At 47.0% G+C, this 144,179-nt stretch overlaps 1 protein-coding gene across 1 annotated transcript; it reads right to left on the bottom strand.

Annotated features, from left to right (window-relative positions):
- Positions 1 to 31,285: 31,285 nt before the first annotated feature.
- Positions 31,286 to 135,279, bottom strand: LOC120840601. The gene is made up of 12 exons (XM_040211180.1): positions 135,174 to 135,279; positions 129,604 to 129,750; positions 120,045 to 120,410; positions 117,151 to 117,465; positions 114,906 to 115,003; positions 96,853 to 96,924; positions 91,057 to 91,252; positions 87,700 to 87,963; positions 85,121 to 85,248; positions 64,435 to 64,590; positions 55,347 to 55,652; positions 31,286 to 31,393 (listed from the first exon to the last, which is right to left on the bottom strand). Exons 1-12 carry the CDS (start codon positions 135,277 to 135,279, stop codon positions 31,286 to 31,288), a joined length of 2,262 nt encoding a protein of 753 aa, XP_040067114.1.
- Between the last annotated feature and the right edge of the window lie 8,900 nt (positions 135,280 to 144,179).

The following is a 144,179-nucleotide window of genomic DNA, read 5'->3' as shown; positions in this document are numbered from 1 at the left end:
ATCAGAATCATCCAATTGGCTTACAAATCGTTCATTAATGTAACGTTGTTTTAGAGCACAACTCCTAGCCACCCGTTTCTGAGTTGAGCGGCGTCGGCGTAAGCACGGGTGTTTCCCCAAAATGACGTCACACGTGACGTCACGAGGGTAAAATTTTCCTGCTAAATTTTGCGGTAAAAGTTTTTGCTAAGTTTGGCGAAAAAATTTTCCGCTAAATTTAGAGGGAAAATTTTACCCGTGTGACGTCACACTTAAAATTTCAGATGACGTGTCATGTGACGTCACACGTCAATTCAGCGGGAAAATTTCCCGGCTAAATTTAGCGGGAAATTTAGCGAAATTTTTACGCTAAGTGGGATGGGAACAGGAGAGGAGGATGGGAGGGTACGGTGGGGGAGCAGCTGGCATACCCTCCCCTTCGTACGCTTCCCCCTCCTCCTCAAGAGCTGCGCTCCAATTCGGCATTATAGAGAATTGTAAAATCTCATTTCTTTAACTTGTCTTTATTAAGGGCTATCGGTGGCCAAGTGGGCTAGCGCTCACCAGATCCGAGTCCGTGGAGAGAAAGCTCGCGCATTGAGAACCCAGTGATCCTGAGCTCAATCCCCAGCCCTGCCCGAAGAACACACTTCCAATGAAGTGAGTTCGGGGTGCACACTACGCTCGCTCCGGTAGACCGAGTGTGTAATCTCGATAGCAGTGTTCAAGGAGTAAAAATAATAGGATATATTAACGCTGCTTAAAAATTGGTATTATCTTGATAGGAGTAATATCAGATGCGCACTTGTTTTCTGTTGGCACGAAAGCAGTGCATTGTAGAAAAACAAGTGGCTAATCTAGTTTCCAGCCTTGGCCCCTGCGCGACGGCCAGCGACGGCCAGAAGGCACCAAGACTTTACCAGGAATCTGAAAGTGGCAGGAGAGACGCGAAAGGCTAGCTTGAAATGGAATTTGCTCGAATGGGGCAAGGTGTCTTCAAACCACTGTTCGTTCCTCTGGAAAGTCCACTGGTCTCGACTGATCACAGGTAGGTTGTCGGTCATGAGAGCGGCTATGGTGAAGGCATTGGCCTGCAGCTGCTGATCGATGTCACTTGAAATTCTTGCCTGTGCGTCGGCATCCAGGTCCAGCTGCTTCTTATCTGAAAGGCGTTAGGCTCTCACGGAAAAAAGTGCACCAAGCACGCGCTTCCAGTGTCCAACATCGAGGATATATATCGCCCTCCAGCTCGTCTTCCACACACTATGATGTTTCGTTGTGGCGAGTGGCGAGTGGCGAGCGGCCGAGTGGGCTCGCGCACACCAGCTCGGAGCACGCGGAGCGAAAGCTCGCGCTGCAAAACCCTGGAATCCTGAGTTAAAGGGGTACGGAAACCAAATTCTGGAGCTCATTTCTTTGTTTCAACTCGACGCAGGTAGCAGCACAACCACAGAAACATAAATATTGCTCTAGAAAACGCAAGAAAACATCATTTAAAGTGAATTAAACGATAATCAAAAAACACCTGGTAGTTGGTTATGAAGCTTCAATGGAATGTCGTGACGACAACATGCCTCTGAAAGCAGCGCCGCAGCGGTATGTCCGCTCACTGGTATAGATTGCCTAGGCCTGAACGCAATACCGAGGCGTCTTGGTGGAAAGAGCCAAAACGAAGTGAGCCACCTTGGTTTCAGCTCTCGCGCGACGTGCAAACGCGTGCTTCGGTTGTTCTCAGGTTTGGTGCGCGTGCTGGCCCCGCGATCTCTACAGCCCTTGGGTACTTCGACAAAGCGAGATTGTAACGGGTTGACGCCTCCAAGTGGCAAAACTAGTCACTACGGTACGCTTGGTCGTCCGAGGCATGATGACGTCAAGACGTCTGCCGGATCTCCCAAGATGCATCGCGCTCCTCCATGGCTGATTTTGAAGCGCTCGCCAAAATCGCGGCATTTAGAGCATAAAATATAGCCATCTGCTCAAAATACGACCGTGCGATTATTCATTACAGGCTTAGCTGATCATATTGAACTCATTTCTTGATGTTTTCTCTATATTTCAAGTTTCGATTCCGTATCCCTTTAAATCGCTACTTCTCCTTATGTTGTACCGCAGACAAGGCTAGAAGCGCGAGCTAATAGCGTTGGGAGCTACTCTTAACGCACGAGAGCTTGTGCCGCCTTGATGTGCTCTAGAGCAAGGAGCTCGCGCTTGTAGCCTTTTCTGCTGTACTGTACATCATAAGGTGAAACAGACTATAGATGAGCATCGTACCGGCGTGCGGACGTGTATCACTGGCTTGTAATGGCTGATCGTAATGATCAAATTGGATTTAAATTTGGATTAAAGCACGTGACTTAGCGCAACAATGTGTGGTAACGTGTTTCTAATAAGACGACGAAGTTATTTATGAAAAAATGCGTTCGCACAGTAATATTTTTTTTTGTTTTTTTATTTAACAATACTGCAGGCCCCGCTAGGGCCCCGGCAGGGGTGGACGTGTAATACATAGTTCAGGACATAATGAAAAGGGAAAACTTCAATACAATGAAACAACACTCTACAACAAAAAATAGCAAAAAAAAAAAATCAAATCAAACTGTCAGGCTTGTAGAGCTCGTAGATGTTCAAGAAAGTCATCCGGCGATGAGCTGTCGACGATCTCTTTAGGGAGCTCATTCCAATCGGTTATTGTTTTTGGAAAAAACGAGTTTTTGAAAGTGTTATTGTTACTGCGATATGGTTCCAGCAATCTACCGTGATTGAATCGCGTATCACGACGCAAAACAGGTGTTAGGTAGGGGGAAACGTCAACCTTCAGGTGTCCATGGTAAAACAAATATAACAACCTAAGTCTCAAGTGTTTTCGACGTAAATGAAGATAATCTAATTGAAGTGTGTCTAACATTTGTGATGGACTGTCTAATCGCCGGAATTTATTGCAAACAAATCTTGCTGCTAGTTTTTGTATTTTTTCTAGTTTTTCGGTGTTCCTTTGTGTGTATGGGTCCCAAAGCACGCACGCGTACTCTAAATGTGGCTTTACTAATGTTCTATAAGCGCTAAGTTTAATAGAGAGCGGGGCTAACGGTAGCTTTCTTTTTAGAGACCACAGAGTCTTGAGTGCATTGGAACACACATTGGAAATGTGGGCGTCCCAACTCAAGTTTTTAGTAATTGTCACACCAAGGTATTTTACTTGCGATGATTCCCCAAGCCTAACGCTGCCAATTGAGTAAGGAAATGTTTTTACTGTCTTTTTGTTTGTTACTCGGAGCACTGTACATTTATTCAAATTTAATGGCATTTGCCACTCCTCGCACCACTGGAATATGTTTTGAAGAGTTCCGTTCAGTTTAATTTGATCTCGGGCCCATTACTTACCCATCGTTATTGCCATCATTTTGGAGTGACACTAAGTTTTCCCGTGTAGCACCAACACACTTGGAGTGTGTTTCGACGGGTTGAAGTGCACTCGCTTGTAGTGACACTAAACTAGCCCGTCTGACAGGGGTTTTAGGGGCGAAGCTCTTTAGGGGCTAGCCATGTTCGTATGTCCGTCCGTCCGCCGTCGGGTGCACGTGCTCCTGCTCGTGAGCTCACGCGCTCACGAGCACGTGAGCACGTGCTCCCGTGCTCATGTAGGGCAAAAAAAAACCAAAAACAAACAAAAAAAAAACCGCATCTTTACGTGGTAAATGATGTTGATTGGGGCGAAGCTCTTGTGGTGCCTGTCTGCGTAGACGGTGAGCCGCAGCATGCCGAGCCTTTCGTTCGTTTTCATCCATGTCAGAAAGAGAATGTGTGGTATGGAACGTGGTTATATACGCATTTGAGCATTTGACCGCAGCGTGGCATGGATGAAAACGAACGAAAGGCTCGGCCTGCTGCGGCTCACTGTCTACGCAGACAAGCACCACCAGAGCTTCGCCCCAATCAACATCATTCACCACGTGGAAATGCGTATTTTTTTATTTTTTATCTTTGTTGGCGTTTACTTTGTTAGCACCAAAAAAAGATAAATACGATGACGCGACAAGCTGAGTGGGCTAAAGCGCACACCCAGCTCGACGCGCGTGGAGCGAAAGCTCGCGCTGCAGAACCCAGGGATCCAGCCCCACCCCTGCCCGTTTCCATCTGGATGAGCATTGTACCGGCGTGCGGTCGTGTATAACTACTGCGTGAGCACGTTAAAGACCCCAGGTTAGCAGTCGTACTGCACTGGCAAAATTGCTCATCTACAGTGTAAACCAGTGTCGCCCCTACTGGCAGACCGACCTTACGCTGTATAAATCACTAAAACGTCAAATTTGACTTTTTAGAGCGCAGCTCTTAGGCGCCCGTTTCCGGCTTGAGCGGCGTCGGCGTCGGCGTCGGCGTAAGCGCGGGGTGCATTGTGCGTAAATTTCCCCGCTAAATCTAGCGGAAAAATTTCCCCGCTAAATCTAGCGGAAAAATTTCCCCGCAGCGAAAAAATTTCTCCGCTAAATCTAGTGGAAAAACTTCCCCGCTAAATCTAGCGGAAAATATTCCTCGCTAAGTCTAGCGGAAAAATTTCCCCGCTAAATCTAGCGGGAAAATTTCCCCGTTAGATTTAGCGGAAAGAAGTTCCCGCTAGATTTAGCGGAAGAAATTCCCCGCTAGATTTAGCGGAAACAATTCCCCGCTAAATCTAGCGGAAAAATTTCTCTGGGGGTTCACGTGACCCCCCAAGGTCACATGACCCCCCCCCCCCCCCCCCCGAGGTCACGCGACACCCCCCCCCCCCCCCCCGCCCCGTGAACAGGTGACCCCCAGTACCCTTCCCTCCTCCTCCTCCTCCTCAAGAGCTGCGCTCCAATTCGGTGTTACAGGGAGCTGGAAACGGCTTTAATTTTTTTTATGCATTAAACTATATACCGCAGCCAATGCTACGAGCCATCAAAACCAATCCAGCACTGTCACCCTGCCACGTGACAGTGCTTCCACGTGCAGTTGTGCCCAACAGGAAGGCCACGAACACACTCGTAGCGATGGACTGGCCAAGATGGCTCGTAGCGTCGGCTGCAGTAAATCGGTGCAACGCGCTCCTTCGCTACGGAGCAGGGGCTGTGTGCGATCAGCGGAGTAGCCTAGCAGACGACACTCCCCGGAAAGGGCTTTCTGCGCACGAGCTTAACCTCTCCCGTGACGCCCCATTTCTTCGCGGCACGCCACTGCCCGTACCGTCGGTGGACGCTCGCGTTATATTATTAAAAATTGGGCGACTGTACATCAAAATGTCACACTGCGACGGTATGCGTCATCTCATTTTTCTGATACACCACTGGTGCTAGAAACAGATGGTGACATTTGCGAGTCGACGATTCCCGCCTTGGTTCACAACGCTCAACATTTCCATGGTGATGTTGGTGACAACCGGATATACAAAGCCACGGCGATCGGCGTTGACACTCGGGTTGCGGAGACGGTCATCTTAGCCCAGTGTACGTAGCACTGCTGGCTCTGCCCCGAGACTTCGCTGTTTCTAACGGCTTAGTTTGCTCGCTCGACAAAATTAGTGGTAAAAAACGTCAGTGGAACCAAGGGGCTCTGCGTGTTTGAACTGGGAGACTGAAATGCAGGCGGGCTTCTCTGCCCGTGACACTGAACAGCGGACAGCGCTCTACAGCGTTTATTAAACAACACGTGCCGGAAAAACGAAACCGAAAGGAGATAAGCCGCGAGAGAGGAACTTTCCTCCCGCCTTAATTCGTTCCTCTCAGCGTAGATATTTCAAAAATGCATTTGAAAACAATCGTTTTCATACCGCGAAAACTTGGGAGTTAGCCAATTGGGTTCGAGGGGAACAAAACGTCTTTCGATTGATGCCATGATAGATAAATCATTTGCGCCTGTTACGCAAAAAACGATTGATGAGTTCAACACTTTTCTTGCTCGTATCTCCGTGTAGACCACGATAGTCACGACCTAACTAATGTTCTACTGAGTGTGCATAATGAGGCTTAAGTTTTTATTCCCTTGATATCTGAAGTGAGGTACATGAATATTTATTTTCATTCAAAGAAAATCACCAGGCTTTGACTCGACGAAATACGCATATGTGACCTGCGAAGAAACTTGCATAGACTGAAACGTGTACTTTTAAGAGTGCTGAATAATGTCATTGAGACAGGAAACTGGTATGCAGGAATGAAAACAGCTATTGTGAAACCGCTGTGTAAGGGAGGTTCAGACAGAGACTTTAAAAACTATCGCCCAACATTTATACTGTCGTGCATTTCACAATTACTAGAAAAACACTCTTTAAAGGTAATGAGCAGTTTTTCAGAACGGTTTGATTTATTATCCGATCACCAGTCCGGTTTTGTTTCCAAACGGGGAGCTTATAAGCTTTATTAGAAACTTTTGTGGACTGCTTACACGCAGGTTCTCATACTAATTTGTACAACTGTGCAGTGTTCCTGGATGCGTCGAAACCTTTCGATAGCATAAATCCCGAAATACTGTGTTATAAATATATAAAGTCGCTTTTAGGGGCCCATTCCTTTAGAATTCAAAAGGATACCTCTGAGTACGATTCCAAGTCATGGCTTTTAAAAATCGCAAAAGCATTAGAACTTTTCTGACTGCCAGGGTGCCCCAAGGCTTAGTTTTGTCGCCTTTGTTCTTTAACCTTTATGTAAAATATCGTTCTAATGCTATCTTAAACTGTGAGATATACCAATAATCAGACGACGCGGTTTCGATGTCATGTGACGCGGATCTTCAAATTGCCGTTCAAATACTTAAAAAAAAAATTAGTTACACAATGGTCTAGTTTTATGCTAACTTAAAGGAATGTTTCGAAGACAAAACTTGTTTGTTTTAGGTACACGCTCAAGCAGGTGGATCTATCAGACATTGTAGCGCTGCATACTTCCACCTGTAGTTCTTGTGGTCGCGAACCTCTTCATTATAAGAAATCAGTAAAATACCTAGGAATTTGCTTTAGAGTGACCTGTCATGACGTATATGACTCATATGACGTATTTATGAAAACTACTAAGAAGCGTGTCATGCTGCGTTTGCAATGTCAAAATGTGCTTGCCGTTTTCTGTTAGAAAAATGAAAACACAAGCCTTGGAACATAGCTACAGTACAGTATAACAATTTTTTCAGTATGCTTCCTTTATTGGTGCGTCAGAGCAAAATCCTTATTAAAAGGTATTTTGAAAAGTGTTGCTTTTCACGAACTTCAACTCCCGTCTTTTGAGGGACGTTTTAAAGAAACAGTAGTCCTACGGCACTTCTGGTATTCTGTGTCTAAAATGCCATATCTACAGCAGCGACCAATGAGACCATCACTTCGTTTTAATGTACCGCGCACCAGAACTAGGTATCGTGAGCGTACACGAATGTTCTATGTACCGCATGTTTCCACCAACCTACCAGAGCCATTGCTTTCTGTAACGTCTAAAAAGAAACTTAAGAAAAAACACTGCAAAAGTTAGTACAGTGACTTGGCATTTTCTGTTTCATTGTATTATCATGTATCAAATCTATTGTTGTTTATTTCCTTTTGTTTTCTTGTTAAAATTGTCTAGTTTTTCTGAAACATATTTTCGAGGGTAAATAGATATACCCAAATTTGAATGATACCATCACTTCGCCTCCTGCCCAGCTGGGTACACCAGCCTATGTGACTTATACCGGATCGTTAGTTATATTTTGGACATCGTTACTCATTAAAATAAAGCAATGTTTTATGTTCTGTTCTACGTCCTTCCCGTCTGCATAGAAAGAAGATAAACCTCTCGTTCCTCCCTTTTTATCATGTCCGCTTGGGGGCGCGCCAGTAAACGGGAGGTAAACGCGCTGTTGCAACCTTTTTCTTTTTTCTTACCCCCGAATTTATAGATGTGACTTGCCCTGAAGCCGAGCTTCAACTTGCTCAAGTCCATCTTGAGACGAGCAAGCGCGCTTCATAAATCCACCTTAACATGAACCGGTCTTGAACCGAGGTTGAAGGGATCTTGAAGTGCCCAAATTTCAAGAATGGGTTGGACCTACCTTGAACGCGACTTCGTTGTTATTTCAACATTGCGGCCTGCCGATGTGATGTCGCATGTGGGATCGCCGCCTTCAATATTTGTCTTCTGCAATCGCGGTGTGGCCTTCGGGGACGGATGTTCCTCGCCAAGAGAAGCGGCCATCCCTCCGTGATTGAATGCAACCCACCGGAATGAGCGACAAAGAAAGGCAACGGCGCAGGAGCTGCTCGGCTGTGGCTTCACCGCCTGATCCGAATGGCAACAACAGGCGGCTGCCGCTGATACCCAAGCTACAGTTCCTCATCACGCTACGAATTTTGCCGGCAGGATGTTTCTAGCTGCCAACATTTCACAACTGACGGCGTGCCGTGCCATCAGAGAGAGTGACGCTTATCACCGTAAGGCATCTGTCGCTCCGACGGCTCGGACCGGTCCAGTTCCCCGGCGCCTCCGAAATCATCCGCCTCCTTCGAGTAACCGGGTTGACGCACGCGTACATAAAGGCCAGGTGGCAATAATGCAGACACTCATAACAACTTTAAAACCGTTTCATGCACAAACTATCAGGTGGGTTCCCCCGTTTACTGAAAATAAACAAGACTCCGGAGCTTCTGGCGAGAAAAACCTGAGCAAGCATGTCTGGTGTGCACGCATGTTTACTGATGCAATCTCTGGACCCTTAATGTGTAAAGTAAGCTTTCGGTATATATAGTAGCAGTTAATCCCAGTTTTGTATTGTCTGTGCTGAATTACTCGTTTATGTTGAAAGTATATGTAGCACGCACGTGTCCCTTGTGTGAGCAAAGTAAATGTGGAAAATAAGAAATGCTTTCTCCACTTTGGTGCTGCAATGCATTTCAACTTCTCAAGTGACCTCAGTATCGTCAAATGGTTGTTTAGAACACAATTAGTCATAGAGCTGTTGAAAACTCATTCTGATCCATGTAGACACATTCTACATTTTACTTCTGCCACACAATTCGACAAGTTTTGACGTGTTGTTTTATTAATGTATTTGTTCAATATACTCCGTTGACCCTTAAGCGGAGACTAGGCTCCTTCTTTTTAACTTGTATATGAACGATATTGTTAATGTATACCCTGTTGCGAAATCTGTAATTTATGCAGACAACACTAGTGCATTTCTTTTCTTTTTAAACGGTGATGAAATTGAGGAGGCAGCTATTTTTTCTTTGTCATAAAGGCGGTTTGGGCAAGGGAAGATGGATTAAGTATTATCACTGGAAACACAAAGGCTATTTTCTATTGTCCCCAAAATATACTTTTTTATGTCGGTGGCCGAGTGGTATAGCGCACGCCAGCTCGGAGCACGTGTACTTTTAGAAGAAAAAGGTCTCGATAGTCCTCCCTAAAAGGAGGAACGCTCTTGTAACCAATGTTCTTTTAGAAAGGGAGAAACTTCCGTCCTGAAACCAGGGTAGCAAAGTTGCTCCGTCGCCTGCATCTCATAATAGCGGCCCCTAATTGAGCCAATTGAACTTAATAGGCCTTAACGAGGGCGCTACGTCTATTGTACGGGGCGAGAGGAGCAGCAAATTAAGGCTCAACAGGAGCTTTCCGCGAACTGTATTTAGTTCCGAAGCCAGCTTCCCCCGCAGGAAAAGAAACGCGTTTGGAAAGGCAGTTACCCAGTCTTCTCGTCTTCAGCACTGTGATGTTAAACGGAGGCAACCGATACCCAGTTACTTCACGTACCTTACGTCATACCTTTGCTATTCCTCTAGCCACAATTCCTTCGTCAACCGCACATCACAGGGGAGTGATAAACCATTCGCGAAACAAAGAGCCGCTCTCAAAAGAGCAAACTCGAAGCAGCGGTTGCACGGTAACCAGAAATTATCGCGACGCGTGAAAGAAGGTTATATCGCTTGCCACCAGATGGCAGGGTCAAGCGGAGTAATTGCAAGTAGCTAAGCTAGGTGGCGCTAGGTACCGTCGAATTCATGTTCTACAAACAATTTGCTCACGCTACCATTGCGCTTCCGGTCCTTCGGGCACCTTTCCTATACGCACATGTAGGTACCTTACGCATACTGCAAGCATCAGCTGGCGATATACATTGAGCGCACACACATACACGGCACATACAAACATCAATACAACAGAGCACTAACCCGATCACTATTACAAGCTCTGCGTTTCCGCCTTTTATACTCGTCGTATTGAAGGTGCGCAGTTTCACGACGACCCTTAGACGTAAATAATTCCGAGCATGTTGATTTTCTCTTCAGTATTATTATACCTCTGAGAATATTTTTAATGGCTCAGGGGGTGAATCTCTTAGTAAAAAGTAAACGCTGATGCCTTAATTCTTTGAAAGCCAATAAAATAAGCCGCTCCACTGCGGTTCCAAACCATGTGTTTGCTTCCCCGCACGGTACGTCGTAGCCAGGTTTTTTATCGTAGCATTTGTTTTTCTATTCGTGCTGTTCGCGTGCGGCTGCAATTTTCGTCTTCAATTAATCTCTGTAGAGCGAATATTCCCTCAGTTTGAAGCGATGCTTCACGGGCAGAGAAATCGCTTTTCGGTCAACTTGAATGCATTCAAAGCCACGACTTGCGGCAGGTGTTAAGTGTGCGGAGCTACGCCGTGTGAGCTCGAAAGCTTCTAGCGCTCATCCTATGCGCACCACTTGGAGGGCAGCTTCTCCTGGAACCGTAATATATTTAAACAGCAAAATAAAGAATAGCTTCTTTTAGAGCGCAGCTTTTGGGGGCCCGTTTCCGGCTTGAGCGGCGTCGGCGTAACCGCGTGGCACACTATGGGAAACGTCCCATAATGCACGCGGTGACCCGCGCGTTGCATTATGTGACGTTTCCCATAATGCACAGTGCATGATTGAGGAGGAGGGGAGAAGGAAGGAGGAGGATAGGGAGAAGTAGGAGAGAAGGGAGGAGGAGGGAGGGGGGAGGAGGCGAGGAGCACGGAAGCAGTAGATGAGGAGGGAGGAAGAGAGGGTACGGATGAGGAGGAGGGGCTTACCATCCCCTCCGTACCCTCCCCTCCTTCTCCTCAAAAGCTGCGCTCTAATTCGGCGTTACAGGGGGTTGTAAACGTTTTATTTTTGTCGATTTTACCTACCATCCTCCCTTAATGCTAAAATTCCAAGCTGTAGATATACGTATTTTCCGTCATATTTCCATACTATACGGTCCTTTCTCCAGAGCGTAATCGTTCTCGGGGTGGGGACAACAGGATATCACAGACGACAACTACATTGGCCAGTGTACGATAAATTCTACGGTTCAGACCAGCGTCACAACATGACTATCAGCAGGTCGACTATTGCATCGTAGTTCCTCAAGCGGTCTTAATCTTTTTAATGTAAAGCGGAATGTCAACCTGCGACATCGCACCGCCTCCGATCACGGCCCCACCGGCAGCATCAATGCCCGACAGTTTACGTCATCTTATTTTGTTGTTTCACCCATGGTACGCGAACACACGCTTACATCGGCGATAATTCCAGTCTTCTGTTCAGAACGCACAACACTGCCATCCCGATTTCGCTGCTATGTTACTGACACTTAGAAATACAGAACCACGTTGATTGTCGGTTGGCCCTCGGCGTCGGAAAACAGAACCGAACTCAGCACAGAAAGCACCCAGGCACCCGGCAGCAAAACCTGCCTGCCTTGGACGTAGTTTCCGCGATTTCCATGACGTCGTCAACATTGACACATTGTTCCGCGTGGGCTCCGCAATCCGCAGACGGTCATTTTAGCCCAACGTACGTATATGCGCTGCTGGCACTGCTCCGGAACTTCTCTGTTTGTAGCGGCTTCGTTTGCTCGTGTGACAAAATGAGCTGTAAAAACGTCAATGCAACCGAAATGTTCTACTCGTTTGGACCTGGAGACGGAATTACAGGCCATCAAGGGATTGGCATTACCTGCCAGTCCCTTGATCGCATCGTACTACAGCTTACAGAAGAGTGCCGTTAGCTTTGGTAGCAGGTATGCGAGGAATACGTACCGTTCTCCTTAAAGTACATTTAAAGCGCGCAAGCGAGATGATTAGTGGTATGGACATTTGGGCAAGTAAATATGACCTGTGCACGAAAGAAACATTCTTTTCGATTATGTCTCTGCGTGGGAATCATACATGCACTGAGATTTGGGTATTCCGGCATGGTAGTATTCCCATTAATTGACGAGTAAAAGTATTTACTCACGCCGCAGTATTCTTCAATAAATTTGATGTCGTTCGGCCTTCCCAGAGCTACTGGCATCCTGAGTCTTCGAAAAATTCAGTCGATCTGTTTTCCCTCGTCGATAACGTTCATGATGCACTTCACTGTCCGATAGATAGGGTTCCATCGAGTTGGAACTGGACGCAACATGTTTATATGCCACAGAACGTCTTCACGTTGTCAGCGGCTTGCGTTGGTAGCCCTTGTTTGTTCCACATGGAGTTAGACTATTTGAACAGGCTTCTGGAGGCTTGTGCTTACTCGTCATTCTTTTCTGCGGGCAGAAAATTGTTGGTTGCTGCGAGGTTCAGTGTATGGGCAGCACAGCAATGATATGATGTGAATTGCATTGTAGCCATAGCACCGTCCTAATCGTCAATCAGCGCAGTCAACTTGTTCGTCTGACCGTCGCCACCGTTGTCAGATGCTAACTTGCATCCAGTATATCCTGTTTCTCGAGTACATCCTGTTAAAAAAAGAAGAGGTGTCAAAGTTACTCCATCTGGAGCGTTAAAATGTTTATTACACAACAGGTATTCGACATTTGAGGTTCAATACATTCAGCTAGCAGTACTCGACAACATTAGCATATGCTTGCTTGACCGCTTTAAAAAAATTTGAAGCGAGTTCAGTGATGGCAACTGCGATCTTTTCGTCAATTCAATACTCGTCGAGAACCGCGAAAAATCTATCGGCCACCCGGTCAAACATTGCCGCGCGCCAAGTAGGCAGGGGGCGGCAATACGAGCTCGTTCAGAGCGTTTCTTGGTGGGAGAGCAGCCGACAAAAAGAATGGTGGCGGCGGAAAAGAAATACGCGCGAGCTAATGATGTAGTTGAAATAGAACACCTTGGGGTTTTGTCCAGCGATAAAACTCATATCGAAGAGGCGTTTGTTCAACACTATAAAAAGTTCTTTAGTTGTAGCGCCCCACAACTGTCAGGATTTAAAGACGACTTTCTGCCTCTACTGCCTAAGGTTGATGGAAACGATAAGGACTTTTTAGAGGAACCAATCAGCTTGTCAGAGGTAACAAAAGCGATAGATGACTTAAAACCCGGAAAATCGCCTGGCCCAGGTGGCTTGATTGCTGGTTTTTACAAAACATTTACACATGAAATTTCATCCGTGTTACTCGAAGTTTTCACCGAGGCAAATGAACGAAAAGTTCTTCCCCCCTCCTTTTCACGCACACACACAGTGCTAATCCCAAAGTGTGACGACCCCGTTAAGCTTCGCAGTGTTAACTCCTACCGCCCAATAAGCCTTACTAATGTTGACAAAAAAAATTAATAAAAGTCCTCGCTCGCCGTTTGAAGCGTGTGATAACGAGGGTTGTTGGGCCTCATCAGACATGCGGCATACAAGGTCGGACTATTTTGACCAACATTCATGTTGCGCGCAGTATCTTGGAGTGGTGTGGCGGTGAGCTGCGCAAAGTCGCCGTGTTACAAGTTGACTTGGAAAGGGCCTTCGATTGGGTGTTTTATGACGTTTTAAGCCAAATTTTGAAGCATATCGATATAGGACCTATTATTTTTGAAGGTATGCAAATGGCATATTATAATTGTACAATGAGTCTTATTGTTAATAAGCTAGTCAGTGAACGCATTCCTGTAAAATCTTCGGTTAGACAAGGCTGTCCGCTCTCACCATTACTGTTTGGATTGTATATTGAACCATACTGCTTGAGTATCATTCAGAATGAGCATGTGCGCGGTTTTACCTTGAATGCGCGCGAGGTTCGCATTTTGGCTTATGCGGACGACATTGCTATTTTTTGCACAGATAGAGAGAGTATTGAAAAGGCCATCGAAATCACAAAAACATTTGTTCTCTAACCGGATGTTCAGTGAACTGGTCGAAATGTTCGGGTTTTTGGCACGTTCGATGGGCATCGAAGCCAAACTTTCTCGCTCACATTGCCTGGTCAACCCTTCCCACCCGCTATCTTGGCGTACCATTGGAATACTATCGTGACAGCGCGGGTCTGTGGAGTGAGGAGACATAAGTTGCGCGAGAAAGCGGCCCCGAGTGCAGGCCGCCATTTGCCTACTTTCGCGAGAGCTACAGTGTGTAATTTATTTTTTGTCGCTAAGCTGTGGTATCTTCTACAGGTCTTGCATTGTTCTCGATTTCACATTCAGAAGCTGCATCGCGTGTTCGCTGTATATGTGTGGGCGTCGAGCTGGGAGCGCGTCAGCCGAATGAATTTGTTTCGGCGCGTACGGCCATGGTGGTCTTTCTTTATCACACCTTTTCATACGCCAAATTGTTGACGAAAATAATCCCTGGAGAAGGGGAACAAGGGGGACAAAGGACAAACATAAATCTCCAAACACAGCTAGGTGACTGGTGCGCGACCGAAAAAATCCGCCTGGTCCGGGTATTGAACCCGGGACCTCTCCATTACAAGTGGAGCGCTCTACCAACTGAGCTAACCAGGGGTTAGACGTCAGTAGAGCAAACGGGTTTTATCAGCTGCCACCAGTCGTACACCAACAAGGGTGAAGCTTGCAATTTAATGTTATGATTATAATGCAATTAAATGCAAAGGTGCAAGCGAGCTGTACAAGAATGACGAAAATAATCCCTGGAGAAGGGGAACAAGGGGGACAAAGGACAAACATAAATCTCCAAACACAGCTAGGTGACTGGTGCGCGACCGAAAAAATCCGCCTGGTCCGGCTATTGAACCCGGGACCTCTCCATTACAAGTGGAGCGCTCTACCAACTGAGCTAACCAGGGGTTAGACGTCAGTAGAGCAAACGGCTTTTATCAGCTGCCACCAGTCGTACACCAACAAGGGTGAAGCCAAATTGTTAACCGTTTTCTTTTCCTGCGTGATCAAGAAGTTCCCTTTCTGCGTACTGTTCTTCAGGTTCAATTGTCGGGTGTCTTACCCAATTTCATCGGTTCATCCAGTGACGGTGCTACGGGACCACTGAGTGCTTATTTGAAGGAAGTTGTCGGTGCATACAAATTTTTAACGACGCGTTTCTCTTTGGAATATCTGAGTACTGTCTCTCGAAAGCGACTTACAAGAAATCTAATAGAAACGTCATTTCCAACCCCTTTGTATCGAGCTATTTACAGCGCGACTTCAGAACAAGATGTACTTCGTCACGTTAAGAAAATGCTGGTCCCGGCCACGATGAAAACCTTTTTCTTTCAACTTCACAGCGAAACACTTCCGGTTAAAACATGGCTGGATGAAAAGGGCATATTTGTTCCCTGGACTCTCAACTGTATCTTGTGCAAAAGGCCTGAGTCGATAGAGCATGTGTTTTAGATTGTTGGGACGCGGTGTTCTACTGGGATGTAGTGCAGCGAACTCTGAAAAAGAAACTTCCTTTAAGCGCACACGAGATACGATTTCTGCCTGTTGCTCCAACCGATTCTGTACCGTATGATTTACTTATGGTTATTGGCTTACACAGTATCTGGAAGAGCCGCATGGCAGTGCAGAATGCTGATGTTGACGCTCGACCAGTATGTCACTATTTTACTCAGAGCATTAGTCAGATTAGAGAAGTGTATAACGTATTGGGAGACGGGCCTGACTGGTTGCCAGTCCTAGACGGATAGGTCACTTTAAGATCATGTTAATTAGTGTGCGTCAGTCGTAGATCAGTTTGACCTTTTTTACAAGTGCTTCTGAAGTGTATTTTGTGAATGAATAATGCCTGGCAATAAAGAAAAAAAAAGAAAAAAAAAAAGCGCGGCCGTGGCCTAACGGTTATCGCGCTTGCCTCCCACGCGAAGAGCCAGGGTTCGATTCTCGGGAGTTATGCGTCCTTTTGTTTATGCCTGCAATTTAGTTTTCTGGTAAATTTGAGAATGGTGTTGGCGTGTTCGAGGTCCGAATATTCTACGCGTCCAAATTCTACGCCGATTATTCTAGAAGCTCACGCATGTACATAAGGAGTCCCGCGTTGGCGAGCCGTAGTCAGTTTTCGGCTCAGCGTTCGATCTTGCTGCGAAGCAGCAAGATCGAACGCTGAGCGTCGCGGGCGTCGCCGCCTTCGACGCCCGCGACGCTCTGTTATTATCTTTCTTTTTCCTTTTATTTTCAGGCACAAGGTCGCCCCATTAAACGTTCGGTTTACTCGGTCATTCACTGCCTCGTCACTTGTCATCCGTGACAATATCATTCTGCCCATCATTTGACGGCAAGCCAAAATGACCACTTGGCGCTCCAATGTATGCAGATCGAGCCACAGTGCTATCACGCCATGCAAATGTCTGGAAATATATAAAACAGTCTTGGTCAATTTACACATGAGTTATCTTTTTCTGACCCTAGACCTGCTCTCAAAGCAGTGCCCGACACTTACCTGTGAAACGTTGACCAGCAGTCGACCTTCACGGTAATGTATTGTACATCTTCAACTTGGTGCAAGCCTCGTTTTAAGTTCGTCGCAGCTCTTCTCGATCTTCCTCTCCAGTATCCGTCGAGTCAAGGTACTTTGTTTTGAGCCCAGCGAGTGCACCAACTTTACGAAAAAAGTGTCTTCACGATGCTGAACGCGTGAAAAGTTTTCACCACGAACTGTACTACGAGATCGTCTTATTTGCTTTGCGACACCTGGTGATCTGTTGCCGAGGTGTTAAGACAAATTTGCTTTAACAGCGGCTGGCCCGCGGCGGATGATGAAGTTTCACCCGGTCGTTGCTTCAAAAAAGAGGCTTGAAAGCGCTTGAGACTTGACGAGTGGAGATACTGCAATACTAAAGGAAGAGACGATACTGGTCAAATATAGGCGTACATCTAGTCTGGAATGTTTTTTGCTGTTCTATTGCAGTAAATTGAGGCAGAGGTCGTCGTCATCCGCAATATCTATGAGCTCCGTGCGTTGACATATAGAGGGCGCTTTAAAAGGATACATCAACGAAATTTAAAATATACCCCTCATGTTCAAAAATAGGTTGAATATAATCCACGATATCCGCAAATGAGAATCGCACGTTTGTATTTTGAGCTTGACGGCAGTATTTTTCGTTATAAACGGCCCGCTCTGGCAAGCGATCGGGGAATGGCCAGCAGAGATCACGTGTCATCGGACGCAGCCGCGACGTAGGTCGTCTCAGGACGAGCAAAGCTGCGGCGAGGCTGACGTCGAGAGGATGTCCTAGTCGTTCCAGCCACCGAAGCGGCTGCTTTTGTACGAGTTTTGAGTGACGGGTTTCTCTTCTATATTCTCGAAGAGGGAGAATAGCGACGTCTGGGAAACACGAAATAGATTCTCGAGGAGAGGGGTTCCTCCTTCAGCTCTCCTCTCGTCGTGGCCGGAGCCGAGACAGTTACCGTCACTGCCTGTCAAGCTTCCAAGACGGGCATTACCCACCAGGTACTCTTTGCTAATCGTTTAATTCGTTTTAATATTCCTTCTCGTGTCTTTCTCAACAAGGAATTGGTGTGTTCGATGTGATACTGCTCATTTAAACAGATATACAAGATGTAAAAAAAAAACAAAAAAACTTACATGTTTTTTTTTTTTTTTTAACGCAAAAATAAACTTGCCATCACAGAACGCTCATTCTCCTCCCAAAGGTAGCGCTAGAGGTCACAAACAGATGCCAAAGTTTCAGCCCGATCCGATACTTTATTCAAAAGGCATAAGTGATTTTCTGAAAATTTGGTGCATGGGACCTTGTTCCCGGCGAATATGATCATGGCCTAGTTAGTTTTACCAAGCCTCCTTGCCGCTAGAATTTCGTACCCCCGCCCGCAAGCGTGCCTGGTGATTTTCTTGTTATTGAACTGCCGCTCGTTTGACGTCTTCGATCCGGAAAACGTCAGTCATGTTGCTTGTGCACGCAATGAGGATGTTCTAGTCTTCGACTAGCCTGAACTTGACTGAATCTTGTGGCAGTGAGTGCAGAGCCCCGAGGGTGGTTCCTCCCAGCTCGTTCTCGTGAACCCTTAGGTTTAGCGACTTTCTGGACTTGGTGACGACCTTGTATTTGTAGCCCTGGATGCACGGCAGTCGTAGTGTAGATTTGGGTACCGCCGGCTATTCGCGCCTAACCCGGGTGGGGTCTTGCTGTTTTCGCTGCAGCGAATTGTCTTTCTTATGTTAGGCTCTGAGTCAGGCGTAGTCGTTTGACTGGTCGTTCCGATCTTTAGACTAGTGATTTTTATTCTCCTGCCACTGCTCCTGCTGCTGCTGCGAATACTCGATGGGGCTGTACTCTATTGCAGTGGGGTCATATCCCCTTATCGACGTTGACGTTATTTGGCGGGTGAAGACGCTGGTTTTATAGTTAAAACCGAACGTTATGCCGAAGTGTTCCTCTGCCTCTTCTTCGGGCAGGTAAGACGTAATTATGCTAGGCCTAACTAGACCTAGCTCTCCCCTAGAGTGGCGAAGAATTGCAAAGTCCCGTATCCCAAAACATTTCGGACTCATAATGATAATGATGTCAAACGGATCCTTTCACCCTAAAAGTACCCGTATTGACGTGTTAGCATATCAGTAGGTCTTCAAACCGCTTAGATCGGAAATTTTCGAAGAAGCAGAAGTGGATAGCACCCAATTCATTCAACGTCGTCGTCTTTCCGATTATTTATACCGTTAGACGCAACTTAAGGAGGGAACACTTCAAGAACAAATGGAGGAGAAAGGTAGCAATGGCGCGTCTTCCTCCCTTCTACTGATGCGCCTCCAAGCGGACATGAGAGGAAGGGAGGAACGAGACGTTTTTTCTCCTTCTCCAGGCGGGTGTATCTCAAAAACTCCCATTCGCATTTGAACCATGCACATTCCGTCCCATTGTCATTTGGTCCTTCTCGTTTGAACCTTTTCATAAGATCCGAATCGTGTTTTTCCCAACTGGGCCCATTCGCATTTTGCCCGTTATCTGAAAACGTCCCATTCGCATTTTGACCTTGCGCATTTCGTCCCATTCTCATTTGGTCCGCTTTCTTTGAACCTTCTCATAAGATCCAAATAGTATTTTTCGCAATTAGACGCATTCTCATTTCGCCCGTTCGCGCTACGACCGAATGACACTAGTTCGACATGGTTCTAACGTCGTTATGCCTTCGCGGTGTTGTTGATGAGCCTTACCTTGCTTGGGCTCCCAGCATACCATCAGATATATGTTATGTGTAGAGGTGCGCACTGAGAGTCGTACAGTGACGCCTGCTTCCCTTCCTCTAAGCAAAGGAGAAAGAAAAAAAAAGCGATGAACATTTAATTTGGAAACTATGTTGGAACAGAAATAGCATACATAATAGCAGTGGCTCTCAACCATTGATGTTTCGCGGACCTCTTGTGGAAAGGCGGAGATGATGGAGGACCCCGTTCGGGGTGTGGGGATAGAAAGGTACAGGTTATCATGATAATGATTTAATAAATGAATATAACTAATTGCTAGTGTGAAGTAGACTTATCTCATTGACATACACACGAGAGCACTCACCCAAAAATTGGAACGTTTCTTCTCAACGTGGAGAAAGACAACTAATATTGAGGTACTTGACTGTTGAGACAGGGCTTCGCGGACCCCTAGGACGCCTTCGCAGACCCGCATTTGAGAACCACTGCATAATAGAAGTGGTGGCATTGTCCCAAGTCTAGATACCTCAAACAATGTGACATTTCGGAATGTGATCTGACTGCGATAAATAGTGTGTCTGTTTTATTGTCAGGTATTAGCTTTTCACGACGGCCTCGACGCACTGCTAAAATCCTTAGCAGAGACACTATGCCTGTAGCGTGGCACACACACACGCACACGTACAAGATATATCAATGTATTTATTAATATTACCCTAAAGACGAATTTGATATAAAAAGAGTCGAGTGCGACGGGTCAAAGCAAGATATTTTTGAGAATGGCTGTTGGAAAAGGGCCATGGGAGAAGGGCGTAGCGAGAACGGACTCAAATGAGAAGGGTTGAAATGCGAAAGACGAAACGGAAAAGGGCCAAATGCGACAGGTCCAAGAGAGAAGCTCCTTTTGAGAATGTTTTTTTCTAGAAGGGCCTAGTGGATAAGGGCGAAACAAGAACGGACTCAAATGAGAAGGGTTGAAATGCGAAAGACGAAACGGAAAAGGGCCAAATGCGACAGACCAAGAGAGAAGGTCCTTTTGAGAAAGTTTTTTTTAGAAGGGCCTAGTGGAGAAGGGCGAAACGAGAACGGAGTCAAATGAGAAGGGTTGGAATGCGAAAGAAGAAACGGAAAAGGGCCAAATGCGACAGGTCCAAGAGAGAAGGTCCTTTTGAGAATGTTTTTTTAGAAGGGCCAAGTGGAGAAGGGCGAAGCGAGAACGGACTCAAATGAGAAGGGTTGGAATGCGAAAGACGAAACGGAAAAGGGCCAAATGCGACAGGTCCAAGAGAGAAGGTCCTTTTGAGAATGTTTTTTTTAGAAGGGCCTAGTGGAGAAGGGCGAAACGAGAACGGACTCAAATGAGAAGGGTTGGAATGCGAAAGACGGAACGGAAAAGGGCCAAATGCGACAGGTCCAAGAGAGAAAGTCCTTTTGAGAATGTTTTTTTTTAAGAAGGTCCTAGTGGAGAAGGGCGAAACGAGAACGGACTCAAATGAGAAGGGTTGGAATGCGAAAGACGGAACGGAAAAGGGCCAAATGCGACAGGTCCAAGAGAGAAGGTCCTTTTGAGAAAGTTTTTTTTAGAAGGGCCTAGTGGAGAAGGGCGAAACGAGAACGGACTCAAATGAGAAAGGTTGAAATGCGAAAGACGAAACGGAAAAGGGCCAAATGTGACAGGTGCAAGAGAGAAGGTCCTTTCGAGAATGTTTTTTTAGAAGGGCCTAGTGGAGAAGGGCGAAACGAGAACGGGCCCAATGAGAAGGGTTGAAATGCAAAGACGAAACGGAAAAGGGCCAAATGCGACACGTCCAAAAGAGAAGGTCCTTTTTAGAATGTTTTTTTAGAAGGGCCTAGTGGAGAAGGGTGGAACGAGAACGGACTCAAATGAGAAGGGTTGAAATGCGAAAGACGTAACGGAAAAGGGCCAAATGCGACAGGTCCAAGAGAGAAGGTCCTTTTGAGAATGTTTTTTTTAGAAGGGCCTAGTGGAGAAGGGCGAAACGAGAACGGACTCAAATGAGAAGGGTGGAAATGCGAAAGACGAAACGGAAAAGGGCCAAATGCGACAGGTCCAAGAGAGAAGGTCCTTTTGAGAATGTTTTTTTTAGAAGGGCCTAATGGAGAAGGGCGAAACGAGAACGGACTCAAATGAGAAGGGTTGATATGCGAAAGACGAAATGGAAAAGGGCCAAATGCGACAGGTCAAAGAGAGAAGGTCCTTTTGAGAATGTTTTTTTTAGAAGGGCGTATTGGAGAAGGTCGAAACGAGAACGGACTCAAATAAAAAGGGTTGAAATGTGAAAGACGAAACGGAAAAGGGCCAAATGCGACAGGTCCAAGAGAGAAGGTCCTTTTGAGAATGTTTTTTTTTAGAAGGGCCTAGTGGAGAAGGGCGAAACGAGAACGGGCTCAAAAGAGAAGGGTTGAAATGCGAAAGACGAAACGGAAAAGGGCCAAATGCGACACGTTCAAGAGAGAAGGTTCTTTTGAGAATTTTTTTTAGAAGGGCCTAGTGGAGAAGGGCGAAACGAGAACGGACTCAAATGAGAAGGGTTGGAATGCGAAAGACGAAACGGAAAAGGGCCAAACACGACAGGTCCAAGAGAGAAGGTCCTTTTGAGAATGTTTTTTTTAGAAGGGCCTAGTGGAGAAGGGCGAAACGAGAACGGACTCAAATGAGGAGGGTTCAAATGCGAAAGACGAAATGGAAAAGGGCCAAATGCGACAAGTCCAAGGGAGAAGCTCCTTTTGAGAATGTTTTTTTTTAGAAGGGCCTGGTGGAGAAGTGCGAAACGAGAACGAACTCAAATGAGAGGGGTTGAAACGCGAAAGACGAAACGGAAAAGGGCCAAATGCGATAGGACCAAGAGAGAAGGTCCTTTTGAGAAAGTTTTTTTTAGAAGGGCCTAGTGGAGAAGGGCGAAACGAGAACGGACTCAAATGAGGAGGGTTGGAATGCGAAAGACGAAACGGAAAAGGGCCAAATGCGACAGGTCCAAGAGAGAAGGTCCTTTGGAGAATGTTTTTTTTAGAAGGGCCTAGTGGAGAAGGGCGAAACGAGAACGGACTCAAATGAGAAGGGTTGAAATGCGAAAGACGAAACGGATAAGGGCCAAATGCGACAGGTCCAAGAGAGAAGGTCCTTTTGAGAATGTTTTTTAGAAGGGCCTAGTGGAGAAGGGCGAAACGAGAACGGACTCAAATGAGAAGGGTCCCTATTGAAAATAATTCTAAAGGGCCCATCAGCCTTAAATGATCATGGGACCTCACAGGCCTTCAAAACCCTTCAAAAATACCCCACAGAAAAACCCTTCAGCCCCACATCCCTTCAGCCAAACCCCTTGGCCCATCAACCTTTTAGACGCGCAAATAACTGTGAATCATAGACAAAAATGCAGTTCAAAACGTTATTGGAAGTTTATTTTAGACATTTTGTTTTACATGCATATTGTAACTCAAAAAGGCGATAAAAACCAACGTTTGTTCAATCCCGGACGGAAGCAGCTGTAGATAAAAACGATCACATCAAATAGGGGCAACTGAGTTCTTGATCACACAAATCAAAATATATTAAAGTACTCGCAATGCAGCTGAGTAAATTCCTGATATGCGGTAATTCAGCTAACAAAAACCGAGCAGGTGCACCTCACGGACACACATACACACTAAATAAGCACGTTTGGCGAAAACCACGAGCTCGCAAGCAGCATCGCTACCGTTGAGAAATCCTGAGCACAGTCAAGGTGTCTTCCCTGATGCCGTCGCGGCGGCGTCTTCGGCACCATTTTCGCTAGCTGGATGCTTCTGAAGGTCGATGGACGAAGAGGTGCACGGAACAAGTCCGGACAGCGGCCGCCATCCACCGTCTCAGGTCCCGCAGTGGCATGATCCCGGTGCGCAGGCGCTACGTGCGGTGGGACGCTGACTCCGATTGCCTGATTTGCGGCGAGTAGGCCGATACCGGCTGGCGCGGGAGATCGCTGGAGAGGCCGTCCTGCTGAGGGTCCTCGGGCCTCGCCTAGCCTTCTAGTGGGTCCCTGGTCACTGCGGCATCCAGGGAAATGAGCAGGTTGACAGGCTGGCCGACCACGTGCACGACCAGCCCCGGTTCCGGACGTCCAGCGTTGGCCTCTTCGCCGACGCCAAACTCCTTGTCGCCCGAGCGGCCGCGGCGGCGCACCCCGATGAGCGGTGCGCGGCCGGGAATCACCCGGCAAGACCCCCTCCGGGGCACCAGTCGTCGAGTCAATGCCGTCGTACACCGCATCCGTACGAACTGCGCCATGATCCCGGTGCGGCTCCGCTGTTTCCGGCGCGACGCCCAAACGCCAACCGACGCTGTCCGAACTGCGGAGAACGGACAAATATGGCGCACCTCCTCCTCGCCTGCACGGAGCACGACGGCGCTAGGGCGGCTATGACAGCATCCCCTGCAACGCTGGGCCTTCCCTGCGGAACGAAAGACGAGATTTTGCTGCCACAAGACGACAGACGCACCAAGGAAAGAGCTCTAAAGATCAAGCTCACCTTTCTCGAGGATACCAGCCTCATCGAATCGCTGTGAGCCCGTGGACGAGCGGATGGCGCGGCCGGTTAAATAGACCACCGGGTGCGCGCCTGAAACCGGAGAACTTGCCAGGCGACGAAAAAGGGACAAGTGACTTCCGCGCGGCTTTCCCGAGCTTCCCTCCCCCAGCGCAACCGGTCCGGCGACTCTTCCTCGCCCAACGGAGATCTTTTTCCCCCGCTGGAATCCTGTTTTACCCCTCTCTACCTCCCCGGCTTTCTTCTTCGGCCATTCCCCACCGCTCCCTCGCCTCTCTCTTCAACTCTTATCTCCCCATCCTTCCCTGCTTCTCTCCCTCCCCCACCCCCCCAGAGCCAGTGAGAAATGCGCCCTGCGCACACACACTATTGGCTCTCAATTTCCCACCTCATTTTCGTTTACAACGCTCCCAAACACACACCGAGCGGACGGAATTGCGTTCGCTTGCAAAAGCCGCTAGGCCGGCGCCTCGTCAATTCTCCATATGGGGCGGACATACCCAGTGGCCTCCTTGGCGACCGAACACCCGGGCAATGACAGACGGGTCCAGGAGCCGACTCGTGTTTGATAGAAGGGCAGTAATAAAAATTTGACCGGACACACATACGATCGGCATTCTCCAAACGCTTATTTTTTCCCCATCGGAAACAATAAGTAGCTAATCAAACTTGTGGAAGAAAACCAGAGGGACGGACAACCATGAAAGTTTGCTGTTGTCCGTCCTTCTCGTTTTCTTCCTCAAGCTTAATTATTCCTATCATCCCGTTCGTTCTGTCCTTAAATAAGTAGCTATGTCTTAATTCCGCGAAATGTGTTTTCTCCACCTAGGCCGTGGCCCCAAAGACATCTCAAAAAGCCTGAAGGTTTTCCCGACCCCATTAGAAAGTTATTGACAGGCTTTCAGACATTTCAAGGCATGGTAAAGGGGACTTCAGACATTTGAGGAGAGCCTCTGACGGGGCCAACGAACCCAACAGGAAATATCGGTGCCCCCTTCAAACATAGTAGAAATTCCTGAAGTCCCCTTCACACCCTTTAAAAAAACCCTGAAGTCCCATCAGAGCGATTTTCAATAGGGGTTGAAATGCGAAAGACGAAACGGAAAAGGGCCAAATGCGACAGGTCCAAGAGAGAAGGTCCTTTTGAGAATGTTTTCTTTAGAAGGGCCTAGTGGAGAAGGGCGAAACGAGAACGGACTCAAATGACAAGGGTTGAAATGCGAAAGACGAAACGGAAAAGGGCCAAATGCGACAGGTCCAAGAGAGAAGGTCCTTTTGAGAATGTTTTTTTTAGAAGGGACTAGTGGAGAAGGGCGAAACGAAAACGGGCCCAAATGAGGAGGGTTGGAATGCGAAAGACGAAACGGAAAAGGGCCAAATGCGACAGGTCCAAGAGAGAAGGTGCTTATGAGAATGTTTTTTTTAGAAGGGCTTAGTGGAGAAGGGCAAAACGAGAACGGACTCAAATGAGAAGGGTTGAAATGCGAAAGACGAAACGGAAAAGGGCCAAGTGCGACAGGTCCAAGAGAGAAGGTCCTTTTGAGAATGTTTTTTTTAGAAGGGCCTAGTGGAGAAGGGCGAAACGAGAACGGACTCAAATGAGAAGGGTTGGAATGCGAAAGACGGAACGGAAAAGGCCACATGCGACAGGTCCAAGAGAGAAAGTCCTTTTGAGAATGTTTTTTTAAGAAGGGCCTAGTGGAGAAGGGCGAAACGAGAACTGACTCAAATGAGAAGGGTTGAAATGCGAAAGACGAAACGGGAAAGGGCCAAATGCGACAGGTCCAAGAGAGAAGGTCCTTTTGAGAATGTTTTTTTTAGAAGGGCCTAGTGGAGAAGGGCGAAACGAGAACGGACTCAAATGAGAAGGGTTGGAATGCGAAAGACGAAACGGGAAAGGGCCAAATGCGACAGGTCCAAGAGAGAAGGTCCTTTTGAGAATGTTTTTTTTAGAAGGGCCTAGAGGAGAAGGGCGAAACGAGAACGGACTCAAATGAGAAGGGTTGAAATGCGAAAGACGAAACGGGAAAGGGCCAAATGCGACAGGTCCAAGAGAGAAGGTCCTTTTGAGAATGTTTTTTTTAGAAGGGCCTAGTGGAGAATGGCGAAACGAGAACGGACTCAAATGAGAAGGGTTGGAATGCGAAAGACGAAACGGAAAAGGGCCAAATGCGACAGGTCCAAGAGAGAAGGTCCTTTTGAGAATGTTTTTTTTAGAAGGGCCTAGTGGAGAAGGGCGAAACGAGAACGGACTCAAATGAGAAGGGTTGGAATGCGAAAGACGAAACGGAAAAGGGCCAAATGCGACAGGTCCAAGAGAGAAGGTGCTTATGAGAATGTTTTTTTTTAGAAGGGCTTAGTGGAGAAGGGCAAAACGAGAACGGACTCAAATGAGAAGGGTTGAAATGCGAAAGACGAAACGGAAAAGGGCCAAGTGCGACAGGTCCAAGAGAGAAGGTCCTTTTGAGAATGTTTTTTTTAGAAGGGCTTAGTGGAGAAGGGCAAAACGAGAACGGACTCAAATGAGAAGGGTTGAAATGCGAAAGACGAAACGGAAAAGGGCCAAGTGCGACAGGTCCAAGAGAGAAGGTCCTTTTGAGAATGTTTTTTTTAGAAGGGCCTAGTGGAGAAGGGCGAAACGAGAACGGACTCAAATGAGAAGGGTTGGAATGCGAAAGACGGAACGGAAAAGGGCCAAATGCGACAGGTCCAAGAGAGAAGGTCCTTTTGAGAATGTTTTTTTTTAAGAAGGGCCTAGTGGAGAAGGGCGAAACGAGAACGGACTCAAATGAGAAGGGTTGGAATGCGAAAGACGAAACGGAAAAGGGCCGAATGCGACAGGTCCAAGAGAGAAGGTCCTTTTGAGAATGTTTTTTTTAGAAGGGCCAAGTGGAGAAGGGCGAAGCGAGAACGGACTCAAATGAGAAGGGTTGGAATGCGAAAGACGAAACGGAAAAGGGCCAAATGCGACAGGTCCAAGAGAGAAGGTCCTTATGAGAATGTTTTTTTTTTAGAAGGGCCTAGTGGAGAAGGGCGAAACGAGAACGGATTCAAATGAGAAGGGTTGAAATGCGAAAGACGAAACGGGAAAGGGCCAAATGCGACAGGTCCAAGAGAGAAGGTTCTTTTGAGAATGGTTGTTTTGAGAAGGGCCTAGTGAGAAGGGCGAAACGAGAACGGGCTCAAATGATAACCACCCTCTCCGGGTAGACGGGAGAAAGGTTCCTCCCTCCTGACTTATGTTCTTTCGGTTTCATTCTTCGAGCACGTCGCGCACATTGTTTAATATATGTTGTTGAGTTGATTGAACTTGGCGACAACGAAGGCCACCTGTAATTCCGTCTCCCAGTCCAAACGTGCAGAAAATTTCTTTTGCATTAAGGTTTTTACCAATAATTTTGTCGAACGAGCAAACGAAGCCGCTAAAAACAGTGAATTTCCGGAGCAGTGCCAGCAGCGCTAGGTACACTGGGCTAAGATGGCAACCTCCGGATCACGGAGCCCGCGCGGAACCACGCGGACCGTGTGGAACGATGGGCCGACATTGGCGGTGTTACGAACATCGCGGGAACTGCGTCCCAGACAGGCAGGTTTTGCCGCCGTGTGCCTGGGTGCCTGCTGTGCGAAGTTCGGTTCTGTTTTCCGATACAGAGTTCCAACCGACAATCAACGTGGTTCTGTATGTCTGCGTGTGAGCAACATAGCAGTAACATCGCGATGGCAGTGTTGTCCTTTGTGAACAGAAGACCGGAGTTATCGCCGATGTCACCGCGTGTGCGCGTATCAGGGGTGAACTAACAAGATGAGATGACGTTAACTGTCGGGCATTGATGCTGCCGGTCGGGCCGTGACCGGAGGGAGTGGGGTTGATATTCCGCTTTAGACTAAAAAGTTTAAGGCCGCTTAAGGAACTACGGTGCCATAGAACGACCTGCTGATAGTCATGTTGTGACGCTGGTCTGAACCGTAGCTTTTATTGTACACTGGCCAATGTGATTTTCGTCTGCAATATTCTGTTGTCTCCAACCCGAGAGCGATTGCGCTCTGGGGAAAGGAGTGAACAGTATGAAATAATGACGAAAAATACGCATGGTTACAGTTTGTAATTTTAGCATTAAAGAAGAATTGTAGGTAAAATCGACAAAAAAAAAGAAGCTGTTTTTTTGTTCCACTGTTTAAGTATACTACGGTTTTTGGAGAAATTGCCCTTCAAGCGGCACGCTGGAATGAGCGCTAGCGGTTTTCGAGCTCACCACGGCATAGCTCCGTACACTTAACACCTGCCGCAAGTCGCGACTTTGACTGTATTCAAGTTGATCAAAAAGCGATTTCTCTGCCCGTGAAGCATCGCGTCTAGCTCAGTGAATACCCGCTCTACAGAGATTAATTCAAGACTACAATTGCAGCCGCACGCGAACAGCACAAGTAGAAAAACAAATACTGCAATATCAAAACTTGCTACGACCTGCCGTGCAGGGAAGCAAACACATGGCTTGGAACCGCAGTGCAGCGGCTTGTTTTATTGGGTTTCTAATAATTACGGCATGAGCGTTTACTTTTTTACTAAGAGATTCATTCCCCGAGCCATTAAAAATACTCTCAGAGAAATGACATTACTGAAAACAAAAATCAACATGCTGGCAATATTATTTATGGTTTAGACGGTCACCGAGAAGATCCGTACCTTCAATACGACGAGCATAAAAGGCGGAAACGCAGATGTCGGAAGTAGAAATCAAGCTGGTGTGGTGTTGTATTGAAAAAAAAAAAAAAAGGTGTGACGTTGTATTGATGTTTCTGTGTGCCGTGTATGTCTAGGCGCTCAACAGCTGCGTTCGATTTGCTTACACCTCCTGCACCAGTGCAGAAAAGTGTCGCACACTGTTTTTTCGGTATATGTATTCAGATACGACCGGAAGTACACCGCCTGCACTTTTCTGCACCGCTGCAGGAGGTGTATGTAAATCAAACGCAGCTCTTGAGAGCCTTCACGTACACGGCACACACAAATATCAATACATCACACCAACCCGATTACTACTTCCGAAATCTGCGTTTCCGCCTTTTATGCTCGTCGTATTGAAAATACGGAAAAAAAACAAAAAAAACTTTTAGCCGTTTTTTTTTTCGGTGAAGAAGGATGACCAGCTGAGCTGTACTATGGTGGGAATGAAGTGATGGTAATGGCTGGCCGCAAGTCGGCAAGCCAGAGGGGAATGGCTAGAAAGGTTTCCACCATCTATGAACGACGACGCCAACCAGACAAACGACAAGCCGGTTGTCTGGTTGTCGCCTTCATTTATAGATGGCGGTAGCTGTCCAGAGTTCTGTGTCATCACTTGTTTGCTGATGGACATGATCCTGGGAAAACTAACCCTTAACAGCTTCGCTGTAAAAAAAAATAATAACAGTAAAGATCAAAGGACTGCAACTTTTTTTAGTCCTATCAGTTACCTTTTGCCGCAGATTGATAGACACCGACAGGCGCTTGTATTGGACCGTGACTCAAGCATCATGGAACGCTATAACGCCGCTTTCATGGTTCCGTATCCTGAGCGTTGCAGAAGTTTTTAGACGGGGGCGGAATAGCGGACGGACGGAGGCAAAAGCGGACACCGACGCGCAGCTTCCGTGTCCGCGTCTCACAGCCATTGCAGACGACGATTGACAGTGGTGAGTGGTGAAATAGCAGACGATGCCGGAAGTTGCGCGTGTCTGCTCGCATGTCTAGCAGAAGCTGTCTGACGCTAGACTAGATGCACCGGATGACGTGAAGGGGACACACTAGGCATGTTAGCGTGATTACCCGAGTTGCCAAGCCAATGCAGTAGTAATGGCGGGGCCACTGACCTGTGGGCGAAGCTTACAGCGTGCCCTTACCTTCATACAAATTGCGTCTCACGGCGTAAATATTGCGGCGAACTTTTTTTTTTTTTTATTTCGGGAAAAAATATTTAAAAATGCGTGTCCCATCTATGCCCTTTAAAAAGCTTTTTTTTTTTTTTGCCGTTTTAGTGTCTCTTTAGGGCTTCAGGATAAACACGCTATACGTGATTCTATTTTAGACCTACGACACCAACTTATCCGGACGAATGTATCTCGGGTGAAACTATGGTACAGGAACCTCCAATGAGGAGGAAACCTGGGCCCGTTTGCTCGAAGCGCTAACCGCGGCTAAAGTTAGCCGCAGTACCTAGGAGAGAGGTTTTGAAATCATGTGATTGCCTCGGTAGGGAGGCAGGGAAACATGGCGGTGCCCCGCTGAGTGAGCGCCGCTCTCTTTGAAACTAATATGTCGTTGTAGCTGCAATATCGAACGCGTTAGTCAGCAACGGATGGTGCAGGAGGCTTTCGCTTTGCCTTACCTCACTTAAATCGCAAAGCATGAGCAATGACCTCGCCTAATTTTTTAGATAGTCTTTCGATTCTGGCCATTCCTAAGCCTAAAGGAACGCGATAATTGTCGGCATGGCAACGTCCTTGGAAAGTGGGTTGCTTTGAGTCAATCGGCCGCGTATTGATAGCACACAAAAACAAACAGCGTCAAACCTTTTTTTAAATTTCCCAAGCAACGAGGAGCATACTACGAGTGTAGTTACACGCGTTGCACATGCTGACGTCTGCAGTAGTAACTCTTGTAAAGCAAAAATACTAAAACAAATTTTGCCTTGCACGCGCGTTCGTCGAAGCCATATTATGATTATTTACTTTGAATCTTTTATAAGAGGAAGGCCAGCGCGCGCGGACCGTAGAATTAAACTTCCAGCGTTCTCCTCGATGCTCGGGTAATTTAGAAAAAAGTCTATGCAAACGGTGTCTGCTTTTGTGTGCTATCAATACCCGGCCGATTGAGTCAAAGCAATCCGCTTTCCAAAGATGTTGCCATGCCGACAATTATCGCGTTCATTTAGGCTTAGGAATGGCCAAATTGAAAGGCTATCTAAAAATTGTGGCGAGGTCATCGCTCATGCTTTGCGATTTAAGTGAGGTAAGGCAAAGCGAAAGCCTCCTGTACCATTCGTTGCTGACTAACGCGCCCGATATTGCAGCTACAACGACATATTAGTTCCAAAGCGAGCGGCGCTCACTCACCGGGGCACCGCTATGTTTCCCCGCATCCCTACCGAGCCCCCAGTCACGTGGTTTCAAATTCCCTCTCCTAGGTACTGCGGTTAACGTTAGCCGCGGTTAGCGCTTAAAGCAAACGGGCCCTGATGATTAATCATAAGCAGGCTATATGGCGTTTCTATTCGCATATTGTTTTATAGATTGAGTTAAAACAGGCAACGATCGGTTATACAAGAAAAGGCAACTGAACACATTTTTTCCAAAGGTGATAAAACGTCATGCTTTTGAAGATTACAGATTTAATATTTATAACGCAAAATCGTGGTATGAGTTCGAGTATAACACTTCAGCTCCGTTCATATTGCCTGGAATTAAACGTCGTACTTCGGGAATGAAGAGGCTTCGTCATTCGACGGCAGAATAAAGCGCCACAAATCCGCTCTTGGTAGTGCCCTCATCCGTATGAAACCGGAGCAGCAAGGAGTCCGATGACGAGGTGATCTCGCGAGGTAGCTGTTTAGAGTAAGAAGAGAACAAAAGAAAGGCGAGGAATTTATAGAAGGCGATGGAGGAGAAAGCTAATGTTGTTCCGACACCATTCTTAAATTTCCCCACGCGCCTAATTTCGTGCTTGGTCAGCGTATAGTCCATTACTGCGCTGAAGAGATACAATACAAAAAAAAAAAAATAACAACAAAGAACGGTGTGATTATGACACTTTTTTTTTTTAAATACCACTTGTTTTTAGAGCAGCACCTGACGACTTCCCCAATAATGTAGTTCAGATGCATGTTTTGTTTTAGAGAGATCATCGACTCCTCTTTCTGGTCTCTGTAGAGCAGTGATAGGTACTGCGCACTAAGCACGAGTGGCGGATATTATATTTTTGTTTTAGTTGCCGGTAAGGACAAACTACAAAATGCTAAATCATGTTTTGAATTGTTTGTTTAGGTGAACTTTGTTAGTGCTACGGCGGCCGGGCGCAGGAAAAAGACAAGCAATTTCATTTTTCAGATATCAGCCACCCGCTATTTAATAAAGTATGCTTAATAGGAATATGTGTAAACAAACTATCGTGCAGAACTTAACTTGACCTTGTCAATTAATGGTTCATTCATGAAGGGAAACATATACTTCCCAAAAGTGTCTGATATAAAGATAAAAAATTAAAAATAATATTTTCCTGATTTGTAGCTTTGACGGAGAGAACTTGGGTAAGCTTACAAGATGTCCTTCATACACAAACAGGAAAGATATATATTTTCAAATTTATTTTAGCAGTACTTTTACTGCAGCTTATATCATAGCACCAGTCTAAAGTAAAATAGGAAGTTAATCAGGCAAGGTACAGCTGCGTTTATAAATATACATACTTCGTGTACAAAAAAAGACGTGCACTGTAAGAGGTTCTAATAGTATGCAGAAACTTCAATACGACGCTTCGAGCTGTGACCGCTCTTTATTGGGTAAAATGAACAGCTCGTAAGTGTTTTCAAGCCCTCGAGGCAAAAGTAGGAACGGAGCAAGAACTATAAAGATAAATCAAAACAAACCAGGAGACGAAAGTGAACACACAAGTGGAGTTCACACAAAGAAGGTTCACTTAAAAAAAAAAAAAAACACACGAGCACGTTCGCGTCAATTTAACCATGCTCCAACACGCATGCATTCAATAAGTGACTCACTCACAACAGACAGAAACACATAAGCACCTCTCAAAGCACGAAGAAAAAAATCATTCAAACCACAACGTTGAAGGGAACTGAATGTGTATGCTTGGGGAAGGGTGATAGACAAATCACGAACATTTGTACACGCTTCACGGATGTCCAATTTACATCAATAGCTATACCATTTATCGTACTCTAAGGAACATTTTTCCTAAATATTTTATCACTTGCGCAACTAGTTGCCTACATAAGGCTGCCGCGAACTGCACCATCTTGGATATAAAACTGCTTCGCGGTCGTACGGGCAAGTAGCACATTTCGTCCCTAGCACTACTGAGACTTCAAGGCAGTCACTGAACACACGGGCCTTCTGACTAACCACGAAAAATAGAGAAAAGAAACGTACCCGATGAGATAAACTGAGTAATAAAACTGTATGTTGTTGCTGTTTTTTTTTTTTTTTTTTTTTTTGTGAACGAGAAGTTTGCTTGAAAACACTACGAGGCAGACGCTCCGTTTTCACCCTCTTATCTCAATGTTCTCAACACCGAGTCAAACGTAGTCGCAGTTTTCACCATCCTATAGACCCCTTTCGAAACACTGCCCTCTTTTGGCAGCTGTGAAATCTCTTCACAAAGACGGACTAAAACCTGAACGTCATCGCACACAAGAAAAGCACACCCACAGAAAAAGGTGAAGAGCGCAGTGACGTTGCACTTTCGACGCTGTTGGATTGGCTCGTGAGCTCGTAGTGTTGTCCATGCTCCGACGTTCGCTATCCCATGGCAAGACTTGCACGTTACTCGATGCAGTTGTTCCGCCATTGTGCAGGGACCTTCTCATAATCGGCCCGTGACTTTTATAATCGGCCCATGATACGACGATTTAAGAAAAACGTGGTAAAGATTTTCAAATTCTGGATTTCACCAATCGCCTGGACGATACATCACGCATTAATAAAAAAAAAAAAAATGAATTTCCAGCTATGTCACTTCCAGCTTTAAAACAGTACACGAGGACGCCAGATTTACCGTTTTTACGTATATCACCGGGTGTTCGTGATACCGCGCTCCTTACGTCTTTTAGTGTAGAATCGTTCTCTACGATCCGACCACAGGTTTCCTTATTTCTTAAATTACTTCTTGGATCGGGAAAACATATTCTAGATTGCTTTCTACTCTTCTGTTGAAAATGCAGTAATCCCAAAATCTTTTGCCAAGAGCAGAAATATCGTAGCATCTTACTTGCTGGAAAATTGCTACAAATACCTCGTCCCTTACGGCTTTTCGGCACAGAAAACATTCCCTTTTCGCCCCCGCCCCCCTCCTAAATCGTCTCCTTAGTAGGAACGGCTGTTATTCTAGCTAGCAGTGCAGCTGAATTTGTTAATGTCTTTATTCTATTGAAATCTGCTTCCCTGTTAAGGATGCCCATTTGTTATGCTCTGTGACGATGGTACAGCCTGCCTTACTAACGTGCTTGAAGACGTGCCCTCTGCTTGCAACGTTGTCTACAAAACCATGTCATTCCTCCATCCTCAAATAAATAAACGAACTAAACGGTTTCATTGTACCTTTTGGTTAACAATATCGCTGTACGTTTTTCCTGATGGGATAGACCTTAAACTGTCGTTTGTTACATACGCCTAAAATAATCGTACTCAAAGCACACAATTACCTTTCGGTTTTGCATGTGGAGAGAACCTACGTCTACGCTAGGTACTGTTTTCCCTCCTCCAGAAGAGCGCAAAACAATGCCCTAAATGACGCTTTGAAGCGTGCAGAATACACTTCTTTGTTCGCAGACATTTGCGCCTAGCACTGCAATGTAAACTACATTGGGGCTCCTTGCAGCGTCTCGTGCTAGTCTCGCGCATATGCTCCGTCAACCGGGTCACTGTGACGAATGTCTTCGACGCTACATCGACCTATACTAAGTATTAGCCGAGATACCTCCAGTAATAAGAGCTGTTGAAGCCCGTACAGGTCCCTTCGGATCTCAGACGTCGCTCCCGCCAACTTATTTATATCGCCCATCAGAAGACATTCACGTGCGCCGGACTGATATCACCATCAGTCAGAGGTCAGGTTGATCAAACCACGCTAATCCGTGACCTTTTCAAGGTTAGTTCACACGGCGCACCTTTTTGGCGAGTCTAGCGCCGCGAAACTAGAAAAACCGATGCGCCTCTTGCATGAAATGGGATAACACGAGCGAAACAAAGTATGGAGGCTCGCACTCTGCACTTTTGGAGGGAAGAGTGCGAGCATCCGCTAAGGCTTGTCAACAACAACTCCCGTGTCCGAGCCAAAGCCGCGAATCGGAAACAAGCATGACGGTGAGCGGACGAAGGAGAACTCCGCGGACGGATGTCGTGACGTCAGCAACCCAGGAAACTCCGCCCTCGGCTCCACCGCACACCTGTGGAGCTCTCGTGCTAACAGCACAAAGCCTCGGCGCCTCCATTAAGGGGTATCCACACGAAGGAGAACTCCGGGGACGGATGTCGTGACGTCAACAACCCGGGAAACTTCGTCCCCGGCTCCGCCGCGTGCACCTGCGGAGCTCTCATGCTAAGAGTACGAAGCCTCCGCGCCTCCGCCACAGAGGAGAACGGGAGAACGGCGCCGCGAGGCGTCAAAAAGGGATGACGAATGTCTCACGTGATGCGCGATCCGCGGAGGAAAGGAGCGAATTTGTCCTTCGTGTGGATACCCCATATGGGGTATGCACACGAAGGAGAACTTAGCGGACGGATGTCGTGAAGTGAACAACTCGGGAAACTCCGTCTCCGGCTCCGCCGCGTGAACCTGCGGAGCTCTCATGCTAAGAGTACGAAGCTTCCGCGCCTCCGCCACAGAGGAGAACGGGAGAACGGCGCCGCGAGGCGTCAAGAAGGGATGACGAATGTCTCACGTGATGCGCGATCCGCGGAGGAAAGGAGCGAATTTGTCCTTCGTGTGGATACCCCATATGGGGTATGCACACGAAGGAGAACTTAGCGGACGGATGTCGTGAAGTGAACAACTCGGGAAACTCCGTCTCCGGCTCCGCCGCGTGAACCTGCGGAGCTCTCATGCTAAGAGTACGAAGCCTCCGCGCCTCCGCCACAGAGGAGAACGGGAGAACGGCGCCGCGAGGCGTCAAGAAGGGATGACGAATGTCTCACGTGATGCGCGATCCGCGGAGGAAAGGAGCGAATTTGTCCTTCGTGTGGATACCCCATATGGGGTATGCACACGAAGGAGAACTTAGCGGACGGATGTCGTGAAGTGAACAACTCGGGAAACTCCGTCTCCGGCTCCGCCGCGTGAACCTGCGGAGCTCTCATGCTAAGAGTACGAAGCTTCCGCGCCTCCGCCACAGAGGAGAACGGGAGAACGGCGCCGCGAGGCGTCAAGAAGGGATGACGAATGTCTCACGTGATGCGCGATCCGCGGAGGAAAGGAGCGAATTTGTCCTTCGTGTGGATACCCCATATGGGGTATGCACACGAAGGAGAACTTAGCGGACGGATGTCGTGAAGTGAACAACTCGGGAAACTCCGTCTCCGGCTCCGCCGCGTGAACCTGCGGAGCTCTCATGCTAAGAGTACGAAGCCTCCGCGCCTCCGCCACAGAGGAGAACGGGAGAACGGCGCCGCGAGGCGTCAAGAAGGGATGACGAATGTCTCACGTGATGCGCGATCCGCGGAGGAAAGGAGCGAATTTGTCCTTCGTGTGGATACCCCATATGGGGTATGCACACGAAGGAGAACTTAGCGGACGGATGTCGTGAAGTGAACAACTCGGGAAACTCCGTCTCCGGCTCCGCCGCGTGAACCTGCGGAGCTCTCATGCTAAGAGTACGAAGCTTCCGCGCCTCCGCCACAGAGGAGAACGGGAGAACGGCGCCGCGAGGCGTCAAGAAGGGATGACGAATGTCTCACGTGATGCGCGATCCGCGGAGGAAAGGAGCGAATTTGTCCTTCGTGTGGATACCCCATATGGGGTATGCACACGAAGGAGAACTTAGCGGACGGATGTCGTGAAGTGAACAACTCGGGAAACTCCGTCTCCGGCTCCGCCGCGTGAACCTGCGGAGCTCTCATGCTAAGAGTACGAAGCCTCCGCGCCTCCGCCACAGAGGAGAACGGGAGAACGGCGCCGCGAGGCGTCAAGAAGGGATGACGAATGTCTCACGTGATGCGCGATCCGCGGAGGAAAGGAGCGAATTTGTCCTTCGTGTGGATACCCCATATGGGGTATGCACACGAAGGAGAACTTAGCGGACGGATGTCGTGAAGTGAACAACTCGGGAAACTCCGTCTCCGGCTCCGCCGCGTGAACCTGCGGAGCTCTCATGCTAAGAGTACGAAGCTTCCGCGCCTCCGCCACAGAGGAGAACGGGAGAACGGCGCCGCGAGGCGTCAAGAAGGGATGACGAATGTCTCACGTGATGCGCGATCCGCGGAGGAAAGGAGCGAATTTGTCCTTCGTGTGGATACCCCATATGGGGTATGCACACGAAGGAGAACTTAGCGGACGGATGTCGTGAAGTGAACAACTCGGGAAACTCCGTCTCCGGCTCCGCCGCGTGAACCTGCGGAGCTCTCATGCTAAGAGTACGAAGCTTCCGCGCCTCCGCCACAGAGGAGAACGGGAGAACGGCGCCGCGAGGCGTCAAGAAGGGATGACGAATGTCTCACGTGATGCGCGATCCGCGGAGGAAAGGAGCGAATTTGTCCTTCGTGTGGATACCCCATATGGGGTATGCACACGAAGGAGAACTTAGCGGACGGATGTCGTGAAGTGAACAACTCGGGAAACTCCGTCTCCGGCTCCGCCGCGTGAACCTGCGGAGCTCTCATGCTAAGAGTACGAAGCTTCCGCGCCTCCGCCACAGAGGAGAACGGGAGAACGGCGCCGCGAGGCGTCAAAAAGGGATGACGAATGTCTCACGTGATGCGCGATCCGCGGAGGAAAGGAGCGAATTTGTCCTTCGTGTGGATACCCCATATGGGGTATGCACACGAAGGAGAACTTAGCGGACGGATGTCGTGAAGTGAACAACTCGGGAAACTCCGTCTCCGGCTCCGCCGCGTGAACCTGCGGAGCTCTCATGCTAAGAGTACGAAGCTTCCGCGCCTCCGCCACAGAGGAGAACGGGAGAACGGCGCCGCGAGGCGTCAAAAAGGGATGACGAATGTCTCACGTGATGCGCGATCCGCGGAGGAAAGGAGCGAATTTGTCCTTCGTGTGGATACCCCATATGGGGTATGCACACGAAGGAGAACTTAGCGGACGGATGTCGTGAAGTGAACAACTCGGGAAACTCCGTCTCCGGCTCCGCCGCGTGAACCTGCGGAGCTCTCATGCTAAGAGTACGAAGCTTCCGCGCCTCCGCCACAGAGGAGAACGGGAGAACGGCGCCGCGAGGCGTCAAAAAGGGATGACGAATGTCTCACGTGATGCGCGATCCGCGGAGGAAAGGAGCGAATTTGTCCTTCGTGTGGATACCCCATATGGGGTATGCACACGAAGGAGAACTTAGCGGACGGATGTCGTGAAGTGAACAACTCGGGAAACTCCGTCTCCGGCTCCGCCGCGTGAACCTACGGAGCTCTCATGCTAAGAGTACGAAGCTTCCGCGCCTCCGCCACAGAGGAGAACGGGAGAACGGCGCCGCGAGGCGTCAAAAAGGGATGACGAATGTCTCACGTGATGCGCGATCCGCGGAGGAAAGGAGCGAATTTGTCCTTCGTGTGGATACCCCATATGGGGTATGCACACGAAGGAGAACTTAGCGGACGGATGTCGTGAAGTGAACAACTCGGGAAACTCCGTCTCCGGCTCCGCCGCGTGCACCTGCGGAGCTCTCATGCTAAGAGTACGAAGCCTCCGCGCCTCCGCCACAGAGGAGAACGGGAGAACGGCGCCGCGAGGCGTCAAAAAGGGATGACGAATGTCTCACGTGATGCGCGATCCGCGGAGGAAAGGAGCGAATTTGTCCTTCGTGTGGATACCCCATATGGGGTATGCACACGAAGGAGAACTTAGCGGACGGATGTCGTGAAGTGAACAACTCGGGAAACTCCGTCTCCGGCTCCGCCGCGTGCACCTGCGGAGCTCTCATGCTAAGAGTACGAAGCCTCCGCGCCTCCGCCACAGAGGAGAACGGGAGAACGGCGCCGCGAGGCGTCAAAAAGGGATGACGAATGTCTCACGTGATGCGCGATCCGCGGAGGAAAGGAGCGAATTTGTCCTTCGTGTGGATACCCCATATGGGGTATGCACACGAAGGAGAACTTAGCGGACGGATGTCGTGAAGTGAACAACTCGGGAAACTCCGTCTCCGGCTCCGCCGCGTGCACCTGCGGAGCTCTCATGCTAAGAGTACGAAGCCTCCGCGCCTCCGCCACAGAGGAGAACGGGAGAACGGCGCCGCGAGGCGTCAAAAAGGGATGACGAATGTCTCACGTGATGCGCGATCCGCGGAGGAAAGGAGCGAATTTGTCCTTCGTGTGGATACCCCATATGGGGTATGCACACGAAGGAGAACTCCGGGGACGGATGTCGTGAAGTGAACAACTCGGGAAACTCCGTCTCCGGCTCCGCCGCGTGCACCTGCGGAGCTCTCATGCTAAGAGTACGAAGCCTCCGCGCCTCCGCCACAGAGGAGAACGGGAGAACGGCGCCGCGAGGCGTCAAAAAGGGATGACGAATGTCTCACGTGATGCGCGATCCGCGGAGGAAAGGAGCGAATTTGTCCTTCGTGTGGATACCCCATATGGGGTATGCACACGAAGGAGAACTTAGCGGACGGATGTCGTGAAGTGAACAACTCGGGAAACTCCGTCTCCGGCTCCGCCGCGTGCACCTGCGGAGCTCTCATGCTAAGAGTACGAAGCCTCCGCGCCTCCGCCACAGAGGAGAACGGGAGAACGGCGCCGCGAGGCGTCAAAAAGGGATGACGAATGTCTCACGTGATGCGCGATCCGCGGAGGAAAGGAGCGAATTTGTCCTTCGTGTGGATACCCCATATGGGGTATGCACACGAAGGAGAACTTAGCGGACGGATGTCGTGAAGTGAACAACTCGGGAAACTCCGTCTCCGGCTCCGCCGCGTGCACCTGCGGAGCTCTCATGCTAAGAGTACGAAGCCTCCGCGCCTCCGCCACAGAGGAGAACGGGAGAACGGCGCCGCGAGGCGTCAAAAAGGGATGACGAATGTCTCACGTGATGCGCGATCCGCGGAGGAAAGGAGCGAATTTGTCCTTCGTGTGGATACCCCATATGGGGTATGCACACGAAGGAGAACTTAGCGGACGGATGTCGTGAAGTGAACAACTCGGGAAACTCCGTCTCCGGCTCCGCCGCGTGAACCTGCGGAGCTCTCATGCTAAGAGTACGAAGCTTCCGCGCCTCCGCCACAGAGGAGAACGGGAGAACGGCGCCGCGAGGCGTCAAAAAGGGATGACGAATGTCTCACGTGATGCGCGATCCGCGGAGGAAAGGAGCGAATTTGTCCTTCGTGTGGATACCCCATATGGGGTATGCACACGAAGGAGAACTTAGCGGACGGATGTCGTGAAGTGAACAACTCGGGAAACTCCGTCTCCGGCTCCGCCGCGTGCACCTGCGGAGCTCTCATGCTAAGAGTACGAAGCCTCCGCGCCTCCGCCACAGAGGAGAACGGGAGAACGGCGCCGCGAGGCGTCAAAAAGGGATGACGAATGTCTCACGTGATGCGCGATCCGCGGAGGAAAGGAGCGAATTTGTCCTTCGTGTGGATACCCCATATGGGGTATGCACACGAAGGAGAACTTAGCGGACGGATGTCGTGAAGTGAACAACTCGGGAAACTCCGTCTCCGGCTCCGCCGCGTGAACCTGCGGAGCTCTCATGCTAAGAGTACGAAGCTTCCGCGCCTCCGCCACAGAGGAGAACGGGAGAACGGCGCCGCGAGGCGTCAAAAAGGGATGACGAATGTCTCACGTGATGCGCGATCCGCGGAGGAAAGGAGCGAATTTGTCCTTCGTGTGGATACCCCATATGGGGTATGCACACGAAGGAGAACTTAGCGGACGGATGTCGTGAAGTGAACAACTCGGGAAACTCCGTCTCCGGCTCCGCCGCGTGCACCTGCGGAGCTCTCATGCTAAGAGTACGAAGCCTCCGCGCCTCCGCCACAGAGGAGAACGGGAGAACGGCGCCGCGAGGCGTCAAAAAGGGATGACGAATGTCTCACGTGATGCGCGATCCGCGGAGGAAAGGAGCGAATTTGTCCTTCGTGTGGATACCCCATATGGGGTATGCACACGAAGGAGAACTTAGCGGACGGATGTCGTGAAGTGAACAACTCGGGAAACTCCGTCTCCGGCTCCGCCGCGTGAACCTGCGGAGCTCTCATGCTAAGAGTACGAAGCTTCCGCGCCTCCGCCACAGAGGAGAACGGGAGAACGGCGCCGCGAGGCGTCAAAAAGGGATGACGAATGTCTCACGTGATGCGCGATCCGCGGAGGAAAGGAGCGAATTTGTCCTTCGTGTGGATACCCCATATGGGGTATGCACACGAAGGAGAACTTAGCGGACGGATGTCGTGAAGTGAACAACTCGGGAAACTCCGTCTCCGGCTCCGCCGCGTGCACCTGCGGAGCTCTCATGCTAAGAGTACGAAGCCTCCGCGCCTCCGCCACAGAGGAGAACGGGAGAACGGCGCCGCGAGGCGTCAAAAAGGGATGACGAATGTCTCACGTGATGCGCGATCCGCGGAGGAAAGGAGCGAATTTGTCCTTCGTGTGGATACCCCATATGGGGTATGCACACGAAGGAGAACTTAGCGGACGGATGTCGTGAAGTGAACAACTCGGGAAACTCCGTCTCCGGCTCCGCCGCGTGCACCTGCGGAGCTCTCATGCTAAGAGTACGAAGCCTCCGCGCCTCCGCCACAGAGGAGAACGGGAGAACGGCGCCGCGAGGCGTCAAAAAGGGATGACGAATGTCTCACGTGATGCGCGATCCGCGGAGGAAAGGAGCGAATTTGTCCTTCGTGTGGATACCCCATATGGGGTATGCACACGAAGGAGAACTCCGGGGACGGATGTCGTGAAGTGAACAACTCGGGAAACTCCGTCTCCGGCTCCGCCGCGTGCACCTGCGGAGCTCTCATGCTAAGAGTACGAAGCCTCCGCGCCTCCGCCACAGAGGAGAACGGGAGAACGGCGCCGCGAGGCGTCAAAAAGGGATGACGAATGTCTCACGTGATGCGCGATCCGCGGAGGAAAGGAGCGAATTTGTCCTTCGTGTGGATACCCCATATGGGGTATGCACACGAAGGAGAACTTAGCGGACGGATGTCGTGAAGTGAACAACTCGGGAAACTCCGTCTCCGGCTCCGCCGCGTGAACCTGCGGAGCTCTCATGCTAAGAGTACGAAGCTTCCGCGCCTCCGCCACAGAGGAGAACGGGAGAACGGCGCCGCGAGGCGTCAAAAAGGGATGACGAATGTCTCACGTGATGCGCGATCCGCGGAGGAAAGGAGCGAATTTGTCCTTCGTGTGGATACCCCATATGGGGTATGCACACGAAGGAGAACTTAGCGGAAGGATGTCGTGAAGTGAACAACTCGGGAAACTCCGTCTCCGGCTCCGCCGCGTGCACCTGCGGAGCTCTCATGCTAAGAGTACGAAGCCTCCGCGCCTCCGCCACAGAGGAGAACGGGAGAACGGCGCCGCGAGGCGTCAAAAAGGGATGACGAATGTCTCACGTGATGCGCGATCCGCGGAGGAAAGGAGCGAATTTGTCCTTCGTGTGGATACCCCATATGGGGTATGCACACGAAGGAGAACTTAGCGGACGGATGTCGTGAAGTGAACAACTCGGGAAACTCCGTCTCCGGCTCCGCCGCGTGCACCTGCGGAGCTCTCATGCTAAGAGTACGAAGCCTCCGCGCCTCCGCCACAGAGGAGAACGGGAGAACGGCGCCGCGAGGCGTCAAAAAGGGATGACGAATGTCTCACGTGATGCGCGATCCGCGGAGGAAAGGAGCGAATTTTTCCTTCGTGTGGATACCCCATATGGGGTATGCACACGAAGGAGAACTCCGGGGACGGATGTCGTGAAGTGAACAACTCGGGAAACTCCGTCTCCGGCTCCGCCGCGTGCACCTGCGGAGCTCTCATGCTAAGAGTACGAAGCCTCCGCGCCTCCGCCACAGAGGAGAACGGGAGAACGGCGCCGCGAGGCGTCAAAAAGGGATGACGAATGTCTCACGTGATGCGCGATCCGCGGAGGAAAGGAGCGAATTTGTCCTTCGTGTGGATACCCCATATGGGGTATGCACACGAAGGAGAACTTAGCGGACGGATGTCGTGAAGTGAACAACTCGGGAAACTCCGTCTCCGGCTCCGCCGCGTGCACCTGCGGAGCTCTCATGCTAAGAGTACGAAGCCTCCGCGCCTCCGCCACAGAGGAGAACGGGAGAACGGCGCCGCGAGGCGTCAAAAAGGGATGACGTATGTCTCACGTGATGCGCGATCCCCGGAGGAAAGGAGCGAATTTGTCCTTCGTGTGGATACCCCATATGGGGTATGCACACGAAGGAGAACTTAGCGGACGGATGTCGTGAAGTGAACAACTCGGGAAACTCCGTCCCCGGCTCCGCCGCGTGAACCTGCGGAGCTCTCATGCTAAGAGTACGAAGCCTCCGCGCCTCCGCCACAGAGGAGAACGGGAGAACGGCGCCGCGAGGCGTCAAAAAGGGATGACGTATGTCGCACGTGATGCGCGCTCCGCGGAGGAAAGGTGCGGATTTCTCCTTCGTGTGGGTACCCCATTACGAGCGGTACTGGTTGGCGGCGCGGTGCGGATACCTCAGCATTCGCGACGAGTGCAAGCACTGCATATAAATGCTGGGAATTATTGGTCTTCTAGCGGTTAAATCACTTTTAAAGATACATCAAGTTTATTCGTGTCTTCTCTGACGTTCGAGATCTTTCCGCGGTTTGGCAGGCCTAGCAAATCGAGCGAGCCAAATCTTTGACGACGAAGATTATCAAGTTATATTAATAAAGCAGACTGCCTCTTTGCACAGTGCGTACTTCGCAGCATTTTCTGCGAAACGTTTGATATTCCGGGTGCAGACGACACGGTTTGGCGAAACATCCCCTGAATCGATACGGCATATTTCTCACGCGTAAACTATAAGTGTGAATTAGCCGATTGCGCGAAATCTCATTTCTGCAAACGCTCGTAGATGGAGAATGTGCGCCGCGTGAATAGATCCTTAAAGCGGACATGAACAGTCTGTTTATAATTCTAACTTTCGATCCTTCTCGCGATCATAAACTAATCTCCATAATCAGTACAAGTTGCAATTTGAATAATATAACTAATTTTGCTAACTTTAGTTTAGGCATAAGTCATCAATCCGATGTACTGAATAAAATTAACTTACTTCGTCAAATTATCATTTGTAAAGACAAAAATGCCATTACCCCTGCCGAACCATATAAAACTAATAAGTACACGCTCATAAAATAACCTTGTGTGAGAACAGGTTATTGAACATTATCGAAATCGAGTATCGATTTTTTGCATGTTCACTACGAAGACATGATAAAGGTCCCATATCTCTCAGATTTCTTCCTGAGAGCGCGAGAAATTTTAGTTATACCCCAACATATGACCGTTTCGAAACTTTTGAGCTAATTTTGATGCAAGTTAGAAACTATACTTGCCCAGGAGATATAAGTGAAAAACGCTTGGTTGTAAGGATGGGATACCTCTCCTATTTCTTAAGACCGTCACGGGTCTTAACTCTAGCTTGTTGTGCTCCGTTTTCGAGCGCTAGGAATAAAAATTATATAATTGTTTCAGGAGTTTTTTTTTATTCTTCGACTTTGCGCCGGAGTGGTATTTTCGTACATTCCTCAGATTCACAATAAACTTCTCGTTACGTTCGGATTTTTCATTGCTGGTGTGGCTGTTGCTCCGCGACTTTTCGCCTTAGATGAGCTAATTTAGATGGCTCCAGCCACACAGCTTATACGTCATTAGAAGAAAGACAGTCTACCGAGACTGCCCGAGGCGTGTTTCTCCCTTATTGTATGGCAGTGTCACAATGCCCATGCAAAAACTCCTTGCAAACATGTTCAGAGTGTATATCTTCTGAGGCAAGCATGCTCGTATCACGCTGCGAACAGCCTGCCTTTTGTTTGATGTGTGATGACAGTGACTTGGATTAGGTTTTTGTTCCCATCGTCGCGTCGTTGCTCTGCTTCTCGCCTTAGGATGAACTAAGCGGAAAGGCTGCAAGCGCGAGCTTTTTACGCCCATGACGCTGCGTCTCTTTAATTCACTTATATTGGAGTTTGCTTCAAGCGTGACATGCAGTGCTAATCTTGAGTGGTACGCAGCTCGAGTTATGATCACTGCGGCATTTTGGAAGTGAAACGTGCGCGGAATATCTTTCAACTGCAGTGCCCTCAAGGTATACAGTGAACTATAGTGCGTTTCACATTTGTCGTACAATGCTGCCAAGATTACTGGCGCGCGCACGTGCGAATAAACGCTAAAGTTAGATACACACGTTCCAGCAGCTTTCTCAGCGTTGTAGAGTAGACGCATGTTAAAAGTAGGGCCAGTCAACTTATACAGTGTATTGTCAGAAATTTGTCCTTGTGTATATTATTGCTAATGTATTGCGTGAGCACTCACTCCTTTACACGTGCAAAAAAAGTTAGGGGCTTCACGCAGGTTTAATTGTCAGCGTCACTTTACGGCTATTGACATAAAAGGCTACTCACATATAATATACCTAAGCAGAATCAAATAAAATGCATGTCAACCATCTTTCCGGTTTTATAACGTTGCTTCGGCGGCTCTGCGCGCAGTGCGCTAGTTGTTCAACGTCGCAAAAAGCACAGCAAGTTTGCATATCGAAATAGAATGAGATTGTCATTTGCAATTTTCAAACGCGATGAGTGATGCAGGCGCAAGAGCAAGTGGCTCACGCCGATATATTCACACTGCCCTTGTATCTTTTCGCGCGCTCCCTTCCTAAGCCCGCCGATGATCCTACGGTGCAAGAAACCACCCTCGTTATCCCATTTATGGCTGATGATGCCGCTAGTGAGCGTGGCGGCGACAGCTGCGAAGGCCTGGGCCCATCCGACCCACACTGCCCAAACCACCCGTCGGTCGCGTTTTGCCGGCGACAGCTTTTCTTTTAGCCTCGAAGGAGCACGAAACCTCCTTGTGGCTCTTGTCTGTTAAAGCCAGACTCTTACTAGCGCGACAAGCAGAACCAAAGTACAGCGGCAAGCCTCAAACCAGTGTTTTGTGATTTGACAGGATTTGTAGAATAAAGGAGGCTACGCTCAAACACGAGCATCATGCACGCGAGGGCATCTTCGGCAGGCTTGCAATCATGCTCTCGTGCTTTTTTTTCGCGAGCACCGAACGACTGAATGCCTGCCAAAGGTACCATCGCGAGCATGCTGCATGGGTTTGAGCCTTGTCGCTGTCGTTCGTTTCTCCTTGTCTTTCTAGTCGTACTTGGGCATTGTGATCTTTTGTTTTGGTTTTTGTGTGGAATATGACCCGGGTTACCTCTCCAATACTAATCGTTGTGCGGACAACAGCTGCCGTTTCTGTTCTTGGTAAAATTTGAAGAGGCGACATTCCTATGGGTCATTATTCTTGTATTCGTTCGTCACCCGGTAAGAGACGAGACCCCCTCTTTGTTTTCTCTCTTTTTTTAATTACAAGATTTCGCTCGCCTGTTTAAAGCAATCAATCATCAACGCCTTTGCGGACTTTATCGGCGGGTGCTCATAAACCCGTATTCAGGAGCCAATCCCGTAATTGCGTATTCGGTGAATTATGCGAGAATACCTCTGTGAGAAGAACAATGAGCAGAGATTATAAGCTTTCTTTATTGGACACTTTTAGACAACATTATTAGTTATAATGGAATCACATTTCGAAAATTTTTCCATTTAAGAAACACCAAGCAAAAGCGAACAGGCGCAGGATCATGCGTGAAATTACCTTGTGCGAAAGCTTCATGTATCGTTCGAGGTAATCGACGTTCCCACTCTAGTTAGCATAAGGTGGCCTGAGTAGCTTACACAGAATCAGTTCACACAGATATTTGTTGTGCTCTCTTTCGGCGGTCACAAGGGACTTCCCGAAGCTTCTCGAAATATGTTAAGAGGTATCAGTTGATTGTTGTTTGAGGTGGTAATACTCGAATTTACTTTCGGCGGTGATTTGATCCTATTGATACCTTTAACATGTACGAAATTTTATGACTATTCTTTTTTTTTTATATATCGGAACGTACGCGAACAAAACGGTGAAAATGTAATCATAGGGTTTTGTGTTAGAATCAGTTTATCCTCCATACATTTGTATTTATCAAGAGTTCCATCTCTCAACGAAGCCACTGGCTCATGAAGGGTTTTCTGTTCGCCCGTTAACGTCTTTATTGGGGTGCAAAATATCCATTTTGATAAAAAAAATGAATATTATGTTGCAAAAATAAACAATGAATAATGATAACCATTAAGATGTGTGTGATGAGTGAATGCGGTTCTGACTGATTACCTGAAATAAATAAATACAAAAAATGGAGAGAGATAGCAACTCTTGGATAGTGAATATTCTGGTACTGTTTTTCACCGTCGGTTTTATTTATTATTTCATGTAAAAAAAGTATGTGTGTTTTCGCTCCGAATTATCGCAGAATTCTTAAAAAGAAGGTATTGCTTTTACGTCTTCTTTTTTATGAACGAAATAAAAAAAAGTAGGGGTGTGCGAATACCGAATAGTAAGTCTCGAATCGAATACCGAATCGAATCAAGAAAAAAAAGCCGAATATCGAATCGAATATCGAATAACAAATTTATTAAACAGGAGCTCAAATATTTACAAGTTCTCATGCAAGAAAAGCAGCTGTTGCACGTGATCAGGGGTCAGATTCTCCCTCCGGGCCGTAACAATGTTGCCAGCCGTCGAAAACAACTTTTCGCTTGGTACACTTGTTGCTGGAATGCCCATGTACTTCATGGCCATCTTGTACAGTCCTGGGAAGTGTTGCTTGCCTGTTTCTTTCCAGAATGTTAGAGGGTCTTCGTCCTTACTGCAAGTGGGCTCTCGAAGGTACCGCTGAAACTCCTCGATGTTGGCTGTTTGGGAGGAGTGTTTTCTTTCTGATGACGTTGCCAGCTTCTCAATGCTGTCCCAGATACTGGTGATGCGCTCCGTGTTAGCTGTAGACGTTGATGTTTCAATACAGTCGCTTGATGCTGCCCCTGGAGAGCTCTGCAATTCAGTTCTTGCAAGCTCCAAGAGCTTTGTTTCCTGGAACGTTTGAGCACAAAAAAGTTTCTTAAACCTTGGGTCACAGGCAGTTGCCAACACATACTCCTTTTGCTCGTTCTGCCCTGGAAACCTTGTTCTCATGCTCTTCAGCAAGTTTCTTGCAAACTCTGAGGTCTCATCATCTGCTGCAATGCAGTCTTTCAGGACCATTTGTGTTCCATAGAGAAATGGTACTACTGACGACAAAGTTGCATACTTCTGGCCACTAAGCTCTGTGGTTGCCGATGCAATTGGTTCAAGGGCTTTGACAAGCCCAGCCACTGCTTTCCACTCCTGTGGTGTCAGGTTGGGCACAGTTGTCTCAGAGGTGGCAAGTTCTAAACAGACGGCTTCTTTCAGCTGCAGAAGACGCGAGAGCATGTCATGTTCACTGTTCCATCTTGTTTCAACGTTCTGAATAAGCTCCAAAACGGATAGCTCCATCCGTCGTTGACAATCCTGCAGTCTTGCCGCAGCTTGGGCGCTGTGTTTATAATGGCCAACAATAGCGCGGCACTTCTTGAGAACAGTGGGAACTCCTGCTGTTTCTTCCTTGGCATCTTTAATAGCTAGTTGCAGTGTATGGCCCATGCACTGCATTGGGACACAAGAAATGCCTCTAAGGGCTGCACGAAAATTTCGTGCATTGCCCGTCACCACATAGACTGGCACTTTCTGAATAGGCAGCTCCCAGTTATCTATCATTACTTGCAGGTGCTCCTGAATGTTGCAAGCTGTGTGGCTTTCGGGCACATGCCGGTTTTCCAACGCGAAGCTTCTCATCTCGAAGTTGCAAGTTAAATAGTGGCAGGTGAGGCTGATGTAACTTTGGTTAGACCTCGATGTCCAGATGTCACTTGTAAACGAAATCGACTCTATGCCTTCCTGGAAGTCCGCATGTATCCTCTCCTTGACAGCCTTGACTGTGTCTCCGTACAACTCCGGGATGATTGTCCTCGAAAACGTCGTGCGGCTGGGTATCTTGTACATCGGCTCCATGTGGTTCATCAGCTCCTTGAAACCTCGATTTTCAACACAGCTGTACGGCTGAAGGTCGAGCGCCAGCATTCGGGCAATCCTGGTGGTTATCGCCGTTCTTTCGCGTAGCGATAGGCCCTTGCCCGACTTCAGCGCACTTTTGATGAGCGGCTGTGCAACGTCCGGTCTTCCTTGCTTCCCGCTGTCTCTCATAAACACGCTGTGCAAGGAAAAATGCTTGTTCTTGAGATGGTTCGCTAGTGGCGTCGTCGTACTCGATGGGGTTCGAAGTTTCGTTTCGCAGCTTTTGCACGTCGCCTCTTGGGCAGAGTTCTTCACGAAATGTTTCCAAATGGCACTTTTCGTTCGCTCACTCATGCCGCCCCCGACCGAAAGCAGATCCGGCGGACCACGTTTTCCGACAGGTGATGCAGGTGAAATTCGGGAGCAGAAAACGTCAGCTTGGCTTGGTTTCCGATCACGAGGGACTTGGTCAACCCTATTTGCGGAATGCGCGGCAAAGCGACGCGGACAGAGCCAACAGAGCCACAAAGACAAAGCGTGGACGGCGTGGACGCGGATAAAGCCCCTCGATATGTCTTTAGACGCGGAGCGCGCGGGGCGCCACCTCTATTCCGCCTCCAAAAGTAGGAGAGAAATTGGTTGGTTCTACGGCCGAGAGGTGGCGCGATTGCCGCCCTCGCCGACTAGCGCCCACCACGCGCCGCGGTTACGCGGTTCGCGATGGCGTGCTTTTGTTTTGTGCTCGCGAATTGCTGTCGCCGATCCCTGTCCAGTGTATCTAGAACTTTTGCTTGTGAAGGAAATGACTCGAGACATTGTGCAACCTGTGCAAGTGGCGCAAACAAATGACTGTTTTAGTTTCACGATTCGGCTGTGTTACGACCACAATTAAACCTGCGTGCTATCAGGTTCGTGGCATTCAAACTTCGTGTATTAAGAGCCTGTTCGCTAGACCATGATGGAACAGTAGAACTAAAATGTGCTTCGCATATTCCCCGCCAATTAGGCTCGCCGAATATATCGAATATTCGAGTAACCGAATACTTACGATTCGATTCGCGAATCGAACTATTCGAGAGCTTACTATTCGATTCGTATTCGTAAATTCGAGTATTCGCACACCCCTAAAAAAAAGTATTAACGGTTATAGGCAATACTTTCCATGATCCTTCCCATGCAAAAATTGTCTATGGACGTTTATAGAAAATCATATAGTGAGCTATCACCATTTATAGTCTTCTATACCCACCATAAGACACTATAATACACTCTATAGCCAACTACAGAATAGCATACTGTTTTAGTGTAGCATTTCTGGCTCTTACGTACGAAATACGCAATAGTTTAGCGTACGCGAAAAACTACCTGCTCGGACTGATTTTATTTGTGTGTTCCGCTATCGTAGCCAAGTAAACATTTCGCACGATAGTCTTCAATTAATTTGCCAGATCCGTACGATTCGGCGTGCTTACAGCGCCGCGATGCCCCTCGAAAGAGATACAAGATTAAAAACGTTTCTAATCAGTTTATTACAAATAAAGCCAAGCCGCAGCTGCCTGGTCAAGCGCGCTTTTCTGTAGGGTACAGGGGCTACCAGTGCGAGTGCGTAGCCAAAACTCGATCCCAGAGCTCCTGTTAATCGTACCGTTGAATACACCTTCTATTAATGCTATCGCGGGAAGAAATTCATGACGTACTGATGTGCAGTGCATGGCGACCGCGATTTTTTGAAGAGTCGTTCGTCCGTCGGCGATGAACTGCGCGAAGAGGCTTATCATTGAGCAGATAGCAACGTTCACGCACATTGTTGAGCGGCGTACATCTTCACTATGCACCCCTTCAACTGCACGGCAATCTGACCGAACTGCGGTAGGTCCCGGAAAAAGATTGCCGAGCTGAACACCACGCGATTTCACGTAACACTGATCTTCATTAGAACACCTCGCCGCCCATGCTGCGGCAGTCGTGGTAACCGCCATGTTGGAACGGTGCTCTCTCTGGGCTCGAGACTGCTTGAGAGCTTCCCGCAAAGCCCGCTAGCCCGCAAGACAAAATCCCTTGCGTTGCGTGAGTACGCAATATGCTAGCTCTTCTATGGTGTTCTAAGCGTGCGCACTCCTGACCCGCAGTTTCTTTGCGTATGCGAAGCTTTTGCGTACAGTCCACTAAAACTGTCTACTGTATATCTCCAAAGCTAAAGAATGTCGACCACTCAAATTTATATAGCTGGGTACAGAAAAAAAAATGTCTGAAAAGTTATATGGCCGCGTGCATGTTCAAGAAGATAGCCTCTCCGCTCACCTAAAAGATTCGCCTACTCTTATCCCGAGAAAAAAAGATAAGGAGGCCAGAATGATGCCTAGTCAGACTCGCCCTAACTCCTTGCCGAAAATTCTAGGTCGAATATTCTAGATGGCAAGCATAGTAGATGAAGAGTCGTGCGCAACATTGCCGATCCCTACACTGATTCTCTCTCGCGATATCCAGCTGTTACGCCGACGCAGCGTCGCTTGCTGCTGCCGTCGTCGACGCTCGCTGGTGCTTTCTAGACGTGTGTGACGTGTGTTGTTCTCTTTTGTTGCTGGCACAAGTTCGCCCCCGTTAAATATTTAGTTCAATCCGTTTTATCTTGCCTCATCGCCTGTCATTTGTGACAATATACCCGCGACCATTTCATTTTTTTAGAGACCAATAGAAATGCGAATGCCACTAATGCGAGACTATCCAACGTGCTTTAGCGGGCTATTGTGGTATGTGTGGCCCTAAATCTACAGACACCCGACGATTGAATTTTTCTTTAGACGATTCAAAGTTATTTAATGTCACCTAGGCTATAGGTGTGCGACCTTTCAATGTGGCTCAGCCGGCTATAGAGTGATGCATGTCTCTAAAGCTCGTGATCATTCACTTTTCTTTCGCCAGCTCAACGGTGCTTTATGTCGCCTAGGCTATAGAACCGCACCCTCTTTAGCAAAGAAAAGGTAGGAAATTGGAAGGGTGTCAAACATGCACTTGCTTAGAGCGAGCGAGCGCATCCCGTTCAATGTTGAGAGCAAGTCATCTGCTTCTTGCGCAGGAGTTGCGGTGTCGTCTTAACGAGGCCGAGCTTTGATTGGCTCTGATTAAAAGAATAGTGGGTAGGGCTCAATGATAGATGTCTTGAGGTCTACCCACTATTTTTTCAATCAGCCAATAAGAGCTCGGCTTTCTGACATCACCGCAGCCCCTGAGCAACAAGCAGACGAACTTGCGCTCCGTAAGAATTAAAAAAAAAGTGTTGGTGAATAGTTACGTATACTTGAAAGAATCAAACATTGAGGCTGGGGACGGAAAAAGGGCTTCTTTCATTTAGCAACCACATAAGATGAAACAAACATATTAAACCACACTTCAAAGATGTCAACCCTCTCGAAGAAGGAAAGGAGCAAATTGTGAAAAAAATGAAGTAATACCGCGTGCATGATCGAGAAGATAGTTTCTCCGTTCATCTAAAAGATTCGCGCTAGTTTCGCCTTACCTCTTTCCCAAACAGTCTAGGTCAACAACATTCAAGACGACGAGCATAGTAGAGTGCGAAGAAAGAAATGTTTATGCAATTCCACTAAGCTGCGGCTGTCCGTACGTCGAACAAGCGGGAAAGTGCGTTAACCAGCGACTCAGAGAACAAAATGTGGAAGTATCAAATGCTTGAAATGAGTCTTTTGACCCAATTGTCGTTCACAGCCGCACATGCGATGACTGTACTCCTTATTTCTGTGATGCTAGAATACTGGGCTGGCACGACAACACATTTTGGAGAAAAATCATTGAATCATTGGCCATGGAGACTGTCCCCCCCCCCCCCCCCCCCTAGCCAATAACATTTTTTTACCTTCATTATCCCTGACGAAGACAGAGGTCGAATTTCTAACACCAGAGATGACTAGATTACCGAACCCTCGTCGTGACGCTAGTGTTGTTTAACCTTTTTAATTTATAGTACATTTCCATTTGGGATTGTCAACAACAATATATCTGCACCTTCGTTACCCCTGATAATGACAAAGATCGCCTAGCACCAGACATAACTAGATTACTGATAGCTCGTCGTAACGCCAGCGCTTTTTATACTTCTAAATTCATAGACCAATTCAACTCTCCGACGTGACACAACAGCGGTGGCGCTGCTGTCGGTAGTGCGCATACGCAGAAGCTTCACTCCTCCCGAATTCGGTTCCTGCGCACGCGCAGTGCCCACACCTGGTGTGGGCAAAGCGGCCTTGCTTGGAAACAGTGTTAATCGATAGGAAATTTCCCTTTCTCTTTTAACGCCTTTCTCCTTCCTTGAGAACGGTGAAACCTCTGGGGGCGGTTTTATACTTTGTTCGATTCTATGATGTTGCTCAATGAAATAAGTCCTGTGCCCGTCCCCGTCCTCGATGTTTTATTCTTTCAAGTATTCGTTGCCCTCCGGATTGTCTTTTACCGGCTATATATAGAAAACTGTGTGTTAAAGCTATGGACAGCCGACCATTACATTTTCTTTAGACAGCTTAATGGAGTGTATGTCGCCAATGTTATAGACCCGTGATCACAAAACTGTCCTTAGTCCCGTAGAGACATATTGCAGTTTTGCCCAGTGCCCTAGCGCGCGCCCGGGAAATGTTTGATTTCTACGCTCTGTATCCGGCTACTCTCCCTTCGGATTGCATTATCTCCCCGTTAACGTATTCTCAATCTTCCGTTGTTTAGATTTAATAATTTCCTTCTATCTGTTCCAGTGTATCTTTATTGTTTTTAGGTACGTGTATATTGCGTCGTTCTCGACGGGGACGTCAACGGACATCACGCCGCTGCTTACACCGCTGCCGAGGTGAGTTCTACTGTTGTCACGGCACTCTATCGCGCTGTTTACTTGTCTTTTTACCCTCATGTAGTCCAGAAAAAGCTATTTAGAATTTCAGTTCACATGTTGTCAGTGTAGGAAGAGCGACGACGTAACAATCGCGACGCAAGAGCCGAGTGCGCCTCGATCTGGCACGCGAAGGATCCCTTTTTCTTTCTAACCAGCACACACTCAGGCCTCGAGGTCATAGGTATGACGTAAACACCCCAGTACTGCTCAAGTCCACAGCACTGAGCGCTCGCCGCCTACGTAACTGGACACAGCACAGCCTGAGTGCGGACGTAAGCAAGCTGCGGTACCTCATGGTGAGGTGCGCTCAAGTGCCCTATCCCACGTTAGAGCACATGCCCAGATCCAGGCACATTTCGAGTCCGTACATGAGCGGGCACCAGTTCCTAATTGCGGGCTGCGTTTAAGAGTAATATTCCATGCGCAGCGAAAGTACAAAAGGAAAGGAACACCAGCCGACTGCGTCGTGCACGACTAGTACAGTCTAAGCTCATTATAACAGACCTGGTTACAACAGACATTTGGATATAACATACCGATTTGTGAAGTTCGGTTGGTTTTTCTCTATGTTCTATTGACTCAACTGCATATCTGCATACAACATACTCCTTTTACAACAGACCGAAATCTTGGTCAAAATCAAGGTCTGTTATAACGAGCTTAGACTGTTAAACGCGAAACACATGTGCGACGAAACCGTCCGATCCGACGCCCGAGCAGGCAGTACGACGGTCGGAGGCGAGGGTTTTCAACGCTCTCCAGTGCTACGAACACCCTCGCCCCTCAAGGCCATTCCGGCAGTACGCACGTCGGATCGGACGGTTTCCCCGTACATGTGTTTCGCGCTTAATACGATACTCCGCGAGAAACGTCTTCGTCGAAACCCATAGAAGAGTACTGGATTGCTTCAAAGCGAAGCTGACTCGAATAAAGTTTGTACTACGCATCCTTCGGCAGAGTAAAAACCAATCACAAAGCGTGCACAAAAAGCACACAACCAAAAGGAACAGACCTTCAAACTTAACACACTTCCACATCCGTTTAAAAGAAATTGTTACACTTTGTTATTAACTCTTTTTAATATGTTAATATTATACCTATAGTGTGCGAGTCCCAAACAACGTCGGCAAACTGATGTAAATATGTTGCAAGTATCCTATAGCCGATTATCCTTCGTTTCATACTTAATATGCAACGCTGTCATAGCTACTGGCGCGAGAGTGTGGCTTCATCTATTGTTTCGTTCGCGCGAGAGCGTGTGCAAATGATCAACAGGATAAAGTGCCGTGCTCGCGCAAGCAGCTTTGACAGCGTTGCATATTAAGTATGAAACGGAGGATAATTTTGCATGATTCGAGCCGTCTTCCAGTCGTCTTTTAATGATCCACAATCTCTTCATTGATTTGATTGCAATAAAGTCTGCAGGTTGGTTCCTCAACGTAAATCAGATCTTCCTATTAATCCTAGTTGTTTGTACTCGAATACTTCGTGAAGTGTGTGATCTCTTGAAGCCCTTTTCGTAGCCCCTACCCACTATAGTAAAAGAAACGTACCTGATTTCCGCAGAATATGTTGACAAGTGGAGCTGACTCGTCACCTCCATCGAAGACCTTGACGTAGTCGAACCCGCAGGAATCGTGGGCCTCAATGTCAAAACCAATGAACCTTAAGCGTACGTGTCCATCTGGCGCTTTTATGACCCAATGGCGATCAATGTTGTTTTCATAAAGCTGGTTTCCGTACTCGGCATGGGAGTAGATGCTTTGCTCACTGCCTCGTTTCGCCACACGATCCTTTTCCACTTGTGTGTAGGTTGCAGAAAAGCCTTTCCCTTGCACCTCGTTATCACTCACGAAGACCTGCGTTGAGAGACTGTAGTTAGAATCACCCGTGTCTCAACGGTGGATATCCATCTTCCGGACACACAAGGAAACTGCCGTATTCTCGAAGGTAAGGGATGATTACTCGTAAGTGTTTAGAGACTTGCAGAAATGTATTACTTACAACCAGTCTACAAAAACATAGATCGATATATATAGATATGTAGTCCCACAATAATGACTGACACCGGAATTCTGTCAAAGCTAAAAACAATTAGGTTTAGGTATTTTCCTAGTTTAGTCATAATCACACTGTAGCAATAATAATAATAATAATAATATTATATATAATAATAATAATAGTAATAATAATAATGCTTCTTCCTAGGATTAAACTAGCGTACATGTAAATAAAAAAAAAATCTATACCTCTTTTCAGGCTGTATTCACAAATAGCACCAATTTATAACGCCCGTTTTGTTACGAATCGAGTTTACAATAGGTAATTACTAGGTTTCTTTAATTTCTGTACGAAATATATAAATCGAGTATACAGCTTCAAGGGAAGTGATGGCGCTGGTAAAGCATAATTACTTGAATATCTTTCAAAGTACCGAACGCGCCAGTATCTGCCCGAGAAGAGAACGCGGATGTCAGACATGGACATTTCCAAGCATTCACTGCAGATTTGCCTCTTTGTATTAATTGTTTGTGTACTTCTTAGAATCACCATACACACCACTCGACGTCGTTGCATTCGAATCAGCTCAGGAATAGTTTTGGGGTGGCCGAACTGTGGCTCGCGACCCGAATGCGGCTCTTCGCGGGTCCGTGTGCGGCTCGCGGCTTGCTGATAAGCCTGCCTCCCTCCCCCCCCCCCCCCCCCCCCCCTTTTTTTCTGTCGCCAACAACAAAAAAAGATATGTAAGTGAAAAAAAAAAAAAAAGCGCGAAGTCTTGGCAGCCTTGAACTACAGTTTGCGTGTATATGGATGACTTTCGACACATAAATGTGCGCAGTGACCCTCTCTACCACTCGGGAAAGAATTTCGAACCGTATACGAAAAACCGGCGTCAGGGGCAGTAGCTGGCTAGCAAACCATGCATCCATATTTGCTTAGCGTTTGAAGAAACGTTCTTCTGCGAATATTATTAGTTGTAATCGACAGTTGTACCTGTCCCCTTTGGAAAAGACTGTTCTCTTCATATCGTGTCATGATAAAGCTAGCCCCCCCCCCCCCCCCCCTTTTTTTTTTCCCCCTGAGGCTTTCTGAACTTTTGCCATTTTGTCTGTGACGCTTACCCCATGTAGCTCTGGCCAACCCTGGTCTATACATATACGCCGGGATGATGAATGAAACGCGTCGACATTTGGTATGTCCACTGTCCTTTCCCATCCCATTGTTGAAAGTGGTCCTGCAGCGGCAACCAATGGCGTCGCAGAAACCGGCGTGTCTGGCTCTCAAATGTAGCGATCCTGGCGGTTCGTCTTAGAAACTACAGAAACAAGTAGAACCGTATGAAAGTCTCGACGTCGTCGCGACGTCCCAGCTTCCTGCTTATAAAAATTGCGTAGACTGTCAAGCAGGAGGGCGACCTGCAACAGAACAGGCGCCTGTAGCATACACCGGCTACTCCTTCGCCAAGATCGGAGCAGGCAACAGTTAGGCAATTTCGTGTCGTCTTTGTTGTGTTTTGTGTGAATTCTGGCACCTCGTCTAGTCTTGGTTTCATTTGCTCAGTTGGCAAAATGGTGTCATTGTTTATGTATACTATATAGGATGACGTCCTGAAGAAACGGTTCTTTTTATGCTCTAGCATATATTGCCCTGGGCATGCAGCCGTCTTTTGTTAGGACAGTCCTAGATTTGACGGGACGGGACTGCTTTCGTGAGGCCGAGGCGCTGTTCACGCCGTGATCTTTTGTTCCGTTCATTCGCTCGTTACGTCAACATATCCTCTTATAAGAGGTTAAGGGTCTTCTGACACGCTTCCAATAACGCACCGCGGGAGCGGTAGCAGTGCTGATCGAGCGGCCGTGGCACAACGTACACTGAAACATAAAACCGAGACGCAACGACGACGCCATATGCGTGAAATCGCCTGCACCAGGGAGTTAAAATTCGCTCTTTGAAGGCAATCGTATGCGCACCGTAGGCAGCGATCGAGACAAGTTTTAGTTGCTGCGTTCGAAAACCGCCGACAGCCGAGAAAACAGATGGCTCTCCGAACACAGGAGCATGCGGACCGTTGCGAGGTTGGAATTCCCATCCTTCGCTGCTTGAGTCGGAATCCCCGCGGAAATGAGCGTAGCGACAACAGCGATTTCAGCATCGTTTCTTCGTCGGTTCCGTTGGCTTGTCATTACATAGCGACGAGGATGTTCTACTCTTTCTTCTTCGATATGTTGCACGGTGAACGTCGTCTTTCTTAACAAGCCATCGCAATGATCTTTGCCGGTTTCACGTCACCAGAACCGATCCAGCCAACAGCGGGCCACACAGCGGTGGGCTGGTGGCAGTGGCATGGCTAACCTGTATCTGTTTGCGTTTAACGCAAATGATTTCCCTCCGGAGCGAAGCGATACTTTTCTGCTACACTGTTTGTGAGTTTAAGGCCAGTGTATTTTCCACACGCTACTTGCCCCGGAGCCCACGAATGCCGTCAAGGACATACACTCTAAAAAAAGTTTGTGCATCTACTTTCACGCACAACCCTCGGAGAGCCAATCATGCAACTTACGGAGGCAGCTCGGCGAATGACGATGCCGAAACATATGTTTAGACCAAAAAACTCAGTCTGAGTTGTGACATTAAGTAATGCAAAACGTCACGCTTGCATTGCTTAATGTCAAAACTCAGTCTGCGTTTTTTGGTCTAAACATATGTTTCGGCATCATCATTCGCTGAGCTGCCTCCGTAAGTTGCACTGATTGGCTCTCCGAGTGTTGTACGGGAATGCAGACGCACGGGCTTTTTTTAGAGAGTAGATGCAACGAGGCAAGGAGGACGATTACTACATCGCGGTCGTTTCCTTGGCTCATCAGTTTGCTACAACTAGCAAACTTATCAGTGGGCGCCACTGCATCGCCGGCGTTTTCTAACTCCAGGCGAGCCTATTCATTACCTTGTAGGCTCGCTACGAGCGCTTGAATCATCGTGTTGCTTCGCGTCACGAGGAGTCCCGGCGAGACCAAACGTGACCGCGGTGTTTTCTGGTCGCGTTTGAGAACGTATTTTGCTGGAGGAGTTTTCGCTGCCGTTTTCTACCGTAGATTGAGTGAAGAAATGTTGAATTCCAGGTTTTACGGACCTATTGCGCTGCACTGGTTGGTTAATGGGGGGATGGGGGTGTATGAGGATCAAAAATAGACGCTGTTGCCGTTTTAATTGCGACGATCCTTTGGGGACGGCGGCGCAGGAGCTGTTGGTGATGTTTTGGGGCGTGGACGTTAGCGCGGTGTTCTTTTGCTCTGTGACTTGAAGTCGGGCGCCGATCGGGGAAGCTGCCGGGTCCTCAAGCATGTTGAGCATCGACTGCCAGAACTTAATGGGAGCTGCGCCGTTCGTAAGCTGTCCTGGACAGGCGTACGCCTGATGCGAGTTGGGCCTGATTCCTCGCTCAAGTCTTGCAAGGGCAGGGGTCCGGGGTTCGGAGTATTACGGGCACTACCAAACCAGGTTCTCCAGGTTCGCCGTGACGTGGCACAACCTATACGTGCTGAATGTAGAAGCTAGTTCCCCTCTGGTGCTACTGTTGCAGCCGCTGGTTACTGCTTTCTGGTGGAAAAGTTGTAACAAAAAGGCGGTAAGCAATGTTCCGGTTTGGATTGTCTGGAGGGTAACGCTCTGCTGTGAGTAAATGATCGAGAAGGGCAAGGGGGGAAGAGGTGTGGGCTTACCGTTGCGGAGAGGTAAGCTTGTAGTTATGCTTAGCTCGAGCGATATCGTTTGTAGAATCTGGGGCAAGGGGTTCATTCTTGACGTCTTTTGACTGAGAGTCTAATTGTTGGTGAGTGAAGGCTGGAAATTGCAAGGCGGATAAATGCGGTTGCGCAGGGCGATGAGCCTTCTTTTTTTCCGGTGCACCTCCGTGTCCGGGAACCCTTGGAATGGTGAAGACTTGTCCTAGCACGCGTAAGTATGTACACTCTCCGGCAATATGAAAGACCCACTGGGAGCGCGTGGCCAAGGCGGTGGATGGCGGGGGCGCTGCGAGCACTACGGGCAATTCCAATCTGCTTCGAGGAAAGGATGCTCAGTCGGGCTCAGCTAAAGCGAAACGCGCTTATCAGATTGTGCTGAGCCCCGAGTGAGCGTCCTCCCCTCGAAGCAGAATGGAATTGCCCGGAGCGTTCGCAGCGCCCACGCCAGCCACCGCCTCGGCCACGCGCTCCCAATGGGTCTTTCATATTGCCGGAGACTGTACTTATAGACAAAGCTGGCTGACCGCAATGGATATGTATCTTGCGGGGGAGGAGGGCCTCAGTGACGCCTGTGGAACTGTAAAGACGTGACGGTGACTGACTGGCCGGGATGACACGTCACGTTTACATGCCTAGCGTAATCTAGGAAGACTATGGTTCCTGAATGGATAGGATTCCATTATGTGGAACATTTGATCCTGATGGTCACCGATTGGTCTACATCATGTTGGCAATTCTTGAGCCATCCGTGGGGCATGCAGTACCTGTATAGATAGTGCGTTGGTCGCTGTTGGTTATGATGAAGCTTACCCATAGAGGTGTTTCTTTTTATGTGACTTGCGCCTTTCAATCTGCTTCAACTTTATTTGCTTTGCTAGAGGTTTGAATTTGATTAACTGAGCGTTCCCAAGGCAGGGAGCATCGTGGCAGCAATGGTAGTTTGTCAGCGACGTGACCCAGGTTGGCTAGCGTATGCCTACCTACCGGGGTGAAACGCAGGCACGTTGCTTGGGTGTGCTTCTAAGTTTTAAGGAGTTCATCATGGCCATTAAAATTCCGGCAGCTTTTTAGCGTGTCAAGGCGTGTGTGGCATGAACGACGCGTTACCCTGCGTTGCACTTCATGGTTTAGTCGCTCCAGTGTTTTCATTTGCGTACGGCAGATCGGATGGTAGGAAATAAGGAACATATCTTGAGACCGCGAAATTATGAGCCAATTGGCGCATGTCGCGCTATTATAAGCACTGAGTGCGATTGGACACCTGACACCATCCATGAAGTATTTGTTTCGTTGTCCTGAGGGAGCGATTGAACCAGGTACTGGCCCTACAGTGCTCACCGACGTGCATGCCTACGATGCAAATTGTCGGCTTCCTTGTGATAAGGCGGCGGCCCATAGGAATGTCGAATACTGTCTTTTCCTTCTTTTTTTTTTTTTTGGCCTTCGTGTGTCTGCCACTGTGTACAACGACATATTCTGTCTTCTGCGGGGCCGTACTGAGACCCACCTCTTCGGAATAGGCGTATATGGTATTGAGAGCCGCATGGAAAGCCGGCCTCCTCTTGCTGATTGACATATTCAGAGTGTGTCCAGACGGTCACATCATCGGCATACACGGCGCTCTCACGATTCGGGATCTGGGACAATCTGGGGGATAGTTGAAACTTGGCCTGGTTGAACAAAGTCGGGGGTATTGCTGATCCTTGAAGGACCCTGAATTTGTTGTGATGTTTGGTGCTGATTGCTTGTCCTATCTGCACTTGAAATCATTTAACTTGGAGAAAGGCCGCAACGAAGTTGTGTGCGGGTCCATGGATGCCTAGGATCTGAGCCTTGCTCTCAATTAAGTCGTAAGGAACATCGTCAAAAGCTTTACGTATATCAACATCAACCACGATTCTACGCTTTGGAGATGTTGAGCTTAACGTGTCTTCGTGTAGTCGTAGGAGAACTTCATAAATGGACAACCCTCACCTTAAACCATACTGCGTTGGCGCGAACAGTTGTTGGTCTTCTAGGAACCAGCTGAGGTGAGTGTTCACTATAACCTTCATAGTTTTACACACACACCCGATGTTAGCGAGATGGGTGTTAAGTTTGTGAGGTAGTGCAAATGCTCGCTGGGCATTGGCATTGGTTTCACGAGCAAGAATTTTTGACTTGGTCGGAACTTCGCCTTGGTATTAAATGTGGTTAATTTCATCTAAGATTGTATGTTCATAAGCCTCAGGAACGTTACAGAGGATTGGGATGATGGTTTAGTTCAATCTGGGGTACTTAAGGCATCGGAAAGCTGTATACCTTGCTGAAGCTGGGCCATTGTGAATGGACTGTAAATGACCTCATAAGTAGTAGTCAGGTTCGTAGCAGGTCGCGCACGCTTACCAGCAGCATGTTCCACAGAAGCGTTAACGCTTTACGCGCTCCTCAAGGGAACTACCCCTCACCTCGAGACTGTCGTCGTTCGCTTTTCTTGCTAGGAGGCCATTTATCACACAAATGTTTTTTTTGCGTTTCTCGCTGGCAATCCGGGTCATGTCCTTGTTTACCAGCACACTGGCCGCTATGTTTTGTTTTTGTGCGGGCGAATTGGACATTTAAAAGAAGTATGCCACCAGAAACGGTCGAGCTCGGCTGTTCACAAAATAGTAATTGACGTCTTGGCTGAAAATGAAGCCGCTCAAGTCAGATTGGCGTTCAAGTCGGGCAGATCACTTTGCAACTCCTTGTTGACCTTGGCTCATCCCTGTTCATTTTGTCGTGACGACTGTTCGAGCAGCGCTTTTCGGGTCTAGCTCTTCCTGTTGGATGCGTTAACCTGTTTGACTTTTCGAGAAGGCCTATTTTAGTTCGAGGATAATTCTTCGCCAAAGCGTTCTTTCAAAAATGCAAAGCGCGGCTTCTCTCCTCTATGGTTGAGCACGGAACTTCTCTCACTGGCTCTGAACTTGCGCATTGAAGGGTTAATTATGCCATCCCTTCAAACTTGCTCAGTCTCAGATGAACAGCCTTCTGCTGCCGTCCCAGCCTTCGGCCCTTAAAACAGTTCAGGCCTCGCCAAAACGTTTCTTCACGAAGTTAAGATGCCCTTTGATATCTAGTGCATAGCATTAAAGCTTCGTCGCTTGCCTTCATTTTTATAACCTCCAGAGTCAGCACAACTTCACCGCATGGAAAGTCCTTGATATCACTGAGTGCATCGATGCGCCGGAGTGGGTTTTTTCAATTGTAATTTAAAAGGGATCTGGTTGGGTTCTACTTTGTGTTGACCTTCGCGAAACCAACAAGGCCATCGTTCCAGAAACCTTCCTTTTGCCAAGCATGAAAGAACTGCTTTATGCACTAGTGAGAGTACCCCACTTCTCGAAACTCGACATGGCCTCGGCTTACTACAAAGTCCTGCTTCGTAAAGACAACATATATAATTCAAACTACAAAGCCATGACGACTTGTTTCGTTTAAAAGGGGTTTGCTTTGGATTGGCCTCGGCTCTAGTAGCCCTACAGCGCCTGATGTCGTAGATTCTTTATGGCTGTGCTGGCGTCATTTTTTTATATTGATGACATTATTTTTTGGCAAATCCTTTCAGGGACATTTGCTAAACTTGGGAAATGTCCTGCAAGGCGTACAAAATACAGGCCTTAACGTGAATAAAAAATATTGTTTTAATGTCAGAGAGCTGACATTGTTAGGCCGTAAGGTGACTGACTGCCAAGAGCATTTTACCACTATAAAAAGTAGCTTTCACAGTGAACGCACTCGTGAGTCTCACAAGATGTCTTTTTCGCAAGGACCAACCGTTCGTTTGGTCCTCCCGCGTGGATGCTAGATTTTGTAATGTCAATCGTCTACTTTGTTATTATCTGGTGCTCCTCAAGTTTTACCCTATATTCCCAATCGTCGTGGCGACAAACGCTTCTAGTAGCGAAGTAGGTGCACTCCTTTAGCAGCAACATGGACAGGCACTTCACACCATTGCTTTTGCTTCGCGTGCTCTTTCACCTGCTGGGAGAAAGTATGCAAGTATGGAGTTGGCGAAAAAGAAACATTAGCATGCCCCTGGGGGTGCGAACTCCGGCACATGTTTCTCTGGAGTCGCCTATTTGTTCTGCGAACAGGCAACCAAACCCTGGTCACTCTTCTCTCCTCGCGTGGTTTGGGACGACGTTCGCTTAGAGCTGCACGCTAATGTGCAGGAAAGCTCTGCTACATTTTGGCAATATTATAGTAAAATGGTCGACGACACGGCGTGGAGGACCATGTGCGCCCGTAGAACTTTTTTAAACGGTAGGTAAACCATATTTTTCTGCGGTGGAGTGGGGTGAGTGGTAGCCCCTCGAAAAAATAGAGTCTGAAAAAGGGGAAGTCACCACGAGAGCGCACGACATAAGAGCGGCGACAGCAGAGCGAGCAACAGGAGGGCGCCGCGACACGAGAGGGTGCGTCACTAGAGCGCGCGTCACAAGAGCGTTGAACAGCTGCAGTCGCTAAGGTGTCGTTCTCGTGGTAGAACATTCAACTATGGAATCCTCTTCTGTAATTATCTGTTACGTGTAATCAATGGGGCACAGTATGTGAGTGCAGCCTTCAGATTTCTGCAATAATCATAAGAACCATGAGATTGATTTCTAAGGCGTTCCAAGTTCGACGTTTTCCTGACGTTTGCCAGAATCAAACATGATAATGATGTAACACATGCGCACTGGACGTTTCCTCACGCTCTTGTGTCCTCCTCTCCCTCAGTTTCTGAGCGTATAAATCTCAGCATTTACGGCGTAGTCAATCCGGTAACTTTTGAATCTACCTCGAGTATGTGGAGACTTCTCAAATTTAAATACTTCACAGACGTCCATATGCGGTCCGAAAAATAAATGAAGTATGGGAGAATGTGGCTCACCATGTATATTTGGTTGGAGGAGGAAAGAATAGGCAAGGGCGCTGTGTTTCCGCAGTAGGTACCAAGAATAGGAGCGCTCGTGTCGTTGCCGTCATAGACAGACACATAGTCGGTGATACATTTGTTGTCCTTCTCCAGTTCAAAGTCGTTGAATTCCTGCGGTAGAACAATCCCGAGTCAGTCACCAAGGTATGGCAGTTTTCACAATTTACGGAACTCTGTGTTATAATACAGCTCGAGGATTTACGCGTCGAGAAACTGCGGCAGAGGGAGAAGACGAGAGCGCACGGGCATGTTTGATTGCGGAGCTCTGATTCGAATAATTAGTGGCTAGACCTAAATCTGGCTTCCTCTGTCACCACTGCACTTGTCGAACGTGTTCGAACGCGAAAGCCAAACGCTGTACGCCGGCGCTCTGCGTTTTAAAGCGTTCGACAATCACAGGGGAGACAAAAGCACCTTGCAACCGATCACGACCGAGTGAAACAGGACCGGTCTTTAATCCTCTTGCAACGCCGTAAGTCCAAATCGCAGCTGCGGAGCAGGTCCTAAGCCGTCACAAGAGCCTTAATAACCGGTCTCGTCTGAGTCGGTCGTACTCGGTTGCAAGTGTGTGAACGAGCCTTTGAAACTATCTCCAACCATTCGAAGAAGAGCTCGGAGTTCTGACGGCACCGTGAATGTCCCCGAAGGCGACATTCACGAGGAAACCGAAATCGAAACTGAATGAATAACTCTATCTTTCAAAACAGTGAATGATATTTCAGAAGAACATCGTTTGCCCGAGACCAGCTAGCTTGTTAGGACAAAAGGTTTAATTTAAATCATTTCCGAGATTACTTTGGGCATTTTTCGCGAGATTTGATTATCAGCCAGACGTTTGGGACAGCCGCAAGTTATTGTTTGTTTATTCAGTGGGTTGCGCAAAGCGTTCCATGTTTTTTAGGTTTACATTTCTTTCGGTATTATTCCATCGGGTTTTATTTTTTGCTCATATATTCAGAGTTTTTCGGTGTCAATCTTTGGCGTCGGACGGAACATTCGGATTTATCGCGGTTTATATTAAATAAAGCAAAACCTGGTTATAAAATTCCCCATCAACCAGGGAACATGTGAGTGAGCCGAATAATTGCAAACGGCCCCGTAGCGACAAAAAAAGAAAGAAAGTACATAAGTTTTATCTATATATTCCCTTTATTTAGTGTGAACAACAAATGAAGCTGTAGACAAACTTCTCTTTCGTGAAGCATGAATATATTTTTCTTGCTCGAGTATGCGGTGTCTGGAGACCCGGACTGGAACGACCAGACCTGAGCGCGGCTGCAACGAGACTCTATCTTTAATCTTTTTGGTAAAGAAGAGGGAAATGAAAGGGCAAAGGACTGAAAAAGACGAAGTGACTGGAAAGTAATTAACTAGGAGGTACATTTTCCCTCCGACTTTAAGAAAGTAATTGAAAGAAAGACAAAGCCTAAAGAAAGTAATTGAACAGGTTAAGAATGAAGGGGACGTATAGTACCTTAGTTACACAGGCGCTCTGAACTGTCGTTGAGTTCAATCACAGTTATCGGCCCCAACTGTGATTGAACTGAACTGAACTGAGATGGTGCTACACGGCTCTCTAGAACCCAGTTGAAGCTAAATCGGAACTAGTTCTTGTGCCACGTGATCAGTTTCATTGTTAAGGCAATTTACTCGGAGACATACCTTTTATTTATTATAAGTATATTGTGCATTATGTTCAATACCTTGTTGCTTTTTTAGCGGCGTTTACACGAGTACCAAAACAGATTCACGGCTAGGTTGCGCCTATTTTAGGCTAGGTGGTGCAAGGTACTGCACGCTACGATGGGTGCACCCATTACTATTGTCCATTTATACAGCTGGTCCCTCCGCCATCTTCGCTCGTTTGGTGGCTTGGCGGCAAGCCGACATCGTTTTAGCGGCAGCTCGGACGCCTAAACCTATTCCTTCTTGAATATTTTTTTGCTACGATTTTTTCTAAACACCTCCCCCTGCATTTTGAAACCGACAATAAATAAAAGAGAAGTATAAATGATCATATACAGAGTCAAAAGGTTTTTCATCTTGAGACATAGCCCCCAAACCGCACTGGCGGACGTCGTTTCCGCCGTGGTCGATCTGGCCGCGGCACGTCTCCCGCTGGACCTGGGGAAGCTGCCGATAGAGGTCGATTCCCAGTTGGCGATGACGGCCGAGGAGCTGACCTCGTCAGTTGCCCGTTTGGCTTTGGAGAACCAGCTGATGCCCGTGGTGTCTGCTGGTCATGCTGGCTCCGCCAGCCCAGTGGTGCAGACGGTGGTTGTCAGTGGTGATGGTCGGCTCATCTTTGACTGAACTTCCTCGTTGGTACCGGGTTTCTTACGTCCAAACCAGAGGATGCCGGTCCTGGAACTGCTGCTAGCTTCGAGGCATTCCATACTCTGTCATATTCTAGTCGAAGTGTCAGCGACCTACACGCTCGACAATCCGCAAGGAACTGCTAAAGGCAGAGGATCCTTTTGGAATGGCTTTTGGCTTCTTCGCTCAGACCAGCTGTCTGACCTTGAACTTCGGTGTTGTAGCTCCTCGTCTTCTGTGGGCGTCAGGTTTGGTCTTGTCTTGTTGTTGTCGAACACGTCGACGAAGTCGCTGCAGTTCCTCGAAGGGATTACGAAGAAACTCTGACGATGAGAGACCCAGGATGTTCCATTGCGTTCGGGGTTTGCAACCATGAAGTAGCAGAGCAGGAGAGAGCCCTTCCAGTCAACACACGATATCCTCAGGACGTTCTCAAAAGGTACAAACATCCTCACGGTTTTCAAGACGTCCTCATTACATCCTGAGAGCGTCAGTCGTTGGATCATCCTAGAAACGTCCTTCCGATAACTTATTGAGGACGAAGGATACAAAGTTAGAGGTAATATATGCGTCCTCAATTTGATTGCATTTAAAAAAAAATGAATGAATGAAATGGCGGTAGTATATACAGTTCATGTTTACTGCTAAACTAAATTTTACATACGAATCATTACATGTAGTTGTGTAAGTTTAGGACATCTTTTAACTATAGTTTTGATCAAACAATTCTTTAATAAAACCAGGACGTACTTCAATTATTATTAGTTTGTATTTACGCAGTATTTTGAAATTCAGTTTCATTCGCAACATTATATCTAGGTGGCGCAAGCTACCACGTACTACAAGGCGTGCCGTTATTGCATTTATCCACCATCCCAGAGACCCAAGCAAGCTAAGCCGTTGGTAAAGCTAAGCCAGGACAGAAACAGAAATAGCCTCGAGGTTGATGATGGTTTGATAATGTGGATGCTGGGCAGTTGCTAATTCATGCTTGGATAAAACAGCGCGGAGACAGTCACACTCACAGGCACACAAGAAGGAAACCAAGTAAACAGACTCGCAGCGCTCACTAACAATTTAGGCATATATTTCTACTTCCTCAAATCGGCATCTTCTTCTTCACCGTCATCAGAACATTTTAATTTTTTAAACACCAGAAACCAAATAGCCAATAAATATTAATAAGTAAATAATAAAATAAATAAATAAATAAATAAATGACAACTAAAAATAAATAAAACAAAAAATATTTTAGCATTATTTTTATTATAATTTATTTTCTGAAATTTTTTTTTTCAATTTTCTAGTTTTGTATATTTTGGTTGTCATTTATTTAGTTATTTATTATCTACTTATTAATGTTTATTGGCTATTTTGTTTTTGTGTTTAAAAATATAAAATGTTCTCATTAACGGCGAAGGAGAAGACGACGACGATTTGAGGAAAAAGAAATATATCACTGAGGTGCGAGTGAGCGCCGCGAGTCTGTATATCCGCGCTATTCCATCCAAATTATTAATGGCAGCAACGCAAGGCAGTGACAAAGGTCAGTGTTTTTTTATATGTAGTAATTCTTCGAAATGGCGGAAAGCAGTGAACGACAATTTCAGCGGGAAGGATGCCGGCGCGTAAACGAATGCGTCGGGCTTATAAACTGTGCGAAAATAGACTCGGTAGCAAGGACACCTTCCTCACACGAACCGCAACCGTCACAACCATCCTCGGTGGTGTGCTCTTCTCCTAAGTTCGATGAAGATGTGCGTGTGCCATTCGAACGCTTTTCGCTGTGACTGTCATCACAAATAAAATGTTTCAGGGGCAGTCAAAGCGAATGTTGAGTGTGCAAACAATGCTGACGTGGAGACCATAATCAAAGTGTGGCTGCGCCACGCTGGAGAGAAACTGAAAAAGCTGCAGTCAAAAGCTGGAGATGTTCGACATGGTGGTAAGTCTCTCACATTACCTGTTCTTATTATTAAAGTAGTATTCGTAGCCGGTGAGGAAAGAAACCACAGCCGTCCATGTTAGCTGAGTAACTCCTTCTTCCCCTAAGCCCCAGGGCTTATACCACATCTCCCCCTCTTTATTTTTCCATCTTTTCATTTGTATCTATAAGTTCAGTCTCTGAACGGGTCATACTACACGTCCGCTTCGTGTGACTGGAAGTTGGGAAGTCGACGGCACCGGGCACGACAATTCTTGACTGCGGACGGTCTCGTCAGCTGCTTCGGCGTTCCCTGCGGGTATTGCCGTCGTTTCTTGACTGCTGACGTTCTTGTCAGCTGCTTGGGCGTTCCCTACGGGCATTTCCATTGGGATCAAGTGGAATCTGTTCCGTCGCACTTCCCCTCTTGGCGTCTTTACTATGTAGGACCGGGGTGGTCCTGCAGTTGTCTTCACGAGTCCATCGGTCTTCTGGTCAGTGATCCACACTTTTTCCCCTTCCTCAATTGGCTTCAAGGGGCGTGCACCGTGTCTTTTGTCGAAGTTGGTTTTCTGTGTGAGTTTGTTCTTTTTTTCCCATTCCCGGAGCTCTGAGTGATCGGGAGTTTTTGGCTCCAGAAGGTGCTTTGCTATTGGAAGGGACGTGCGAATGCGACGGCCCATCAGAAGTTCTGCAGGGCTGAAGCCATTCCCCAGTGGCGTTGCTCGGTATGCCTGCAGTGCCCGATAGGCATCATCAGTTTTTTTTCCAACTGGCCTTAATTATTTTCACGCCAGCTTCCACAAACCCATTGCTCTGCGCGAACTTGGAGCTGGATGTAATATGATGAAACTTCCAGTCTCGCGCAAACTCTGTAAACTCGGAGTTCACCAGTCGTTTAAACTGAGGTCCGTTGTCACTGTACACTATCTCTACTGTACCATGTCTGGCAAAGATAGACTTCAGGTGATTAATTACTGAGCTCGCTGACAAACTGCTCAAGGGAGCCACCTCTGGGTACCTGGAGTAGTAGTCCGTTACAAGTAGATACCACTTCCCTTGCAAGTAGAAGAGATCCATCCCGACACGCTGCCATGGTCTGTCTGGATATGTAGTAGGGATGAGACGTTCAGGGCGATTGCTTCTCTATTGAATGCAGCGTGTGCATCGTCTCACATACGCTTCTATTTGTGTAGACAGTCCTGGCCACCAGACAGACTCTCTCGCTCGCGCTCGACATTTGGTGGTACCTTGATGACCTTCGTGTATAGTCTCCAGGATTTCTTTTTGCAGTGAGGCTGGAATGATGATACGGGACCCTCTCATGAGGAGTCCTTCTTCCACAGCAATCTCGTTTCTGTGTTGCCAGTAATTCACGCATCTGGTGCCCACAGAGCTCTTAGAGGGCCAGCCATGCATGGTGTAGTTCCTTAGCAGCTGGCAGGTGTCATCACTTTCTTGCTTTTTTTTAATTTGTTTTAGTCTGTTCGATGATGCTGGTAGACTGAGAGTAATACCTTGTACATAGGCTGCTATTTCGTTTTCCATTTCTTTGTCTGGGTCAGTCTGTAGTGGGTTTCTTGACAACGTATCAACAGCCACGAGATATTTGCCTGGGATGTGTCTAATCTCGTACGAGTCCCTCATCATTCTGAGTTTCATGCGTTGGAGTCTTGGTGTGATGTCCTCCAAGCGCTGTGACGTCAATATCGGAACCAGGGGCTTATGATCTGTCTCAATCATGATTTTCATACCCGTGATGAAGTCCCAAAATCTCTCACATCCCCATACTACAGATAGCCCTTCTTTTTCTATCTGAGCGTAGCGCCTCTCTGTCTCGCTCATTGTCCGTGACGTATAAGCTACAGGTTTATACTGTTCATTGTCTTGTTCCTGACGAAGTACCGCCCCGATTCCGAAAGATGAGGCATCAGTGGACAGCACAGTTGTCTTCTTGGCATCGAATAAAGCGTGTACTGGACTTGAGGTGAGTGCCAGTTTCAAGTTTTCGAAAGATCGCTGTTGGTCTTCTCCCCAGCTCCAGTGATTCTTAGAGCTAAGAAGTGTGGTCAGAGGGTGTGACACTTGTGAAAGGTATGGTATGAATTTTCCAAGGTAATTCACCATTCCCAGGAAACTCTTCAGTTCGCTGACGTTCGAAGGTGTCTTCATTTGTTTGACAGCTTCCACCTTTGCTTCGTCAGGATGAATCCCTTGGTCAATGATGTGTCCCAAGAATTTGACGCGCGTGACTCCAAACTGGCATTTGTTCACTTTCAATGTTATGCCTGTTTGTTGAAGACGGGATAAGACAGATCGACGTCGCTTATCGTGCTCCTATCTGGTCGACCCATAGACGAGAATGTCATCCATATTGCACACTTGTCCTTCGATGTCACTCAGGACATGACTCATCTTGCGTTGGTAGAACTCTGGAGCAGATGTGATGCCAAACGGTAGTCGCTTAAATTTGTATCTTCCGAAAGGTGTAATGAATGTTGTCAGGATTTGTGATTCTTCAGGCCAGCTCGAATTGCCAGAACCCTGAATTGGCGTCCATTTTCGAGAAAAATTTCGCTCCACTTAGCTGTCCCAGTACGTGTTCGGTGACTGGGAGGGGGTGCAGTTCGCGTTATACATACTTGTTCAGTTCAGTGTAGTCTACGCATATCCTGAACTTCCCATCTGGCTTTTGTACGATCACCATGGCAGAGCACTAGTCTGTTGGCTCTTCAACGGCCTCAATTACTTCTTGTCTGACCATGTTGGCGATCTCGTCTTTGATCTCGTCCATCAGGGGAAGTGGGATTCTTCTGGGAGGTGCGAGGGAAAGAGGTACTGCATCCGGACGGAGTTTTATCGTGTAAGGCATCCTCACGTGACCAAGGCCATGAAAAAGTGCTGGGAACTCGGTCCTCGGGTCCACTGTCGTAGGTTGACACGAGAGTACCTCGTTTATTCTTTTGACAACACCCATGATCTCACTGTCTGCTCTGGAGAGTAATGGAGTCTGCAACTCAGGTATCACGTAGATGTCTGTTACAGTAACTTTGTCGCGGTACTGGATTTCTGCTTTTAGCACACCGAGAACCCTTAGTCTTTCTTGACTGGGCCCCCTCAAGGCCCGTGTTGGTGTCGTCAAGGCCGCACTGCTGAGGGATGTTTTGTGTAATCTCTCAGGAACAGCTGGGACGTCGGCTCCTGTGTCGATTTTAAAAATAACCGGCGTGTTGTTGACTTCCACAGTCACCTCCCAAGATTGTGTTCCTGAGGCTTGAAGAACTCCCAATAAATACGGCTCCTCCGGTGCGTATGTGGTTACCTCTCGGACGTAGGTGCCGCTCCGGCAAACGCTTGCGAAGTGACCAGGCTTCTGACATTTATTGCTCTTGGCATTTCGCGCTGGACAGTTACCTTTGGAGTGTTTCTCCCTGCCGCACCAGTAGCATAATTGTTGTGTGTTTGCCTTTTGGGGTGTCTCTCTGAAAAGGGCTGGTGCTTTGAACGATTGAACTCTGTTGACGTTGTCGGTTCCATGTAAAGCGTCTTGTTGGTTTTTGACTCTTTCCGACAGGCGCGCAATTGTGGTTGCTGACTCTAAGGTTAGTTTTTCATCAAGTTGCATTTTCTCGGATAGTTTTCTATCTTGGACTCTCACGACGATGCGGTCACGTATCATCTCGTCGTGGAGTGCTCCGAAGTTGCAGTATTTCGCGAGCGCATGCAGATCGGTGATGAAGTTTTCAACGGGCTCGTTTTCTTCTTGTTTCCTTGTATGGAATTTGCTTCGGTCGTAGATGATATTGCGCCGAACAATAAAATGGTCTTCGAAGGCCTTCTTAACGGCTTCGTATTGTAGTGACTGGTCGGCAGTAATCCTAAGTGAGAGTAGAATGTCTTCTGCCTTTTCGCCCATGCAATATATCAAGGTGTTCACTTGTTCTGTTGCGGACTTGTTGTGAAGTCCACTTATGGCTCGGAATCGCTCAAAGCGTTGTATCCATCGAGGCCAGTCTTCCGTTTTTGTGAAGTCGAAAGGTTCCGGTGGTTGACAAGCGAACACAGAGGTAGCCATCTTGGGCGAAGCGGTTGCGGTGGTTCCCTGTGTATTTGCGCTTGCTGGAGTATTAGGCTTGGACTTCGGTGGACTTCGGTCGGTGCCTATACCCTCTGGAGATGCTTGGAGGGTAAGTTCACGAAGGAATATTGTTAAATTCGCTGCCAGTATTTTAGCGTTCGTAGCCGGTGAGGAAAGAAAGCACAGCCGTCCATGTTAGCTGAGTAACTCCTTCTTCTTCCCCTAAGCCCCAGGGCTTGTACCACAATTAATGCTTCTGGAATTGATTTTTTTCTAGATCCCCCTGACTATTCGGACTAGTGCTGGCCAAGATGCGAAGCCAATTGCATGTCTGGTGCAGACATTGAAAAAGTCATGTATACCATTTGCTCTCTAAAACAAGTATTTGTGGAACAGTTACCTTTGTTTGTAATAATGAATGGCATGATCACGCTCATAGTTACAAGCTAAGAACATAGGGCAAGGAAAGACGCAGTGGAGAAAGCAGACGGGATGCTGGATGGGAGAGGTGTTCCCTCCTCTTCAGCATTCCGTCAGCCTTCTTCCCCCTTTCCTTTGCCCTATGTTTTTAGCCTCTCACTGACTTGTAATCTAGAATTAGTGTGTGAATTTCACTTTAAAATAGTACACAACAATAAATTTCTTTCTGCAGGCAGCTCTTGCAGACATGTTCAGGTTCAAACTCCAGTTGGAGCAAACTTAGAAACAATAAAAATGAAATCATCCTAACAGCTCAATGAACAGCTGCACCTGCAGTGCATTGCCCTAAAAATGTACTAGAAAAATCATTGGCTGCCCTCCTGAGGGCGTTCTCAGGATATCTTGAGGCCGGACAATAGGACGTTTTTAGGATGTTTCCAGGATCATTTGAGGAAGTCCTCAGGACATAATGTCCTCAAAAGGTTGTCCTAAGGACATCCTGGGGATGTCCAAGTGTTGTCTGGGCTGTGGTTGTATGTCCTGTGCATCTATGGATGCCCAGGTAATTAACTGGATGAAACCCTCGAGTGTTCTATTAAAACATTCAACTCGCCCGTTGGCTTGCGGGTAAAAGGCCAAAATCAGATGATGTTTGAGTCCACGAGAACTTAAGAAGTCTTGGAATTGTTAGAAATTAAAACAGGTGTCGGAAACTAGGCGGTCTGGTAAACCTTCTCTGGAGAGTACCAGGCACAAGAATCCCATCATCGCTGCTAGAAAGGAAGTGGTGTCTGGAAACCCGGTCTAGAACGACCACAGCTGAGCGCGGCTCCCACGAGACTTTGTTGTCGCAATTTCCATCTCGCGAGTAGCGCTGCCAAATTCCCTAGCGGTAGTTGTCCGCTACCGCGATCACCATCACGAGACAATCAATCACTTCTTCAGGCCCAGAAGCGAATGGAACGTTGTCATGTTTCTATTCAGCCGGCCCCGTCCTCCTGGCCTTGCAGTCTATCCACACTAGTAGCAATTGGCGACAAAGAAAAAATAATCCCTTCAGGTTCTATGGGTGGCGCAAGTTCGCGACGTATTTTACAGCTACAAGGCTTTTTTCAAGCTCCTGAGTCTGCCATGCCCACGTTCGGCAGAACTGAACCTTTTGAGGGAGATGGGGAGGACTGGCCGTCATACGTCGAAAGTCTTAAAGCTTTTTTTTCAGCGAATGACGTTGCCGACGACAAGAAAAATACTATTTTTTCAGTGGTTGCGACGCGAAGACTTACTCCCTACTGCGAGATGTGGTTAAGCCCACCAAGCGGCAAGATGAGTCCTTAGACAAAGTTTTTAACGTTCTCGGGAGTCAGTACAGCCCCAAGCCTTCTGCGTTGTTCAACGTTATCGTTTCGATTCGCGCGTTCGCGCGGAAGGGGAAACCGTAATGAACTTTGTCGCAGCATTGCAAAGCCTGTCGGAGCACTGCAATCTCGGAACAGTGATAGGAAACATGCTGAGAGACAGCAGTCTGCGGAATAAACAGCGTTACAATCCAGATCGAGCTCCTAGAGCAGCCGGACCTCACGTTCGAAAATGCTGTGAAGACCGCTTTGGTCATGGAAGCCGCGACGAAGGACTTCGGAGAGATTTTCCAGGCAAGCTCTAGCAGCAATGCGTTCACTAGTCACCGCGTCACAACCTTGGCGGGATACATCACCTGCAACCGCTGCGGAGATGGACACCTTGCGTCCAACTGATTGGATGTGAATACACCGTGGAACTATTACAGGGTGTGGGGAGGCCTGTCGAAGGTGTGTAATTTAAAACAGAAGAACGCCCAGTCGTCCAAGAACAAACCTGCGAAGCAGCGTTTTTCAGGGCCAGGATGCAAGTCCCGTCCACCACAGACACTTCCAGTGAACGCTCTGGATGACAACGCTGAAGATACCGGAGTGACGAAGTCCGAGGTTTTCGACGTGTGGCAGGCTGACAGCGCTGTGTCGTAACCGCCTTTCACCGTCACTGTCAACGTGTGCGGCAAGCCAATTTTCTTTCTCTTGGAAGTAGAAAATGCAAAGGGTAGAAGACAACGAAGTGACCGGAAAGTAATTAAATAGATGATACAACACAGGTTGTTGTTGTAAGCGCTTTATTGACGATAGTACAGGGTAAAGGGAATAGGGAGTGCATCAAGTAGCTCTTGGCTTGGACGCTGGTACATTGGGCGAGAAGGGATGGGATGAAACACTTAAGAGGTTGTGGGGAAGGGGATACTTTTAAACAAAAAAATTAGCAGTAGACGTCGGTGCCCGCCTCGAAGATGAACTTAAGCAGCGAGTTTAGCGTCGTATTTCTTGATTTGTCACAAGGACCTGGTGGGTGAGTCCACCCCTCTAGTGCGATGATTTCCGTCGGTTTGTGTTTGCGTCTGCATGCCTCTAGTCCGGGACAGTCCCAGATGAGGTGTGTTTCGTCGGCCTTCTTCGTTTTGTCGTTCCAGAAATTGCATCGGCCTTGGTTTGAAGAGGATGGTGATCGCGACCATGAGGCTGTTCGCGCTGGCGTACATGTTGTGTTTGTTTGTATTCTCGTTAGAATAATTTTTTCTCTTCGGCCGAAACCTCGAGGAATTGTTCCCGGTGCGTCTGGGAGGAGCTCTCTGAGTTTCTCCCTACACTCGAGCTTGACAAGTTGCCGCTCTTCTTCCGGGTCATAATTAGTCTCCATTTCTCTGGCACGATCTGACTCTATCGGAGGCCGTGCGTAGTCATGGTTTGTTAAGTGTGGAATCTCACGTCTGGACTCGCGGAGGAGAGACAGAAGAGACGCGCGAGCCAGTGCGTGAGCATTCTCGTTGCCCTCAATTCCCATGTGTACGGGAACCCAGGATATCTTGGTATTGGTGCCCAGCTGTCGAAGTTCACCGATCAATTTCTTGATCAGCTTCACCTTTCTGCTGGCGCTTGATCTTTTGCCCCATTCCGAAATAGCTTCGGCTGAATCCGCGAAGATGCGGATGTCTTGCGGCGTTGCTGCTTCTGCTTTCCGTAGGTCCTTGACAGTTTCGAGTGCTAGGGAAATTGCGGAGAGTTCCCCACCCTTGACAGTTGTTCCCTTGGGAAGGAGTTTGAATTGCGTCTTGCAGAGTCTGGGTATGACTACTGCTGCACAGATCTCATTAGCACCGGCATCATGCGCCGCGTCCGTGTATATTGCCAGGATCTTCGAGGGGTCTTCCCAGCATTGGACCATCTTATGATGGGCCTTTGCTAGCCTTTCTCTTCTTTCCTGGTTCTGCGGGTTCGCGTTCGCTTGCGTTGTTGGTCTTCCGTCCGTGATGTCGAGATGCGATATCCACGGCGGATTTTCTCTTGGTAGTGAAGGCAACATATACGCCATGTATGCCATGTTTGTTTGTCCTAGTATGCCTCTCCCGGCAGCTGTGTGTTTCAGCCGCTCCATGTGTGCCTTCTCTCTTGTCTCCACCATTTCCCGCATGGAATTGAGTTGGACGTATTGTCGTAGCTTGTTCAGGGGAGTGAATCGCGGCAGACCCGTGATCACCCTCATGGCATGATTGTTTAAAGTCTCGAGTTTGGACCACTGGCGTTTTGTCAGTTTGAAATGTTGTGCGCCGTAACACACCCTTGAAACGAATAGTGCCTTGACCATTCGTCGCGCTACTTCTTCCGATGCTCCGCCTTGTATTGAGCAGATTCGTCTGATGATTCCCAACGCCGCGTGGCAACGTTTCTGTGTTGCATTGATCCATTCCTCTGCGCCGCCAGTGTCCTCAAATGTGGCTCCGAGGATTGTGATGGTCTGTGAGGGTTGGATACGTTTCCCATCTAGCGACAGAACGATCCTATTTTTGACGTCCGCTATTCTTTGTTTTCTTGAGGCCACCACCATTTACGTGGTCTTTTCTGAGGACGCTCTAAGACCAACCTCGGTGAGATGGGAATCGACAGCATCGAGTCCGCTCTGTAAAATGGATTGCTGCGTCGTTAGGTCTCCGTGGGTAGTCCAGATCGTCACGTCATCAGTGTACACTGTGAACTTCAGGTTGGGGATCTTGTGAAGTAGCTTCGGTAAATTGGCCATAGCTATGTTAAAGGGGAGGGGTGACAGGACGGAGCCCTGTGGTACTCCGACTCCGTTTCTCGCCGGTGCGCTGGTGAAGTCTCCGTAGCGAATGGAGTATGTTCGGTTTTCGAGAAACGATTTAATAAAGTTGAGTGCCCGGCCGTGTACTCCCGACTTTATCGCCTCTCTGATGACTGAAGCATGGGGCACGGAATCGAATTCCTTTCGAACATCGATTGCTACAATGGTCTTTGTATCTGTGCCTAGTGGCTTGTCTGTCTTGGACATGTCTTTTGAAATAAGGAACAAGCTTTCCTGTGTACCCATGTTGGCTCGAAAGCCGGTTTGGGCAGGGTGAAAGGCTTTGGTATTTGTTTCCAGGTACCAGTTGAGCCTGTCGAGGACCATACGTTCCATGAGTTTACAAACACATGGCGTTAACGAGATGGGCCTGTAGTTGGCAAGGACTGTGTGGTCTTTACCCGGTTTCGGGATTGGTATAACTATTGAGTGTTTTCATTCGGTGCGGACCTCCCCACGTTTCTGAGCATTTGTACTGTAACTTTGTCGTGGCCGGGTGCTGTCCGCTGTTTGCCGCTTGTGAGGGCTGTTTGGAATTCGCCTTTAGTGAAGGGTGAATCCATTCTGTCGTCAGAAGCCAGCATTTCAGGTTCGTAGCATCCCGTGTCTTGGCAGTGGCTATGCTGTGGGAAAAGAAGATTTCCGACTTCTTTCGCCATTTCTTCTTCTGTCTTGTTCTCTCTAAGCGCCATGGCCTTGGGAGCTTTTTTATTCTTCTTTTTGCCCATCATGGCTCTGCAGGTTCCCCATAACGCAGTTATGGACGTTTTCTCCGAGAGAGAAGCGCTGTAGTCTAGCCACCGTTGGCGCTCTAGACGCTTCGCGTAATACCTGACTTCGATCGTTATTCTGGTAACCTTTCTGCGACCGTACACCGTTTTGGGTCCCGTCCTGTACGCTTGAAGTGCTTGCAGCCGCTTTGCCCACAACTTTAGAAGATAGAGATCGGGTACCGGAATATCCTCGTCTACCTTCTTGGTTATGGTGGCAATCTTGAGGGCGTCTGTGAGGCGCTTTTCGAAAGGGGTGTCGTCCTTTCCTAGTGAAGTAAGTGCTTTTCTGTACTCGTCCCAGTTCACTGTCCGCGTGACTCTCTTGTTATTTACGTCCTTTCTTTTTTTAGTTAGTGACATCTTCACAAAAATCGGGAGGTGATCGCTGCCCCATGCGTCTGGGCCGCATTTCCACTTTTGGTGTTTCACAAATTTGTTATTTGTCCACGTCAGATCCGGAGACGTATCCTGACTTTTAGGCCCCAGTCCGGTTCGCGTCTTTACGCCTTCCTTGTTCATTAACGTCATGCCGTGCTGCGTCATCTCCTCATAAAGTTCTTTGCCTGTCTTGGAACTCTTCCTGTAGCCCCACGCTACGTGCTGAAGGTTAAAGTCCCCGCAGTATAGTTTTTGATCTTTTGGATATGTCTGGTGCAGATGGGCAATCCAGCCGTTCCAAAAATCCGAAGGTTTCGTTTTCCTGTTCGGTCTATAATAGGCCGACACTAGTATGATTGCCTTCTTTTCGATCTCTGTTCGTATTGCGACGACTCCTTGCTCGTCATTGCACCACCGAGAGAGATCGATTTGGTGATGTGGACAGGCATGGCTTATGAAGATCGTCGATTTTCCTGGTGCGCCTCCCTTCTTGTCCGTGATAGTGGGCGTTGAGTACACTGCGTATCCTCTGATACATGTCAGGGTCGTGTTAGTTTCCTGCATCAGCAGAACGTCCGGACGATCTTGTGATCTTGCATGAAACCGCGCGTTGAGCTCCGCCGCCCGAAGTCGGAGCCCTCCGCAATTCCACTGCACGACCTTGATCATCTACGGGGATGCGGTAGCCTTAAGTTCGGAGAGTGCCCCTCCGAAGAACTTTTGAATGAAGTTTTGTGTCTGTTGCTGCTGTTGCTGCATTTGCTGAAGCATCTGTTGCTGCTGCTGGAGTTGCACTTTCCATTGTTCTTGTTGAACGACAAATGCTTGTAGAGTTCCTTTCAGAGCTCGCAATTCTGCGCGAATTGATTGGTTTTCTGCTTCAGCCAGGCTCCTACACAAGGCGTTGGCGCAGGAGCTTGCCAATGAAGTTGGGCTTGGGGTTTTGTCGGGAACCGTTGTCTGCGGCGTCGCAGTTGGTGCTGCAGGAGCTGCTGTCTGGTTACTCGACGGGTCTGGTACAGGGTCGATACGAGCTCCAATCTGCGATGATCGAGATTGTGCTTTCATTGCCTGGATGGATGCTCTCATCCTCCTGTTATTTTCTATTCTCGTTGCGCAATTCTTGTCCGTAGCGAGATGGCCTTCCTTTTTGCATTGTTCGCTTTCGCTCGTGTCCGTGTTCATTCCTTCTCTCGGGTGTGTCCTTCCGCATCTGGCGCAGACAGGGTCTTGAACACAAATGTCTGGCTTGTGCCCCGTACGGTGGCAATTCGCGCAGACTATCGTTTTGGGCTTGAACGGGTACAGTGGAGCGTGGTACCTGTTGAATAGTATGGATCGAGGCAGTTTCTCTCCTTCAAAGGTGATCGCTACAGTCTTGGTGTTGCCCATGGGTCTTGCTGCCACGACCGGGACTTGTTTTGAATCGACGAGGTCGATAAGAGATTCTGCCTCTCCTATTATATCGGCGTCATAAATGACTCCTTTAGTATGTTTCTTCCAGTAGGCTTGGTACGTGCTGACTTCAATTTTTTCTCTTTTCGCAATCTCGTAGGTGTAGTTCTCCATTATTTTCTGGAGGACCTCCTTCGAGTCTGTGCGTACGGATATGGTGTTCGACTTGGGAAAGTATTTGAGAGTGCTATCCTCACGTTTAATTTCCAGTGTCTTCTCTAGGTAGCCTAGTATTTCAAGTTTCCACTCTCCCATGGGTATCGTGGATTGTGGGCGAATCCTGACCTCCTTGAGATGTTCGTTTGGTTTTTGTGTATCTGGCTGCCGTTCCCTTCTGGGTCGCTTGCGCTTGTTTGTAACTTTGATGAAGCCGTCGTCGTCGTTGTCCGCGGCGTTTTCATCCTGCCCACCGTGCGTTGTGTCCTTGCCACGCGTTGCGGCTGCCGTAATGGCTGCTGCTCTTCGGGTGGTGTTGCGTCATTCGCCTGCTGGCGTGGCGTTGATGTAGACTTCGCAAGACTCTCTTGCGTAGGCGTAGCGCTAAGCTTCGCGTTCGAGGTGGGAGAGTCTTTGGCCGTTTCAGTTTCCTTGAGAGTTTTCGATCTTTTCCTCGAAGTTTTCTTTTTCGCGGTGATTTTCGTAAGGAGGCCCAAGATTTTTGTGATGAGATTTTCTTGAGATTCCTCTGCTAGAAGCTTTGCAAGGATGCTTCGTAGTTGACGGTGTTTTTCTGAGACTGTTGTGGGCTGATCATTGTCCTCGCTTTCCGCGAGGTTTGTGGCCAGGTCCACGTTCGTCTTCCGTTTTCTTGCTCTCCCCTGCAGGGTTTCATCGCTGTTTTGTCCGCAGTCCATTTCATGCATCTCACGTGCTGCGTCGGCATCGTATACTATCTGGTTAGGCTTACCTTCCCCTTGGGGAGGAACCGTGTCCATCAAGCTGGGCGATGTCGTCGAGCGTCTGGAGGCCTAATGCTTGCTGAAATTGCCGACCAGGCCGTAAACTCTCTGGTTCTTGGCCCCCTTCCAGACCGGCAGATAGAGGTTTTGCAAACTAATCAGGAAAATAAGCAGAGCTCGAAAAAGAACGTCTATATACAGGCGCACTTCTTCTTTCTCCAACAACACAGGAAAGCTCCAATTTGGTGTTATAGGTTTTCTACGATTTTGGTAAAACCGAATCTGGGATTCATTTTTAAGGATTATTGGCATTAAACAAAAACTCTCAACCCTAGTTATAAGAAACAACACGAAGCAGTTAGATTTGAGTTAAAGCGTGACTAAACATGCTATGCCAGTGTCACGTTTCACGGTAAAGAAAAAGAAGAGAAGCGCGATCGTCAATGAACCGCTGGCGGCCATTCTGAAGAAGGACTGGTCTTCGGCGTCGCTCCGCAGAAACTGCACTAGTGGCTGACCTGGCTCCAGCGCCACTGGGACACTCCACCGGCCGGGTATTGATAGCAAACAAAACCAGACAGCGTCCCAATAGACCTTTTGCTCAATTTCCTAAGCACCGAGGTTCATGCTACGAGTGTAGCTACGCGCGCTGCACGTGCTGGCGTCTGCAGTTGTAACTGCTCGATAGCAAAAAGCCCAAAACAAATCTTGCTTTGCAGGCGCGTTCGTCGAAGCCTTAAGATGATTATTTACTTCGAATCTTTTATAAAGGGAAGGCCAGCGCACACTTCCAGCGTTCTCCTCGACGCTTGGGTAATTTACTAATAGGTCTATTTTCACTGGAGACGAATTAGAGGTTTTTTTTAAATTTATGATGGTGTTTTATACAGTTCTTACATGCTGGCCAACCATGCTGCCGGTGTACCACCCGTCTTTCACTGCTCACTTTGTCCTTATCGTTTTTAGGACGGAACTTCGCCGTTCTCTTTCGAACTTGAACGAAAATTTCAATGAGGCTCGTCTTCAATTCAGGCAGCCAAGCATTTAGAATGTTGAAAAACAGCGAAACTAAGACGAGGACACAAAGAGACGAAGAAAACACAAGACAAAGCGCTTCTCTTCGTCTCTTTGTGTCCTCGTCTTAGTCGTGCTGTTTTTCAACATGAACTCTCACCAACTCGCCCAGTTGTCTATCCTTAGCATTTAGAAATTTCCAAACGAGGGTTAATTTAGTTTTACCTTACTCAATATCTGTACCACGGGCGACAAAAATGTTTCTTAAGCTCAAATGTATGCAGCGCTGCGTCACGAAAACTCAATGGCGCGCGTTTTTGGATCCCCCTTTTCGGGAACTTTTTTCACAGAAGTTAATTATATTCGCTTGAACCAGTAGGTGACAACAGCTACCACCCCATAATAAAACACGCAGCTATCGCTCATCCAGCCCTCGTCAAACTTGGCTAGGCACTTGTTGGTACCTAGTAGGGAAGGGCGGTTAACTTTTAACCGCGGTTAAAGTTAACCGGCTTCAAGCTAACGGGCCCATATGCGACACATTGACACATATTACAATAGGATGGATTCCACGAATAATGCACCCAACGCAGGACAAGCGACGGCGGAAGGCGCGGACTTTGGCACTCGCTCGGTCCTGTAATACCAGAGAAGGGACCCTACACATGGAGGCTTCCGGTCCTGCGAACGGGGTGGCCACGCCGTGAAAAAACTGATGGAGAAGTGATAAGAGTGGCACCGGTGCAAGGGAACTCGGTGGAGCAAGTGGTAGAAGCTACCATTGCCCTCGCCTTCAGCTGCAACTCCAGAGCCACAGTCATGACCGACTCGCAGAGAGCCTGCAGGAATTGTGCCCAAGGTATCCTTGGACGGTCAGCGTTACGAATTCTAGCGAAAGGCCAAATCATAGGGATACATGTAATTTGGGACCCTGGATACATGGGGTACACACGAAGCGAGGCGGCTTATGCCGTAGCCCGAGCAGCTCTCATCCGGGACTCGTCTCCATGTCCTGAGAGTCCATTACCAGACATGCGTTATAGAACGTACTCAGTGATTCAACGTAAAGCGAGACGGGAGTTTCTACCACCACACAAAAGCTTAGACAGAGAGGAAGAACATCTCTGGAGAAGATTACAAACGGACACGATCATCACACTAGAACAACTTCACATATGGTATCCAGAACGATTTCACACGCTGAGATGTCCTTTCTGCGACGCACCATGGGTCTACCTGCATCACCTTGTGTGGGTATAGAATCAGATACCCGGCCTTACACGAACTGAAGAACCTTCGAAAGAGGAGTGGGAAGCAGGACTGCTAAGTGAGGATGCCAACAACCAACACGTGCTTGTAGGAAGAGCTGTCGTAGTTACCACTGTAATTGGAGCCCTGGACAAAGGGCACCTACCCATATTCTCTACAACTTTACTTCCATATCACCCCCTTTTTTATTCCATCTATCATTAAACAAAGTTTTCAACAACAACAACATAAACTAATAAAAAAATCACGAGCCATTCCATTCTCTGAAGGTGGATGAACAGCGAGGCTGTTCAGCACATGAAACAGACCCGCCCCGAGGAGCCGGAGAAAACTAGAGACACGCGACGGGACCGCCACCCGGCGGAAAGTAGACACGCGCAACGGGACCGCCACCCTCGAGAGTGTAAGAAAAGGATTAGGCACGCAAGCGCTTGGAACGACGACAAAGAGAGGGCGGTGCGAGCGTAGACGTGGCCGACGCGGGTCGCACAGCGGCAAATTTTTGAGAAACCTCTATTATCTACCTGAGAGTCTACTGATAATTAAAATGGTACTTAGTGGTACTAATCTGTTGAATAGCCATACTGCTGAATTACCTAAGCTTTGAAGAGAATGCAGGGAATGGTGTTCCTTGCGCCGCATGTGCCGGTGTCTGCAGTGGTATTCTAAAGCAAAAGCCTAAAACAGATGGCATCTTGCACGCTCATTGTCACCGCTTTACGTCAGCGCTTTATTTTGTTTATTGCCTTCGAATCTTTTATACGGGGAAGGCGTGCGCGTGCGGCGCCGGCGTCTGCAGCAGTAACAGCAGCAAAAGCCTAAAGCAAAAGGGATGTTGCACGCGCGTTCGTCAACTTTTTATTTTGGTTCTTCGAATCTTTTAAACGGAGAAGGCGTGCTCGTACGGCGCGTGCGACGGTGCGAGCACAGAGTTTCTAGTGACTGCACACAAAAAATCCACGGAGCCCTAGCCATAAACAGCTTAAAAGAAATGAAAGACGTTTGCAAATCTCTGTAATGTGAAACTAGAGCGCAGCTCATGAGGAGGAGGAGGGGAGGGTACGGAGGGCAGAGTATGCCCCTACTCCTCCTCTCCTCCTCCTCCCTCCATCCTCCTCCTTTCCTCGTTCTCTATCCTGCCGCTGAATTTGTTCACGGGTGACGTGACACGAAGTCGTGGCGTCATTTTTCCAGCTGATACTGAATTGGTGTTGAGGTCACGTGACGTCAGTTTCCCCGCTAAATGTATCGGGGAGACTTCACCCGCTAAATTTCGCAGGGAAACATTTCCGCTAAATTCAGCATCAAATTTTTCCGCTAAATATAGCGGAAGAATTTCCACGCTAAAGTTGGCGGGGAAAATATTCCCGCCAACCCAAAAGCGGGCGCCTGAGAGCTGAGCTCTAAAAATAGCTGCATGTGCACATCTTCTTTCGTGAAGCTCATCTTTTTGAACCAGAACAGCTCCAATTTTCCATTTTAGCTGGGAAACTTAACCCGGTAAATTTATAAGGAAAATTTTAGCGCTAAACTTGGCGGAGAAATTTTCCCACTACAGTTGGCGGGGAAATGTTTACGCTATATTTCCCCGCTAAATTTAGCGGGAAATTTTCCCCGCTAATTTTAGCGAGGAGCGTCCCATAATGCAGCACGCAGTTACGCCGACGCCGACGCCGGCGCCACTCAACCCGCAAACGGGCGCCTAAGAGCTGCGCTCTAAAAATAGCTACAGGTGCATATCTTCTTCCGTGAAGATCATCTTTTTATTCCAGTACAACTCCATTTTTTTTTTGTACGATTTTTGCCGATTTTGATTTAACCGACACGGGGATTAATTTCTTAGGGTTTATAGGTATTTCTCGAACACACAAAAATATAAGTAAGTACACGCAGTACTTGAACAAACTAACGATGACATATGAAATTAAAATTATGGAGGAAGGTTCAAACTTACCAGACTTATTCCAAAATCCGGATTGGTTTCGATGAGCCACGAACATGAAGCACTATTCGGGTATATGTTGGGATAGTTGGGACTAGAAATTCGGCCATGGGGACCAGTGATGGTGTAAACGCACGAATCTATATAAAAAAACATGAAACTATTATTTAGAGTCACATTTAACGATCAAACGAGGCTTGGAACACGAAATCTATTAAACTGTCTCCCGCAGTAGGTGAACCAAATTTTTTTAATCTGGAGGACTACGGCACCGGCGTGCGTGCGTAAAATGTCCTCTGCGTGAAGAGCTGTTCGAACTGTACATGCTACACAGCAGATGCAGTGCACGGCATTTGCTGTAACGGAGGTGAAGGTCTCCCTCCAAGCGCAATCAGCCGTAAAAAAAAAAAAGAATATGTATATATATATTAGCGAAGGAAATTGACTGGCTCCTGTGGATATAGCAAGAAATATTTTGTGATAATTAAAAAAAATTCCCTCACACAATTTATGAGAAGAGGAGGAGTATTTCGCAACATCTAACATCCATAGCTCAAACGCGCTAGCCCTTTCGGCCACTGACCCCCTTAGGTTTCGGCACCAAAGTACTGTTGCTTTGCTTTATTTTATTTATTTATTTATTTATCAATACCGTAGGTCATTGAAGACCCATACAGGAGTGGACATTTGTACAGACAAGAAGCACTACAGCGGTATGAGACATTCGTAATAAAAAAGACAAAAAAAGAAAACATATAAGCGGAATGTTATGGTAGTGCACAGAAGTGAGAGTCTCGGCAAAAAACTGCTCTGATGCACTATTTACGATTTCTACCGGTAACTTATTCCATTCGTCAATAACACGGGGGAAGAAGGAATATTTAAATGTGTTCTTTTCGGCTGAATACGGCCTAATCGTCTTGTTATGGTTGGTTCGCTTTGAGTGCACAAAGGGGCTTTGAGGTATTTTTCTTGTGCTATATTTGTTGTCGGTACAGTGCGTACAAAATCTTTAGGATAGCAATTTTTCTTCGATCTCTTAGGGTGTCCAACCTTGCGTTCGGAAGCATAGCGGTAACACTAGCCTTCCATGAGTAATTAGAATGGATGAACCTTACTGCGATCCTTTGCACTTTTTCCAGCTTATTGTCAAGGTAAACCTGATACGGACTTCAGATAATACTGGCATATTCCAACACTGGTCTGACCAGTGCCTTGTATGCTGACAGTTTAGTTGCAGACGTAGAGTTTTTTTTTTAATTTTCTTCTCAAGTAGCCGAACGTCCTAAATGCATTACTGCATACGTTTGTGACATGTGTCTCCTACTTAAGGTTACTGGAGATTTTAACCGCCAAGTACGTTATTTCATTTACTTTCCTAATAGTTTATTTATCTAACATATATGAGAAGTCTAGCGGGTTTTTCTTGTTAGTGATAGTGATTACTGCAGTTTGGTCGTGCTTGATTTTTATACCCCATCTCTTACACCAAAGGCTTATGTTTTGTAATGATTTGTTAAGAATTATCTGATTCCCAGGTCCAGCTACGGTTGTATATATGACGCAATCGTCGGCCAAGAGTCTCACTTTCACAGTTGGATCAACACAAGCCGGCAAATCATTTACATACAGCACAAAGCAGATGATGTTAACTTTAATTTAAGGAAACTAATTTATTGACAGTACTGACGATTCTAAAGCGGCTTGCTGCGCTCAATTGCTTCTTCCTTCAGTCGATTTTGAGCTCGTCCTTCATCTTTGCTTTCTTCTTCATCCTTTTTTTTTTGCGTTCAGCAAGTCCATAAATTACAAGTGTTGTGCAGATAAAGGCAGTACTGTGGAGACAAAGGCAGCCTTTGTCTCCACTGCACTCTTCGATTGGCATCCGGCGTTTGGCTTTCGCATTTAAACGCGTTCGACGTGTGATGCAGAGGCAAAGGTTTACGTTTACCCACTAATCATTCCAACCAGAGCTCGGTATTTCGAACTCTCACGCGATCTAGTCCTCTCCTCTCCCTCAGTTGTTGTCCACATAGGGAAGACGAGCACATGCAGCACGTGTACCTACGTTTCTAGCATTCTCTTTGTTGTCTGGGCAATTTTGCGAAAGGTCTATTGTCTTTTGCTAGCCCCAATTCATGTTATCCCCTAAACGACCGATTAACTCTCTTCGCGATAAAAACCATTACTTCGCTTTAACCAGGCAATCTCCTTCTTTTTTATTTTTATTAGTTGGTAAACCTACGAGCCGTTGGCAGCAGGGGAAATTAAGAATGCTCCGGTCGTGCGGCGCGCATGAGTCTGCCATATTGAAGGGCTTTGCGTGAAGCTATACTTTGTTTCACCTTACGTACGAGCGAAGCCGAAGCTACAAGCGTGAGCATTCAGTCTGAAACGGTGCCCGCACTATGCTCTGTAGCTTTGACTTCGCTCGCGCATAAGTGAAACGAACTCTAGTGCTCCCGCAAGCCTTCTTTCACCTTCATGAATTCACTTAACACCGAGTTAGTTTCTAGAAAAGAAATCTGTTCAGATACGTTCCTTTGCATGGACGAAGTTACAGTAAGAAGACTTGACTGGTGAACACGTACCGTTCCTTCTAGTTGATACACGTGTTCGTGCAGCTGGTCCCAGAATGAACTGCCCATTGGCGTCTCTCAGTCCTTCCCGTACGTTGACTGTATACGTTGTGCCAGGCATCAGGTCGACGATACTTACCGACCCGGGCGTGAAAATTGTTTTACAGACACCATTTTTGTTGCAGTATCGCACTTGATAGTGAGAGTAGCGGCTAGGCGTAACGTTTACTTCGAATGAAGTCATGGTAACGTTTAAAACTTCAAAGAATGGAAGATCTGAAACACCAAAACGAAAACATGATATTTTAATTTTCTATTTAAAATTGTTACCAAGATAGGGCGGCGTAGCAGTCGCCAGCAAGACCATCGTGCGTTAGGTTTTTTGTGCTGGTCCTGCCTTCATAAAATACATTCAATTTTTTATCAACTCATGTAATCTGCCCGTTTCTGCTGACCGCATCAACAATGTTACAATACAGTGCCTTCCAAAACTAAATATAGTTTTGTAAACGTAGAAAATGATGCGCCGGTCGATGTGGAATCGGTCAGTTTTACGTCAAAGACACGGAGGTGTTTTCAGTTAAGGGAACCTACTAAAATTGAGCGATTCACTAATAACGTAGAAATCACACGTGATTTATGTTGTTTGTTTTTGTTTTTGAACATTAGAGTTGTTGGCATTGTCACCAGATCTGCAGGAGAGTTTAAAATTTTGGGCGCTTGGTGCAACACCAGATTACTTTGCAGAACAATTTGTCATGGTAGTGTGACTGAGGACACGAGCACTTGCGTCGGATCGGGCAGGTTTGTCGCGCATCTGTCTCGCGCTTTAGACTACGTCTGCTCCGTGCCTGTGATGTGCTTCACCCACCCGCTGTCACGGCTGGATTTCGATGCTATCGACGCAACAAAACAAGTGTAGATACGCACACGCATTCCCATTGCGAGGGAAGGCGGCAAACGCGTGCTGGAAGCAGGACTTGTACAGCTTTCTCAGCCCGGTGCCATTCTCTACGTTCGTGCATACGGCACATGACACGCTCGCTTTCTAAAGCCGCGCTATGACGACTCGCTCTAGACGGCACTCCCGGCGCGATGTCTAGAGCCGCCGCCAGGTAAATATGAGCAAACAGCCGTATAACACGGCAAAATAACGCGGTTATCTGCTTACTTGGCGGCGCCATTAACTGAGGTTACTAAATTACAGTGAGCTTGCCAATAGGCAAGCTGGTGATATTGATTGGTAAGATGAATAAAGAAACTTGAAACTTGAAACACCTGAGAGTTTCGTGTGGGAAGATTAGCCCGCCTACGCTCGAGTTTATTTTTTCCCCCGAAAGATGTATTCCAGTGGTCGAGTTTTGTTTAAAAAAATAGAAAAAAAAAACTTCCAGCCTTTACACTCTAGTGAAGAATGAAGACCAGCGGAGGTGTACAATGGAAAGTAATAGCCGGTCGCAAGTCGTCAAGCCAGAGTGGAAAGGCTGCCGCCATCTATGAGCGACGGCGGCAACCAGATACGTGGCTTGCCGCCGTCGCTCATAGATGGCGGTAGGTGCCCAGAGTTCGGTGTCTTGATTTTTTTGCGGGGGACACGATCCTAGGGAAACTGCCCCTTAACAGCTCCACTGTAGAAATGGTCGATATACAGTTTTTTTTTTTTTTTAATTTAACGTGTTTTCAAGCTGCTTAGGTTAAATTAAGGAGCATCAGATAAAAAATTTGAAGGCGAATAATTGTCACCTTTCTTGCGTCCGATTTATTCTTGCGCGTCCACTTACATGATATTCCAGCGGCTTCAGATGCATAACCTGACGTACTTTACAGAGCTTCTTTGTCGAACGTTGAGCTCTCATCCCTCGAATTCAATCCCGAAAAAGTGTTTGAAGCCTAAATCGGAAGAACCAGTGCTCCCATTGGCACGTATGTGAAGTGAGCATCACGTGCATAGAGCGTCTAATTGGAAAACTATAAATAGCTCAGCAAAGGAAAATACCGTGCGAATATAATGTTTATTGTTCACAAAAAGTCATAGCAAATACAACCACCGCCCGCAGTGCGTGCAGTTTTGCGTAGTAAGCGCTGACTTTCAAATGTGCAATCACCGCTTTAAATCTACGGCCACGACCGTCAAAAGGTGAAAAGACTTTCAAGTCGAAGAAAAAGACATCAGTATAAAAACAACTAGGGGGAGACCTTGCGGCCTCGGTTACTTCTGTTACACTTCGCTCCATATATGAAGCACACGGACGCCACCTCCTCCATATTATGACCGCCTTGCATGCAGCGCAGGCGAGCCACTGTTGCACGTTAAAGCCTGCTATACTTAAATCGATAGAATAAAAATAACAAACTGCCGAATGTATTTGTTTGAAATGTTGGAAAAGACTCAAATAATTTTTAAAAGCCGCTTGATAAAAATCAAGCCGAGGTTCGTAAGAAAACAACATTTCGATTGAAAATAACGCAATTAACAATAGTAATTTATGAACCCTTTCTTGTAGGAATATGCGAAAGATGTAATATATATTTTGTGGCGGTGTAAGAAGAGTATAATATAGAAGACGTGATATATGTAAATATCCTCTAACATACTGTTTGGTGGGAACAGCGCAAAAAGGACGTAGGACCAAAACGATGAAACACAGAGATAGGGCGCTGACTTACAACTGAAAGTTTATTTCTCTTTTTGCAGAGCAATAAACTTTCAGTTGTAAGTCAGCGCCCTGTCTCTGTGTTTCTTTGTCGTGGTCCTACGTCTTTTTTTTTTTTTTTTGCGCTGTTCCCACCAAACAGTATTTTCCACCAACTAGCGAAACTACATGCCTTGTTGCTCCTCTAACACCGTTAGGTTACGAGCATGCTAATTTCCACGAGAATATGTTTAGTCTTTTAAATTTGATATAAAAAGCTACTGAAAATTTTTTTTTATTTAAATCGTGCTGCCCATTCTTATTGAAACTGGAATTGAAATAGGTACATTTTCGGAGTCAAAATCCTATATGTAGTATATATCTATCTATATATATATATATATATATATATATATATATATATATATATATATATATATATATATATATATATATATATATATATATATATATATATATATATATATATGTATATATGTATATATATATATATATATGAAGAAAGCTCGTAGCATACGCTAAGAGCTTTCTTCAAAGCTCTTAGCGTATGCTACGAGGTATCTGGGCTTCCAGATAATAGGAGTTCAAAAATTAAGAAAAAGATAAAGATATTTTCTATACTAGTTCTGGTAGCATTTAGAAATGAAGAACTGTTATTTCCAATTCTAGAGAGTATCGCGGCTCATACTGACAAATAAAAACTGATTCAACTTACAGTCTGATTGTTTGAAGATGGGCGTCGCAATTCCAGGCGTGCATTTTCCCATGCCACAGCTCTTCACACGAACTGATACATTTGACGATGGATTCACCTTATGAATCGTTATGTTGTATACTGACGCCGCATCTTGTTTGGCCGTCACATTAATGAGGACGTCTTGTGGATTCAGAGATGTGTTGTTACTTGCGACCTGTACAAGAAAATGCGACGGGATAGAGTTAGGCGACGGTCATCGAAGGTGACGAAGGTCACATTATTATAGGGCGGCCACCCCCCCCCCCCCCCCCCAGCACATCTTACGCTGAAAAACTATCCGGAGACCCGGTGCCTGCAGAAAAAAAGTTCGAACTTTCACCGAATACGAATTGGAGCGGCGGACTAAATCGACAGGTAAAATTTTAAGGTATAGCTTGCTTTCTGTGAAAAAAACTAGACCAAACACTTGCCAGTGTCAATGGCGAGCGGACTCGCAGACAACCGAGTTAGCGATGGTGGTTGCGAGTGGCGCCAACTCCCCATTAAGGGTGTAAGCAGAGGGCTAGAGCCCTGCGCGGAAAACAGTTTCATCGTCCGTATCCGATCCGCATCCGCAGACGTCGTATTCGCAGTTGAACAGCATGCGCAATGTGATTAAATAATTGTATCCACATCTGATCCGCATGCGCGGAGTTTGTATGCGTATCCGAATCGCGTTCGCTAAATTCGTAACCGCATCTGACTCTCAATCCGGGCAGTCATTTTACTTCGTAAAATCAAGCGCGGATAAAAATTTAAAAAAAAAGCATCTGGGTCTATTTTTGTTACAGAACACTCTTCGCGTCACGATACGCTGAAATCATTTTATCGTAGTCTGTTTTATAGTATTTATCAAATAAGCGATCATCCTTCCAGGGACACTTCGCATCACTCAAAAGATGACGGCAGTTATGAGATCGAATTGGGAGTCCGTGTCACTGACACTAGGTTCAAAATATGTGCTCAAACAGAAACAAAATATATATTTATTTTTCTCTTTGATTTGTAAAACCCACTATAAGCAAGACATATTTTATAAACTTGAAAATGAACAAAGCACAGACAAAAACAGTGTGTTATTCTTCTTAAACCAAACAATACAAAACGGCGAGAGCAAACGCGCTCACTGGCAGCAGCAAAATACTCGTGTATGCACATGTGGTAAGGCGCAAGTACACCACTGGAAAAACATCACCAAATTCAATTGTAACACCCCTATCGATTTCAGTTTTAAAAGTGAATTCTCAGCGGCATGCTGGGAATCATATACTAAAAACAACTCAATGCCAACTGTCAAAAAAAAAAAAAAAAACACACACACACACACATTCAACGTTTCACTTGTGGAGGTTGCTGTGTACATAAAACTAAGGTGCCTAGAACAAACATGATATCGCCTTCATGAAAGGATGCAGACTGGCTCCTCTTTCTTAAAATAATACCCGCTAATGTGAAGTTTCTGACTATTGGTGCACTTGATGCAGGGGTGGCACCCATGAACTGCATTACAAGAATGAGCTGCGCAAACTCGTGCTGGAGCAAGTTCCATCAATTCAGAGGTTCGAATTTAGTCTCCTCAATCTACTTGTAGGTCAAGAAGCCACATGCAGTCCTCTTCCACTTTTTTGTGGCTTGTACGCTTAGGGATTTTTTCGCGCAAAGAACCTTTTGCGCTCTTTCCCTGCCAAACAGGACGACTCATGCTCCGGCATTTTTTTTTTCTAGGGACAGCATTTTTGGCGAGATAGAACGTTCTGAAGCAATCTTTGGTGAAAATGAAATCTTTCTTGATGCAAAGAACAACTTTCGTCCCGATTGGCACGTTTCATCTTAAAGTATTTGGCTCCCGCAACGCATTCGATGATACACTTCATAGTATCACTCAGTCATTCACTCTACTCTATGAGGTCGCATACGTGTATCGGAAGCCTCGGCAAAAATATAGGTCCGGACCCGCGGATATCTACATCAGATCTGGATGTGCAGCCCCGCATCCGCATCCGGAATCCGACAAATCTGATTCATTTTTATTCGCAGCTGAAGTTTACTGCGAATATTTGCTGATGATCAGGGGGTAATCCGCGGATATGCAGGGCTCTACAGATAACACAGTCTGTCGTCTACTCGCGGCGCCTATCGGCAGATGGTGCATAGTTGTAACCCGAGACTGGGGATACGGACAAGGGACAAAACACAGAACGAGTTAGCGACGACGGCGCTAACTCAGTCGTAGGCTATCCTGTCCTCCGTGGTCCTGGCAAGATTTTGGTGCAATATGTTTACAGAAGGGAAGTTATACCCTAGAACATAGCAACCTAAACTGCTCCACTCAGCTCTTTCTTTGTGAAAATTTGAGCTCTATGTGCAGGCACCTACTTTTCCGGCTCGTTTTACAGCATTATAGACTGTGACCACTCTATAGTATATAAAGAGCATGGCCAAAAGCCAGCTTAGGAATGTGTTTGTCCCAAATAAGGCGATATGCGGAGGGTTTTGATGACATAAACATAATTCCAAATGACAAATCATCATTGCTATTTTCGCGTGAAAGATACTCTCGCGTACTTTTATTCGTAAGGATATTTTTACAGCTCGGGGCCACATGGAACTACCGCTCTTGAAGCAGATCGTAAAAATCAGCTCTGCACGCTATGGCCGTATCATTTACCATGAAAGTGAGACTCAGACGCGCATTTATTTTCTGAAATCTTTGAAGTAAGTACTTGTCTCATAATTTACCAATAAAAAGTTTCCCATGACTGAAAGGAAGGTATTTTTTTTTTAATTCAAGGTAAAATATTGCTGCGAGTCATTAGAAAGCATGATTAAAAAAAATAAAGAAAAATTGTTTTGAATTTGCTGAAATTCCTACTTTTCCTGAATCAAATACTCAAAAGGTCCCCAATACCACTTTTTTCACTTGAGTTTGAAAAAGACTGAACTCGTTATGGAGCCATTGGTACATTTTTGTAAACTACATTGTCGTCCCACGCAAAGCGCACTTTTGGGGTTTATTAAAACTTGATTTAGATCCATTGAACCTACGCCTTAGACATATGTGATGGCCCCCGAGCTCGTGGGAGCTAAGGACCGCTGGCCGATTTAGTACAAAATGAAAAATCTCAGAAAAAATACGAAATGCGTGAAACCTTATTGGCAGCGACCGCAAAATACAAAGGGCGCTTCACTAGCTATAGTTATAATTGTTTATGACGTAGAGGTTAGGGGAGACAGAGCAGATGACGTAGGTTCCCCGGGTCGTCAGCTTGCTTTATGCCGTCGCTTCATGCGTTGTTTGGGTAACACGCTAAGTCCTGTTTCACGCCTTATGTTCGTCTTGGGAAATGTGTAAGGGTAAATACATTTCATCGAGGCTTGAAGTTGGGTTACGGGTAGTTGTAATGTGCGAACACTTTTGGAGCTGAAGTGTTAAAGCTTAGGGGCGTTAGTGTACTGTTCTCTACCACATAACTAAAGTTCTGGATAATTAAAATAGACTATCGAGCGCTTTTCAGCAGTACGGCAACTATGACAGTGAACAGGGTGCTCCTCCTATCAACATTCGAACGTGATGAAACCAAGAAAGGAATGACTCACAAAGTAGAAAATGGGCAAGCCAAACCTGATAACATCTCGCGTATATAGTAAACACTTAAAAAAATTCGGCAGATACACTTAAGACTCCTTACGCGTAGGAATGCGAGAGCATTCCTACACGTAGGAAGCTTTAAGCGTAGGAATCCGAAAGCATTCCTACACGCAGCACATTGGTCGAACTACACTTAAGGAGTCTTAAGTGTAGGAATGCGCTGCGTGTGGGAATGGGAAAGCCTTCCTACACGCAGCGCATTGCTCGAAGCGGCACGCCACTTCTTCCATTTTCACACGGCTCTCCGGCGGTGACATCACGCTCCCCCACTGCGCAGGCGCGGCACACCCGCCGGCTCTACGGGTTCCGTGACAATGAATGTGCGTTGCTGCGCTTTTTTTTTTATTTCTGAGGCGCGTCCGCTTTGACATTGAGCGCCCCGCCGGCTTCTGTGACGAAGCACCTGATATGAAGCGTCGCAGCCAATGGGAATTTAGGTGACGCTTTCGCTGGACTGACAAAGCCGGCTTCGCTCCATGACAGTTAATGATTTGTCATTAATAAAAGTGTCATCGCGTACCCTATTTTACTCCACTCTGTTCTGTGAGTGCTGGCATGTTTATCACTTCCAAGTTTTTTGTGTTTTTTTCATTTTTCAAACTGGCGAACAAATACTTTCACGAAACAATTCGCGGTTTCTGGCTCTCGGAGTTGTTTCAACTACAGTTGTTTTCACCTAAAAAAAATATGAAGTTTTGCGAATTGTTTTATACGCCGCGCGAAGTAGTTCTTGCGAGATTTGGTTGTCGGAGGAAGCAGAGTTGCTCTTGGCGGTTGAAACCTGTACGTCTTGATAAGATAACATGTATACAATGAAAAATGCACCTGCATATATCTTAATACTCTACAGGAAGAGGGAAATTAGTAATACTACGCGAGAAGCCGGACTTTTTTTCCTACGCCTCTGAATGTGAAATCGAGTTCCGATGCCTATTTATACGCAGTGCCGGCGTGAAGCTTGCGATATCACCTCCACTACCAAGGCCTGTAATATCGACGCGTAGTAATTCCGCGACACTTTAATATCCCTGAAACGAGTGATACACCTGCTACGGACTACGACCTATTGTGTGTTTGTTCTAGCTGACTAAAAATCGCGAAAAATTTGTGGTGTGCGTCTCAGCGAAAGCTTTAAAAATTATTATAAATCATTAGCGAAGACTTGAAAAAAAAATCTATAGCCTTAATTCGTCGGGTCGAGTACGGCAATTAATGAAGTTATGAAAATTGTATCCTTTTTTTTTTCGACCAAAAGCCATGATATGGCAAACTACTTTCCCACACGTTCGGTGCGAAAAAGGGGAAGTACAAAAAAAAAAAAAAAAGGTTTAAACTTGGTCAGCACGCGTCCGTAAGAATGCTCGACAGAAGCTGTCGATCCATACTTGAAGAGACGGGTTGATATATGCTAGCCGCATTATCAAGAACAGGTGTGCGGCACCAGCTAACAGAGAAGTGCGTGCGTGTAGTCATGAGGTGACAGCACGTCCTAGACTCTGGTGACTGCACAACCTTCTCTTTCTAGAAAAGTGAATACAATTTAAAAAATAAAATAAAATAAAATCAGACACATCGTGAAGAGGGCCGCGCACGCTGTCATGTCAAGCTCAATGCTTAATTTTGAACATTTTAACAATTCTTTCTATAAAAATCTGCTTAGAGATGCTGTAATTCAGCGGAAAAGAAAATACGTATGATAACTGTGCTGGTTAAGCCATGCTATCATCAGAAAAAAAAAAGGTGATGTTTTTAAGTATCCTCATCTGGATGGACTTTCCCTTCTCAATATTGGGTGAAGAGCAATTTGCCGGGTGTCCCAAGTAACTGAAAAGAAGTACGGTTGTCTGGCGGGCCGTCACAAAAGGCAACCGCATGGCCTCTCCCCCCCCCCCCTCCCCCTTCCATATGACACGTAATAAGGCAAGTGTTTTTGCAAATCTAGGAGCAGGGAAATAAATTCCATTTTTGGCTGGAAACAGCTTTGAAAATAATTATGGTTAATATCTCTCCGATGGCAAACGAAGTTTTTGCTCGATCTAGTGAAATAAGATAGTTTTAACGCAGCCTTCCTGACAAGCATCAGGCAGGCTCCCACGCGTTTGAACAGAACAAGGTCAAAAACGTACGGCTTCATCGTCGTCTGGTACACTTTGTTCCTTCTTGTCTGTTTGAGAGGTATCCAGGGAAATGGCTGAAATCTGAAAATACCAATTGCAAAACTGTGTAAAAAAATTGAGGTTTGAAACAATGTAATGAATTGTTCATGCTTCCCCGAAGCCTCGTATAAATGGCCGTCTTGCTAACTAACGATTAGAACATTCCGACATGGATGTTCAAGCATCCGCAAGATAAAAGAGTGCAGCCGTTCATATTACATGCGCAAGTCGTTTTTTTTTTACATTCATTAATTTACGTGTGATTAATTTAGTATTGTAAAACCAGCACCCATTTCAAAGCCGTAACCCGTGACGTTCCTGAATTCTAAAAAAAACTGTCGCGAACACTTGGAAAAATCCAAATAGAAATGTACCGTCGCCACGAAAAAAACATAGATTTATCCTTTCCCTTGTGTATTTAGCGTGAGACATTTTGTTGATAAACATAGGAAAATAATTCTACATATACTCGTAGATTGCTAAAACGTCCACATGGACTTGAAAGAAGGTTCTGTCACTTTTTGATTCCGAGACGGGGTTTCGGAACGCCTACGTCAGTTACTGATTTTTCACTTTAGAGCTTGATCGCCTTAACCGACTCAGAATACGACTAACATAAATTAACACTACGTTTCACATCAAAGTCCTATACAACATGAGATGTAGTTCATAGTGCGATTGTTTCAATTGCTTGGTCGATATTAAACAATCGTTGCGGGATTAAAGACCCTTTATTTTTATCCGTTTTGTGGAAACGTATTTGGTATGTCACTTGACCATGTGTGTTTGCGTGGGTGAGGGGGGGGTGGGAGGCAAATGGAGAGGAAGACAGGGCACTCTAGGAGGGTGAGGAGAGGGATTGGTAGAAGCGAGAAGGATGAGAAAATAGAGAGGAAAAGACGGGAATAAAAGGGAAGGGAGGGAGAGGGAAAACACCGTAGGAGAATGGGGAGAGATAGACCTTTTCAGCCTCCGTCGCATGAACGCTGCCATCTTGGAACCACGTGACGCAGCCGCCATAAGGTGGCTTTAATTCGTCGCTCGTCTCTCCCCTGTGTACCTTGTCGAAGGCGTTGCATTCGTGTTTTTCGTCGCGTTTCATCGCGTTCCTCACCTTATTTTTTAAAGCGCCTCCCGATGATTACAATTACAATCTAATTTCATGCCATCAATATGTACACGACGACATTTGCAGTTAATTTTGTAACATATTTTCACCGTCGGCGTACCGGATACATGTGAGGAGGTAGGAGGTGCAGGAAGCAGCGTCAGCCTGTTCTGCACATTGAGCCCAATTATTTATCAGAACTAAAGTTCGCTAAATAATAGTGCGGAATATTTCAAACGAGTATAGCGCAATGTATATTTGTGAGAGTGCATTTAGGATCTTAAGGATTGGGACCGAAATACTTCGCATGTGAAGCTATGTGTGTTTCCTGAAAGCGTCGTGCTTTGCTTTCATAAGAAATTTAGAATAGTTGTTTTTGGTTCGATAGGGGTATATAAGCTAGGTAACGAATGTTTAACTCACATTTTATCTGATGCTCTGGATAATGGTAATGTCCACATCAAGCGATTTGTTTGCTCAGGATATTACACCTCTCGGGCGTACCTCAAGGAGTCGTCCTGGGACCGCTCTTGCTTTTATTCTTCATCAATGATTTCAAGGTACAAAATTCACCCGTGCAAAGTCGCCTTTATTTGCTGAGGATTGCGTCTTATTCTCTAGTGTAAACACACTGTCAGATCCGTTAGAGCTGAATCACTGTCGATTCACCTAATTCAAGGTGTGTAAAATGAAAATGGTATTGAATTTCAAGAAGTGTGTTCGAATGTCTCCTACGCGAAGATCTTCACCATTAGTCTTTTACGTACTCAATTGCTCCTGAACCACTTGTGACAGTTAATCTATTTGATATCTTGCTGTTTCAATTACTTATGAAATAATCGGGAGCACTCTTGTAAACTTTATCGCCCAGAAAGCTTTGCAGAAACTGTGGTTACTTAAACGCTACCTGTAAGGATCGACGAGGGGTCCGCGGGTGGGCCGCTCGCACCAGGGAGATTTGACTGGGGGGAAAGCATTAGTGTAAACACTTCCCTTGGCGGGCGACCTCGAGAGACAGGCGTACTTTACGACGCAAGGTTCGGAACGCGCGTTTTCTGCTGAGAGAATCGGAGCGTGCGTTCCAGGCCGGGAAAATAAAGTTATACCACCCACCACCACCAGAACGCGGTGGCTCTGGTCGGCGCTGTTTACACGGTGCGTTTACATCGGTTTAGTCTTTCTCGCCCGAGTGCGGGATGACTTTATTAGTCGGCGCTATCCACAAACGGGGTCGGTGGTCCGCTTCGCCTTGCGAGAAATGGTTTTGCTTGCATCCGAACTAGCCCGACCTTTGACCGTGAGATGTGCGCAGACCGTGGGTTCCCACCCGGTAATATAAGCAATTGCCACGTGGCGAGAAAGTGAGCAGATTGGCTGGCGGTGGGAAACGCCTGTCTCACGACGCGTCGAGGATTCCCCGGTCCACTAAAAGGGGACGGACCAACGAGTGACTTCGATGGGAAACTCAGCGAGTGAGTTTAGTTTTGTGCTGGGGCTCGAGGGCTGACGCTCCGTAATCCAGTCAGGTCGTGGGATTCTGAGGGACATTGGACCCCGTAATCGGGACGTAATCACACGAGCCAGCCAACTCCCGAGCTTGGATAAGCTAACACCCAACCCCGTTCAGGGGAAGTTACCCTTTTGCAGCATTGTTTATCTTTGTATTTTCATTCGATACAAATGTATTAAATTGTTTCTTGAAAAGTAATTTCCAAGTTGAACCGAATTAGTCGTCGAGGGCCAAGGGAAGCAACTTCGTCTCCGGCAAGACCCGAGCCAGCTTCCCACAACAGAGTCCGTCAACCCATCCGGACCTGGCAACCCTGACGGCGCAAGGTGACCGAGCAACAAAAGATCCCCTACTCTACCTTTCTCACTGTACGACAGAGACAAAGTTGTAGGCTTATCTATCTATAATTAGACCTATGCAAGTATACGCTAATATTATATGGGGTCCCCTCACCAACTTGTTTTCTTATGTACTCGAGGCTGTGCAAAAAAAGCATTACGGTTTGCGTCGCTGCAGTTTTATGAGAAATATCTGAATTCTATGTCCTGTCAGCAGAGCCCGGTTTTCCGACACGAGGACAAACAGATCGACTTAAGTTTTTTTTTATAATATTGATAATGGTAATTTGCTAATTCGCATGAACGATCATGCGGAAATTAACGAAGTTAGGTCTACAAGAAACAAACACGAACCAACAATCATCGAACCTTGGTGTTGAACCAGATTATTTAAATCGTCCTTCTTCCTAACAGAAAAGCGAATGGAATAATCTTCTTAAAAGTTTTCAATTTATAATCACTACCATTTTTAAGGACGAGCTACTCAAACATTTATTTCTCAATTAGTTTGCGTGTACTGAACTGGTATGTTAGGTTTTTGTTATTTTTGTTGCATGCATTTTCTAACTTTGCGTTCATATAAAATTCTTGCAGTCTGGACAAATAAATAAATGAGTACATAAATAAACAAATAAATAATGTATTAGACGTTGTTAATCGTTTTTGGAATAGAAATATTTGCTTGATTAGTTCATTTCTGAATTTAAAGAAACTACATCATGCTCTAGCTGTTTCATTTCTGGAGTCTTAGAAGTGCGGTCACAATTCTTGAGTTGCAATTTAAATGTTGTGGCAAGCGACATGCGGAGTGTGCAGTAGCGCGGCAGTGGCCGATACAAACCGTGGGCACGGGGCGCGAGCTCGAGCGTCTTGTGCGTGGCTCACGAGGGGCTCGGCGGGGCATACTCGAAGGGACCGGAACGAAGTAAAGGTGTGTTTTTGCTATGTCCTGACTTGCGTGTCTTTCTTGCGGGCGAGCAGTGGCACCGGACCCTACATCATTTGGCGCTTAACGCGGGGCCTACTGCTCTCCCGTGGGATGGACCGCAGGTCTTTTAGCCCATTTTAGGCGTTTTAGCCGGGTTTTTCCCGTTTTGACTTTGCCCTGCCCGTTAGGCCTACGTGGCCGTTCGACTAGGCTTCGGCCACCGGACGCCACCTTTGCCATCGCGGCTTGGCCCTCGTCTCTAGTGTGCATAGTGTATATTAGATGTTCTTTTTCTGTTCTTTTGTGTTCTTTCTTGTTCGGTTTTTGTGCTTTTTCCTTTTCGCGGCCACTTTCGCGATGAGCCGCCGCAGAGCCGCCGCTGACCAAGCCAAGAGCGGAGACGAGCCGGACGCGGAAGGCCTTATGGCTCGGGTGGCCAACCTATGTGACACGGTCACACAACGTCTGCTGCTGACTGACCCGGGACTTCAAGGTCGTGGCCCGCGTCCCCAGGTGCCGGTCCCTACCTACACCGGCTACGACGACCGGAAGTCCGTGGCCGACTTCCTCGCAGAGCTGGCGGCCTACAAGCTTGCTGCGGGCGCCTCGGACGAATACGTCCTCGCGCGCGTTTTGCCCCTTGCGTTGCAGGCGAGTGCAGCCCGCTGGTGGCGCATCGTGGCCCCGTTCCTGTCCTGGGAAGATTTTCGGCGGAGGTTCCAGGACGAATTTCTTCCGCCTGGGTACCAGTCTCGAGTCCAGCGAGAACTGGAGCGCCGAACCCAGCACCCGGACGAGACCCTGGTCGAATACGTCCGGGTGATGCAGGAGCTCTTCGATAGGGCCTGCCCAACGACACCGGAGTCGGACAGGGTTGCTCGGGTCGTACAGCAGAGCCATCCCAGATTCCGAGCTTACCTACATGGCCGCACCTACGAGACCCTTGAGCACCTGGCCCGGGACGCTCGCGGCATCCAAGAGACGCTTCTGGCAGAGCTCCAGTACCGGCCGCCACCGTTGCCCGAGGAAGCTCTCGAACCGTCCTGTGCCTGGTCAGCTCCCGGGCCCAGAGGAGGTCCGACTCAGCGCCAACCCCAGGAGTATGGCGCGGTCCTTCCCCCCCGCGCGCTGGACCCCTACGCCTTTGGACAGCGGGAGCGCGGGAGAGCACCACCCGGTGGCTTGGACCCCCGGCCTAGTGCCTGGCCGGCTGGATCAAGACTACGGCAGGGTGAAAGCCGTTTAAGGTCCTTCCCCCGTGATTCGCTCCGGGGCGCGGATCGCTGGCCCAACGAGGGAACCAACAGGCCACAACGACAGGCTCTAAGCAGCCAGACACGCGACACTGACCGCCGCATTTCGGTGAGCTGCTTTGGCTGCGGCCGACAAGGTCACTTCCGCCGAGACTGCCCGGATTTGGTGGGCAACCGCCCTGCGGTCTTGGAAAACCAGCACGGCCGACGGCGTTGACCCCTGAGCGCCCGCCGACCGCGGTGACCATGGACAACTCGGCAGCACTACCATCGGTATGTCGAATCCAGCCTGACCCTGAGCTAATTGAGCCTCGTATGACAGTTACAGTGCTTGGAATAGCTGTGGCAGCGCTGATTGATACCGGTGCGAGTCTGTCACTTATTGGGGACTACCTGATTGAACGCTGCAAAGAGCAGAAAGCTAACCTGCGTGAGACTAACGTGCGCTTACAGCTAGCGTCAGGACCAGAAATGCTCGCGAGTCAAGCGGTGAGGTTACAGATCGAGTTCAACGAGAAAAAACGCCGTCAGCGTTTCGTTTGCTTACCTGGTCTCACGGTACCGATTATTTTGGGACGAGATTTCATTTTCGGGGAGAACCTGGTTCTGGACTTTCCGAACAAAGGCTACCGGTTAGGTAGTGACACGAAACTGATCCCATTTACCAGACGAGAGGATTGTATCGTCAGTGTCGATAACGTTGGCGTTAGAACGCATGCTTTGCGACTCCCATGTGCGGTAAGCGATTCTTTGCAGAAGTGTCCTGCTACGGACCAGCAAAAGCGGCGTCTCCAAAGACTCCTTGAGGAGTTTTCGCCGATGTTCATGGAGAACCCCGGCAGAACCGGTGTCTTAAAGCATTCAATTGACACCGGGAATACACGGCCTCTACGCTGCAACCCTCGACCAATCAGCGTACACAAGCGAGCCCTGCTGGACAAGGCACTCCAAGAGATGATCGACACGGGCGCAGTACGTGAGTCACAGAGCCCTTGGGCCTTCCCGATCGTCCTTACCCCCAAGAAGGATGGAACGGCTCGGCTTTGCGTCAACTATCGACGCCTGAATGCGGTAACCGTTCGTGACGCGTACCCGTACCCGTCGATTGAGTCGATCATGTGCAACTTGGGAAACGCGAGCTTTTTCACGACTCTTGACTGCAGTCGCGGTTTCCTCCAGATAGAGGTCGAACCTGCTGACATCGAGAAAACCGCATTCACGTGCTTCAGAGGATTGTACGAGTTTGTGCGCATGCCTTACGGCTTGAGCAACTCTCCTGCCACATTCCAGCGTCTTATGGACATTGTGCTTGGAGACGCACGACACAACTACGCCATGGCGTATATGGAAGACGTAGTAGTCTTCTCACGCTCGTTCGAAGAACATCTTGTGCACCTTCGGACTATACTCGAACGCATGCAGAATGCTGGTTTGACAGTTCACCCGGGAAAAATGCAACTGGCAACATCCAAGATTAACCTGCTCGGTTTTGTAATCGACGATGGATCGCTTCGCCCTAACGAGGATAAGCTGAGGGCCATAACTGAGTTTCCTCCCCCCCCATGATGCAAAGGGTTTGCAGCGATTTCTGGGAATGGTTGGATTTTATCGCCAGTTTATCCCCCACTGTGCAGAGATAACGCGGCCTCTGAACGAACTGCTGCGCAAAGGCGTCAAGTGGCATTGGGCGGAGGCACAGCAAAATGCCTTCCTTCAACTGTCCAGAGCTATTGCTGAGACAGCATCTTTGAAGCTCCCAGACCTCAACCGTCGGTTTGTGCTGCAAACCGACGCGAGCGGCTACGGTTTAGGTGCTGTGCTGCTTCAAGACATTGATGGTGTCTTACGACCCGTAGCGTTTGCGTGCCATACGTTGACACCAGCTCAGCGGAATTACAACGTTTGCGAGCTTGAGTGCCTAGCCATCATATTCGCCCTGCAGAAATTCAATATGTATCTTGATGGCGCGCGCTTTGTGATCCAGTCGGATAATGCAGCCTTGTCCTGGCTTCAGCGTTTGGAAAATCCGGCAGGTCGATTAGCACGCTGGGCACTGACGCTTCAAAAATATGACTACACCGTTGTGCACAAGCCAGGCTCACAAAACAAAGTTGCAGACGCTTTGTCGCGCGCTCCGCTCGGCGAAGAGCACGTGCCCGAGTATGCCAATGATTTGGCTGCAATAGATGCTGGCTCCCGCTGGGGTACTTTGATTAGCAGAGATGAGCTTCGGGCTGCACAGCAGAACGATGGACTTTGTCGCAGGGTCTCTGAGTGGTTGTCTTCACGTGACCGACGTGGCAACAGAGACGCTGACATGGGTTTAGACTCGTACTTACTGGCCAAAGACGGTCTGCTGCTCCGGTACATACCTCAGATCGACGACGAGGAGGGTGGCTCCACAGATACTCCATTTCGAGCCGTGATACCTCGCCGACTTCGCACGTCATTCATTAGATACTACCATGACTCCGCTTTGGCTGGTCACAGTAGTGGCTGCAAGACTTTTGAAAAGTTAAGCCGTACTGCAACTTGGCCAGGAATTCGTCAGGACGTGCTGAGGTACGCTCGTTCATGCCCGGTTTGTCAGAAAGCCAAACCGCGCGGTGGTCAGCCCCCTGGTCTAATGCAGCCAGTCGTAAGTCGATCCCCATGGGAATGCGTCGCTGTCGACGTCATGGGCCCTTTCCCACGCCGTCCGCGTGGCAACCAGTACCTGTTGGTTGCCACGGATCATTTTAGCAAGTGGGTGGAGCTATTTGCATTGCGATCGCTGACGTCCAAGAAAATCTGGTCGTGTCTGATGGAAACGTTCACACGCTTCGGATTTCCTTCAAAATTGATTAGCGACAACGCTACTTATTTTGCCAGCAAAGTGTTCCGAGACTCATGTGCCGCATTGGGCATACAACACAGGCGGACGTCTCCCTATCACCCGCAGGCAAATATTACCGAACGGGTAAACCGAAATTTGAAGTCGATGTTGATCGCTCACACCGAGCGCCACCGGGATTGGGATGCGAAGCTTCCAGAACTTGCGTTCGCAACCCGAACCACGGTTAACCGATCTACAGGTTTCACACCCGCGCGCCTTAATTTTGGCAAAGAGCTGACTTTCCCGCTCGAAAATAGTTATTCTGTCGACGATCCGGGTGCTTCTCGCTCCTATGGCCAGTTTGCAGGCAATCTACGACTAAGACTCAGGGACATCGTTCGTTATGCCCGGGAGAGCTTGGACGTCGCCCGACTGCAACAGGCTGAGCAGTACAACCGAGGTCACCGGGACGTGCAATTCCACGTTGGAGACTTGGTGCTGCGCCGGACACACCCACTTAGTAACGCAGCCAGAGGTTTCACGGCATCCCTGGCTGATAGGTGGGACGGTCCATATAGAGTACGTGAGAAAGCTTCACGCCTCACGTACACGCTCGTCGACTGTGAGTCTCGGCGACTCACGGGACCTGTTCATGTCACCGACCTCAAGCAGTATTATGATTCGGCTGATGAACTTCTCTCGCAGGTGGGAAGTGTTGCTGATCTGGCTGGTACTTAGTTTACCGCCTACGCTCTCGAAGACTTCAACGTCGGTGACGAAGACGAAGATTATAGAAAGAAGATTACAATGGGTTTAGCCGAGAACCAGCATTTTACCGCCTATTTTGATTGATTGCGCGCGACTTTGAGCGGTATACATTTGACTGTTCTCGCGAGCTTAGCTCACCTGTTCTTGCGTTTACGTAGAAGACGTTTGCTTTTTTTGTAATGGACATTACTGACATCCTGTTTTTTTATTACTGATTTCCAAGCATGCCGCGAGTCAATCAGGCTGCCGGACGGTCCCCATCACCACCCCGGCACTGGCGACCCAGACACTACTACCAGCCCAGGGGGACGAGACAACCCGAACAACCACCACCGCCGGGGATCCAGACAATCGCACCAGCGGTCTACCGCCACCTGGGCACCCTCGACAACCACGGACACCCAGTGGCCTGGTCGTCCAGCCTCGCTTGGCACGACCAGCCGCGCCCTTTGACGGTTGACATGGACGCCCAAGTGCCTGAACCTTTCAGAGGCTTCCCGCTGAACACCCACCGCCCGGCGAACCCACCACAAAGTTACACGGAAGACGAGCGCCGACTCCTGTGTCCGCTCTGCGAGGTGCCAGAAATCCACCGCCGTACCCACAGAGCTGGAGCACTTCATCGCTCGCGGGAGTCAGCAGCCGCCGCAAGGGCAGCCATCTTACACCTCGAAAGGATGAGGGACGACGATCTAGCACGCGCCATCGCCGTTATCAGGAGGCTCCGTCCTGCTCTCCTCCGCCCCCCATCCCACGCAGACCCGTCACCACCAGCTGCTGCGGAGATCGCGATAAACATTGATGACGACGAGCAACTCTGAGAACAGTTCCTAACGCCGCGGGCTGGGGGGGGGGGGGGGGGGGGGGCGGGGGGAGGGGGGAAGTGTGTGGCAAGCGACATGCGGAGTGTGCAGTAGCGCGGCAGTGGCCGATACAAACCGTGGGCACGGGGCGCGAGCTCGAGCGTCTTGTGCGTGGCTCACGAGGGGCTCGGCGGGGCATACTCGAAGGGACCGGAACGAAGTAAAGGTGTGTTTTTGCTATGTCCTGACTTGCGTGTCTTTCTTGCGGGCGAGCAGTGGCACCGGACCCTACAATGTTTATTTTAATTATTTCAACACAAAGGTCGGGACAATCTCGGTGAAAAAAGTATGTCACAGGCGGCTTGAGAGTGCCCGGCTCGCATTACGTGATGCCGGATAGGAGCTATCTACATGGAAATCAGCCGAGTTCAGCGGAGTTGATTCAAGATCACATCAGTTTCAATGAAGGTCTGTCTATACAGGTTCGTGAAGTGGTGCTTGACATTCAATTTCAGCAAAACGTACGGGTGATCACTACACTGGGGCCCTTCTATTTCATTTGGCAAAGTGTATGCAAAGACAAAATTATCGACTTCACTTAAAGGTACACTGACAGGATATGTATGCTGGCCGACGTTTTTTGGTAGTAAATGACATATGAGAGCCCAATTACCGAGAACAGAATTTGCGGCTCGGAATTCAGTTGCTTTCCGCCCGAAAACTGCAGATCGAGAAGTGGCCCCCTTGAGTCGCGCTCACTCTCTTCTCCGTGGTCACGGGCCGTTTTCTAAAGTTTAGACACAACCGCCAAATGTAATCAAAGTCATGGGCAATTGAAAGAGCACACTCAATATAAAAATAGAAAGAAATATAGAAACCATTTCTTTTGTGGCTTCTCAAAAGCTGCAAATAATTTGGTTGAAAAAAAAAGTTCCACAGAGAACGAGAAGCATTCTGCGCGTTCGCTGCATAATTTTCAACATGGCGTCGTATCGCGTATCGCGGGGCTCGCGGGCTGGACGGCGATGGCAGCGGACGACGGACGTGCGACCTCTACTGTCGTTCACGGTACCAGCAAATCTGGCGTCCTTCGAAAGATAGATTCTGGACCGATCAAAAGAATTGGTATTCATCCCGTACGACACGCCCGACCACCAAGCCGATTTGCAACAAGACTTCGCCGAGCCGTCGCCCCTTCTCGTGGCTGAAGACATCGCGCGTGCAAATGTCAAGCACGAAGTGCGTACTTCGAGTTGAATGTACGAGCGTACGATTTCTTTACTAGGTGCGAATGTGGCCAATGTGCGGTACTGCCTGCTTCGAACCGGGAGGGCCCTTACTGGAGGGAAATCGGCAGCAAACTTTCAGACCTACAGTCGACAGGCTGCATTACTACGAAACAAAAGTTTCCCCAGTAGCTCAGTAGAAAGGTGTCGCTTCCAACGCTGCGGGCGCAGGTTAGATCCCTAAAATGAACGTACAATTTTTCTTTTTGTAAACATTTTGCGATATTTACATTTCTCTTTTTACAATTACCACAGAAAAAAACACATGTTGTCGACGACACGTTGATGAACTAAGTGGTATGGGATTCCCTTTTAAACACCTGCGAACTCAATGTAATTACTTTCCACAATATGGAAGGAGCATATAAATCAGGTAGCATCCGCTTTCCGAGGTGCCCGTAACTGTTCTGCAGGAATCGTAGCCAGCCATTTGTCCCGATCCAGTTGATCTTTAGGAAACTTGTGCAGACTCTGCCGCACAATGCCACTTTCAGAGGCAGGACATGTGAGGCAGCTCTTCACGAAACATCTTGGGGTTATTCTTTTCAGATCAATCACTGGAATTCTCCACGGGCACTCACTACTCATTTCCGATTCGTCCATGTACAAAGCAACTCATCTTGAAGTACAGAACAGCGAGCGGAACAAACATAACTGCAAAGCAATCGTACGGCAAACGGTTCCCGAAAGGCACGTCGTCTGCTGCGTGCGATAAAAAAAAGAAAAAAAAAGGTACGGAAGGAAAAATGAGCACGATCGGTTGTAGCCACGTGACTTCCTGCACTCTCCTCTATGTTTCTCCGACCACCGTGTGCAGGTTTCGGTTTCGGTTTTGAGCAGTTGCGTTTTTGGGGTTTATTAAAAATATGCGTTACTCTGTAGCAAAATATTAATTGGGTAGTCTTCCGACACTATAACAAATCGCCTAACAAAAAATTAAAAAAAAACACATTTTGGGTGGTGTTAATGTCTCTTTAATCTACCTGACACTTATCTCATATGCTGAGCGCGTCGTAATTAAACGGCAGTAAAACAAATAGTTTATGTTTTAACGCCAACGTCAATCGCCGACGAAAGGGGAGAAGGCGAGAAAGGGGGCGGAGGGAGACTTAGGGAGCTGGAGGTAGGTGGAGAGGGAATTGTCCTTCACGTCACGTATATTTCCCCGCCAAATTTAGCAGAAAAACTAAATTGCTGTATATGACACGTGCCAGCCATTTCCACCACTCAATTTAGCGGGGAAACTGGATCGGTGTTTAGGCCACGTGCCGTCAATTTTCTTACCATTTTTAACGGGGAAGCTTAATTGGTGTGAAAGCCACATGACATCTGCTTTTCCACTTGGTGTATACGTCACATGACGTTAGCTGACGTGACGTCAATTTCCCCGCTAAAAAGCGCGGAAAATGCACGAACAGGCGGACGAACGGACATAATTTTGGGGATTGGGTAAATAGTTAAAAAACATTTTACGCTTTAAAGAGGGTTGGACCATTTTAGCAGGTGTTTAGTGGGCGGTTAGTGGCCCACTGCCCTTCTGACTCCTATGATCGCTGAGCGTCAGCGCTAACGAAGTATAATACTCCTGAAAAGATAAACACCCGCTTGCTTCGCCTTCGCCAATATCCGCGGGCATAGTCGCTTCTTAGTCGCCGATTCTTCGTTTAGCTCGCAACTACTTATGGCGAATTCCACTGGTCGTGTTGGAGCGTGCCGCGATCGACTTTTCCGGAGCGATCCTATTTTACTGGGTGATCGGGATCGAGACGGACGTGTTCCACTGGTCGTTTGGATTAATTCCCGCTCCAGATCTCGATCTTGATCCGAGAAAAGTCGCTCCGCCGATTTCGGCGGATTAAACCAGAAACCAGGCGGGCCAGCCCTCGGCGCACACACGTGACTTTCCTTCTCGCGGGGCATCTCGCCTCAGAAGAATTCGTAATGGCCGCTCGGGAGGTGCCGCCTGTACCACCCGCCTTACTGCTGCTGCTGCTTGAAGACAGTTCGTCGTCAAGTTGCTCGAGCAGCTTCCGGCATTCCGGCAATCTTTGCTAGAAGCTCCTGAGCCATTCCTGCCGTTCGTACGCCGAACACGTGTTAGCACCGCGATTGCGAAAACATCTTCGAAGCGACCGCGGAGGCCGCGGAAAGGGGATTCCCGGGCAGGTGAACGACGGGAAGGTATCCGCCGATCCCGGAGCAGTGTTCATCAGAGTGTCGAACCGAATTTTTTATCGTTACCGTTCCGGTTCGGGTTCACGGCTTTCGGTTCAGCTCCGGTTCAGTTCCGGGGAGTCAGAAATAAAGGTTCGAACCGGTTCGAACCGCAATATTGAGAATATATTTTCCGGGTTCTTTTAGCACTTAGTACTATTTCAACAGTGAAACAAGTACTATATAGCTTTTTATAATTCGTAGAGTCCACTTCTATTTTCAGGTACCAAAAATAAATTGCGTTATTTAAGTGCGATGAAACAGTAAAAGAAAAGCTAGACTAACATATATCACTCAAGATCTGCTTTTTTACCTCAGTCGCATATATTTTACCTTAATCGAAAGGTTATCAGTCTTGTAGGTCACAAATACCCGTGATTGGTACAACTTTGTGTCGCAGTATTAAATGTCAGATCCTGTTGTACTGTAAAACTTAGGAGTTAATTACTGTGCATAAAATCAGGAAATGGGCCCACCCTAAACATATATATTCTGAAATCTAGTTTACAAAATACGTTTCAAATTTTATATGATGACGACCTAGTTGAGCTAGAACCCATAATATTTTCAAAATGATAGGAAAGTTTAGAAACAATCCCTTTCAGTCTACCTTCTATAGAAACACTGAGAGGCAGTCAAAACCTTTGCTTTCATGACCAATATTGTTTACCCTCAGCACCGTGATGTAGGCGAATAATCATGCGGAAAAGAGGGACTTTCGTACTCAGATCGAATTTGGCCTAAAATAGCGCGTACCGAAGAGAATATTTTCGACATAGCTTGGCGTTTCAGGTTTGCTCCTGACAGGATGCCGGTCACTTCAATTTGCAAATAAGCATCACCCTTGCTATTTTTTTTGTTAAATAAAGCAAAGTAGCATTTTATACCCTACTCGACATCGCAGTTACTTAATTTGTCACTTTCTGACGGTCTGCGTGCGCAATCGTCATAGATCTGCCAAGCGCCACTGTGTACTTTGTTTTCGTCCAGCCCACAGACACGTAAAATGTTTGTTTTTCACATCAAAGGGGCCACACACTTCTATTTGTTTTAGAAGTTGAATATTCGTCAGGAACCCATATTTTATTTAAATCAACTTCAAAACAAAAAAAGTAAAAGAAAAAAAAATGTTTAAGGTTCTCCAAAATCACTTAGAGACGTGCCTATCGAGGATAAAAACACTGAAAAATATTTGCAGAGCCTACTTCAAATAATTTGGGTGTGTATTTACTTATGATGTATATATCTTAAGGGTGACCGGCCCTTTATTTATGATGTGAAGTCTTCAGGCAGTAATAATTTTTTTATTGTCATCAATAAATTTGACTGTATGAAGTTCACATAACCGCTTGAGACCGACACGGGAGGACGATACACGAAAATACGCTATCTGTTGAGTCTGCTCACATAATAGATCTGAAGGCAAATACAACGAATGTGCAGAAAGAGAGATAATCAGTGGTATTCTAAATAAACTATTACACGACGCCTTACCTACTGCAAAAAGAAATATATAGAGATGCATGTTTTAAACATAAACACGTTTGATGGAGCTCCGTCTGGTTAGGTTTTGAAAAATACAGACCTTCACCAAAAGAAATCCTAAACAGTGAGAAGCCCGACGTTTCAATAGGCTGGGCTAAATAGGTCGACAGGCACTTGAAGAAGACAAAGTGAGTGATGCAAACGACACACCGTAGAGGAAAAAAAGCTGTTGCTCTTCACGTGAAAATAGTCGCTCCTGATGAAAAAACCGTATCAGATTTGAAACTTTGGGCACCTAACTGTTTCGGAATTTGTTGGTTATGATGCGTATTTCTGTAATAGAGATGCATGCAATGATGTTCCTAATTACACATATATAGCACAAGTTCGAAACTTCGCGGAATACTCTATCGGGAGGCTAATGCTATATTCGGTTTTTGGTGCACTGTTGTGCACGTAATTTGGACATCCCCTTTTGCTATACTTCGGTTTAACTAAAAAAAAAATGTTTTTTTTTTTTTTTTAATTAGTCTGGCTGGGGCACGCGCGTCAAGAAATCACTTTTACCCGAAAACAATGTTCAGAGCAATGTTCACGGCGCTTGATTTCGTTTAAATTCTGCGCGGAAAGTCCATGACGTCACAAAATGGTCTACCCTCTTTCCGCCTCAACGAAATAGTTACACGCCTTGTCCACCTCAATGTGATCGCCAAGCCGAACCACCTTTCCTCCATGCGCTCGAAATGCCGCGGTACCAAGCAAGTGGAAAGGAAGTGGCTACCGACTAAATCGCGTCTCGCGCAATCAATATTGCTTTACAAAAAAAAAAAAAAAAAAGAAAAAACGTTTTGTGTAAAATTTATGTTTCGACAAGCCTGCCCCAACCAGCCGGTTAAAAAAATATATATATATATTTCTCTTTTCAGTGGCCCTTTAAAGGGGCAGTGCAAAGGGGCGAAGAAAACCAAATGCTGCTTCGAAAGACGTGTCTATCAGTGTTCACAGGGGCCTTCAGTGACGACATTGGTCTAGAGCGTCGGATAATGACGACATAGAATTTTAGAGGTAGGACTGGCTGAATAGGTGCGCATGACCCCTCTGATCCTTTCAAGCACGTCACTCTCACTCAAATTTTTGCTTGGAACACGCGCAAATTTGTGGGGTGTTCGCATCTTCATAACTGGATGTTAATTTCCGACACTTGGGAAGATCGCGCATGGTTGTTGGACGCTCTTGTCGTTTCGATTCTCTATTGGTTCAGACTAAGGACGTCATCAACAAAAGAAAATGTGCTCGAAAGTTTGAACTTCTTTCACCTATTATGTTCAAAATACGAAACATTTATTATTTATTTTATGTTTAATGTGTTTCTAGAGTCCCACTGACTAGTTCGAGAGAATGCGATGCAAATTAAAAAATGGGCGAAAATTCTTTGCAGGGTCGCTTTAAGTTCAGACGCTGCCGATGCTACGTGCGCGAACAGTGCTTTCACTGCACGAGCGCTCGTGCTTGGCAAGGACGCTGAAAGCCCGGAGTTCGCTCTTGTAGCCTCTGCTACACTAACACATAAAGTGAAAAGGAGTATTGTGTTGAGAATATCACATTTCACCAGAAAACTAAATTGTTTAATATGGTTTGCGCGTGACATCTCACACTTTATGCTACTGGACAGGGAAATTTCTTTTGCTGAGAAAATCTAATCCGGTGGTGCACAATGCACGATGCGGAAGGTTCGCGCTCAGTGCAACTCATGTATTCAGAAACAAAAATTCTTTTTGCATGGTGCAGCGTCGTGCGGAACGTTGCGAGCGTCTCGCACCACGAAAGGCACTTTCTGGCAGGAGCGATTTTGCAAAGGAAGTAGTTTTGCGGGATCACGCTGTTTGCTCCTCTGTACCGAAGATGCGGAAGAGAGGAACCTTTACAATGCAGTGTTTTTTTGTTTTGCTTTTAAATACCTGCCCCCCCCCCCTTTCTTTCTTTTTTTTTTATCGGCGCTTTTCTAGATAATATATATATTTTTTTTTATTTCTGAGGCCCTCCCTCCTCCGTTTCGGGGTGCCATTTCGTCAATTATATTTGTGTCATTTCATAACAATAATTTTTTATTTCTTTTATTTTGCACCTAAAACTGTGAAGTTCTGGGTGCTCTCCCTCTAAGGCCATTAGAATATTTGTTTTTTCAGGTATTCTTGCCGTACACATTTGTAGTTCTATTTATCGTCAGATTAATAAGCCATACTTAGTCCTTTCAGTGCTATCTATACTCGGGGAGTGCGTTCTGAGATAGTTCAGCAACAACGAAAACATGTTTGGGTGCCTCAATGATGGGTACCTGTAAAATGGGTCGTGCAACTATTTTTGTACTTTCAGTAGGTACCGCTAAGAGCTAATCCCTGATGTTGATGACTTGTAAAAACACCCATTAGTCTTTCTCTCCGTTGATTGGAAGCCGCAGAAAAAATAAAGGATAGAAACAGCTTTCTCCGCCTCAACTCGCTATTAAAACAAGCGCCGATGTGATCTGACACTAATTGTATACCGCCAGTGTTCATAATAATGCGATAGGTTTGGCAAATAATGGAGCATGGGTTGAGCTTTAGACATTGTTAGAGTTCGGCTATTCTCATCTTTGATTGAAACATTCGTGTTGGCTCAACACGAATGTTTTGGTGATGCTGATCGTCAAGAACCCGATCACTCGACTCGGGCTGATGACAATCGAGTACGTCATGGTGCCACATGGCAAGCGGTGAGAAGTCGCGACGGCACGTGACGTCACGCTGTCACGTGACTGGTGGTGAGAAGTCGCGACGGCATGTGACGTCACGATGTCAGCAACGCTAATACATGTAGTGACGTTCTCAATTTAAGCAGACTTGACGCGGTAAGTCACGCGACTATGTCACGGGACCACTTGACGTGACATTATTAGACATCATGTCTTGATACCATGACGTCACGTGACCACGTGACACATGATTAATGGTAGTGCCAATACAAAAGCGCCACGAAAACCCGGAATTTCACACGCGATATATGACCATTTGATGACTACATAGAAATACAATTGTCAATTTTTACGTCTCAAACACTCATTTTGTAATAATGGAAACAAAAAAACAAAAACAAAAATACCGCGAACCGTTTTGAACCGGTTACCGTTATATTTTTTTTCCGGTTCAGTTCCGGTTCAGTTCCAAGATGGCGGCCAAGATTTCGGTTCGGTTCAGTTCCGGTTCGGCTAAAATTAAGGGTTCGGTTTCGTTTTTCGGTTCGGTTCGGTTCCGGTTCGACACCCTGGTGGTCATATTCCACTGGGGATCCGTAGGCGGCGCGACCCGGTTCGGATCGTGTGCTCCATTCTGGATCTGGTCAACTGATCCCGGCGAGCTCCGAAACGCCCCAAGAATTCGCCATGATACGCGCTACTAACCTTAAAACGGCACTAGTTAGCCGAACCCCCTGAGTACGGTTAACAAGGTATGCGCAAAAAAACTACTGCTATAACTTACCTCAAAGTATTCCACAAAGCTTTCGCTCCTCCAGGTGACGGTCACCTCGTGAGGTTCAGTGGCTATCGCCGTGACGCTAACAGGGTCCGTGCAGGGAACTAAAAATAAAATGTAAGATATCCTATGTCGCTTCAATCAATGTTCATTACATTAAATTTACGTAGAAAACACTAGCGTTTGAGCGAATTTTTTTATATCAGGCAAACATGTTCCAGAACCAATATTATAGACGTATTTCAGCTGCTGTGCATGGGCGCCGCCTTTAAGGACCTTCAGTTTTTGCCTCGTATTGTTCAGTTTATTTCACCTCATTAGTACCATATCACGCCAAGCTATTGGAATTTTAGATTTTATTGTGTTCTTTCTTATTATGTTTGTAGGCATAAGGTAGCCTCATGAAACATCTGTTTTCAGTTTTCCATTTGTATGCAGCCATCCGTGACAATATTCCGTCGTCTCCTCAAGAATAATAAAAGTAATATCTATGGCCGAATATTTTAACGTATCGCAGCTTGGAGCATTTGGAACGAAAAAACGCGCTGCAGAACCCCCAGGGATACGGAAATCAATCACCACCTCGCCCTGTTTTAATATGAATAAGCATTGCACCGGAGTGCATTGGAGTAACACCAATACCTGATGCATGTTAAGTACTACGGGCTGTCATTCGTACTGCATGGGCCAAATTGCTCATCTATGGTGGGGACACCAGTTATCCCTTTGGGCTAATTTCCGCGGAATTCCTAATCCCAAAATTGTGTCCATTCGTTCGTCCGTTCGTCCGTTCTTCCGTCCGTGCGTTTCCCGCTAAATTTAGCAGAGAAACTGAACTAACGGATGGGTCACGTGACTTGAGGTCACGTGGTTTATGAACCAATTAAGTTTTATGCCAAGATATTTGGGGAAATCGATCTCACGTGACCTGTCATCACGTGGCCCATACACCAATATGTGTCCCTATTAAATTTCGCGGGAAAATTTATGTCGCATTACATAAGCCCCCATCCAGTTTTCCCGCTAGATTTAGCTGTGGAAATCGACAACACGTGACTGATGTTACGTAATGTAAGCAGTTCAATTTCTCCGCTAAATTTAGCGGTGAAATTTACGCCACATGACACACGAATTCCCTCTCACCATCCCTCTCCTCTCCCCTCCCTCCCTCACCCCCTCCCTTCCTCCTCCTAGGGCGCGTCTATTCTACAGCAGGCAAACAAGTTGGGTCGCCACACACAAAGTAAAACGGCATTAAGATGTCGAGAAGATATTTTGTAAAATATTTCTTTCGAAACCTAATTCTTTTGAGCCATGGTCTGAAATATTAAGGGAGCGGATGCCGTAAATTTCCCTCTTATCGTTCCGCAAGCTCTTAGTTCTAATCGTAGATAAATCTTGAAATTTGAGTGAAATAAAACCCGCTGGCATGGTAAGTTACTGTGGTGGAATATTGTACCAAAATAAGAGTTAAAGAACAACAACAGTTGTCAGTCAAATGTGCAATGCAATCAGTAGTTCCTGTTAAAAAAACAAACAAAAAACATTTGTGCATAAGCTCTCCGTTCACTCCACTCTGTATGCTGTCACATTACTGCGGGTAGCACCAGAAGACGAGGCGGCGTGCTAAAGAATATACGATCCTAACCGCGATCCTAACCACAGAGCCATAACATTTCATCATAGAGTGCCTGTAAGCAATTCACATGCTGTTGGGTTCCTATGAAGTGACATACGTGACCTCCAGGTTTTTATGCCTGTGTACATAAGTTAAACTTTATCTTCTTGCAAACGCTGCATTGGGACCTCCTGGCATGCAGCAGAACTCAGGGTAACACAATACCTTGGCCAAAATACGTATCTGTCAGACTGCATGGTCCTACACCTAACACTTGGAGATCCGTTGGCCTGCACTGTTACTCCGAGAAGCTCAGAGTCGTTGGCGACTACTTACACAGAATAAAAAAAAAAAGCTGTGCTAAACCATTAGGAGGGTACTGTTACTGACAGTGCCGCGGCGAAACAGACCGATGCATTATTCTGTGTTACTTTACCGAGAGTAATAATAATGATAGTGCAATCAAAGCATTGATGCAATAATGATTGCATCAAAGAGCAATCTTAATAGAAATTGCACTTTGATGAGAAATGTTAAACTAGTTACGAATGAAATATTCTTTCGTTAAGTTTGTTAATAGATGAAGCCGCCATACATTTGCTTCAAGAGTGAATTGCCGTAGTTAACCCTCACCTACGATGGAGGTGGAAACTTCGGGGCCCGTGAAGCTTTCGTTCTGATGACCAAAATTCTGCACTGAAGTGTGGAGCCCGTAGTGTCTCCCAGGTGGAAGGTCCACGGAGATCTTCATGTATTGATTTTCCAAGGAACGTGTTTCAGGTATGCCGAAGTAGGCCTGGCCTCTGCGCTCTGGCAGACTGTCCAGGGTCTCCCAGCGAACCAAGTACCCGCCTGGATCGCCATTCCAACGGAGTGGATCTCGAACTTTCATCGTAATTATCTCGTCCTCTACAGACAACACTTCAGCATAGGCCGGAGCCGTTGGAGCTGCATAAAGAATATGAACAGAATTTTTTTCTATTGGCCAAACTTCAGTCCACCGATGTTCACAAAGGCGTCCCTGGCTCAGGGATGCTGCGGGCAAGTGTATTGAAGTTGTGGTTGTATAAGTATGCTTGCGTGCAGTGCGTAACTTTGAAAGCCAATACCATTTCATGACTCATTCAAGGAATAAGATTATGGTCATTGTTTTATAGCCAATGCATGAATGTCTTTTAGAACTCATTTATTCCCGAACACTTTCTTCAAAAAACTAAGCAAATACAACTATCATTTTTTTATGTACCCGAACATGTTTTCCATTCATATCTACAGGATGTTTCACGAAAGGCGGGCAAATTGGATATACCGAAAACTACGTATCGCACAAAAAAAAAGGCTTCTGTTGTTTTGGTCCTAGGCCAGGGGCCTATTTAGGTAAATTATAAAAGTTCTTGATAATTAACCATTTTTTAGACCACCTGAGACTGGGTGGAAGAAACACGACGACGTCTGAAGAGGTGTAGGAATATATATAGTGTCAATATCTCATGTTGTACCTTGTGCTGCTTGTGAACGCATTCATGTATGAATTCCTATGGTGTCTGTATGTCGCGTATGTGCGAAGCAGACTTGTGCCCGTTACTCCAAAAAGTAATTAATTACAATTGCAATTGCTTGGCCTAAAAAGTAGTGGATTACCGTTACAAATTACTCCCCGTAAAAAGTAACGGATTAATTACTTCGTTACTTTACTCAATTACTTTTAACTGAGACGTCGTCGTGTTTCTTCCACCCAGTCTGAGGTGGTCTAAAAAATGGTAAACTTACACCAGCTCGCCTGCGCCCTAACTGCTTTTTGATAATTAAGTTGTGAATTATTTTCACGTAATTCTTTTTTTTTAATATTGAGTTTAAGGGCATTGTTTTATTTGGAAACTTGCTAAGCATCATTGAAAAACACTACATAAAAGCATCGGAGTGGGATAGAAGGCACGCGTTTCATTTTACAGCTTTCTAAAAAACAGAACAACTTCATCCTATTCTTAAGTTTCGGTTTTCAGTCTGAGTGCTTCTCGGCATCGACGGCACCACGCCCCGTGGAGAAATAGTGCAAACAACATCTGCTTCGCTGCCCTCGCGCAACGAAGCAGAGGCAGGTTGCACTATTTCTCCACGAAGCGCGGTGCCGTCGGGGCCAAGAAGCGCTCCGATTCCAAACCGAAACTTAAAAACCCTTCAAAGTTGTGCAGTTTTTCAGAAAGCAGTAAAATGCTGCACGTGCCTCCTATTCCACGTCATTTTTTTATTTGATGGTTTTGGATGATGCTCACTAAGTTTCCAATGAAACTACGCCCTTAAACCCAATATATTAAATAAATAATTGCGAGAAATTATTTAACAAATTATTTATCCCGAACTTCAATATATTTCCTAAATAGACCCCTGGCCAAGGACTAGAACGACGTACGCCATTTTTTTTTTGGTGAAATGCGTAGTTTTCGCAATATTGAATTTGTCTGCCTTTTGTGAAACACCCTGTATATACTATATACAGTGTTTCACGTGATAGTGACAAATATTCGTCCAATTGGTGTATTCAACGGAAAAAGATAATTTTCTCAGGACCGCACACTCGCAGTGGTGGACGTTAAAAATTCGGGCTACTTACTAATTAGTTCGCAAATTAATGGACAATGACTAATTGACTTTTTAATTAGTGCATATAGACTTATAGTTCCAATTAGAAACTTGCGGAGTATCCTCGAAAACGACAATAACAGTAATTTTCACATGTACTTTGAGCGCATGAAAAGCGTAGTAGTGCACCAAAGTTACCACTCGTGGAGCATGTACAAAGCTGGCGGTTGCGGTAAGGCGCCCGCGCGATTCTTAGCCTCTTATGAGATACCCAGTCTTGTACCTGCTCCCCGAGTGGTAACTTGAGTGCACTACTGCGCTTCTCACGCGCTCAAAGTCTTTATAAAATTACTAATTTAGTAGTTCTGGATGGCGCTCAGCAAGATTCCTATTTGGAAACATATGCCTATTTTCACTATTTAAAAATAATTAGTCCTTTTAAATAATTAAAGAGTTAATTAGTAAGTATTACATATTTTCTCACGTCCGCCACCAGAAGTAATGCTGTCCCAAGAAAATTGTTCCTTTACCGTGAATCGACTAATTTTATGAAGTTTTGTCACTCTTACGTGAAACACCCCATATATAGAGAGGCATTCTTTATTTCGGCAATTCTGACGACGGGGCTGGAAAAAGCCGTCAGTTTGCAGCTTGAAAGGTTTCGAAGCCCCTGAAAGTTGGTCCATCCGTTACGACAACATACATGTATATATAAACCCATTTTACGCACACGGGCACATAAACCCATATATATTTAGTTTATAGATATGTACTATTTCAGCTGTGTAGGTCAAATAGAGCAGCGTGAATTCAAATATGGCAAAGTAATGATATAAAAGAGGAATGAAGATTAAACAAATCATCAATAATATATTAAAAAACTTTCATGTATCAGGGAAAACACTATAAAACATATCTGCAAAAATATTAAATAATTTACACCTTACCTGTGGCTTCGCTCCAATATATTGTATATGCTGCCTTTCCAACTTTGTAAATTGGTTGAACAGAACCATCAAAAGTGTAGTACGGTCGTAGAACTATTTCGTACAGTGTCCACGGCTTCAGATGCGAGACACGGTATTCATTGACTTGTGCCGTAAAAGTCTTCTTAAAGTTATGATGATCTGAAGTTCCAGAAAGTAGGTATCCAGCCAAATGCACGTTTTCGCTGTCATCGCTGTCGCTCGTAAGTTCAACTTCAGGCTTCGCTATTGAGGAATCTTCAAATGACCACGACATCAACAAGGTCAAATTGTTTTGGCTTTGCTTCGTCAAAACCAATTCTTTGGGGGGCAGATATCGTGTTGCCACTGAAAGCCACGAGCAAGAAAAGATACAATGTAACAACAGCGACTATGATCGGACAATTTTAACGAACTTCAGGAAAATCAAAACGAAAATGTTAACGACCAAGGAAACATTGGTGTTTTTATGTAGTCCTTGTACTAGTTAACCACTGAAGGCTGATACACATAGTTACACTTGAGAGTGATAGACTGTCTCACAACCACTCGTAATCTCTTTCGACGAGAGAAAAGACTGGCGCCACTTAGCGAGTAGCTCAGGGGCACTTACGAACCGTACACACAGAGTCTTTCTTCGGGTCTCTCATTAATTCACTCTTGCGAAAAGTACGCATCATACAGTGGAAAAAGGTTACTAATTCACAAATTTAGAGGTACGAATTAAACTAAAAACATTCTAGATGGCATCGAAAACCACTAAATCAGCACACACATTTACAGCATACATGGCAGGTAAATAATATTAGTGTTTCAAATAGAAAAACAGAAACGCCCGATTTGGGTGCATTTTGCTGTTCCGGTCTCCAATCACAAGGCACCTCCTCGCCACAGTTCCGGCTCTCCCATGGCCAATGCGCGCAACTATTGTGCGCCGACACGCATTCTTCGCATGAAGGAGGTCGCTCATTGCGTCTACTCCCTATCACAGTATTTTTGTGTTTGTTTGGACGCTGCTCTATAAATTTTTAAGAATGAGCCAACTTGTCTGAATTCACTCATTCGTGAAACCAAGAATTACAGCTTATTCTTGTATTATCATGAAAGATGCACATCGTTTTATCTTGCCGGCTCGCGATACGCTTATCATTATCTCCCACGAGGAATGCGAGGCGGTACTTGCGCGGTTTGACCACAAGTGTCAGGAACTTTGGCGCAAAGAAGCACTTCGATGGGACACCGAAACCCAGAAACGGGTAAAATTGAGGGCTTGATTTCATGCCAAACGTATCACGACCGAGTGTGATTAAGACGCATTACACTCAAGACAAGGCACTATAAAACGTGAATATATCCACATCAATCAATGCATAAGTGTCCAAGGTATGTAGAAACGATGCTTAGTCACAATAACTATTATATCACCATAATTGGGCACAATTAATCGCCAACAAGCTGGATTCCCCAAAGGGATAAGCGGGAAGGGAACCCAGGCATCATTCGAGCAGCTGCCCAACGTTCTTGCTCGGCGCCACAACGATGTTTTTTTTTGTTTTTTCTTTACTGGCGCAACAAGGATCAGGTGAAAGAGGGCGCAAGCAGCTGGACTAAATCTGGACTAGGTATGGCTTGCTGCCGACGGTCGCCTGCTCTTGCACGGGACTGTCCGCAGCGAGTGTTACATAGTCCAGCATACTTAAATCGCATACGACAATTGGCGGCAGGTCGAACTCAGTCCAGTATACTTTGGCAGGAGGCAACTATCGTTAGCGAGTGATATGTGTCTAGCCTGCTTAATCCTCAGACAAGCATACGCGGCGAATTATACTTAGTCCAGCATAATCCGCAGGTGGCTGTCGGCGGCGAGTCTTACTTAGTCCAGCATACTTCGACCGGAGGTAGCCCTCGACGCGCAGACCTTGCTCTCAAATGACGAAGCGTAGCTTAATTCCCTCGTGAACTCACATCATGGGGCGGATTATAACGGACCAAGGAATATCGCAGCGGGTGTCTGACGTCACACTTTCGAACAAAATTCTATAGGTAGCGCAAAGGGTGCGAAAAACCTCTTCGCTTGTGATTACTTAAATTACTAGCCAATGGGTTTCTCGCACTCTTACAGCACTAAGATTTCTATGCCCTCCACGCATTCATAAAAAGTAGAACTCACGAAGGACGCCTCATTAAAGCATCCTCCTGACACACTTTACTCCCGAATAAATTTAAAATTGTCTCGATCGTTTTGATGAACCCGGAGGACACAAGAGTGTGTCATTGTGCGCAGTGCATCTAAAACCACACAACGCTCTCTGTAACCAAACACAGCAAATCAAAACGCGCCCATAATGCCGATACAAAACATTATGTGCTCCCCGATTACACCAGAATGATAGAGAACTTTAATTGTATAGGAACGCCCTAAAACGCTCCGCGTGCTTTGTATTTTTGTGAAGTGCTACAATTTAGTGGTTTTCTATTATGACCAGAAGTAAATTTTTAGTTACTCAAACGCTATTGGAAACATAACGTTTTACCGCGGCAGCACTTTTTGAGGCCTTAATTTCCATGCGTTTTTTGGCCTACGGTGAACCCCCTGTCATTTCCCTCGGGTGCGCCGTAACCCACCGGTGGGTTACAGACTTAAACTGCCCTTTCGTGCCACCGACAGATGGCGCGAGCGGTCTTCCGGTTTTTGCAGTGCCAAACTATCTGAAACTTGCCGAGCTATCTTAGGGATACTTCGCGTGACACATCGGTGGCCCACCTCACACCGTGCACCAAAAAACAAATGTCGACGAATGCTTTGATATTTTGCTTTGGAATATTGAAACATTAACACTCACTACAGAGCACACGGAAAAAGTACTCTCACAACTTACTCAAGGAAAAGGAAGGAAAAATTCAAATGAACCTCAACAACTGACAACTCGTTTTAAATAGTTTGTCTTCTCCTACGTCTGGAACTACTAGTGTACGAGTGAGTGTACAGTGTGAGTGTACTTTTGCAGTGTGCGCTGTAATGTGTGTTAATATGAGCAACAAACTCGCCCAAGCTGCTACGTTGATGCATTAATTTACTTTCTATGTCCCAATCATGGATCTTGGTACAGCGAACTCTTCAATACCGCGAATGTTCTACACTGTTAGCGAAAATGTAATATTTCGCCTGTTTACACCCCATTTTCACTCGTTAGCACATTTTTACACGCTCTGCTAGTGATAAATCGTCAAAAAATTACTTGGGGTAGTAAAAATTGGTGTTTCGGTTTCGGTTTACACGACTAGGCGTGTAAGCGACACTGAAAACACCCCAGCCCAACACCCCAAAACGTCGAGCGCCATGTTGCTTCTGCATTGAAGCGGTACGGCGGACGTAGCAGCCGAAGGTGAGTGTTTGATTTTTTTTATCAAGTTTGTATAGAATGTAGCACGTCTCAGATTTTTATTACATGACATTCAAGAACGTTAGATTTGCTTTGAGCAAGCCGGCTCAGGCGTTAAGCCCGATTCACACAACCGGCGTTTAGCCACCCCGTCGATTGGAAACGACTCGACTGCTCGCCGGTTCTTTTGCGCGAGCTTTCGCTCGGCCGCTGTGAACCCTATGAACTGTGGTGCTCAAAGCTAGCACAATTAGGCACGGCTAGCGTCCCGGTGGAAGCTGCAGAGAGCGGAAACCGAAGACACCGTCGCATACGAGTGGCGAAGCCGCGATCCTGCGCTGATCGTTGTCCCGCCGCTCTCTCCGGCAATATCGACACTTCGCTGCTGGGTGTCTCGTATTTCGACGTTTTAGAGAAACTTGGCATTGGCAAGCGCGAGGAGTCTCTATATCGTTTTCTCCGTCGCCTGCGTGGAGGAAACACGGTGGCGATAGAAACATATGCTCATGCAGTCAGTCAACTTGGACAATCCCCCTGTTCCCCCAATCCTATCGCATTCTTTGACTGCGTTTGTGACAACAACGTTTCCCCAGTGTGAAAGCTTTCAGTCACAACGGGCTACAAACTGGGTTGTGCATTGCATGTAGCCCTGAGGGAATTCTTCGCCGGAGACACCAGCACATTAGTTTCATTGGTAAGGTGACCGGCCACTAACGTGTTTGGCAAATGAAGCGATCACGGGTAAGTAGAAATGCAAAAAATGTTGAATGAATATTAAGGTGGTTGTAGCCAGAGCCTGCCAGTTGAAATCAACCTTTAATAATATAGTCTGCGGTAACTTCTTTTTGCACTTAGGATTGCAATTTTAAACACAAAGCCACTCCACATAGCTGTAGAAAATCGTGTAAACAACAGCAGTCATCGTCCCCGGTTCGGATGAGCGAAGCCTCATCCGAACCGGGGTCAATCACAACCTCGCACAGCTGAACAGACAAACAAATCAAGGAAATATATCCCGCGCTGGCTTGCAAATCACAGCACACAAGCAGGGTACATAGCAGAGCAGAAAACACTGGCAATGAGCACACGGAGGCATGCAGCTTCCTTTCTTTTTCCCTCGGCGAATGATTGGTCTGCTGCAGCATTCCGTAAGCACGTCGACATTCAAAAGTTGAGCCTGATCTGTCTTGCAGTGCCTTGCGGAACGGCAAGTATCGCCCACCATTCCACAAGGCACTGCAGGACTCGCAAATGTATGAACAGTGCTTTGCAATAAAGGCCATGATCGGGCAGCAGGTGCCCATCTAAAGACATTTAATATTGATTGGCATTGAACTAACCTTTGGGCTTCATCACGTAGCAAGCATGGGTGAGGTGTAATTCAAGAACATTTAATGTTCGACGAGTTTAATACGTTGTGGTGCTTTCCCATCTGTTTCGGTGTCACGGAGTGGGGTTCAAATTAATAAAAATAATTCAATGATCCACTCTGAGAATAAACGAGAAATTACGGGAAAAGAACAAGAGAGCTAAGTTCGACCATTGACTAGCGCTAGGTCCACGCCTGGTGTATAATCAGTAGAGAAAGATGATGACACAGGGAGGATAAGCAAACAAAAGATTAGATTTAATAAAGTGAAAAACTAAGCTGTACACGGCAATAGAGCACTCAACACAAACCACACTCCAGCTCAAAGCTATGGAGCCCTGCGAGCCAGAAACTAATACTAAAAAGACTCGACGCTCATAAAACCGGAATAAGCCAACAAAACAGTGACGAAAACCCGACACTAACAACGAGAGCAAACCGAGATGGAGCTTGAACGTTACCGCTACACACATGGGATAATCCCCCAAAACAGTTGCGACAGAAAGTAGCACTGTGTAAAAATCTTCCCAACATTCAACAATTCGTACTTCAGAGCCAGAGAATGCAGTAGACAAGTCCTAGAAAACCAGGCTTAGCTTTCCGGTAGGTGCCGAGTCCAGAGCAGTCCGTAGTCTGGAGTTGTCGGCCGAAGAACGGCGTCTCGAAGTCCAGCGGTCCAATTAGAGGCTTGATGAGGTCGACACCGCGCACCACACAGCCACACATGCTTCAGCACAACAAACTCAAACACTTGTCCGACAGGCAGGGCAGAAGCCAAAAATTACACGTTCCAAGACTCATCTGCAGGGAGTAACCACGTTGAGTAGCGACCCGGCCAGCTCTGGGGTTGGACTACCTTCTTTGTTCCCGAACCCCCTTTTATAGGCTCGTCTACCGACCAACCTCCCGTTTCCCCGCCTTTCGGGTCAGTCAACTTTCAAGAAAAACAAAGCTACACAGCAACGACCCAAATGGCAAAACCTATTACATTTTTCAGACAACCAAACATATGTGCCCATCCATTCCCCCGTACGAGTCCAAAAACATCAATTATCGCCGATACATAGAACACGACAGGCGGCAGACTGAGCAAAGCCGCCGCCTTCAAAAAGCGTGCTAGCCAGCGTAAACATCTTTGTATCCCGGCGGCGCCCCTGCATGTCAAATCGGCACCATACGCGAGCCAGCATACGCAACCCTCTGTCCGCGAGGTCAAAGCCACAAACTGTGACCTGGGATGATCTACGTCGCCCGTTAACAAAAACCCATTCCGCAAACGAGCAAATTCGTTGGGGACTTAGAAAGGAACTACGACGGGACGAACTGAGATTAAAAGTGGCACCACACTCCCCCTTTTTGACCGTACCAACACTTAAAGTGGTCCAAAAAAAAGATCATAAAAGTATTTAAAAAAATGAAGAGAAGCCTGAATTTGTGACACCCGGTTTCTCCATCCTGTGTTTTTTTTTGTGCTTTTTCTGTTACGAAGCGAGACATTATTCCAGCCGTAGGCACCAGATGTAATTCCCGTTTGCGATCATAAGATTATAGGATCCTAAGTGCCGGCAGCTAAGTGTCAATTACATCCGGCTTGTGCATACAGTGCAACATCTTTTGCTATTCAGCCGATCATCACTTTACAGCCTGGGTATCTATTCTTGTAAACGACAGTAGTGCTACATGTTAAACGGCTCTAAAGCGATAGAGCAAACTCGCATCTCATTATCTTTTAGCTGAATAAACTGTTCGTTTGGTTATGCTTGTTATCCAATTTTTGTTTTAAATTTAATTTTCTCATATAAACACCTTACATTATAGAAAAAAAATCTTTTTATAGTACGGAGGTGTCCATATTAAGAAGACATGACTGTATCATCTTTGAAACTAGTTTGCCACAGCCAGTGTTATAATATGTATTGATTTTTTATGCAGTGCCTGCCTTTCCTCGCCCCTTGTGAGGACGACTGAGAAAGCGACTTTGCGCCACAACGACGGATGGCAAGTGTCCCAAGTGTCGTCACCTATAGTGGTCATGTGCTATGTGTTCGCAGCATTGTAAGCCGACCGTGGAGCACTTTCGAAAGGGAACTTTCGCCATGTGCACAGTATGGCCGTGTACAATACGGGGCACGTACAGTCAGAAGAATTATGAGAGGGAACATGCGGGCGCGTGTCACTTGGTACAGGCAGAGCAGCCTAGCAAGTGTCATGCTTGTGCACTGAGGGGCCCTGGTTTGAAGAGCCGAGGCAGAAGTTTCAGCGGCGGTGTCACCGCCCTGGCGGCTTGTCGCCGAAGCAGAAACGGGGTTAGCTAGCTTTGCTCGTGGCTGGCTTTGTGTAGTGTGTGTAGACCGGGAACGTAGGCTTATGAACTTCGGCAACAAGAATACTACACGGCTTTGGTGTTTTGGTACGAGCAACAAACGTGACACTATCTGCTACGACTAGCTACGACCACCCACCGCAGCGGTAAAGGCATCCAAGAAGCAGAACCTGTGTATTACGCCGTTGCCGTAACCCAACAGTGCTCATTTGTCACGGAGGGCTTTCCGCCCAGAGACTTTGCTCGTCACTGAGTGTTATTTCCCGTGTTTCTCTTTGTGTGCGCAGTGGCTGGACGGGCCATACAGCAGTTCTTCAGTCTCAAAGGTGACTAAAAGTTGAGGGTGGATGGACTTGCAGCAATCCCCTCGGTTGGTGCGTGTGACAGAACCTTTGTACGGCATCATCGGGAGGGTGCTGTTGTGAGTTAGCAAGTTGTCCAATTGTATGTTCATTATGCTAATATTTGAAAAAGCTTGTTTAAAAGGATGCTGGACCAAAATTTGGATTTCATAAAATATGTCTTGAAATATACGACTGTATACAGTCGTATATTTCAAGACACATTTTACTGAAAGCTCTGTGAAAGCACTTTGCTGAATAAATAAAACTTGAAGTAGCTCAAATCGAAAAGTTTTCGCCACCAATACTCAACGTGTCATAACATCTTGAATGGTTGCGAGCGAGTTATTGATATTCAAGGCCGTCTACTTTGTGCTCAGTGTTAAATCACCCCGAAACAATAAACACATATGCTCGACGTTCTCCGTAGAATATTACGAATTTTTTCGCCATTACACTCGCCTTGTTTTGGTTTGTGCTTTTCCTGAGCGATGCATAGTAACCAATGCATCCACCGTCTTCGGATCTTCCGTACAGTTTCATCAGCTCTCTCGAGTCCGTGGACACGCATTTTACTGTATGTCGTCTCGGAATTGCATTGAGGTGCGCCGAAAAAGGAACGTGCCACGTCCTTTCAACATTAAAACAAATGGGAACTTTTTTGGGAAATTAAAATTGTAATAGGGCTTTTCAATTTATGAAAGAAACACCGTCTGGGCGTCTTGATATAACAATAAGGTAAATCGCTCCGGACGCCCACGACCCACGTCCTACTGGGTATTATTTGTTTTGCGTGGTGTGTCGTGGGTCGCCGGTGGGTCGCGGTAAGTCTACTCAACACAGAGGTTTGTCATGAATAATAAAATCGATTGCAAAATATAATTTTCTCCGGCTTTCATTTAAAAAAAAAAGATCGCTCCCGGACTACAGAAAAGTAATGAATATTTGACTCCGCGCAGCTGGCAGATACGGCGTGACCCACCGCTGACCCACGTCGGATTGAGCCGCTGAAGCGTACAGAACGTCAACATTTGTTCTAAAAGGAGCCCTTTGGCACACACCAATATGAGGACCACCTTATTTATGCGCCATACGTATTTTCGCAGCGGAAATTTGGCCAGACCTGTGTGTCACAGAACATTTGTTTTGCCACATGTGCTTGTAATATTTAGAGAAAAAGTTACATGCTACCATTTTTCGAAGGTAGTGAGTAGAAAGGATCTCGCAAACAGGGTAGAAACCTTGTGTAGTTATACCTAGATCAGGAAGGGTCTAGGACTACTTGGTGGATGGTGCCAATGTGTTCTCCATAGTCATTGAGGTTATAAGCGGTCGTAACGCGATCGATCTCATTTAAACGCAAACGTTGTTACCAGTTTTCAGTTGTTTATCCATTGCTTTGTGTAAGCTTAGGGATGTTGGTTCACGCGGAGTAAAACTAAACCACCGGCACTTTTTGGGTGAGCTTTGTTGGTGAACATTGGCAGCTCTATGGTTCAGATTCTGCTGAACATAAGCGTGAGTGGCGGGAAGGTGGTCACCGTAAAGTTAAGACAAGCCTAACGCGATACTTTTCTATCCGGGTCACTTGTTGAACGTTTTGTTTATTGGACCGAAGCATAACCCGTAAATGAAGCATATCAATGACCTTTAATGCCATTACAATTTGTCACTGTTCTTGCTCTATTGCTCTATCATAAGTCTACAAAATCGTACCATTTGTATTTCTGCCTTCGGTATAGTTATTTTCTACTAACTAGTCGTATTTCTTAACATAATAAGAGCAAGTACCTGAGGACATTTTTTTATGGCGAGCTCCGAGAATAAATTGAAAACACGAAAAAGAAAAAAGGGACACAGCCAACCATAATTGTAAAAACGCGTTCCCTAACACACAAAGCAGACAGACATTTTAACTTCAAGGGCACACCAAGAAATTGAAAATTGGATACTAAAAACAGAAAGGCATGAGGATACAATATGAGTATTATTGAAAACAAATAGTTCAAGGAAATGCTAATAAATCATTAAAATTATAAAATATAGGCAATCCTAACAGAAAGGGTGGAACCGGATCTATGAAGGTGAAAATATGTTAATTGTAAGGTTGTGTTCGTTCACTTACCACACATATCAGAATCTTCATCGTCGGCACGGAAAGACAGCGTTGTGTCGTTGGGACACTGTCGTTTTCCATCGCACAGGAAGATGTTTGAGATTTTGACATTTCCACCGCACTTAAAAGGCACATGGTCGCTGTACCATGTCGCATCTGAAAGATTTGAACAATGAAGTCGCTATAAGGAGTCCAATTCACTCTCAATTTCTGATTAGTGTACCCAAAGAAAACCGCATCAATTAGAAAAAGTGATAAGAATACAAACGAAGTTCGTTCAACCGAATAATACTATTAATAATATTAAATATAATAATTAGTGGCGAATCAATTGCAACATGACATAGTTCTGCCGAAGTTAACAGGGGCTTTTGGAAGAGAACCAGGTTGGCCAAAAAAAAAGTTAGTTAAAACAAATAACCAAAGTAAATATGAAAGCCAGAAAAAGAGTAAAAGGTATGTTCACTTGCGTTCTGGCTCACAAAAACAAGAAATCACAAAAAAAAAGTAAAAGCAAACACAATATATTCTAAGTATATTTCTGTTTAAAATACAACCTTTTACAATATAGATGTTTCAGTGTTTTCTGCAAAAATTAATTGTCGAAATCGGCACACAGAACACAGAACTCGAAGTTGGGTCAAACAAAATAAAAGCTGCAGAAAAACAAGAAGTTACAACGAATATTTATTTTCCTGGTTTATATAGGGATGTCATAAATGATTTCTTGGTTTATTTTTAGAAGTTATGCGATTACAAGGACTAGTTAAGAAAGAATTAAGTACCCGCACTTCTTAAAATTCACGCATACGGGTTTGTAAAATACCGCATAAAGCTTGCTGGAATGAGGTAATATCAATCCTTCCACGGTTGCCGCAATGCCGGTCTACAACTTGAAGAAAACACAATTTTATTTGTAATTGTTCAACACTTCCAATAGAAAAAAATTCAGAATATGGGCCCTGAAACCATTGAAAATTAGCAGATTACTAAGGCGTTTCTGAAACATTCCTTTGTTTCTGGCAGGGGGTGTAACATTCTGTTTCACCTACCTGCCAGAAATCTCGAGCATTTGCCAAAAGCAGGTAGGAGACATGGAGCAAACTGCTGTAGGCTAATGAATAAAGAATGACCTAAGAAGACTAATGTATTGGTATTACAAAACCAGCGGAAAGCACCCCTTAACTATAAAAAAAGATTTGCGTGGGATGTAAACTTTACAGTAGTAAAAAAATGTTCAATGATACCTTTCAGCGCCTGAATAACGAAATTTAGTACACAGGCACAATGTATAATATGATGTCTGTCGGTAAAAAGGAATAGGTTAGAAAGCTGCTTATAGCTGAACGTGAAGGAAGATAAGAATTTCCTTAGAAACATTTAGGTTAATTAGCGTGCGAGAAAGCTAGTTTATAATCTTATGAGGGAGGCGAGGCGGTAGTTGCGCGCTTTGACCCCATATGTAGCAGGACCATTAACGCAAAATTGCGCTCCGATAAAAAAAAACAAAAAAAAAAACAAACGTAACCTAAAAACGTGTCCAGATTTAGTGCTTTTCGGAACTCCTTAAAATTCCGCATATGCCTGGTATTACAGGTAAAGAGCGCTGACTCAGTTATTTTCAACGATGCCTAGAACGTTTCTAATTCAAATGATACCTTGAAATGTATGAATTAAAATATAATTACTCAAAGTTCACTAAGAATATAATTATACTTAGCGCTAAAACTTTTCGCAAAAACGTCCCTTTGGCAGAAACCAGTACGACGTTAATCGTTAATCTGTGCGACGCGTCCTTTTTGCAGGAGAGATTTGGTGTACGTTTTGAGCATCCAAACTTTGTAAGTACACAGTAAAAATGATAGGCCTCTGTTTTTTTTGCAGAGCACTTGAAGAGTTTTAATATTAATCAACAAACAAAACCACGCCGAATGACTAAACTTAAACTACATTTTTACTTAAAAAAGGCAATGACGTCTATGCTAAAAAGAGAATAAAACGTTATCCCTAGTTGCTCATTGAAGGTTTAAAGTTTACTGTTTTGAATTTAAGTAATCTCAAAAGAGTCGACCAAAAATAGTGTGTGAACGTCGGTATAAGGACAGTACTACATAATATGTAGCACACAAAATGTAGGAATGAGAAAATTACTTTCCATCGAGGAATCAAGTTACGTGACAAATTACTTCACCGAAAACTCCACAAATTAAATTAAATTCCATTGAAAAATGCCAACGACTAAAAGTAATGACATTATATACAGATTAGTGAAGTCTAAAAGGAATTACAATGCCTTAAACTTAGATTTAAAAATTAAAAAAAAAATAATTTCGAAATTAATTTTAAATTTTTTCAAGCAGACGACTGTTTTGACCAATTTTTTTCGCAGCTTATATAGACACCAGCGCTCAGATATTCTTCTTGCACCGCAAAAGCCACACACAATAAAAAAAAACCTGGCCGTGAAAGAACTTTGGAGTGTCGTCGGTTTGTCCATATTTTGTGCCACAAGAGGTTATGTCAACCACGCCCTTCAAAGAGTCTTCTTGAAAAACCTGTAAGGGTTTCTTTTAAACTTCTTTTTTGTTGCAAAAGTGTTCTTCGTCACCCAGATGCCCTTCTAGTGCGCCAGGGGGCGATAGTGCTTGAGGCGAAACCGTTATTCACGAGCTAAAACAGTTCTTGGGGCCTTAAAGTGTCTTTCCAGCACGGATTTTTCTTTTTTTTTTTGTGCAGTGCATGCGCCTTGAAGTGAGCATCTAAAAGGTTTCTACATTTTAAATACGCGTTCTTTCCCATTGTGAACGGTAGCTTTGCTGGCGCAGGAGGCGGAATAGTTTGCCATGATTAACGGCTTTAGGATACTACCCTATTGGAAAAACCAGCATGAAAGTCAACCTGGCCAAGCTGGTAACTAAGCTGGTCAATCTGGTCAATGTGCTAGTCAAACAGGGTTAACTAGCAACCAATCTGGTTTAAGCTGGGCAAGCTAGAATTTAAGCTGGTCAGTCAGGTTTAAGTAAAAACCAGCATCGTCTGACTAGAATCCGGTTTTAGATTCAATCTGGTGTAGTTTGGAGCCAGTCTGGTCCTATCTGGTCAAACTGGTTTTGCAAGGAGCCAATCTGGTCCAGTTGGTGAATCTGGTCAAACTAATAATCGTGGTGGTCAAGCTAGTCATGCTGGGAGCGCGCACGCCAAGGTCGGCTAGAAATAGCCGAACTGGCATTGCTAGGAGCGCGCGCGCCAAGGTCGGCTTAGGCTGGAACGAGGCCACGTCCTGTTCTTTGTCCTCTCGTTTTTGGTAGACGGCCAAGCGCGTCAGGCGCGCTGTAAGCTACCTTTGTGTGCGAGAAACGAGAGAGAGAGGGAGTGAATAGGAACGGAGAATTTGAGACGCGTTTGGCTATCTTGGGCAGATTTTCGAAGGGACGGCTGTGTGCGCGTTGTTTGGAGACTTCTTGAACGACGGTGCAAGCGAAGCGGGTTTTGGGGAGACAACGAGCAGCAGTCCGTTCAGTGCGGGAAGATGTTGGACGTCCTTGCTGAGGCGTGGCTTCGTGTCTTCGAACGTGTGTGCGCTCGTGAATGACTGTGGTGCCGAGGAGTATCGCCAATGCCATCCAAGCCGTATGGATTTCCTCTCCTCTGCCGACCACGCAAGTTGCGGCTTCGCCCCCATCACTGGCGGGACCCAGGTTCGCTTCTCTCATCTGTGTAGTATTTTCTTTTGCTATTGCCTGTTTTTGGCGTGTGTCTAGTATTTTTCGTGTTGAAAGATAAGCAATCTGGTTTTATTAACATTCTTGGCTTTGCTCCGAGAACCGCTCTGTGCGTCGGTTAGTACTGTGTCAGCGCGGAGGATATGTAGCATCTGAGTTCATATGAGGCGGCCGCAAGTACGAAAATAATAAATGGGATGCCGCGCTGGCTTTTCTGAAGAGCTTCGCTTGTTTATCCTGTGTATTAATTTAAACAGGTTAAACTGGTTGGGATGTCCACCTCTATGATCAGTTTAACCAGCTTTACCAGCATGCCAAACTGGGCATGCTGAAGCAATAACCCAGCTTGAAGCTTGGACCAAATCAATTAGCATGACCAGCATGCCAAACTGGACATGCTGGGAAATAACCCAGCTTGAAGATGGGACCAGATCAACAAGCAGAACCAGTATAACCAGATCAACCAGCATGACCAACATGCCAAGCTGGGCATGCTGGGGCAATAACCCAGCTTGAAGCTGGGACCAGCTTAAGCTGTTTTTTTTTTCAATAGGGTATAGTCGCATGACGATTAATGTTGATGTAATAATGCTAATTTTAACATATAATGAAAAATTAGCATTGACCACAATACTGCTGAAGACATGTTGGTTGGTTGCTTAAAGTTAATAATAAACATGGTAGCACCGGGGTGACTAAAATTACGTTCATTTAGGGCACTAGCACATTCAAAACCGGAGTACGCTGCGGCTTTCTCTGCGGCTACCGATTAATCGAATAGTTAGTTAAAGGACGGCGAATAATAAAGCTATGTTTTAGTTGGCTATTCATTATTGACAAGCGCCAGAGAGAACTGTGAGTGACTGAAGATAAACTGTAAAGGAATATTTCACACTGCACTGGTATAAGGTGGCAGAGTGGGAACTGGTAGAGATGTGGCCTTTGAAACCCTCAATCTAAATCCAGGCCATCGCTTCTGTCTGTTTCAGAACCCTGTGGCCAGGCCCGTGCGTGGAATCCCATCAAGTTCTTGCCCGCTTCATAGCTTGCAATGATCGATCCTGGCACTCATTGTAACTCCAACAGCGTATCGTGTCAAATAGATCCTTTATTCAGATAAATGAGCGCTGATATAGATCTTGGAGGGGGGCGTAGTCCCCGGACTGCTAAGTGCGTGTGCGTGACTGTGCACTACTTCATACCTTCTTTTTTTTTTCTGGTTTAATTATCTCGTGATTAGAACTCTGGCATCGGGTATCCTTTTGGCGGTTGACGGGTTGGGTCACGTCTGCATAGTTGTGGTTTTGGTCTCTCCGATGGTTCTGGGGGGTCTATGGTTGCCCTGGAAGGTTGTGGTGGCGCCGGTCTGAGGTGTTCTCTTGTCCGCTGCAACTATTGTCCTTCCTCAGTTTCCAGGATGTACGCTCGCGGGGTGCTTGCCGTCTGTGCGGCCTTGACGGAAGACCACGTCCTGGTGGGCACGTTGTACGCCGTGACGGGAGAGCCAAGATGAAGCTCTTGAACTAATTGTGTCCCTCTGTTGTAGAACGAACGTTGCTTCCGCCTGATGTTTTGAAGACGCTGGCGTACCTCCTTGAGTGGCACGATCCGGGGCTCTAGGTGGTGGCTGGCACAGGGAGCAGCGTTCTGGTGTGCGGCCCATTAGTCGCTGTACAGGAGATTTCAGAGAGGTGTCACGAGGAGAGTTCCTCCACTCAAGCAATGCGGCACAGAACCTTGTGTTGCCGTAGCGATATCTTCTTAGGAGCTTTTTAGGTTCTTGTACAGCGAGCACGGCCATTCCATTGGAGCGAGGATGGTGCGGACTAGAATGGACGTGCTGCATGCCCATCTTACCGACAAAGTCCTTGAACTTGTGACTGCTGAATGGTGTCCCGTTGTCGGTGCATAGTTGCATCGGGAAGCCATGTGTTGCAAAGATGTCGGCCAAGGCTGCTATCATTTTGTCGACTGATGGCGTCTGTACCGCTCTGATTTCGAAAAAGAACAGATAAAAGTCAACAACACTCAAGTAGTCGGTGCCTTCGTGATGGCAAAAGTCGGCTCCGACAAATTCCCAAAGTAGAGATGGGACATCGTAATTAAGCAGTGACAGCTTGTGGGGATTCGTCTGGTCTCCCTTCCCCGATGGCTGTGATAACGGCCGCGGGTCGGAACGCTCGGCCTTCTTCGCCGTGAGCTCCGACCTGTTCGTGAGGCGGAGGGCCGCCTGGCTTGGGGGGCTCTCCTCTCACTCTCTCCCGGGGGGACCTCTTTCCGTCCCCCCGCTCGGATGCGAGTCACTGCCGACAGGCGAGGAGGTTTCGTCTCTTGTTTTCCCGCTTTCGGGAAAGGGACTTGTCCGGGTGACCGCGAAAGAGATAGGACGTGTGTCGGCGACTTCTCCGATGCTTCCCCGGTCTTGGCTCTCCGGAACCCCGCGTCTGGCCAGGTAAGGACCTTTTCTTACCTTGCTGGCGCGGGTGGCATTTTGGATGGTGACATAGTAGTTCATTTTAAGAGTGTTCTAATAAATGCTCTTGGACTCTGTCCTTACTCTGGTACGTGTGTCTTCTCTTACGCTATATTCGAGAGAGTGATACAAGGTAGTCGATCATTGGCACCGACGGAGGTAATTCATCGAACCGACCCGCGGTAATGTAGCCCTAAACGTCGTCTATATTACCGCGGAGATGTGGGGACCGCGGGCTACTAGGTTTGATGTCTCCTCTGAGATATCGCCGCTGTTGAGACAACCCTTTGGTTACTCTATCGGTACCTGTGTTGCTAGCTAGCAAAGGTCCCACATAAAATGGCTCCCAACGTGGGGCCACGGCTTCCTTTATCGTGGTCGTGGCTCCAGGCCTCCGTTCTTTTGTCCGGCCTATTTGCCGACCATCCTTGCCTTTGATCGCCCCGTACCACAAGCGTCCTGATCTCGCCACTTATGGCTGAGCGATTAATGCCGAGTCGGCAACCCGCAGTGCCACTCCTTTGAGCGAGCGCAGTTTGATTCGTACGCGCGTTCCTGTTTTGAATTAGCGTGCGTCAAGCAACATTCGTTGTTGCGGGAGACCCTTTGTTCTCCATGCTTGAGGCGAACCTTTCACCTGTGTGTATTTGGGTTCCTTGTGCGCCACCAACAACTTGTCCTGGGAAATGTATATAGATGTTTCGGTGACGCTTGTTTTTGAGAACCGGGTGGACTTTTATGTTCGGCGGGGAGCGAGGCTTGGCAGAAAAGAGTGGCGAAGGATCAGCAGTGCAATCTGGGAATGTAAATATTCGCGTTTTCTTTGACTCTGAGTAGTCGCGGACACTCATTTAGAGTCGGACGGTACGTCTGCCAATAACGTCGATAAGTAGCTGGTACTGCTACTGACGGGCTCCGGGAGCCGGGCCGCGTAACCGTCGGCGTCGAAAAGCAGTTTGCACAATGTTGACGCGCGCGCTGTATTCACTGCCGGTATTGCAGTGGGCGCGGAGGGTTTTCTTCGGGAAAGATTTGTATCTGCTTGACGCCAACGTACTCCTGCAGCCTGTTGTTGTTTTCCAAGAACGACACTAGTTTTGCGTTCATGGTGGTGGCGCTACGCGGTCTGAGGCGCACTGTGACAGTATCTGGGTGGACGAGTGACTCTAAGACTTTCGGAGGTTATGTTGCTCTGAAACCCAGGCACCATGTAGCCAGAGCGCCCTTTGGCGATATCTGTCAGACTCGCGTGATCCAGGTGGAAGAGCGACTCTAAGCCTCTTAGCAGTTACGTTGCTCTGAAACCTGGCCTTGCCTCAAAAGAAGTGTCCACACCGTTGTGAGCCCTTGATCAAGCCGTATCGAGTGCAAGACATGTTCTTCTAGCCTCGGTAAGCCAGCTAGCTCAAATAGTTGGCGAAACTAGCAGGTTTGAGCGTGTGAGCTGTGGCCCCTTTTGTCTTCCTCCCTGGGGAGCAAGATGGCGGCTATATTAATTGCGCGGGGACTTGCATCTTCCCCGCTCGCAGACGCGCATGCATGGCGGTTTGTTTCTATTTGCCCCTTCGAAGTCCCCGTATCCGTTTATCTCGACTTCCGAAGACAGGTCAGCTGCAGACTGTTATCTGTTTTTGGCCACTTATAGTCAACGGACTTTTCCGGTAACTATAAAACCGAGTATTGTAGGCAGCCTCTGTGTTAGCTGCCTGCGCAAAGGATTGAGAACTCGGCGTTTTTCCTAGAAGCTCTCTCCCCGGTGCCCACATTAAGCGAACTCAATTAGCTTGCTTGGTATGTGGACGCGTTTCGAACGGAGGGGCCCCCTTTTTTATGGATTTTTCTTCCGGTGTCGAATCGGGTCACTCTGGCATGTGCCTGTCACCGTTGACAAACTGGCCACATTTTTTGTGGTTTTTGTTTGTCGTTTGCTCTTGCCCGTTTCTGCCGCCTTTGCGGCCCGAGGCAGGCGAGCGCCGGTTGCGCGCGCCCCCTCGTTTGGACGTTGCGGCGCCCTTTCTTCCCTATCGGGAGGTTTACGGCCGGCTCTGGGCGTGTTGGCTGCTGGCGCATTTCGACTTCGCAGGTCTGCTCCGAGGTCATCCACCCCCCTTCACCAGCCCACTGTGGCCGAGATGGCGCCGAACCCCCCGGGCGGCGTGTCTGAGACTTCCCCAGCTGGTCTCCGCTGGTGGGCGGCGGTCGTTTGTCTTTTTGGTGCTTCCGCCTTCACGACCGCATGACTGCCCCCCACTGCAGGCCAGCTCGTACCGCGACACCTGGGTCCAGCGGCGTCAGCACGGTGCCTGTGATGCTCTGCGGTGCTGTGGCGGCGACTGTGAAGTGCTTGGAACTTGAACTTTCCGGGTCTTCGGTCCTGCGGGCCAGCTGTTGACGGCGGACACCGTGAAGACGCGCGCTGGGTGTCGCGTGTATAAGTTTGGGGTGCGCAGAGAGATATATTATTTTCTGAGAGCAGGTGCGCCTCCTTTATTCTTTATTGAGACCCACCTACCGTTTTAAGGGGGGGGGGGATGTGGGGATTTGTCTGGTCTCCCTTCCCCGATGGCTGTGATAACGGCCGCGGGTCGGAACGCTCGGCCTTCTTCGCCGTGAGCTCCGACCTGTCCGTGAGGCGGAGGGCCGCCTGGCTTGGGGGGCTCTCCTCTCACTCTCTCCCTGGGGGCCCTCTTTCCGTCCCCCCGCTCGGATGCGAATCACTGCCGACAGGCGAGGAGGTTTCGCCTCTTGTTTTCCGGCTTTCTGGAAAGGGACTCGTCCGGGTGACCGCGAAAGGGATAGGACGTGTGTCGGAGACTTCTCCAACACTTCCCCGGTCTTGGCTCTCCGGAACCCCGCGTCTGGCAGGTAAGGACCTTTTCTTACCTTGCCGGCGCGGGGGGCATTTTGGATGGGGACATTGCAGTTCATTTTAGGAGTGTTCTAATAAATGCTCTTGGGCTCTGTCCTTACTCTGGTACGTGCGTCTTCTCTTCCGCTATATTCGAGAGAGTGAGACAAGGTAGTCGATCATTGGCACCGTCGGAGGTAATTAATCGAACCGACCCGCGGTAATGTAGCCCTAAACGCCGTCTATATTACCGCGGAGATGCGGGGACCGCGGGCTACTAGGTTTGACGGCTCCTTTGAGATCGCCGCCGCTGTTGAGAGAACCCTTTCGTTACTCTATCGGTACCTGTGTTAGTTGGTAGCTAGCAAAATCCCACAAGCTTTGCACTTTTAAGCCTATACTTTTGACAAGTTTGACAGCGTCCAGCTACTTCCTCGATGCCGCTGCTTATACTCGGCCAAAAGACTACGTTCGAGCACGTGCCTTCATCATTTCTGCTCCCGTGCGCGCGGCATGAAGACAGCAGAGTACGTCGCCACGCAGGCTGGCAGGAATGATGAGGCGGTTGCTCCGAAACACGAGGCCATCTTGCGCGTGCAGCTCATCGCGGATGCTCCAGTAGCTGCGAAGCTCTGGATCGACGTCTGTCTTATTGTCAGGCCACTGCGAGCTTGTATACTGGCGAGGTTGGACCACGACTAGATCTTGGTGTGTTTCTTGCCGGACTTGACCCAGGGGCTTGTCAGAAACTTAAAGAGACGTGATGGCGTTAACACGGAAATCCGCACACTGCTCCTCAAGCTTGGCTGTATTCGGAAAGCGCGATAATACATCTGCAACGAGGAGCTGCTTTCCGGGTGTGTATTTGACGGTTATGGGGTATTTCTGCGGGTTCAGGCGCACGCGCTGCAGACGGAGAGGGCATTGGCACAAGGTTTTTTTTTTTTTTTTTTAAATCATCTCATGAGGTTTGTGATCCGATTCTACAATGACCTCTGGTTGTCCAAAAACATAGTCCTGGATTTTTTTCACGGCCATGTACAATTGCGAGCATCTCCTTCTCTATCTGTGCGTATCTCTGCTGGGCGTTTGTTACGATCGTGACGAATACGCCACGGGGTGCCCGTCTTGCAGTATCACTGCGCCAACCCCAGCTTGGCTGACGTCGACCGATAGGGTGATCGGTTTGCCCTTCGTGTAGTAGGCCAGTACCGGAGCTTTGGCGAGGGCTTCGCGTAGTACTTCGAAATTTGCCTGATGCCCGTCTTCCCAAACCCATGCGACATCCTTTTTCAAAAGCTCTCGAAATGGAGCTGTTAGTGACGACATGTTCGGTATGAATCGAGAGACAAAATTCGCTATACCTAGGAAGGTCTGTAGCTCCTTCCGGTTGTGCGGTGCTTGCACTTGGAGAATGTCTTCCAGCCTCCCTGGATCAAGGCTCAGGCCGTCCCGAGTCAGAACATGTCCGAGATACTTGGCAGCTGTCTGAAAAAACGGCACTTCTTGCTGTTCAGCTTGAGGTTGTGCTCTTGACATCGTTGTATTACCTTTACTAGATTTTCGTCGTATTCGTCTTTAGGCCGCGGCCCTAGACGAGGATATCATCCATGACTACTGCGACGCCTTCAAGACCATCTAGTGCTTTGTGTATTGCACGTTAAAATATTTCGGGTGCTGTGGAAATACCGAATGGCATGTGTAGGAATTGCTAACGACCGTACGGAGTACTCCTGGTGCAGATTTTGGAGCTTTCCTCGCCCAATTTTAACTGCCAGAAACCCGAAGCGGCATCCGAGGTCAAAAAATACTGTGATTCACTGAGTGAGGGAGCGGTGTCTTCTAGCGTAGGCATCGGGTAATGTTCCCTTAGCAGCGCTTTATTCAGTTCCGAAGGATCGAGACATATGCGTACCTTGTCGTTCTTAGTGACCACGACCATCTAGCTGGACCATTCCGTGTGCTCTGTCAGTTTGGCGATCACTCCTGCTGCTTTCATACGGTCGAGTTCTGCCTTTACTTTCTCCTGGACTGCAAATGGAACGCCGCGTGCTGGCTTGGCCACCCCTTGAGAACCTGGCTTGAGCATCAGGTGGTAGACGAACCCTTTGAGCTCGCCTAAGCCAGTGAAAACGTCTTCGTAAGGGACGGCCGTGGCGTAGAGGTCTTGTTGCTCCACTGAAGCTATCCGACGAAGCAAACCCATTTTTTCTGCAAATGCGCCGCTCTAAGTTACAGGTACGTTGTCTTCTACTGCAAAGAATTCTACATCGAACGTTCCGCCGGGACCGGCCATGCGTAGTTGAATACGTCGTGTTGCTTACTCCTGAGAGCCAAAGAAAGTGTTCAAAACAACGGCACAGCTTTTTGGTATATTCTTTTGTTATCTCTTGCAGCTAAGCGCTTGATATAACTGAGCAATTCGCGCCCGTATCGAGCTTGCAAACAACGGGCATTCCCTCGACTTTCACGATTGCTGTCCAGCTCTCGTCTTTTCTGCTGCGTTGTGATAACGCTTCTAACCAGAAATCGTACGTCCGGGCTTCAAGTTACGCATTTTTTTTCTTGCTCGCGGGAAGCTTCGTGGTCTTCGTTTTGCATGTTGTCGCGAAATGATCGCGTGTGCCGTATTTCTTGCATATCCGTCCTTTAGCGGGGCATGCTTCGCTGCTGTGACGCTCCCTTGCGCATTTACTACAGCGACGACTTTCAACCTGAGAAAGTGCGTTGATTTCCGCGTGACTTTTCGTACGAGAGTGGATTTCGTTACTTTGTTCTTTACCGTGTTCGCGAGCGCGGCACATCTCAGAAGTTTTAGCGAAGGATGTATTCTCGGAAAGAAGTTTTTCTTGAAGTTTTTTGTCTCTGAGCCCGAGAATAATTCTGCTTCTTAGCATGCGTTCTTCCAACGTGCCAAACTCACAGCTTTTAGCGAGTACATGCAGCTCTGTTAACCAGTAGTTAAAACTTTCACCGTCTTTCTGGTCACGTTTTGAGATACGGAACTCGTGATAGGCTAGATTTAGCGCTCGCTTGTAGAAAGCTCCAAACTTTGCTTTAAGTACGTCGACGTCGCATTTTTCTTCGTTAGCTTCAAACACTACGGTGCTACACGTTCTACGTGCGTCTTCTCCAATGCTGACAAGAAACGTGGCTGCCTCTACCTCTTTCGGCTGCTGGTCCAAGTATAGTTGCAGTTGCAAATAGTTTGAACTCTTGCCTCCACGTCTTCCACGTCTTTCAACTCTGCCAGACGTCTCCTGTTGTATCCAGGAATTTCGGCGGAGGCAGTAGCGTGGTGACGGGGGTGGCTGGCAGTTGGCGACGTTGTTGGTCTTCGAGCGCTATGTCTCTGGTCCGATAACTGCTCCGCCCAGGCTAGCGTGCTACCCGGTAGTTTTTACGTTTTTTTTTTTTTTTTGGTGTCGGTTTTGTGCATTGGCCGTGAACCGCCCACTTCTGGCACCATGTAACTCCGACAGCGTCTCATGTCAAATAGATTCTTTATTCAAGGAAATGAGCACTGTTAGAGATCTCGGAGGCGGGCTTAGTCCCCCGACATATAAGTGCTTGTGCGTCACTGTGCACTACATCACATTCATTTTTGTTTAAATTTTTCTTCAGTCGGATATTCCTAACACCATGTATTGAGGTACACTTTGAATTGCCGTACTTTTATATTTATCTGCATGTAATATTGGCTTAAGATTTTTCGCAGTGAATGTGGCTTTTCTGCTGCAGCTTTCTTTTCAGATGTATATAGTGTACGACTGAACACAATAAATACATCTGAAAAGAAAGCTGCATGTTCTTTAAAATGGCTGCCGAAAATAGTGCAGCCGGCGCTTAAAATCGGATCCTGAAAAAGAAATACCCAGAGCATTATATTGGGAACAAATATTGGATAAGCCAATGATTAAACTTGGATGCCAATATTGTTTGTAAGACTCACAACCAAAAGTGGTTCAATGATGACTAAGGTGCTTGTGAAATTGTGGCCAAACGTTGGCTTAAATGTTGGTTAAAAGACGGTCCTACGATGGTATGAATCCGGTTCAATATTGGTTTAAATATTGGTCACATCGTGGTCCAACAGTGGCACAAGTGAATAATCTAACATTGGATCGCGTAGCGCTTTCAAGAAAACCAGTTTTAGGCCAATGTTGGAGTCAATTATTGCCAGTGGTGTGAGCATGGGTAATCTACTTGACACTGGAGCTACTCAATTGCTCCCTTCTTGACGGTCTGCGTGCATGATCGTCATAATTAAGCAACGCTCCTCTGTGTACTTTGTTTTTGTCCTACCCGCAGACACATAAAATTTATGTTCCTGGCATAAAAGACGGCAATAACTAACTTCTGGATGTTTGAGGAGTTATATATATGCCAGGACCACATATAGTTATTTAAAGCCGCTTCATGATCAGAAATTTGTTTAAGGCTCTCCCAAATCACTTATAAACGTTCCTATCGAGGATAAAAACGCAGAAAAAGATTGGCAGAGCATATTTAAGATAATCTGGAATAGCTTTACTTACGATTTATATATTTAAGGGGAGCTGCCTTTTATTTATATTGTCAAATCTTCAGTCAGCAATTAAATATATTTTATTGTCATAAAAAAATTTGACTTTATAGAGTTCACAGAAGTGGTTGAGAGCGACACGGTAGGAGGATACTTGATAACGCCAGCTGTTGAGTGTGAGGAAACGTGCTTTTTTCTCGCTGATGGGCAGTGTGAAACACAGGGTCGCAGGGTATGCCAAAAAGAACTGCGTCCTGACATAATAGATCTGAAGGCAAATACCCCAAATGTCCAGAAAGCGAGATAAGAATTGCTATTCTTTTTCAATAATCTCATACCCAACACTTTACTTCAAAAAGAAATAAATAGAGATGCATTGAATAATATTTTGAATTACACATAGATGGCGCAAAGGACAGATAATATATTTCAAATATAAATCACATTTGAACATAGGCTTGCACGAACCCGAAACTTGACAAAAGGCTGTCTCGGGAGTCTAATGCTATATTCGGTTTTACGCGCACTCATTTTGGGCCCTCACATTACAAGTCTCTGCTTTATCGGTCATGCGCGCTCTAACATTTTATTAGGCTGCCAAACATCATTGCGAGACTGCTATATATACTACACAACTTTACGATTTGGACATCCAATATTGCTAGGGTTGAATATATCGAATTTCACCAGAAAACTGAACTTTTTAACATTGTTTGCATATGGCGTCATCACCATATGCAAACAATGTTAAAAAGTCGATTTGTTCTCTCTGAGAAATGATTCGCGCTCAGTGCAAGTCATGTATTCGAGAGACACAAATTATTCTTGTTTGTTGCAGCGTCATGACGAGCGGCATCTGCATCTGGTGACAGGAAAACGCGCCTGGCAGCAGCGTTCTTGCCCCCAAAGTAGTTTCTGGGACCACGCTTCTTGGACTGTGTGAAAGATTCGGAGCGGAGGAACCTTTACACCACAGTATGTTTTCACATCCCCCCTTTACTTCTTTCGGTGCCCTCC

This window comes from Ixodes scapularis, unplaced genomic scaffold, assembly GCF_016920785.2.
Source record: "Ixodes scapularis isolate PalLabHiFi unplaced genomic scaffold, ASM1692078v2 PGA_scaffold3__209_contigs__length_174095766, whole genome shotgun sequence".
NCBI classification, from domain to species: domain Eukaryota; kingdom Metazoa; phylum Arthropoda; class Arachnida; order Ixodida; family Ixodidae; genus Ixodes; species Ixodes scapularis.
This window is presented reverse-complemented; position numbering and strand designations above follow the sequence as displayed.

Coding starts and splice junctions, on each gene's coding strand:
- LOC120840601 (XM_040211180.1), bottom strand. CDS start 135,279: ATGATAGCAGCCTTGGCCGACATCTTTGCAACACATGGCTTCCCGATG. Junction 120,411..129,603: donor TGAAGATTCTGATATGTGTG/GTAAGTGAACGA, acceptor CGTGGCTTTCAG/TGGCAACACGATATCTGCCC. Junction 55,653..64,434: donor CCTCCAACCAAATATACATG/GTGAGCCACATT, acceptor CTCTCAACGCAG/GTCTTCGTGAGTGATAACGA.